Consider the following 139988-nt stretch of genomic DNA (forward strand, 5'->3'; position numbering starts at 1 on the left):
TTCAAAAGGACTTACATTGTCTTGTTAGCGTACTGCATCTCCTGTGGAGGCTCTGTGACTATTCTGACTGTGTGTGCAGCTATGCTGTGTTGTGTGTGTTGGTCTGTTTCTGTCAGCATGTCTGTGTGTGTGTGTGTGTGTGTGTGTGTGTGTGTGTGTGTGTGTGTGTGTGTGTGTGTGTGTGTGTCAGTGCCCAGGGCCAGACCACTGGGATAGTTGTCTCCATGCTGACTTAGCTGTCATACATTAAAGAGGCCTTCTTAACGGTCTAGGGAGCATATCAGCTTGTCTGTTCCGTCACTTCAGGCATCACATCCGAGCGAGCGAGCGCACGCGCGCGCACACACACACACACACAGTCAACTGCTCCCTGCTTCTCCCCTCCCCCTGCTGTGTTAGCTGGGCCAAGGGTACTCTCCAGGGGTCCACGCACACCCAGAAAGACACCAACACTCAGTCGTGATGCATCCACGGGGCCTGACACACAGTGACAAAAGCAGCCTAGCAGGACTCTGCACCAGAGTACTGGACTGCTGCGGCCGTCACATACAAAAGAATAGCTCAGCAGATGTCATTTTATGCTCCTCTTTTCGGTCATTTCATTTATGTACTCAGCTATGAATCACCATTTTAAGACTTGAATATAGTGCTGCAAAAGCCGTCACTTGTGCAAGATCATTTCTGCCAAATTAGTCCAACTATAGTTGGACTAATTTGGCAGAAATGAGTTCGCTCTGTATACAGATGAGGTCAAATTAAAGAAACAAACAACATAAAGAGTCTTAGTGTTGGGGCACCGCACGCTGATTGTACCATTTCTCAGTATTGATTGTTCAAGTGTCTAGAAGCATTATTCCTAAATATCCAATACATATTTTCACCACTTCATTTATGAATATATATTTATAAGGGCAACACACAATAATCAACATTTCTGTAAATGTGCCTGTGAGAATCAGCCAGCTAATTTTCACCTGCAGTCCGTCGGCATAATGTTCTAAAACCAAAGCAGTGGCAGGTAAAGGAATATAAGACAATAAGACACCGGCATGATAACAAAAGCAACAATATCAGCATGCACAGGACAGTGCAGAAATCATGCAGCAAAATATTGATGCAATGATACGACACATCGACAACATCCATCATTGTGGACATGCTGCCATGCAGAGCAGCGTAAAGCAACAGAGCACAGATGAGCAACACTGTTAGAAACCACATTTTGCTACACGAGCCACGCAAAGTAATAAAACATAGACGTGGTTTGGAAAATGCCGGGTAGATCTGATCAAAACTTGATATTGCAATGTTCCTTGAGGGTGAGATGAATTGATGACTGCACCTGTCTGTCACCCCAGGAATTATGATTGTAATCAATCACAAAACAATTGTAAAGACTTTAAAAACACTAAAGAGGAGAAATTTCAATGAAAGCATAAATCAAAGCTCTTAAAGGGGCCTTTGATTTAACCTCATCACCAAGATTTAGTTTATCTAATGTGACACTTTATAACACAGGGTGCTTGCAGACAACTTATAGAACATGAAGTGATCCATCAGACATTAAAGCACTCTTTATGGGACACCTTTTCTCAACTTCAGTGAAATGTAAAGTTGCTCTCACCTGGAGTCGAACACGGGGTCGGTGTACATGGGAGGGGAGCACAGAGGTTGCTCTCTTGGACTGTTAGGGGGCACTGGGCGTCCCCCGTTCCTGCCCTGTCCTGGGGCACCATCTGCAGAAACAGATTAATATATTAGGCTCTGCTAATTTACACAAATTCCCCTCTGACTGGGTGAATACGTAAGAGGATTCACAGGTCTGTAATTATGGGATGTTATTTATAAATAACACTGAGCTGTAAATGCGGGTAATTTTCGTGGGAGTATTCAGTTTTTTGTAAAAGCAATTGAAGCATATTGATTTGGAGTAGTGCAGCACAGACAGGGCCCTGCAGACAACAGCCACGTTGAGGCCATATGTTGTCAGAGGCTAGTTGGGATCGCTGGCGGCTCAGTAATCCCCTCAGCCATCAGATTTAAGAAGCTATTTTTGCTGGCTGTTCGTCTGTGGCGGTGGCTTACTGCAAAGTAGTATTCGTCTCTTCATATTGTTTGTTTTAATTTTCTTGCAAAAAATGAAATGCAACACAAGATAATACTTGAAAAGTAAGTGTAGAGCAGCTACAGAGCTGCAATGCTGTTTTGTTCTCATGCACACTGGAAGGATTTTCAAAAAGCACATCAGTGCAGGAACAAACGCAGCCCTCTGTGACCTTTAGCTTTGGTGTTGGTCATTATTGTAATCAGTGGCTAATCAATGGTTGTACCTTTTTCATCCAGCAGAAAGGAAGTTAGCAGGTGAGGACACACTTCCTCCAAAACAGAGCAGAAGGAACAGAATGCAGAAGGCCCCTTAGAGGACAGATGGTCCAAGAATATCTCCGTCCGTTTCTTGCTGGACTCCTGTCCCAGTATGTCCTTGTACTCCCCCAGTGAGAAAACCTTATCATATACCAGGTAGGGAAGCACCGCGCTGACATCCAGCTCGCTCAGGATCTTTTGCCGGTGCCGTTTGAGCATCTTAGACGCCCATCTCTTCTTCTTCCTGGTGCATGGCCTCCTGCCAGACCTCTGCTGCTGCCTCTTCTGCTTCTTCACAAACCACTTCTTAGGTCCGCTGCCAAACATCTTTAAGTTGAGGAGACCCACCAGAACTTCTTCCACGGCTCTGTCAACACAGTTCCCAAAGGAGAGGTGCATATTTCATGCCAGTGAAGTGACCATGCCACATATTTCCTCGAGCCTCGCTTTGTTGTTGTCTGAGTCGTTTATCTGCGGCAGGAAGAGACAATCTGGACAGTAGCTGATTTCCGGCTGGGTACTTACCGACACTAAGAAGATTACCAGACTCTTAAGCACACCAATGCAAACTGCTCACCACTGTGCAGACACTTCACATTATTTTGGCCCGTCTTGTTGGAAGATTTGAGCGACTTAAGTTGTCATTTAATCACATTATGTTCCTTTTAATTAATAATGCGTCAAACTAGTTTCTCTTCTCTGTTAGTTGCTTAGAGATAATTTAGAACAACCATGTCACAGGCAGCACAGTTATTTTGGGTAATGCTGAGACCAAAGTCATCAGGGAATTTCTAAAGGAGGCTTGTGAGGTTTGAATCCGCTCCCCATCTTGAATGAAACAAGCTGCCTCTGAGCAAGGCACTGAACTGCTCCACTGACCAGCTCTCCAACAACTCACCTTCCTGGTGATTGCTGTGAATGTGACACCTGATTGAAGCTAGATTAAACCATTTCGTCCTGGGCATTCACCCGTTACATCGAGATGTCAGGCTTGCTTTAAGGAGAAGCATTAACATATAATAGAATGGAACGAGGGCATCTAAAGGGGGAGCTTAATGTATTTTATAGAAAATCTAAAAGAAAAATAAAAGTAATGCGGCACAAACCAGCATGTCCTTGAATCACATTTTAACCAGCTGCTGTATAAAAGGATAGAGGATGGCCTGGTCTTTACCAGAAGAGGGTGCCATTTGATCAGTGACGATCACATGTACAGTAAATCATGTGGTGATAGTTTCATATGGAGATCAACTGACCAGTACAACCAGTCGGCCTCAGAGACATTATAGTATTGTGAACAATGGAGGAAAGAAAACAAACCCAAAATTCAAAAAATGTGAATGAAAGTAATATCTGAGTGAGTGACCGAGAGCTGGAGGTCAAAAGAGATCACTGTCATGGCAACGTCAGATCTGAAATCTGAAATCTGTAATCAAAACTGAAGCACACATACAATTTTGGAAAAGATGGTCTTAAAGGAAAGATGGACAGATGGCAAGTAACCTGTCATATGCTTAATGACACATTTATGTAATGTATAAAATATGAAATAAACATATACGGAGCCTCTGACCTCACTCTATTCTGTAAGAGACTCAATATACTTCTGATGAGCACATGAAGACGGGGTCTACGAGACTGGTTTCATGTAATGTTCACTGCAGATAATCATTTGTTTCATAAATTGGTGAATCATAATCACTATTTCTTTTAATTTTCCTTCTCCACTATTACAAATGCGATTGCATGTCATGGCAATAAAACAAATGGAAATTTAAATAGTTGATTGACTGAAAATGGTGCTTGCATTCAGAAGAATAAAACAAAAAAAGTGCATGAGTCACGTCCATACAATAATATTTTAGTCAGTACAGTTATTGATAATTCAGTATAGCTTCCTGAGCTTCCTTCTACACCTGGGTGTGCATGTGAACTAAACCATAGAAAACATTTTAAAACAGTCTTTTTAGAATTTAATCTAAATGATCTATTTATGTTTCCCCAGATACTATTCCCTCACTGAGCTGCAGTGGAAGGAGTAACACAAGGAGGATATTTTTAACTAAAAACACTGTCTTTTTTGGGAAATGCCTGCTTGATTTGACCAACTGCTGAAGCGTTATATTATAACGCATGCAGAGCGAACGGTCCTGCTCTGCCATTCGGAGTAAAGTGCCATTCCTCCAGCAGTGCCTCCACGTCATGTGAGCCCTGAGAGGTGTGCCCGTGGAGTACATGTGCTGCGGCCTCATGGGCATCCCGAGCACATTCACCAGATACTACAGTGAACGTTGTTCCTCAGCTTTAGCTGTATGAGGTATGCACTTTGGAATCCTCTCGACTCGGTTGATATAAGCCACCCAGTGTTAAGCACTGCCGCTGGCACTCAGTAGGGATGAAATAGAATGAAAGTTAGGTATGTAACTACGGTTCTATCAACCCTGGATGGCCGCCAGAGTTCTTGGTCACTCGGTATCTCGTGACCTCAGAGAAGATTCCGAAGGACTGATTTCAGGGATGACGCCAAAAGTTATACCCGGCTGGGGTCATCCGAGGCCACACGTGACTTTGTTGATATAAAGACTCAACCTGCATCAGTAACATTCGTTTGATGTAAATTGGAAAAGATATCAGGCTTCGGAGTGCACGCCCGTCTGGCTGAGTGTGTCAAAGATCAGCAGAGATGATGTAACATAAGCCTGAACGTTGTTCCACAGATTGGATTAGTTATTTGCTATGAGCTTGTTTAATTCTAGATTAAATGCCTATTTTATTTTTGGCAGTGATTATGAAAAAACACATAAAATGTGATAATCACTATTGATCCAAGACCAATGAGTTCCAAATCCTTTTGTCTCTAAGAAAGTAGGTATCATTAGGTTGAGAATGATAGTTGAAAATGCAACATGGAGTACAGTTAGGACTAGTTTGAAAGACAGGGGTTCATAAGGTGACTTGAACAGGTGGGGAGAGTTGTGCTGATGAAGGAGTGCGTGATTACTGATCAGGGACAGGTGAAGGGAGTTGGACTGGTGCTGAGGGAGTGGCTGACAGGTCATGACTTGATTGTTGGAATGAGGCTCTCCTGTTTGTTCTCCCATTATGTAGTTGACTGAGAAATTCTTGACCTCTTTCCATTCTTATCAGTTTTCTCACTGCTGGCAGACAGATTCTTTTTATCTTTTGATGTAATTTATGGACCAAATATTCAACAACTTCTTTTCCAGATAACTAAAAGTGACATCAGGTTAGATTAATTTGGATTGAATGAGATTCTAATGACGGCAGTCGGGAAATTGAGTAATTTCCACCGCAAACAGATAACAGAAACAATAGAAAAATTTCCTGAAGATAATATAAGATATCATTTCCACATGTACAGTAAGATAAAGGTGTATTTCTGAGTTTCCGTATCTATGAATGTAATAAAGAAAGAGTTGTTAAAGTCAAGAAATTATTATCACAACGTAATAAAAACATTTTTCAATGTGAGTTTGACAATGTTATAGGAGTGCAATGCTGAATTGGTGCAGTAAAAATGAGTCGAATAATTTGTAGTGTTACGGAATCTTCTAATTAATCCAGCTGGTGACGAGAAGGTCACCAGCTGGATTTACATTTTTAACTCAATAGAACAGTATTTTTTCCCTGATATACCACCTCAAAAAAAATGAATAAAGGCACACGATGAAAATAATAACAATACTAATATTTTGGCTATTAGCAAGTACCTATCTAAACATATATGTAAATACATGCACATATACACAGAAATACATATACATATACTATGCATCTGCCTTTATCCACCGACATACACACGCGCACAGCATACCAACACATATACATTCCTACATGTATACATTTCACACATGTACTCAAAAAGGAATATTAAAAAAAGGGAAAGAAAAATACTGAAGCAGAATTAAATCATAATAATTAAATAAATAAAAACAATGAATGAAAGAAACTGTTTTTACAAAAAGGTTGGCATTCGTCACAAAGCAGGATTATTACAAGTGAGCGTAACAATTGTAGTCCTGATAGTGGAGCACAGTTTTGTTACCTCAGCCCTTCTCGATTGTTTAAGCATTTAGGTATAATGTAACACGTACAAAGGTGTCTATTGTCAGTTTAGATTTGCAGTCATTTTTTTTTCCATTGCATGAACCTGTTTCAGTCTCTGTAACCACTGAACCACAAAACATAACTTTTAATTGGGGTCATGAAATGGCATGCTGAGCCGCTATCGATGGAGGTGTTGGCCATCAGCCACCAGACGATGGTTGAACTGGGCTGCCAGGTGTGAATGTGACAGGAGTAGGGCGTTCCTAGCGCCCATTGCTGAAACAACCCTGAGTAAATAGAAGTAAAAGAAAAACGAGATTGCTCATCAGCTTGCAGGCTGTTTCTCGTAATCACTGGATGATTTTCCCTGATAACACACACACTTGTCACGCTTAGGCTGAAGTGCTGTCTCCTTCCTTGTGCCTCTCAGATGAAATTCAAACAGAACACACAACTACCCTCGTGACTGAGTAAGCTTGTTACTTTTATCCTGCTCGGGAAGTTTCACTCGGCCTCCATGATAACGACTCAGTTCTTTAATTCTTTAAATTGATCTTGTATTTGACAAGCAAACAAACGTGTACAGCCCATTGTTTTGGGACTGTGTCGTAGTAGCACCCAATTTATTGTGCAAATATCAAACACATAAATGTAAAAAAATGCAGTTAGTCAGAGAATGATGGCCTGGAGCTTTAACTCATGAATAATAACTCATAAATTCATCTGGCACCAAGAAAAGATTCATCCCCCTGTGGAAAATCCACATCTTTACTTTATTATTATCACTCTGGGTGGAGGAGCTGTCTGGCAACCAACAAATCAAATTAAGGAGTTTGCGTTAATTCAAGTATAATTTTAGTCCAAAAGCTAGAAGCACCAGAAGGAGCCAACAGCAGAATCAAGAGAACTTCAACTGCACAGGTTCCCACAGGTTCTTACATAATCTTATGTACCACAAAGACAAGACATTTACAGCTGCTGTTGTGAATGTGGTAGTGAATGTAGTCCTTCTGACATGACAGTGCTACAAATCTATTGTAAAATGTGATTTTATTTGTTCCACATATTTCACACAAAACACAAGAAATCAATGACATAAAATCAATCGAACAAAGTAATGACATGACAGGTAACGCCAGTTACATATTTGAGTCAAACAGCAAATAAGGACTCGCGTGATGATTACAAATGATTTGACATATCTTGTGAATATAATCATGTATGGTTTTGTGATATAAGAAATAAAAAAATCTCATCCTTGACTGATTGGAATGAATGTACAACAATAATATTCATGGGTAGAGAATATAGATGTAACGAAGAAGACACATTTAATCGGTAGACATTACATCAAATGAAAACGTCCGACGTTGTTTCTGTGATGGTGTGATTTTGTCATCAACTGCTTTAGTAACTTGTATTGTCCATTGTAAAGTGTCTCATCTTTCGTTCTGCAACCATGTAGTCCAATGCTAAGAGGCAGGTCAGAAGTTCTCATAGTGATGTATAAAATGGGCCTGATCCCTCTTGTTCATCTGCTGGCAAGCTTTCTCCACGTTCTTGGTCAGTCCAGGTGGTCCGCAGCTGAATACACCGATTTTACCCACCTGCAGATAATAATGCAAGTTGAAAAGTAAGCTGATGTATTGGGCAATGTTTCAGACAAATAGCTGAAGATGGATGACGGACTGACCTCGGGGTGAACTTCCTGCAGTGAGCTGAGAAAGGACACCAGGGGCGGCCGGCCGAAGTGAGTGACGGAGCGCAGGCCGGTGAAGAGACTGCGGCTCCACACCTTCTGAAAGTGGCGCTCACACACGTACTGTCGAAAGATAAGAGTGAGGGATCGTTGGTGGATTTCATCACTACTATAAGAACAGTTTGAGGAAATATGTTTTTATCTTTCTTCACGAGGGTTTGATAAGAAGATTAGTGATACTCTGCTATGCTGAATATGAAGTTACAGCCAGCTGCCGGTTAGCTTAGCTTAGCATTAAGACTAGACAACGTGGAAGACGTTATATCTTGTTTATCTTAATCTGCAAAAACAAGAAGTTGAGGTTTTATGTGGCGTTATCATATGTATGTGACTATTTCTTAGTGCTGGTAGGCAGATTTTGCTATCTTTGGATGGAACCAGGCTAGCAGTTTCCCTCTGTTTCCAGTCTTTATGCTAAGCTAAGCTAACCGACTGCTGGCTGAAGCTTCATAATTATCGTACATTTGAGAGTGGTATCAATCTTCTCGTCTAACTCCCAGCTATAAAGAGAGGGAGTTCCCCAAATATTGAACTGTTACTGAAATAAAGCACCATTTGGGAAGTAAACATTAAAATTAATTGATATGTGTAATTGTTAAATATTTCAGTATTTCCGTTGACTTTTTCTTTCTACACTTGGATCTCACCAGCATTGTGGTGCGGAGGTCGAACTTTTCGGCCACCTGCGTGATGTAGATGTGGACTGAGACTAGCTCCTTGGTGTCCATCTCCTCCACCTCCCTGATGATGTCTGACACCCACTCAAACTGACGCTGTGTTCGTGTCACCCAGATGAAGTACACCTTCAAACAACCAGTGAATGTTTGAGAGAGAAAAGAGAGAAAGAGAAACTTCTTGCACAAATCAATAATGCCTCAGGGGCGGATTCAAGACAAAATGTATTGTAGGTTTGTAAGCAGTACCTTTTTACACTGAATCTTGGACTTGATGGAGGACTTGAACACCAGGTCTTTCAGGATGGAGGTGAATGGGGTGACTCCAATTCCTCCTCCCACCAGAACAGACACCTCAAAGTCAATCCACTCCTGATGGCCCTCACCGAACGGGCCATCCAAGTACAGCTTAGGATGAAATAAAATATGACTATCAAGACAAAGAATGGAGAACACGATGAAACTATTTCCACACACAAAATAATGCTTTAACCTGCCTTTGGATAGGCTCCGAGCTCGAGCAGGTTTTCTTCGGTGTAGAGGTCTCTGAGCTGGCTGGTCCAGGGCCCCACAGCTCGGATGTGCAGGCTCAGCGTCTCTTCGTGCGGGGCTGACGTCAGTGTGAATGGGTGGTACTCATCTGTGTCCAACATCAGGCATGCAATACGAACCCACTGGCCTGAACGATACACGAAGCCCTGTGGTCGCTTGAACTCCAGATGTGTCACACCTACAGAGGAAAGCCGAGGGAAGTGTGAACTTCAATGCACGCAATCATTACGTGATTTCAGTGAAGACAATGGAAAAGTGAAACTTCTTTAGCGAAGACTAAAATCAAGGAGAGACAGAGAATAACAAGACATTTTGACGAATTCCCAGAAGAGTCACCTGAAGGCAGCAGCTCAGCTCTGAGCACCGGGATCTCCATGTTCTTCCTGCTCAAGCTGATCAGTTTGTCCAGCAGGAAGAGCAGTGCAGGCGGAATTAAGTAAATGTAGAAACGGGGCTCTTGGATCAGGGCGAAACTGCCATGAAGAACTGTCTGTTGACAAAGCCAGCATCACATTATTCGTAAAAACTGCATCATGCAAGCCACCTGACTGCAGAGGTCATTACTGCGAGTACTTACTAGAATGTACACAACAATGTAGAGGTAATGTGTGATCCAAAATCCACGGAAGCTGATGCGACGGAAATAGTGTGAGGCAAAAACATACATGAATGCCAAAGTAAAAATTAGCAATACACCAGTCATTCCTAGGAAAAGGACAAAAAAGAGCAAAAAACAGGATTAAAGCATAATATAACAAGCATGTACCACTGCAGGTCGTAAAAAACTGTTTCCTATAATACCTGGAACGGTTTGAAAGAACCACCACGACCACTTCAGAGGAAGTTCAGACCTAACATGAAAACACACCGTGAATCAGCAACGGAACTCTCCATGAAGTGTAGAAATAGCTGATGAAATCAGGCAGATATTTCAAACGTTACCCGTTGTTGAAAAAGACTTTGGGGAACAGACAAGACAGGATGCTGAGGTTGCTGATGGAGAAGATGTAGATGTTGAACACATGGCCCAAACTATGAACAACTACAGTTGGAACAGGACATAGGAGTGAGCTCACACGAGTAAACAGGTGAAGACATCAGAACTTAACTTTCCACCATCGCTCTCTGCTTTGATCTCCTCCATACTACCAACCTGAAAGAAGGATGGCGGTCATGGCCATGAAGCGATGAAAATCAATGGCTGCGTCGAAGGGAATGTAGCGGTTGAGGAATGTCTCTCGGCACAGCGTGATGAGGTTGCGACACACAGTGAGGAGCATGTAGGGAAACAGGAAGGAGATGGAGGCGGCCGAGCCACGGGAGACAACGATGCCCACCAGGGTAGTCTCGGGGATACCCGTCGAATCGGACTGCAAACCGTAGTCTGAAAACAACGTTTTTAATGAGGTCAGAAAAGAAATGCATGAGGGTCAAAAGAGGACGATAACATATTGACAAAGTGAGGAAGCTGAACAAGGAGAGTGTAATAATAAATGATGGAAATAATATGCGCTATACTTGTATGCTTACATTGCGGAGTTGTGAGGTCACATGTAAGTAGGTCAAATACTCCGAGCAGGGCATTCCGGCGCCTGCTCGCACGATAGAAACAGATACTGTGACTCTGGAAGGACACACCTGCTTAAACCACCAGATTAGGGCGGAAACCGCCATCTTAGAGTAGGAGAAGACCTCTCTTATCTATTCACACAGAGAGTTCGAAATAGCTTAGAATTGCACCCTTTCGGCACCTCGAGTGTTAACAACATGCATTCACACTGATGAGGCAGCGAAGGAGGATCCATCGTGAGCCAGTGTGGGTGAAGATGCCCAGTGCTCCAACGAGGCTGTCTGAAAGCTAGAAACAGAGCCGCCTCCTACTTTGTATTACACCAATAGGCTTCCATAAGGAGAACCTATAACCTATGATGCGCACTCTGTTCTAAGCGCCTTTTTCCTTTTTTCCTACTCCTACAGAGTAGAGATTAGGCCACGTGCACGTTTGACTGCTGGGCATAATACTTCTGTTACAAATAAATGTTATTGCTTGAATTGAGCTAAACGCCTCGATCTCAGTCTGTTCACTCCGAGTTTCTCCACGACAAGAGGAATGATTTCTACTCACAGTAGCATCTTTCGAGCGCCACGCCAGCTGTGATGCCGTACACGACGGTGAAGCAGACGATATGACGGCGATAATTCTCGATGAAACGTTTGAAGTGCTGGATCTTTTGTTGGATCGGGTTCCTTATGTACTGCTCACGCTTGGGCTTCACATAGACATTTGGAGTGTTGACACCTAACCTGAAAATATTCAAAACTATCATTTTACTCAGCGGATACTCTTGTGTTTAGCTGTGGAGCTTTTGATCATATTGAGGTCACCCAGCCACAGAGGAAGTAGCGTGTGGTGCTTTAACTTTCTACGGTAGTTAGAGGGAGTTTACAGTAAATACTTTGAGACGACAATCAGAACTTCCAATATGTTTAACTTCTCTATGGTGAGTTTTGTTTGTTGTCATATTATATTTCCATCCAGTCATTTGCAAGAGCAGAAAAATCAAATGTTGAACAAACTTTTTCCGTCTCCGTAACTCCGGTCCATCTGTCTTGTAGCTGCTGCGAACAAAAAACAGATTGTAAGCTGGGACACAATAGTCACTTGGGATATATCAATGAAATGACAAAGCTACAGCGGATCGTTGTTTTTATCCACACTGACAAGCACCGGTTGTTACATTTGTGATCTGGATGAGTGATCACAGCCTGTGTCCCGTTCTCTGACCTGTTTCCTGGACAGATGAAGGACACTCTCTGGTCTCGACTCATCCGCTTCTTTCCCTGTTTCTCCATCCCTGCACACACAGCAGACGCATTCATTCCATCAGATAAGGTCAGAGAGATGAGGACTTAAAGAAAAGATCTTCTGAGACAACACTTTTTTTCCAACCTTTGACATTGAGTTTGGCAAACTGCAGCTCCTTCTCGTGGTCCCGCAGGAGGAAATGGAAGTCCTCCCATGTGATTTTCTCCTTGTCATCAAAGCCTGCTGCCTGCATCATGGCCTCGATGCCGTCCTCTGCCTGGCTCCTTGACAGAGCACCATTTGAGATGTCAATGAAAGACCTGGAGCACATCAAAAAGGGCAAAGATGAACCGTCAGACAGAAAGAATACTTGGTGCAGTCATGAAGAAAAAGGAAACATTGATCGAACCTGAGCATCCTGACAAATTCCTCTTTTGATAAGAAACCAGTTCCATCAATGTCGTTCATGGAGAACATCAGTTTAGATTTTTCCTCAGAAGACCCTGATTAAATACAAACACCATCAATGACATAATGTAGCACTAGAATGATTCACGACATCAACCTTTTTATCAAATATCAGACATTGCCCGCTCCTGTCTAGATCCACGTTACATCAGTCTGTAAAACCTGTACTTTACTCAACTTGATTTATTGCTTTAACTGATTTCATTCGTTCTGTAACTTTATTTTTATTGGCAGCTGGACAGTCGGAGTAGATCATCCACTGGAAAGTTTCAAAGATGTTCTAAATGCTGTTTCATAAATTCTGCTCAGTTGAATTGTTATGATTTTATGATCTAAAAATGTCATGCTCAAATTCTCATGATTTACATGTTATGCACTGTTTAGATAGCAGCACACCTAGATACGCAACAAGGCTACAGCACCTCGGAGCCCTGCATTTTACCTTTCATAAAGATAACCATCACATCGAGAAACTCTCGGAAGGAGAGGTATCCGTTTCCATCTTTATCGGCGAGTGTGAACATGGACTCTACAAATAAGGAGTCGGGCTTGAGGCCGAGAGCATCGGCAAACTCAGACGCTGTCAGCTCGCACTGGAGAACCTCTCTGGCTTTCTTGTGGGAAACGCCACTCATGTCCCCAGCGTCACACTTCTCTATTTCCAAGACCTGTGCACCAGAGGGTATGTCATTAGTAATATCACCGACGTTAACTGAGGTTACCGTTTGCCCATCACAGATGAGGTCACCATCAAGACCAACAATTAGTTATTTCGGCTGCAGGTCAGACCTAATTTGACCTCAAGGATTGACGACATTTTGTGGCCGAGCTTAAATCTGCTGCCGCTGTAACGGAGCGGAGGATGAGGTAAACAACCAGAGGCTGGCGGTACCTTTGAGAAAGCGTGTCGAATGAAAGTTTCCACAATCTGAGCCCTCTGCTCTTTGGTTGAAGCCTCCTTCAGCAGTTCCCTCTCTCTCATCTCCATCACTCTAATCTCCTGCACGAGGTCTGTCAACCCCGGCCGCAGATGCTTGATAAACGCTGCACGTTTGCTCTCGTCATCGAAAAACAACACCTGCATGTGCAGACAGGAGAAGAAAGACAGGACTGGAGTGAGATAAAATAGGGTATAAATAAGGATAAACGTGATTTAGATCAGGTACATCTGCAGAATCATGCTCATTGATTGAATGAGGTGCAAAATAACTCAAGTAAAGGGAGAAAGCATTTGATGAATTTGATGTTTATACTGAGACAAAATGAAACAGCAGCAACATTAAAAAAGAAAACCTTTTTTTTCCTGCAACTTGAATCACACTGCAGCTTTTTTTTCCAGCACCTGAAGGTATAACTCCCCCCCCACCACACCCATCTCCAGATGCTCACCAGGTCGTACTCTTTTGCTACTTTGAGCAGCAGAGCTTTCTGGTGCCGGTCGTTGGAGAGAAGGATGTCTACGTAGTCCTGGTTGCCCAGATTGAGGCAGCGGTGAGCGGACCCAGATCTGTCAAAGACCTGCAGCCTTCTCTTCTCATCGAGCGCCACGCTGACGGGTTGCAGAGGTTTTTTATGGCCCTGCCACTCGTAGGCTGGAGAGTAATTGACACTGAATCAATTGTAAAAGCCTGACTTAAATATATTCCGATTTTACGAACATTGGACACCGTTAGAAGTATTTTAAGGATTTTTAAAATCCCCACGGATTGCGTACCCGTGACTTCCACAGCTGGCTCCTCTGTTCTGGCACCAGATTTTCTTCTTCTCTGGAACTTCCTGTACCTGTACTTGCGGAGATACGCCACCATGCAGGCCACCAGAAAACTAACTGTGAAAGTAGAATAATCAAATTGGATTATCAGTTCACAACCAAACGGCTGAAATTAGTATTATTGCTGTGCAAAAGGAGATGGATTTGTGGATGTGGTACTGACCAACAGGAAAGAGGAACAGAATAATGATAAATATCCCGAAGCCAGCTTGGCTCCCATCAAAGTAATTGAGTTTGGTAGCATTAGTGCAGGGATGGAGCATTGATGCGTTCAGTTGCACTGGCTGAGGACAAGGGTCACCTATGGCAAAAGAGAGTTTGTTTATCCATCCTTTAAATATTATATCACTGACTCAAACAAAATCATAGTTTTGTTTATGATTCAAATACACGTTTACCATCCTTCCAGAAGAACACATTATTTTGTATATCAGTGGCTTCTGCACTTGTGACTGCGATAAGAACGTCATGAAAGGTCACATTGCGGATCATCTCCATCTCCTCATCTGTGAACAAACTGGAAATCACCCCAAAGATCACAGCTGTAGTAAGATGATCGGCATATGAGGTAAATCACACAACACTGATCAGACACTGTCACAACTATTTTCTATTTTAAGTCTTTCAGAGAGGAGCTTACCCATTCTGTTTGTTCTCGAACCAGAAGCGGTCTCCGTTCCTGATGCGTTCAAACTGGTCCAAGATGATCGCGGAGAAAACTGGACCCGGACCATCAAGAGACTCCAGTAGTCCTCCAGGGAAGAGCTCCAGTTTTGAGATGTCTCTGCTGTGCAGTTCTGCAATATCGTTGAGCAACTGTTGGACACAAGAACACAATTGAATTCACTATTTTTATGCAGGTGGATCAATCTTTGTTTAACGATTTGTACCTGTGGGTTGGTGCTGTTGAGCTCAGGATTTATGTCTTCAAATGTGTTGACAGGAGGCAGATCCAGAGCTTTTCTGACCTCAGTGTAACTACGCAGGCCAAAGTCTCTTCCTCTTTGGATAGTTATGGCCACCAGATCTGTCCGGGTGAACCTCAAGGGTCCGTACATGAAGTCTGTCAGGGTGCAAATCAGATCAGAGCTGTGAATATTAGTTTATAACCTGAAAACATCTTAATGAATGATATGCAGAGTGATTTTATTACAGATTCCCCATTTTATATTCATGATTGCTTGACTTATGTGGTACTTATGCATGCAGTGAATGAGGATGATTAATCACCTCTTATGTCCTCCACAATAACATTGTCCTCTCTCTCTGCAATCTGCGAAGCCATTCCCATGAGGAGGTCGTCGATGTCCTGGCTTGTTGTCTTAACATCGTCTGACTGGAAGCAGATTGACAAAAGCATTAAAACATATGATATGTGTGTGTGTGTGTGTGTGTGTGTGTGTGTGTGTGGCATCAGGGGCCCTTTACAATACACAAACATATGAGTCTTATTTTCTCACTGTATCTCCAATTCAACATTTTAAATGAAAAACATAACTGAGAATTTATCGACGAGAATCTAAAGAAACACATGTAAAGTGATTATTAATTAACTCTGGCGAAACATGTCTACAGACGGCCTCATTCGAGCTCAGAGACCCACATTGTTGTTTCCTGCCTCTGATTAAAATCCTTCCAGAGCTTCTCTGCTGCTCTCCCTCAGTACTTTTCCACTGTCTCCATACATAAATAATTTTACTAAATGTAACTTCACTGCCTGCTCTCATTTTCAAAAAAATCAAAGTAAGCGGCGTCAGACAGTGGTGGAGAGACAGTTTGAGGTGATGAAAGCATATCGTGTTTAAATGAGCACACAAGTCAATTTACTGTGAACATATTCCTTACACTAATATGAAAATACAGAAGTGTGATCATAATATACCTGACGTTTCCAAAAGCTGTTACAAAGACGCATTGCTGGTGATGAGCTGCCATCTGTATTGACAAGCTTCCTAAAATGGCAGGTTCTGTTTCTGCAAGAAAAAGGAGAGCCGATGCGGTGGGTTTAGTTTCTAAAAATTTGGACATCCTATTTTTTTTTTTATGTCTGACACTGTTCACATCAGCCCATAGACAATTCACACTCAACCAAAGTCCACTAAACACAGTAAGCTTTGATTTTTCATGTGTTTACCGAATAGTACCTCATGTAAACACCAGGTGGGGCCATAGTGATGCCAAATCGAATGGCAGCAGCCTGAAACTCAGGCGAGACCCCCGGATCAACAAACTTCTGGTAACCTGCATACAGAGAAATCAAAAAGAAATCACAAACCAATATAAGAAGAACAAAATAACTTGCAAGTTGAAACAATCCTCATGCATGCAAACACCTATATCATCATCCAAATGTTCAACCTGAGGCAACAAAAGCAGTGTGAATATGAAAATGAAGAGTGAATGGTCAGTGATGGGCTCATCTCACCATTGTCCCTTTAACTTTCTGCAGCTGCGGTGCTTATTCAGCAGAAGAAGGAGACTCAGGCTGATGCTTTGCTGACGGAGCACATATTTGTCAAACACCAACAACGATAGCTCACCTGACCACGGCTTGTGGTCACCAGTGCATTACCTGTTCCCCTCCACTTGTACGTACACGCACTCTGGCTGCGTCTTACCTGGGTAAGGAGGGAGCTTTTTGTCTCCAAGATATCCAGGCAGCCAGTCGTAGAGAGCAATATTCTGTGTGTAAAAACAGCAGGGACCGACGTTATTGCAGCTTTTCTGAATCCACTAAAACTGTATTTTCCTCCTTTTTAAGGTGCAGTTTCTCTTGCTATTTTGGGTTTGATATGACAAAAAACACAGTTGTTTTCAATAGAAGAAGAAAGGGTAATTAGCATGTGTGCAATGCTGTTCAGGACAGTTTTTGCAGTGGACAGACTCGACTAATCAAATGAGAGGCGACCCTTCGCCCTCAAACTGAAACCAACAATGTCATCCATAAAATCACAACCAGCCGGCGTTGCTCTCTCCAGAGTGCAAATAAAACCAGCAGCCTGAGTAGCGGGAGGATTACATGGAGACTTTTCTTCCTACCTGGAATGTGGCAACAACGATCTTCCTGGCGTTTTGAAACAGCTTTTCGTCTGACCACTCTGGGTGTTCCTCATGCAGTTTGGAAGCTACATAATTGTGGTAGCGAAACCAGATAATCCCCTCTGCTGCTGTGAACACGTTCTCATTGGCCCAGGCATTTCCCAACTCTGGATACAGAAGATGGCACAGATTATAGGGAATTCTGCTCTTCCATCATGTGAATCAACATCGCTATAGCTACAACACAATAAACAGAGAAGAGGCTGTTTATTTAACGCTTTTTTCATATAAGATGCTATAAAACACGTTTCAGTATAGTGACACGCTCCCATTACATTTATTGATGAGGATCTCTGACCACAAATGGAATGATAATTTGGCTGTTTGCTTTTAAGGACGTGACAACAGAGCGGTGACATCAGAAGATCCTCCGCCTCCACCCCACATAATAACTACACACCTTTTACAAACACAAGCAACAAAACACTGGTGTCATGACACCTGTGCGGCATCCTCTGTGCTATAGAGAGAGGGATTTACTGTGGTGAGTGTGACAAGCCATGAACGCACGTCAGGCAGGGCCTCTTTTGACTAAGCCTCACAGGCTGCAAGCCTGATGAGTGAAATAATATGTGCAAGAAATTCTTGCCGCTTGAGTTCAGCTGCTTGCAGTATTGTTACTATTACCACATACAGCGTAAAAAACTGTTCCGGGCACCTGATTGTTAAAAGGTTTAGTTCAGCCAAACACACACTAAAAGATATCTCATCTTATCTGGAGTGAAATCTGTGCCACCAGATAGTTTTGGATCAGATTAGCTGAGATCAGCCAACATATCTTCAATAAATCAACCGTAACTATATGTTTGGATGTACTGCACTCCAGGTACAGAGGAAATAATGTTTGATTGCTTTTGAGTAAGTCAATGGCATTCAGTCCAGAGTTTAGTGGAAATAACAGCTGTATAAAATGCTCCTGATGATATAAACATCAGTGTCTGTTACTTAGTGGATAATCAAATGACCTACCGGTATATTGCAAACAGTGTTTCAGGTCACATCTGAAGTATTAGTTATAAAATGTCTCACCATATAGCCCGTGAGGTCTGTGGTCTCCTGTAGAGGGGTCAGCGGCGCCCCACATGAAACTGTGTCCTCTTGCCTGATTTGGCATGTTCCACTCAGGGCCTGAAGTCAGGAGCCCTCCAGAGAAGCTTCTCAGGGAGTCAGACCAGGACGTGGAGGGACCATAGATGGAGCTGCCATCTATCCATGCGGTCACCAAGTTCACCTGCATGTGATGTATTTGTTTTTTCTAAAATGACCGTACTTGAAGAAAATTGAAATGTCGGGTAACATAATGCAAAGTGCCTTTCGGAGCTGCTACAGATCTTAATTTACTGTTCACATGCACTGTTTTTATTTCATCAAGAGTGATACCTGTGTGCGAGGATTACTGGGGCTCTGGCCCGACTCTTTGTCCCACGGTCCTCTCTGGAAGGGCAGCAGGACTTTTCCAGTGGCAGTGGGGTCAAAGACGGGGTCACCTTTTGGAACTGGGATGTTCATGAACTCAGGTGGACACCCAGGACTTCTTGAGTCAAACATTTCAAAAGAAACATGATAACCTGAGAAGTAAAAAGAATTTTAAAAAACATCACTACAAAAAACATTGATTGGTTAAATATCAGTCAATATACGTTTTAATTTGCAATATGTAAAACCTTATCGAGGAGTTGTTAATATAACTTTTGCAAGAGTAATCGTGAAAGTATTAAAATCTTGGAATTAAATCTTGCACCTGCATGTTGGTAAGAAATGGGTAGAAAATATCAGTGCGCCACACTCACAACAAACGTTCAGGTTGGGTCAATTCTGCCTTCTGATTTAATATTTTTTCATCGTGCACTTCAATGCAACACACTGCCTGATATATTTACCAAAGAACAGAGAGAGCACGGTCTGGTTGCGTGTTGAGGGCAAACCGGAGGGCCCCCCGGCCAGCAGGCGGCTCAGTCTGCGGGGGTTTGGCGGCTCCTGGACAGGTTGGTAGACTCCGTCCCAGTAATGCGCGGGCACAAGGCGCACAAGGCGAGAACCTGCGCGAGCACAAGTACAGTGTGTTAGCAGGCTGTGAGCGTCTGGTGCTGCTGCAAACTTCAAACTTACCGACGGCTCCGCGTCTGGGATATCCCAAACTGTTGTACCAGCCGTCGAAGCGAGGAACCTCCCAGTTTTTTTCACAGCGTGACTCTGTTCAAGACATGTCGGGTTTAAACAGCACTTTTATAGGGTAACCGAGTAGCTGACTATGAAGTACACTTGTTGGGTACTTACGTTCACTGACTATGAGCACCCAGCCAACCGCTGCGCAGATACTCCAAACCCGTTTACGCAAATCCATTGATGCGAGAGATGCTCCTCAGCTCAGTCTGCCGCCAAGAGGAGTGAAGGACTTCTGGAAAGTAAAGGCAAGGTGAAGGTAACAGACATAGCACAGACAACCTCATAGTTCTATTATATTTCGATGTAATACACTTTGTTGGTTTAGCAAGAAAGACAAGACAGGACGTTTAATTCTACAGCTGGCACCTTTTGGGATGACCACCAAAACGTTACCTATAGACTGCAGACATTGAAAGAAAACGTCCTGTTTCCTGAATCCGTTTGCGTTTGATGGGAGAAGATGAAATCGTTGAGTCTTACCCACTGGAGAGGCTGAAGTGCAGTAGTGCAGGAGGAGTTGTAGTGCAGGAGCATAAGTGCAGGTGAGGGATGGTGCAACAACTAAAGTCAACTTGCATTGCACAGCTAATCACGAACTGCATGAGACCTGTGTTGCAAAAAATGGGAATGGTCATTACTTCTGGATCACACCTCTTTTCCACAGCATGCCAGTCAATGCATCCTCCTCCTCCGTCAAACAAAGGGAGGGGGTATAAAAGAAGTGTATGTTCCCTCAACATTCACATTTGACTCTCTTCTTCTTCTGCCATACTCGTCTTTCAACTTTCAGGTAAGAAAGATCTTTTGGATTTCCTCTGTTTCATTGTTGGGTTTTAGTTAAAACTTTTATTTACATTTACGTTCTAATGAGTGAATTCAGTTGGATGAGCTTGACTTGCATGCTTTAGTTGCATTCATTGATTTGCAGCAAAGATAGACTGTGTCACTAGAGGATATTACGTGAGTCAGACATGGTTGTGCTTCATCGTGTGCCATGTTACACGGCAGAAATATACGTCCCATCCCGTAGAAGGAACAAGTGCTGCTATGTCTGCCTCTGGAGGAAACTGAGAGCCCCGCCACTAACACTGTCTTCTCTGTTACAGCGGACTGTTACTGTCTAGTCTCAGCTAAGGAGCTAAGATGACTTTCTACGATGACATTTACCCATTCTACCCTCTACAAAGGACCTCCTTCATCTTCAGTGGCCGCCTGCTCACCATCATTCTAGTCTTTCTTGTGCTGGCAGTCAGTCTTCTTCTCATTGTGCCAGGGATAAGAGGGAAGTCGGTGAGTGCAAAGCATCACATTAACTAGTACTCACTGCAAAAACCTCAGAATTATTGTCTCCTTTTTGATTGAATGCACCCTAAATAATTTAGCCCTTTCTGTTCCTATCAGAGGCTGTTCTGGATGTGTCGAATAACTATCAGCTTGTTCATAGGAGTGGTGATAGTGGGTGAGTTTTGTCTTCTTGTCGTTGTCCTTGAATAAATCACTGATTTTCCTTTTCCTGCTAATGTCACTCATCACTTTGTGTCTCTTCTCTGTAGTGCTCAACTTCACCAATGACTGGGCCGAGGCCAGAATGACCACTAATGCCACCTACAAGTCTTTCAGCAACGCGGTGGTTAACGCTGACATCGGCTTGCATGTTGGACTGTACGGCATCAATGTGACACTAAAGGGTGAGTCACTGTTGCTGCTGTGTACGGCATCAATGTGACACTAAAGGGTGAGTCACTGTTGCTGCTGTTGTTGCAGATATGTTGATAATACACTCATACACTGGCAGCTCTAATGCTTTGCACAACTTAGATCTGTAAGATGTTTGCTCAGTCGTCCGATCCTGCAAGTTCTGTCATGAACACTATTTTGTGGGATATGTGTGTTTTAGGTGCATCTGTCATAAATGTGTGGCTCTTTTCTCTCACAGGGAATCCTGTTGTACAGTTCAACGAGACCATTGACTACAATGAGATGTTCACCTGGCATGACACTATGGAAGAAGAGTACGAGGAAGCTCTGGAGAAGGGTTTACCTAACCCCATCCTGTACATCGCTGAGAAATTCACCCTGAGCAGCCCATGTGGACTCAACTTTCAATACCGATACTCTGGACGATATGCCTCTGCAACCCTCTGGTAATGACAACTGCCAACAGTTTGAACTTGTTTTAATTAACCCTCGGCTACATCAGATGAATGTTAACAGTTTACGGACGTTAAAATGGCTGCACACTTTCACAGGACGGCATTTTGCTGCTGGATGCTCGCCAATATCCTCTTCTCCATGCCGGTCGTTCTGTACGCCGGGTACATGATGATGGCCACCGCTGCCTTCATCTTCTTCTCCATGGCCTCCTTCTCCACCATCATGAACGTGCCGCAGTGTGTTTTCTCCATAGGAACTGAGTCCTTTGAAATCGAGTACAGCCATTCGTTCTGGCTGGCTCTGGCTACAGGTAAAGATGAGACGCTGCACACTCATGTCATATGTTTTGTACTGTACACTGGCACACAGAGCGATATCTCTACGAACTGAAATGATTTCCAGGTGTGCTGTGCGCCGTCATCGGGATTCTGATGGTGACGTTGAACTTTCTGATACCAGAAAAAATGAAAGAGGCTTTCAGTGTTGGCGTCGACAGTTATGAAGACGAGGATGTTTCTTATGGGGAGGGCTACCCGAATGCAGTTTTTCTTGATGGAGTGACAATTTCACCACTGACATCAAAAGTCATGGCGGTAAGTGGCGACACTGAGAGGGTAATTCTCTCTTTTGACCCATCTAGCAATGGATTCGTCATTTATTTACAAGCAGCAACAGTGCTTTATTCATTGTACTTAAAATATTCTGTTGAAAAATTTGACTTTGATATGCATTTATTGTTGCAAAATACATATTCAGTTCTGTGACCACTGTGGTATTAATAAGGGATGCAAGATGGAAATAAGATGAATCACTGCTATTTCGGCCACCACACCATATACGTCATGAATCCTGCACAATAATGTCCATTTAGTGCAGGCATGTCCAAAGTCCGGCCCGCGGGCCAATCACGGGCCGCGGGCAGATTTCATACGGCCCGCAGCTTCGGTCTTATAATGTGTTAGTTATGGCTCGCTAGCTCTGTCAGAAGAAATAAATCATACAAATGTAAAGATGTAATTCCTCCTTTCACCACACGGTGGCAGCACCGTTCTAATGCTATCTGGCTCTGCATCCGTGCCGCGAACCCTTCTCAAATCATTTCTGCCATGGCGACCGCAAAAAAAAAGAGAAAAGTTGACAGTGAGGGCCGCCGCTTTCAGGAGCGGTGGGAATTACAATACTTCTTCACTGAAAATCGAGGCAATTGTGTTTGTCTGATTTGTAAAGAGGCGGTTGCCTTGTTTAAGGATTTCAACATAAAGAGACACTACGAGACTAAACATGCTACAATGTACGACAAGCTAACAGGGAGTGGCCGCGCTGAAAACTCCAAGCTGCTCTGGCGTCACAACAGCGATTATTCACGCGGGCCTCTGAGTCAAAGGAAAACATAACAAAAGCCAGCTACGAAGTGGCCATGTTAATAGCTAAACATGGCAAACCTTTTGCTGAAGGTGCGTTCATCAAAGACTGTGTCATGAAAATGGTGGAGAACATTTGCCCCGAGAAGAAGCAAGAATTTATGAATGTTTGCCTGGCACGCAACACTGTGGCACGGAGAGTTGAGGACATATCGTTAGATATTCAGAGACAACTGGGGGACAGGGGAGGGGCTTTTGATTATTTCTCATTGGCCTGCGATGAAAGCACCGATGCATCTGACACTGCACAACTACTTATTTTTTTAAGAGGAGTTGATGACAACATGAACGTGACAGAGGAGCTGCTTGACCTCAAAAGCCTTAAAGGGCAAACCAGAGGAATAGATTTATTCGTTTCTGTTTGTGAAGCTGTTGATGATATGAAACTACCGTGGAGTAAAGTTTCTGGCTAAGTCGGGGGTCCGCACTGCAGCGATTTTTCTCTCTCAAAGAGGAAATTGGACATTTTTTGGGTGAGAAGGGACAACCAATGGAAGAACTGTCCGATCCTGTATGGCTGGCAAATCTGGCTTTTTTGGTTGACATAACAAAGCATCTGAATGCGCTGAATGTTAATCTTCAAGGAAAAGATGCAGTGGTGAGCCAGCTATACGCTCACATCAAGGCTTTTGGAACCAAACTGCAACTTTTCCAAAGACACTTGTCCCAAACCGAGCCCTGCACCGTGCACTTCCCAGCTTTGAAAGAGGTCATTGGCAGTTTCCCACAGGACAACATCGGTGCGCAAATGAAGAGTTACGCAACAGCTATCGCATCTCTTTCTGTGGAATTTAACAAACGCTTCCGGGACTTTGCAGTTGTTGAAAAGGACATGTTGCTGTTCTCTTCTCCCTTCTCCGTGGACCATAATGATGCTCCTCCACAGCTGCAGCTGGAGCTCATTGAGCTGCAGTGTGACGATGAGTGCCGCGGAAAACACCAGCAGTGTTCTTTTGTTGACTTTTACCGGCAGCTGGACAAAAGCAGGTTTCCAGAAATGCGGTCATTCGCTAAGAAAATGCTGAGCTTATTCGGCTCCACATATTTGTGTGAGCAAACATTCTCAGTCATGAACTTTAACAAGAACCGATTGAGGTCAAGGATGAGTGACTCCCACTTGCGTGACATTTTACGCATCTCAACCACTGCTCTCAAGCCAGACCTGGCCTCTTTACTTCAATCTAGATCTCAGTATCACCCTTCCCATTAGTGCCAGCAAGTTATCTGTTCCTTGATCAATCTGAAATTGAGTGTTTTGAACGGTAACATTTGTCACCATTAACAGTGAAAAGCCTAAAGCACACTAATGCACTTGGACTTATGGCACTTATGTTATTAAACTCTTGAATAAGATATGTGTTATAACTGTTGATGTTAGATGTGACACAAACTATTGCTTTCTGAAAGATCTTGTAAAAGACAAAGGCAAAGTTCACTTGTTTTAAAGTTGAATGATAACAGACCACTTTGCATTACTTATAACTCCATGTTTAAAATGTTCATGAGGCAAAGATATTTAACTCATGGAAATTGAAGGTATTCTATACAGTTTGTTCAATGTTATCTGACTGAATGAAAGGCAGAATTGTGTTTTTAGAGTTGTTCACGTCTGCCTGAGTGGTTTATATTTGGTTACATTGTCATTTGAAAAATAAAGGTAATTGTGACAATGAAAATTGTTTTATAACAGTGTGTATTTTCATGTAACTTTTGTGATTAAAAAAATGTCAGAAGGAACTATTGGCCCCCGGGCATCTTCACTTAATCAAATTTGGCCCTCTTTGCAAAAAGTTTGGACACCCCTGATTTAGTGTTTAAGGAAGTTATATCCACTTTTTCTGCTTGTTGACTGACATGATTTTGTTTCTGTGTTTTAGGAGCGCGTCTGAAGCCGTCCTGGTTTCCCTCTGAGAATCCAGCTAATACTTGAAGATATTTTTGCTGAATGTGTGACAGGAGTGTCTAACGTCACACCTGTTTGAATTATCTATGAGAGCCTGTTATGTGTTATGCATGATTTAACTGTGAATAGTTGTGTATGTAAAGTTCATTGTCATGGTGCAGTAGTTGTAAGTACAATATGTACATTTGTATGGGATCCATACACCGATCAGTACGGTTTATAGGTCTATCGTTGCTCAACACTTTTTTCATGAGAAATGAAAGATGAAACAAAATAATGTATAGTTTAATATTGATTACATTTGAATGGCCTCTTCAGGACTTCTTGTGAGGCATGCATGTTGCCACGGCAACAACACACGGTCTAATTTGTACATATTTTCTGAGCAGCGTCATTGGTTGAAGCATCCTTCCATAACAGCTTCTGAGATCCAAATAAATGTGAAAGAACGAGAGGAAGAATGAAAACCAAACTGCTTGGATTGGAGCAATTGATCCATTTCAAATAGAGGAGAATGTACTTTACGTCTTGTCTGCGAGTACTTTTCTCTGCCAGTACCACCACAATAAAATAAAAACAACAAGCATTACTCTGTGAGATTGTATTCTTAGTGTGTTATAACATTACATTCATTCAGTAATGTATGTTGTGATACATTCTTGTACTGTACGCTCTGGTAAAGGTAATGATCACCCATACTGCATGTGAAAAGTAGGTGTGTCTTTGGCCTTCAGCATCCCCATAATACACATCGTTTAGTACCTTTGTACAGCATATTATTATCATCATTTAATACTTACTGTTGTAGATTATATTATCGGATTGAGAATGAATCCCTGGTCAGTAATTCTTCATAATAACATGCATATACTGTAGGAGCAATATGGCCTTCCCAACCAAGTCCTTGAGTAATCCAAAGTATTTACAGTAGAAGTACATTGTTAAACTCCATACACATTATAAAAATGACTAAATAAAAAATAAATGTACTAATTTATCTCTTCATAAGAAAATAATCATGACCTTAAAGCTACTTCTCTTCAACACCAGAAACTCACGCACGGTACCACAGACAGAGTATTCACATTGTAAGGCCATTATGACAATGTGATTCAAGATAAAACCTGAAAATGAGAACTGGATGTTCTTTACAGCATTGCAACAAGAGGCCGAGAAAATAAAATGATACAAAAATAAATTCCCCTCGTCCCACTGAGCCACCTGTCCATCATCTGTCCATCGGCTCCACACAGCCAGACATGCAGAACTACAGTGGGCTGATCCATGCAGGGTTCTCTATATGTAGATAGGCGTCTCCTGCCCTGTCAGCAGTCTGAACATCACAGCAGGCATCGTCTTCATGTTGATCTGGCAGAGATGAGGGGAGGGGAACAATTACACTGTCAACTTCAGAGGCGCAGTCCTAATCACATCACTTGGCCTAATTTACTCCCTTCAGTCAGAGGAGACGTTGAATCCATGAGTGAATGAAGAATATGCTTCTTTGGCTTTAAAGGAGACATACGCTGGGAGAAATGATACTGTGTGTCAACAGCTGGTGAAAGCTGAGTAGAAGATGCACCTTGCTCACCTTGTTGTATCTTGCATATTTAATCCCTACAAAAGCCGAGGTGTAAAAATGACACGTTGAGAGAGTTTGTGCGCCGGACTTTAAATGAGATTTAGAGGGGCTAGATTTTGTACCAAGCTAGCTGTTTGCCCCTGTTTTAAGTATTTATGCTAAGCTAAGCAGCTGCTGGTGGTAGTTTCATATTTACCGTACAGGCATGAGACAACACACGGCAAGAAAGAAACAAAAAAAATCAGGTATGTGAAACTGTTCTTTTGAAACACAGTATCCATTTGGTGGTAGATAAGGATATGCACTCATTTGTAGATTTGAGGTAATTAGGTTAGGTTGACATTGAATGGAATTGCATATTTCTTCATTTCTGACCAGCCAAGTTTTCTCAAACAATCATTCCTCATATTATTCTATTAGCGTTTACGTCATAAAAATGCATGCAGGATTACCATGAAGTAGGTAACCAAAAGTCTGTGTCTTTAACTAACCTAAAATCTAATCTGTAGGTATGACTTGAAAATGCCTGCATGGTACAGTGATTTGTGTGGTGCAGTAATCAGTGAACATTGCTATCTTGTGGCATGATGTCTTCTTACCTCACCCACTGAGACAGACAGGGTTTGAACAATCTTCTCATGTGCCATGGCCACAACACTCTGACCATTTATTTCAATGATTCTGTGTCCAACACGAACACCGCCTCGTTCAGCTATGCCACCTCGCATCAGACTGCAGATCTGAAGAAGAAAAAAGACACTTTGCGTTTAACTGCATAGTATAGCACAGCCCTCACTCCTTAAAAACAGCTGCGTCCTCAACACAACGTTTAGTGTAATGATTCATACGAACAAGGGCTTACTCACAATGCCATTCTGCACACTGAAACCAAGCTGGAACTTGAGATCGGGTCTCTTGATCAGGACAGTGGTGACAGGAGGGCAGCTCACAATACTCAGCTTCACCGTCACCTGATTCTTCAGACCCTGGACCAAAAACACATAAAAAACATTTTTAAAGGACAAGTCTGATGATTACCTGAAGTCAAAGTCTTATTTAACTTATTCCTCTATTAGTGTCCGAAATAATATTAAAAACATGGAAGCAGCAGCTATTTTCGATTTGTTCCTACATACAGTACATCTTGCTAAATATTACCACTGAACTAAATCCACATCAAAACATAGTCTGCAACAAATAGTCTGTTTGAGCAGCATTGTCTAACCACCAGGAAATCGTTTATGTTGTGTTATTTCCTTCGGCGATTGAAATGAACACTGCATATGTGACAACCGGAGGTGCATGACGCTGCGTACTTTGATGATGCCCTGGCAGGTGGCAAGTGGCAGCCCCACCAGGCTGGTGTCATTGATGGACATGATCTGGTCCCCAACACTGAGTCTTCCAGAGCGAGCTGCAGGGCCGCTGTTCAGCACACTGGCCAGGATGACGGTGGGCAGAATGGAGCCCCAACCAGACTCAACGATCACCACACCGAGGATCTCCCCTTTCTGCTTCTCCACATTCAGCTGGAACAAAGACGAAGCCTTTCTTAATCGTTTTCAAGCACATTTGGAATGTCAAGGTTTAGTAGATTTGTGAGGTTCAGGTACAGTGATTTATGTTTCGGGAAATCCGTCTGTCATCATCCACAATTCCCCTGCAGCCAAATACAAAAATGTCACACCTCTTTACAGTTGTCTGAGTTTGAGAAATGGACGAGGTCATCGTGGTACATTTCCTGGGAGTTGATGATGTCACTGTATTGTTTCTGGCTCAAGTCGGTCGGGTTGATGCCGTTGGCTCGCAGGAACTCTCTGTAGGCCACGCTAAAAGCCTGACCGATGGACTGTGCAATGAGCTGTGCCTGTGGGAAGGGGAGAGTTTGGGGGAAACTACTCAGCAGAGAGGCTATCCGAGTTGACAACAGCAAGGAGGTGAGACACGTCACAATGTTTAGTGACCATAGAACAAATATCTAAAACAAAACTAAAGTAAAAAAAAAAAAAAAACTAAAAATGCATGAGCAGTTTAGCAGCAAACACTCACATCCTCCGACTCAAAAACATAGCAGATCATCCTGTACTGATTCTTCCCTTCGCTGGCAGTGTCGAGAGATTCTGAGAAGTCCTCTGATGAGGCCTGAGACATGCGCCTCCGTGCCATCAGAACAACAATACTGCCAATGTCGGCGATATAGGAGATGGTCCTCAAGGCACTGTCCATCATCGTCTCCTGCGGAGCAAAAACAATGTCACGCTTTGCTCATTATTTCTGAAAATAGATTCAACACAGAAGGGCAGCTCAATCAACACACAAAGAGGTCCTCACCTGTGTGTCAGCATTCAGCACTTTGACAGCTTTAGTGGAGATGAACAGATCTACCTCTGTCATCATTTGAGAATCTTCATCTTGGCTCTTTGAAATAAATGACATATTGATTTAATCGGACGTTCAATATCTGTGTACTTTTATCTCACAGTGCAAATTTTCACCTCATTATCAAAACACTAACATGTGCAGGTGAGCAAAAAAAGGCATGCAGCAGCTCCACCGTGTGGTAGAGAAATGACCCTGCTGCATGGCCTTCACAAATAAATCTGATGGCAATACAGGTATACCGATATATATACACTTAGAATTCCATTACAAGCCTAAAAGCTACTTTAGAAGCCCAGGCATCTGCCAGTGCTGATTAACCTTGTTGTTGTATCCAGAAACATTAATTGTGATTCTTAAACCTGCAAACACACAATTAGGATCGGGAACAAAGTCTCTCTGAAGGTTACTTGTCTTATGGCATGAAATCCCAGATCACCATCAACTTTGAATCAATTCTTCTAGACACAAAGTCATGCGTTTGCTAAAAGTGTTGCTACATTCTCGAGACATAGACACAGGAAGACGGTAGGCAGCAGCATCTTTGGCAGACTTGAATATATATGAACTGAATCAATGGATGTTAACGACTGTCTCCCCGAGGAGGCAGATTACCTTGATACGACTGACAGCTTCATGGGCCTGGGACATACGGACAGACTTGGATGGGTTTTTATCAGACAACACCTGAGTGCAGCCAAGGTAGTTAGCAGCAAAGATGATCCCATCAATAAGATCCTCTGGCTCACAGGGACCTGGGACTATGCAGCAAAACAAAAAGCTCCCATTGGAAAACACTGTAATGTGCTGCAATAAATGAATACATTTGTCAGAATAATTATGAGATAATTACCGTCCTCAAAGCTGGGGAAAGAAGCGGCCTCCTGTGTGTTCTTTAAAACAAGTTATCATGTCAATAAGTTAGACTTCAATGGACAACTTTGTTATGGCAATAATACCTGAAATAGACCATATCAATTATCAAAGCAAATATTTCTTTGAGAGTTGTGGCCAAATCATTCTCCAAACGTTAGTGGGAATAATACAAAACTAAATTATGAAGATGGAAAAATGGTAATAAATCAAAAGTGGTTGGATCACATCTTTGACAAGATATCTTCGGTTGTGTAATAAGTCTTTACCTTGGGTGTGTTGCTGTCCTCTGCAGGGACAAGCTCTGGACACGGAGGCCTCCTCACCTGCTCTGGCATGACCTCAGGTATCACAGCTGTGCTTGGCTTCTCCCCCTGTTGTATAAAAACATCTGTTTTAACTTCAGCAAGATTGTTTTAAATGTTTTGTATTGTCCTGTGTAGATGATAACCCAATGGGGAAAAGGATAAAAAGACTATTTGTGACAAAGCATGTAATTATAATCATACTTAATTCACTCTGGGACACAGAGACTGTAGATTGTACAGAAACAAACACATGACACACAGAATGAGATCTGACAAAGGTTTGCCCTATTTGCATTGACTACCTTATTTGCATTGACTACCTGCTGGGGTTTCTCTGGCCATCTCTGCCTCTCCTCAAGAGGCTCCCTCTGTTGTTCCGGTGTGTGATGAGGAGCCAGGGATGGCTTGATAACCCTGGGTTCACTCTCCCGGCTCTCAGCAGAGGGACTGGGTCTGGGAACAGGGGGAGTCTCTTTAAGAGGCGGGGCCTTCTGGGTGTCGGCAGGCGGCTGAGCATGGGCGTGACGAGGTGGTGGAGGAGGGTGTGGCTTACTGGAACCAGACCTAGCTTTGGTCCGCACAGTGGCTTTTTTGCAGTCCTTTGGCAAGGTCTTTGGACGCTGTTCATTGCTGTTGGTCGTGCATCCTTTGATCCCAGAAACAATATGCTCCATGTCATCTCCTGTTGCCTTCCTCCCTCGTCCTTTACCCTGCCTCTCCTTCTCTTTTGCACCCATGTGAGAGGACTCACACTTCTTACTGGCTCCTGGGATATTATGGTTTCTTGTGACTCGAGTGCCGTCTTCTCTTTCCCTTTCATCACGTCCCTTTCTAATTCTTTCGTTCTCGTTGTCCTGATAAAGGCTAGTCTTCCTTGGAACACTGTTCTCCATCTCCTCTAAATCCTCTATAAATTTGGCCCCATCCAGCACCTCTTCTATCTCATCTCCATCACTGAAGAAGAACCTGTTCTCATGGCCTTTTCCCACCTCCCTCTTAGCTTCGTCCCCTGCAATCGGAGCACAATGGGACCTAAAGCGATGGCCTGTTTTGTGAGGCTTAGTGTCCGATTGTGATCCCTCACATATTGCTGTGCCGTGACGAGGCCTCGGAGCGATCTGGTCAACAGCAGTGCTGTTCTCATTAATATTATCACCTACTGCATGCTTTATATAGCCACCGTCCTCAGGAGAGTACTGTTTGTAGTACCTCGTGCCCACAACGCCCTCCTTGTTTAAATGCAGCACCTCATCATAGTCCTGCTCCACATCAGAGCCCACGTTGTCGTAGTCAGAGCAGGTGTCCTCCATGTCCTCAGGACTAGGGTCACAACTCATGTAATAGTGGCTTGCAGGGACAGGAGGAATCAGCTGGTCGTTGTTATCATCCTTCAAGGTACACAGTAGTTTCTTAGACTCCTCCCTCACCAAACCTTGCTGCTCTTCTTGGCTCTGTGTCGTGAGTCCTGGACCGGGGCACGGAGGGCTGGGCGCCAATATTTTGGTAATGGTTTCTGGCGTTTGTCCATGAGCCATAACTGGCCCTGTAAGCCCGCTACCCTCAACCCTGTGAACATTTATAGAAAATCAAAAATTAGATTTCTTTAGATGCATTATGCTCTCTGTATATTTTGACTTGATACCTTCAACAAAACATTGCCTTACTTCGTAGAACGTTTTAAAAGAGAATTTACACAAAAACATGTCATAATTCTTCACCGTAACCAACATAAATGAACTGCCACAGGTTATGCCTGTCTTTATCATCAATGCATACATTATTTAGCCGTTAAGATTTTGTATCAGCTACAAAACCAATTATTTCCTGGTTTACTTTTCAAGCTATTACAGTAAAACCCAACAATACATTCTCCCAAGCACTCCACTCTATACAAGATTTAAATAACATATGATCAAAGATTTGTTTCCAGACTTACACAAACATTTGGAATGAGATGATGTGAGAGTAAATGTCTCTGTTTCACACGCTAAACAAACCCAATACCCACGAACAGTAACCACTTATTAAAGTCATAATAATGTACATCTATGTATTACTTCCACACCATCTGCTGTTGTTGTTTGTTATCTGTTATCTTGCTTTGTTGCATCTGCTCTAATTTGGTCTTGATGTCCTGCAGAACAGAAAACACGCAGCAAAACCATTTTGAGAGAGTCAGGCCAGCAACATGGAATGTTTTTCTTATGTGATATAATTGCTACTCTACAAAAATATACCCTCACTTACAAACTCATCCCTGTATCATGTAGTGTGGTTAGTGTGAGTGCCAGATGTATGATCCATGACTTATGTCTTCTTTGGGAAACCATTTGTGGAATAGTATATCATTATGTTGACATCTGAGCAGCATCTCTGAATGGATGTCTGCCCTGGACTAAGGCACAACATCATAGCTATTGGCAAATGAACAGACAATGCCACAATTCAATAAGAATGAATTGTTTTAGTGACAAAAAAGAAAATAATCGAATCACAACACAGTTAATCAAAGTCATACTGATACTGATCAATTAATGAATTAGTCGATTGACTGTCTGTTAATCTGCAACCATTTTTATAACCCCCCCCCCCCCCCCCAAAATAATTTGGAAAATAATTGACAGATTGACTGGTAAATGAAAATAATAGTTTATAATCATCAATTTAAAATACCAAACAAAAACGAAAACAATTTTACATTTAGACTGACTATTCCTCAATAAGACCCCTAAGACCTCCCTGGGTCTATCTATCTTCATTTCTATCGTGATTTTAAACAAAAGAAAAGAAAATGTGATAATGCTGTTCACAGTCTGGTGATGAAGGCCTTATGACTTGATTTGAACTGAATCTATTAGAGTTATCACGCTGAACGTGGTCTGATACCCGCCCAGTCTAAACATGTCAACACCCTCATCTAAACATGAATCATGGAAGCTTGACTGGAAGAAAAAAACTGTGTGATTGCGCGGTTTTGGGCACAATCATTTGGATATGATTCTGGTTTATCAAACAAACAAAAAAAAATCCCAACCGTCCATTGTGTTGATCAGGTGATAATGCAAATGGGTTTATGGTATTATGAGTGGGTACACAAACCTAATCCAGATCACCATCAATACAGGACAACACGCGGACCTAATCATGACCTCTCCATGGTGCTGAAGTGGTCATTAAAAACAAGGCTCAGTCTTTATGGTTTTACGCATTTCGCCCTGCCCTTGACGTATTTGTGGTGGTATTTTATAAACCCATTACGCTGAACTTTTGCCGCACCTGCAGAAGTGGTTGTTGTGGTTGCTCCGGTTTCTACACAAGTGGACGCCGCATTCCCATCTAAAACATCGATAACATAATCAGATGTATGGTTTTCCTGCGTAGGCTATATAGCACGCATTGGTGGAGCTGACATCCCTGCACACACACGCACGCACACACACACTCAGAGACAGACACTCTCGGCTGGTTTCACCATCTGGAAGCAAATATTATCCTGCTGCTGCAATTCACATCGACCTTGATTTGAAGCATCGAGACTGCACCATGCTGATATCCAGCTTGTGGGCTGATGTTGTACGAGAAGAGCACATCCAGCATTGTCTACAGCTCTGTTATCGCAAGCCGAATAGGCCCACATGCATTGCTATTACATTTTTCCGACATCCATACACAGACGATCCTACGTGCCACTTACCAACATCAGTGCTGTCGGCGGCCCTCCTTGTAAAATGCCCGTGTGCTGATCACATCAGATTGCTCTCCGGAATGGTGATTTTTGAATAAAAGCCGCACAGCAGCCCAGGAACCTGTGTAGAAAATACGCCCCCCCCATCATGTGCTCACTGCTCTCTCTCTCAACAAATACAACAAGAGGCATAATGAATACATATAGTCAAACAATCACTAATTGACCCATATAATTTGCGTTTAAAACACGTATATAGGCTCATAGTGATGTCTTATTTAACGGTGCACTGGAGGTGCCATTTATGTAAAAGAGGGGATTGTAAATAGTTTGCATTCTATTCCCATTGACTTTCATTTAAAATATATATATGTCAAAAACAAATATTCTACATCAAGAACAATATATTTTTTATGTATTTTAACTTGTTTTTTTGCGAAATATCGATGAAGTTGGGATCGATTAGTACATCCTAAAAGGCATTCTGCGCTCCGCTGGTTGAGCCTGAGAAGCGGGATTGTTATCATCAAACACTGCAGCTCTTCTCCCGGTATGTCGTCTTGTGTTTTAAATTGACAGTCTTTAAATGAATGTTTTGGGCGTTTTTCCAATGCACGTGTGAAGCACCAACAACTACAGATGTGTGACAGTTTAAAAGTGTCTCTTTCTGAGCTAAGTTAGCCGAATAGAGCCTTAGCATTGTCTGTCCATCGACACTGTCCACACCGATTATTCTCCTCAAAGTATGCGACAAAGAAAAGCTTCTAAAACACAGAAAGGTTTGCATTTACCACTTCCGCCTGCATCATGACCGAGAGAGCCAACAAAGACAAACTCAGACGTAGTTTGTCGTTGTCCAAGAGTAAGAAGAAAGGCGGCGTCAAAGCTGGGACATCTCCAATCACCTCGTTCTTCAGCAGCCAGCCTCCACCTAAGCTGGCCTGCCCCCTGTGTGGCCAGTTCGTACCAAGATTCAAGATCAATGAGCACATTGATTTGCAATGTCAGAACTTTGAGAGAGGAGACAGCAGCGCCGCCTCAGCAAGTAATAGTGTTGTGCCAAGCAACCAGCTGTCACCCACAAGGAGTCCCCCAAAGTCCCCAGAGCCGGATCCAGAGAACGAAGAAGATGTCAAAGAGACAAAGACCAGCCCTTATTTCAAAAAGAATAACTCCCAGCATGCACCACGGGGGGTAAAAAGTAAAAGTGTGGTCAGGACGATTGACCTGGGAAGTCTCTCCTCCAAGTTATCTAGGAAAGGTCATAAGGTACCTGAGAGGACACAGGCGGGGGATAATTCACCAATGTGTACTGCAAAGAAGATACATTCTTCTGAGACACTCGGGAGCTCACAGAAAGAAAATCTTCAGAGTCTAGAAGACAACAAAGATTGCGTGACAGTCATTGACCTTACAGACGCTAGTGCCGATACTCCAACTGCACCGGAAGATCCATCGTGTTCAGATAGAGGACGTAAGCTCGAAGAGAAAGCATCAAAATCAGACACTGTCCCAAAACGGGTTGCTCCAAAGCGGCACTCTTCTTCCTCCAAACTCTCAAAGAGAAAGAAGGAAACAACTTCCACTGGCAAGGTGTCTGATTTCAGAAAGAAAGCAAAATATGAGGGGAACAGCGGGGAGCCAGATGAGGTGTTATCTAGTGACAGTGTAGGAGACACAACTGAGGTACCTTCGACCAGTACTTGTGACGGCCCTTTGAGTTCAGAGGAAACATGTGAGGAAAGTGCTGCAGCGATTACTCGTGATTCACTGGCCGAGTCTGGTCCTGAGAACGCCGCTACTAGTGACCGGGAGAGCTCTCAGCCCCCACGGCTTCCCTACTACCTCCGTAACTTCAGGACCGTTCTTCAAGCTGTCCTGGAGAATGAGGACGACGGGTCGTTGTTCAACCAGGATGACATGTCGCTCATGCATGCATTTGAGAAGCTCTCAGGTACGCTTATACATCGCTCAGTCGTGGTTATTGAATACCAGTAAGGTCTTATCACTCACGTGTATGTTTCCTCTCAAAGTCATGGGGCAGAAGCTGTATGTGAGACTCTTTCAGAGGAAACTGAAGTGGCTCCAAGTAGATAAACTGGATTATGAAGAGATAAGCACTGATCTGGGACCTGTGGCTCAGGAGTTGGTTCGAGGTGGTTTCCTACAGACAGGTAAATAAGCCCTCATATATTTTGACATTCGAGAGCATCTTTGGGGGAATTAGCACAAACCTCTGCAATTATTTGCATATATATCATGTGTTGGTAACATCTTTTAGCTGTGAAAAACAATAACATCTTGTTTGAATGATGGCAATCTGTCTCCACTTCCTAACATGTGCTCATATTTTTTGGGGGAAATAAGCATAAAGAAAGACTAAACTGACTAAGACCAAAACAAGCAGGTAGTTGACTGACTGCCCAAGAGGGGGCAGCCCTGAGCTCTATTCTGCACAAAAACCTCCACTGCCAAGACAATAATTGGAATTTTTTTTATACTGTGCCATTTCTACCATCTCCATGTGCCATGTCACTTTTGACTAATACTTTGTATTGTACCAGTCATTTTTGTAAAATTGTAGAATAAAGAATGTAAATGATCTGGCTGAAAGACCACATCACCCAAAATATGCATATTTTCTGTCTCCTGTTCATCCCCTCCTGTGCTATTTCTGTTTGTCAAAGAGAGTGATCTTCAGGATGTGGGGGAGGCTCTGGATCTCCTGCCTGCTCCTGAGCTCAAAGCTCTGGCTAAGACTTTCCATCTGGGCAGTTCTGGGACTCAGAAACAGCAGCTAGTGGACGGACTTCTCCGTCTGAGCAGACAAAAGTGCCTCTTCTCTCTGACTCCTGCTCAGGCCAACATCGGGGCTGTCATCCTCAAAAGGTGAGAAGATCAAATACATCGTGCTCATTCGCAGCACTCGTATCGCAGTAATGAGCTCACCCCTGCGCTCTCGAACCTTAAAGGGCGAAGCAGCTTGCGAGTTCCTGTGTGCGCCTGTGTCGTGGTCCTCGAGCTGTCTTTTCCAGGATCCTTCTCCTCTTCTCTCTGACGGACACCATGGAGGAAGAGGAGACGGCGGCTGGTGGGCAGAGCCAGCTCTTCACCATCCTGCTGGTTAACTCGGGACGCCTGGCCTTCCCCGACTACGCGGTGCAGCGTAGAGCCAAAGTGTTCCAGGACAGAGACGATCTCATCAGGTCTGCCAAAAGAGTTAAATGGAGTTATACATCTACGCAGGATAGCCAGGAATAAACACTAATGACTCCGTCCACAGGTATGAAGCATCCATGCGAGCTCTGCAAGAGGTAGTCTCAGCTATGCAGGGAGGCCAGTGGGAAGAAGCCATGGAGCTTTACACTGCTGCCAAAAGTGTCTGGCATGAGCTGAGGAAAAACCATGACCTCAGGTGACGTAAATATTTATTTTCATTCCGTCTAGAACAGAGACAGTCCCGAGATGTTGTTTAATGTTGACATTTTGTTGGACAGTCACCAGGAGGAGCTGCCTGTGTTCCTGCGCAGCTTCACCACGGGGTGGGCTTACACTCGGATCTTATCCAGAGGGGTGGAGATCTTGCAGAGGCTGCGTCATTACGAGGTTTTCTGACATTATCCACTCGCACTCTGACAGAGATTCAAGTCCTTATGAAGGTAAAGTTGTGTAAACAGTACTTTAAAGATGTTGCGGGTCTACTTTTGTGTTACAGGAAGCAGTAGAGGAGCTGCGGTCTTTACTGGTGCAGTTTGTTTACTGCCCGGACAGCCGAGGGCGATGGTGGGACAGACTGGCGCTGAACCTTCACCAGCACCTAAAGAAACCCGAGCAAGTGAGCACCGGTGTCTGTGGTTACAGTCACCTCTTTAAGACCATTTGTTTCCCTTTGTGTGGCAGTGAGCTTTAGCAACAGCTGTCGTGTTTTCATTTATTTAATGTGTTCCCTTTGCTCCCAGGCCATCTGCGCTATCAGAGACGGGCTATCGGACCCTCTGGTGCGAACTGGACATAAACTTTCTCTTCACCAGAGAGCCGTTAGGATGAAAGAGTCGGCCAGCTCGAAGAAGTATCGCCTTCAACTCAAAGACCTGCCCACTATCCAAGTCCAAGATGTCACGCATGTGAGTGCAGCACAATGTGTCAGTATTTGGGTTCCTAGGAAAAAGTGGTAATTGTTTGGTGTATGTAAAATGGTAGTTAATGTTAGTATTTTTGTCGACAGGTGACCATCCGGGGACAGCTGTTCCCTCATGAGGGGGGCATGGGGAAATCCAAGTTTCTTTTACCAGCACATGGTGAAGGGGAAGAGAGCTCTGAGGCCACTGTGATATGCTCTGTGGAAGAGCTGTCTTTAGCACATTACCACCAACAAGGCTTTGACCAAGGTAAGCAGCTTTGATTCACCTATTAAAGATCTTTCGATATCCGTTTAACACCTCGTTGTTGATGTGATAGGGATCCATGGAGAGGGCTCAACATTCTCAACATTGTTTGCTCTTCTGCTTTGGGACATCATTTTTATGGAGGGTATTCCAGATGTTTTCAGGAATCCGTATCAGGTGACGTAAGCTCTGCCTTTATAATACTTGCGGGATATCTGTGCGTCTACTTAATACTAGTCGAGCTCATCCTCCTTTTCTTCTCACAGACATGTCCGCTGGATCTTTACACTGATTGTTTCTATGAGAACAGAAAAGAGGCGATCGACTCTCGTGTGCAGTTACTCAGTGAGTCATCAGTGGAGACTCTGCATGACTTGTTGGGAGATGTTTGGACCTCCGAGGAGGGTAAAGTGTGTTCACTGGTCAGCTGGGAGCGTTTCTCATCCCTTCAACAGGCACAGGTGTTTACTGTCACTCTAAATATACACTCAGTAGCCACTTTATTAGGTACACCTGTACAATCTAAAGCAATTCAATGCAACAGCAAGTTGGGAACGAATATTAGAAACACATTTCAATATGTTACAACACCACCACTAACTACAACCTCAGTAATAAACGTGACATCACATTATAGTTTAGAGAACTGTTCCAGGTCTTTTTGTCTACATGTGTTACAGTGGGTACTAACATGGTGCTGATATACTCTATTTGCAGTCCCTCGTGTCATGCCTGGGTGGAGCCTTCTTAGGAGGGATAATAAAACGAATGTCCAAAGACTACAGACATTGCCGTGGAGGTTTGCCCGATCTGGTGGTGTGGAACACCTCAAACAACAGCTACAAGGTGAGAGCACATCCTATTTGAACTAGACATCTTCCTGTGTGTGTGTGTGGATTCATAAACTCTGTGGTACTTGATTGAGGTCTGGTTACAAGGGGGTGTACTGCATTTGCGCAATGTGACAACGGGTGTCTTGTGTCGTAGCTGGTCGAGGTGAAGGGGCCCACCGACCGGCTTTCCCAGAAACAACAAATATGGCTGGAGGCGCTGCAGAAGCTGGGGGCTGATGTGGAGGTGTGTCACGTGACGACGACCGGAGCCAGAGGAGCTCGTCTTGAATAAACCGACGCGGAAGAACTGACTGATAAGACGTTGCTGCTAAGTCATCAGTGTGTGGTCCAAAATGAAAGCACCAGCAGACAGAAACAAAACAAAAGATGTGGGAGCTTTTCTGATTTTGGTCATTTAGAACATGTTTACATCAAAAACTCTTATCTTCCATAAATCACAAATGTAACCCTATTTGAGTATAGGAGGGAGAGGTGTATCCTGAGATGAAGTTCAGAAATACAGAGCAGAGCAGATGCATGACACCAAAGTGTTTCTTTTTCTTCGGCAGCACTATATTCTCAGGATCTCAGGTTTCCAAGCAACGAAGATTCACATTTCAGTTGGCTGCTTATGAATTGTTTGACAGCTCGACAAGTTTGTTATGCAATTAATTACTGTGATACTATGGCTATAAATATGCTGCTCTGCCACTACTCTACCAGAGAATGGAAATAATAGGGCTGCAATCAATGATTGAATTGCTGTTTGTTCTCTCCTTTAGCATTTGGGCTGTACATTTCAGAAAATGGTGAGAATTACAATTCCCTAGAGCCAAAGTTGTCATCATCACATTGCTTGGTTGGTGCGAAACAACAGTCCAAAAAACCCCAAATTATTCAGCGTACTACAACAGCTGTGACGACCCTCACATTGGACAAAGACAGGCAGCAGCACATCCTCACAGTTAAGAAGCTGGAACTTTGGAATGTTTTTGCTTTTTTTATTTTTAAAAAGATAAATAAATTAAAACGCAATGGTATTAACTGTCACTGAACTGTCTTGATATGTAAAATGTAAAAAGCTGATGTTCACACTGAAATATTAAAATAAAACTTTGATATAATGTTTCTGTTGTCTGATGATCGTGTCATGTTGGGGTGAAAGCTGTATACATTACATTACACTGTGATGAACGCAGACCTGGATCATGAATGCATTTGGGGGGAAGGGATGCCAAAAGCTGCCGTGCGTCTGACGTCATGACGCAGGAGCGAGAGAGGAGGCGATGAGAGGAAGGTGCAATAAACACACAGGGCGTCTGCGCCTATCGAAGTAGGACAATAAAGTGAAAACGGTATCAATGTTTTAACAATGGATTTGTCAGACATGCTTCTTCTTAAAGTTTTCCTTGTGTATTTACTGAACCACACCCAAGGTGAGTGAGGCGTTTCATGGAGAAAACGTTACAAGTTGTGTTGAATCCATGAAGCTAAGAGAAAGGCTGCTAGCCCGTTAGCTAGCAGGAGGATCAGCAGGGCCTGCTTGTTATGAAGAGGACTGCACCCTTTTTGCCGTATTACTTCGAGCTAAAAAAAATGACACAGAGTAAAAAGCTGACTTGGATTCGTGTAGTTGACTGAAATAAACCGATATTGATGTGTTATTTATGCGTGTTGTCACAGTTTTTATTGTCAGGTTTGGCTCGGTTTTGTTATCGTAGCGAATAGCGCCGACAGCCATTGTTATGAGAAGATGGAGATGCCGACTGGGTCAACGAGCCATTAGCTTTGTGCTAGCTGACGCTTTAGCTGCTAACGTTACGTCAAAAATAATAAACGTAGCCGTTATGTTACCTGTGCCAGGGTTTACAATGTATATCACAGACAAGTGGTCAGGTTTGTTTCTGTGTTGGGACTGGTCCGTGCTGTATCGCTATGCTAATGCCGCCTTCTCTAATTTAATGTAACGGTATTGTCTGGATTCAGTATCTTATTTTGAAAATGATTTGTCTGTGATTTTAATTTTGAAAACGAAATTGCCACTGTGAATTGCTGCATTGACTTGTGATGAACCCAACGTTTCGTTTAGGCATCACATGCATCATATACTGGTAAATAGTTTAACAGTGAAATAAAATTAGCTGCATATGACTCAGATTTACTTCTATGAACATGTCAAACAGTTGTAGGGTTCATATATATGTTATATATATATATATATATATATATATATATATATATATATATATATATATATTACATCTCATACTGGTTCCCTTGTCAAAGTAGCAAACACAACTTTCTCACTTAACAGGGCCACCTCCTGTGGTGAATTGACATGTGATGTTATCACTCTTAAGTTGTTTTGTATTGTTTTTTTTTTAAATAATGTGGATGGTTTGTTTGATCAAAGACATGCCTACTTAATGCTTATTGTCTTATCCTTTTGTAGGCCTTGAGAAATTAAAATATTTCAGAATATTCATGGCCTTCACTTCTCATCGTCACCCCAATGAAAAATTCAATGTTAGCACCTAAATATTTCATACTTCACATGAACAGAGAAGTAGCTGAACTCTGGTCGGTCTACTTACGATGTTTCTTACATAGTTACCCTGAATCCTATAATTTATGGCTCTCTAGTCGGGCATAATTACCTGTCAGACACTACTAATTACATATATTTACTGAAAATACTTTCTCTTGGTTTGAATATGAAGTAAAAAATCTGATCTCAAAGACTTGCAAGTATGCTCAGTTTACTATCTTAACCTTAGAAACAAAGAAACTTTGTGAGTCAATTAAATGGCCTCAACGAAATGACTGCTTGTCTGCCTTTGCGTGTGAAGCAGTTGGTGGAATGGGTGGAATCTCTTCCCTTCGAGCCCACCACCCACTCTTCTGGTGGCGAAATAATAATACTGTGATGCTGGAGGCTGTCGTTAAGCACAGCTCCAAAACTGGCATCCAGTTGACTTATAACATATTTAGCTGCATTTTAAAACACAGACATTTTATTTCACACCTGTCACAATTTTATGGACACTTCAAAATGTCCTAATGAAGGACCATGCCTCAGTTACTTACTCCACAACGTAGCTGTTATACTCTGATGTCACCTTAAAGAGTCAAATACCATCTATGCTTAAAATATATTGACTAACAAACAAAACTAGCATTTCAGTTTCTCTGCCATCAGCTAGAAGTAGTCGATGTGATAGATGCAGTGTGGTGTCAAGGCTGTTACAAACCATACTTTGATCTTCCATTTTTACCTTTTTCTCTTAAGATTTCATTAAACTTACGAATAAATGACAAAGAGATTATATCTATACACCTATGATGGCTGTGTTATTTACTTTGATTCTATAAGGATATGCTTTTCAAGTTAACATGTATGTTCCTTGTTTTTGCTGAGTTTTTGTTCCTCTGTTCCTGTCACACAGGGCACTATAGGAATCCCCTGAACAACTACATCCGTCACTATGAAGGCCTGTCCTACGACACAGAGCTTGTGCACAGCAACCATCAGCGGGCCAAGAGGGCGATCGCGCATGAAGACAAGTTCCTTCATTTCGATTTTCACGCCCATGGAAGGTTTGTCAAGTTTGTCAAATATTTACTTGATGGGAAATTCAGTTTGGCTCTCTTTCTGTCTGACTCTCTGTCTATTTTTTAATGTTGTGATGATATCGTGCTCTTCTTTGTCTTATGACAGTAAACTGATTATTATTTGTTCTTGGGCCTTTTGGTTGGACAAAACATTTGAAGACATAACTTTGCCCAAACAATGTTAGTCGCTGCCCTGGTTTGGGTTTGTTCTGATACTCTGTCACAATGTAAATACATGCAGGTGAGGTAGAAACTGTTTCTGCGTTGGTGTGTGTGTGTGTGTGTGTTAGTTAGCCCTGTGAGGGATCAGGTGTTTCCAGGGTGTCTCTGTACACCTGATACCTGGGTGGGAACCCCTTCTAGCTGAAGAAGATGGATGGATGGACACACACAGTCTTTGTCATGCTGCTTCATCCAGCGTTTTGAAGAGGTGCTGCTGTTTGATAGAAAGTTTCCACACACTCCACGACAAAGTCAGGACCATCTGGCTGGGAGCTTGGCAAAGGCTGTTCATCGTCCTGCCGGCTGTTCACAAACTCTGACGCTGCTCAATAGAGAAGAGAACGTTGAGAGCCGAGCAAACGAACACGGAGAAGGAAGATGTATGTTCCTTTTTAAAAAGCAGGAATATGTCGGCTTCTTTTCCTTTTTGAATTCACAACAACGCTGGAGATGCAACTCAAATTCTTACATTTAATTTGCAGCACCCCATTAACGAAGTCATAACAGAAAACAATCGTGGTACAAAAGGTTCTCTACATTGTACCAGATTCCTGTGCAATCAAGTCAAGTTTGACCCTCACTTCCTGATCCTAATACTACAAAGACCTCTGTTCTCTCATGGCCAATTTAACTGCTGTGTCTGGCCCACAGAACAGTAGCTCACACACAATAAGAGCAGTGTGTAGGTGTTCCATTAAACCCAAGATTTACTCTGGCATCTTTGTTTCCCTTCCATATGTTTGTTAAACCAAAACAAAAGCACCATTGTTTCAAGATGTCCTAATTTTCTGTTCCCTCTCTTACAAGATAAGTCTTCAGTTTCTCCTCTGCAACCGAAACCGCTTAGACGTCTTCTCTCTGCCAAACTATTACCTCCCTGTCACCTTTTCCCCCTTTCATTTACATTTTCCTTTTTCTCAAACACCGGGGGAATACTCCTTATCTACAAAAGCAGTGCCAGATCCACACACAAACCCTTTAGGCTCACATGGTTTTGGAAACAAACTTCTCGCAATGTAGAAAACACCGTTGCCCCACCGTTGTAACCTTCGTCATCAAATTCAAAGGTCTTGTGTTTTCTCTATTGCCTATGAATTTCTTTCTTTGATTTCAGGCATTTTAATTTACGAATGAAGAGAGATACAACCTTGTTTTCCCAAGATTTGAAGGTAGACGTTTCAGGAAACGAGGTTCCATTCGATACCTCTCACATCTACACCGGAGAAATCTACGGTAAGACGGCCCTACTCGTACCTGTTTTAACGCATCGCTGCTCGATCTAGTGTGAATCCTCTGACATCTATACCTCTGTACTTTGGGTTCCCAGGTGAGAAAGGTACCCTGACTCATGGCTCCATTGTGGACGGTAAGTTTGAGGGCTTCATTCAGAGCTACCATGGCTCCTACTACGTGGAGCCTGCTGAGAGATACCTGCAGGGCAAAGACGTGCCCTACCACTCAGTCATCTATCACGAAGACGACATACGTGAGTCCCCAGCAACTTTCAGCAACACAAACACTTTGACACGCTGTGATCGTCGAGTAATCGGATGCACGCATTCATAAGTGTGTGCTCAGGGAAGTGTACGGTTAGACTGGTGTGATCGGCCCCCAGGGAGCAGAGATACCCGGGCTGCTTGTTGGCTGAGTAACGGGATCTTTCTCCCGGGCTACTGGCTCATGTTAGCAGTCTTCCCAATGTTGGTACTGATAGTGAGCACCAAGCATACTTCACTACACTGGCAACCTCTAATTTCAATTGATCTGTGTACACACTGACCGTGGCTGAGGGGCAAATTAAACCGAAATGTGAGAGGAATTGCTAATGAGAGCGACAAGAAAGTATCAGCTCACATAGCAAGGCTAGGCTTGAGTGGCGTGTAAGTACATCCATTAGCTGATCATGAAAAGTGCCAGAAATAGAGAGACTCAGGGGGTTAAGTAGCTAACATTGTCTCCCGTAATCCTAACTGTGTTGTGTCTGCCTCTCTCGCTCAGACTACCCGCACAAGTACGGCCCAGAGGGAGGCTGCGCTGATAGCTCTGTGTTTGAGAGGATGAAGAAGTACCAAGCCTCAGCAGAGCCGCCCAAGGTGAACTTCACCACAGTGAACCCTCACAGTGTCTATTTAAGGGACGGTTTGGGTTTTGGGGGAAATGTGCACTTCTCTATCTTAGTGGCGGTTAGAGATCCGCTCGGATGCCTTTTTAAGTGTCTGTGTGCTCTTTGAGGTTCTATTTACTGGTGAGAATAGCCGATCTCAGCTCAATTAATGGATTGTCTACGTGACTAATTAGTAGCTCATCACAATAGCATGGAGAAAAAAACCACGATATATTCTATAATTTATGTTTTTCTCGACTGCGCTTTCATTTTCAAATAAAAATTCGATACAAGTATAGCTGCATCACAAGTGCATTCGTCCATGCTGCTGTCTGAGAAATGAATTCAATGTTAAAATGACCAACGCTGCAGTTCTTCCAGTGGCCTCTGGAGGCCGTCTCCAAGGCGAATCAGTCTCTATAGACGGGGAGGTTTAGGAATGCCGACAGCCGAAACCCCCTTTAAGCTTCAGAGCAGCTCTTTAGAAACCTGTGGGTGACGTGTCTGTGGTGTTCCACAGAGAGGAAGGGAATCTGAGGGGTGATCAACTATACATAATAGCATGTTATTTATTTCAACCAGTCAGAAGTTTCACGTTGTATTTCTTTTCATTTGAGAGGAGTTGTTACTGAATCCCCAAAGATTCCTGTCAACAACTATATGAACACGTATTCAGTCTGCTGCACAATAACAAAAGGTTTTTCTAATCCGAACAGAGTTGGATCTCAGAAATGACATTCAGTGCGTCGTTGTTCAATTCGTACCACGTGGACCAGAGATACAAATATTATGATTTGTTCTATGAATATATATTAAAGTTTCTTTCCAAAACATGTTCCCCAAACCAAAGCATTCCTCTTATGGGACACTTGGTGTGCTCTTATATTGACTGTCTTCCTTTCTCCACCATATTCTAGAATGCAACATAGATAGCACTTCTTCCACAGCAACAGTTCATGAACATACTGCAGCCTAAAAATACCGGACATTATTTATTTAGCCTCTGTTTTTGGTTGAAAATGCTGTATATACATATATATTTCATTCAACTCTCATCTCCTCACACCAGGAGCTCCACACTGAGGCGGGCTTTAATGACCCCGTGCTGCTGAGGAAGAAGAGGATGGCCCAGGTTGAGAAAAACACCTGCCAGCTGTTCATTCAGACTGACCACCTCTTCTTCAAGTACTACAAGACCAGAGAGGCTGTCATTGCTCAGGTACTACTCAGCCCCAGTGGGAAACCACAGCGTGATGCCAGCAGGCTGCGGTGGACAGAACACAGTGGAGTACAGTGAAGTACACGGGTAGTTGAAGCTTTTTTTTTCTTGTCATGACCCTTTCAGATCTCCAGTCATGTCAAGGCCATCGATGCCATCTACCAGGGGACAGACTTCATGGGCATTCGCAACATCAGCTTCATGGTGAAACGGATCAGGGTACGTCTGGTGCTGATGTTTAGGCCTGTGTGGGTTTTAGACTTCTTCCCTCTGAACTCGTCGTCGTCCTCCTCTCGTACAGATAAACACCACCAGCGACGAGAGGGACCGGTCCAACCCGTTCCGCTTTGCCAACATCGGCGTGGAGAAGTTCCTGGAGCTGAACTCGGAGCAGAACCACGACGACTACTGCCTGGCTTATGTTTTCACCGACAGAGACTTTGATGACGGGGTGTTGGGCTTGGCCTGGGTGGGAGCCCCTTCAGGTACCGAAAGACAGAAACTAAATATTCTGTGCTTTTCTAAAAGCATTATGCAGCGTATAACGTAATGTAGAATGTTCTTTGCATTTGGGAGGAGTCACATTATCTTAAGGGAACACACAGTCTCAGTGAATATGAGATTATTCCAGCAGAACAGCCGTGATTTACAGCTTAAGTTGATTGTGATTCATCAGGATTGCACAACTAGGAAAAGTGTTTGTGGTGTTTGGGATTGGTCGTGAGAAGCGAATGCAGCTTCAAATATCAACTCAGACAATATGCAGATGTGACGATTCCCAAAGGTTTTCATGATGGCCCTAGCCGTGTATTTATTGCACTCTGGTACTACACTTAATTTGAAGTTTTAAAGGAAGATATTGCTTTAATTTACTGTGGAAGGTTATGTGTCCCCCGCCTGCGATGACGCACAATTTCACCATCTTCTGTAAACATGTTGATGAATCCCGCTGAAGTAAGACATTATGTCATCTCGAAAGTAATTTAAAAAAGCTGTCGTAGCATGAATCAGATTCTCCCTCTTTAATAAGAAACATTCTGCATGTTTTGCAGCTGTGGTTTGAAATCAATTTCCAACTTTCATTTTGCAGGGAGCTCCGGAGGCATCTGTGAAAAAAGCAAGCTGTACTCAGACGGGAAGAAGAAGTCTCTCAACACCGGTATCATCACTGTACAGAACTATGCCTCCCACGTACCTCCAAAAGTCTCCCATATCACTTTCGCACATGAAGTAGGACACAACTTTGGCTCCCCGGTGAGTTCCTGAGACGTGCCACATTAATGCACGGTGAGAATGACACTTTGTACCCGTCTTCTTTTAACTCGTGAGTGTTCGCTTTTCCCTCTCGTTCTCAGCACGACTCTGGATCCGAGTGCACGCCGGGAGAATCCAAGAGCCAAGACAAGAAGGAGAAGGGCAACTACATCATGTATGCAAGAGCGACGTCGGGCGACAAGCTCAACAACAACAAGTTCTCCGTCTGCAGCGTGCGCAACATCAGCCAGGTGCTGGAGAAGAAGAGAAGCAACTGTTTTGTCGGTGTGTTTCACTGTTTTCATCTTAACGGTCCATTATTCTGATTCAGGCTGCCTGAGAGGCACCAGCATGTTGACTGGTATTGGCTTTGAAAAGCAGTCTGGGCATTCATATTTTGGTATTTTTCTTTGTGATGTTTTTTTCTTTTAAGTGTCACACTTAATTTAAAAGCTTAATCTATTTTGCACATGCTGTTTGAAGTCTCATGCGTACATATGACCTGGAAATTATTAGATTTAGGTGTAAGCTTCCAAAACTATCTTGGTTCTCTCGTACTGTTTTAGCTTTTTGGTCCTTTCTCATACAAACTGACGAAGAGTGTCTGTTTGAGTTCAGTGTTGCGTTGGTTCCTCTCAAGGGTGAAGACTGTGATTTTGTTTGTTGCAGGAGCAAATTCTCTTCAGAACAATATTTGTTTTCGTCGTAAACGTCTTGATTTCTCGTACACTTTTAGCTTTCAGTACAAAGAAGTCAAAATATGAAGCATCTTCCAGTTTTTGGGGACCAGACTCGATGTTTATTTGTCCTTCCCGAAACAGAGTCCGGTCAGCCCATCTGTGGTAACGGCCTGGTGGAGCCGGGAGAGGAGTGTGACTGTGGCTACAGTGATCAGTGCAGAGACCAGTGCTGCTACGACGCCAACCAGCCTGACAACAGGAAGTGCAAACTAAAGCCCAACAAAGTCTGCAGGTAGACGTGGATGTTATCTACGTGGTTTTGTTTGCCTCAGCATTTTGAGGTTTCACAAGGCAGCTCATTTGTGATAGTTCTTGACCAAACTCCTCTCTATCCCACCAGTCCCAGCCAGGGTCCTTGTTGCACTCCCGAGTGCTCTTACAAGGGTCGCAACGAGAAGTGCCGAGAGGAGTCGGAGTGCGCTCACCAGGGCATGTGCAACGGAGTCGGTTCCCAGTGCCCCACGTCTGAGCCCAAGGCCAACTTCACCGCCTGCCACGGAGAGACTCAAGTCTGCCTCAACGGGGTAAGACTTCACACCTGGAGGAGCTGGTTGTTATAGCGACTTAGTATTCGCACCAGTCAGCGTCTGATCTCGCCTGTCCTCGTGCTCCTCCCCCGCAGGGCTGCTCCGGCTCCATCTGCGAGAAGTACGGACTGGAGGCCTGCACCTGTGCCAGCCTAGATGGCACGGACGAGACCGAGCTTTGCCACGTGTGCTGCATGGAGAAGAGTGAGTCATTTACCGTCTTTTTCTTTTTCCCTGCCTTGAGATCTATTTTCTTTCTAAATATAACGTGCCTGAGATTTCGTCTCTTTCCTTTTGAGTTGTGTTGACTGTCTGCGATCCGTCTCCGCAGTGAATCCCAACACGTGCAGCAGCACAGGATCAGAGGGTCTGGCTCGTTTCTTCAATAAGAAGGTGACCACGCTGCCGGCCGGCTCGCCGTGCAACGACTTCAAAGGCTACTGTGACGTGTTCATGAAGTGCCGCCTGGTGGACGCGGATGGACCGCTGGCCAGGCTGAAGAAGGCCATCTTCAACCCAGAGCTCTATGAAAACATTGCGGAGTGGATTGTGGTATGTATCACCTTCTGGATATCTGATTGGATGATTAGTCGTTCATTATTATGAGGTCTTTATGTTGTGACCGTGTTTGATTTGTGCTTCATTCTCTCCTCTAGGCCCATTGGTGGGCAGTGCTATTGATGGGCATCGCCCTCATCATGCTCATGGCTGGCTTCATTAAGATCTGTAGTGTGCATACACCGAGCAGCAACCCCAAGCTTCCTCCTCCCAAACCACTTCCAGGTGAGTCCAGAGGTTCACAAAGAAAGTTGACGAAATGTAGCTTGGATTGACACGGTTTACCACCTGACTGACAAACCATGTGTTTGTTAACATGCCTCAATAAATAGAAACATGAAGCAACATTACAGTCAAGTTTACCAGGTTTCACACCAATTTGCCATTTTAATTCTTAGGTTTGGTACAAACACTTAAATGAACAGACGTTGAGTTTCGTGAGTTTCTGGTCAACGTGTGAAAACCACACGCTGTGTTTGGGCTTATCTCAGAGGAACGATGACGGGTGTGAGAGAAACTTATTGAAATCTTTGGTGGTCCTGGGTCACACTGTGAGACGAGACGAGAGCCAACCGGAGCATTTAGAGCTTCAGCAACCCAAAAAAAAAGCTATTTCTAAATTGTGATGGAGTCTGATATTTAGGACCAAAGTACCACTGCTGCTGTGCACAATTGCATTTCACGTTCCAAAGGCGGCGGCACCGTGGTGACACTTTAGAGCGGTGCAGAGGAATGACGCGAGTTGATGACGTGTGTCTTCAGTTGTAACTCTACGATTCACCATGCTCCAAAATGCCTCCGACTTGATCTCCTACAGTCTGACACAGACTGCAACCACAATCTTATTCGGCCCATCTCCCGCAGCGTGACATGCAATGAACTTGCGACATAGTTGTTATTGCAGTGTAGGCATCGGTAGCAGAGTGCCAGTAGGAGCGATTTTGTTTCGGAGGAAAACCCCCACAATCTGTCTTCTAACGAGCTCAAATACCTGCCTTTTTTTTTTTTTACCCTGACAGGCACTTTGAAGAGGCGGCGAGCGCAGCAGCAGGCGGCTAACTCCCAGGTGCAGAACCAGTCTCAGCACCCGCATGCCCACCAGCACGGACACGGCGGCCCGCGGCAGCCCCAGAGGCAGCCCCAGCGGCAGGCGCAGCCCCAGAGGCACCACCGTCAGCCCCGGGAGAACTATCAGATGGGCCAGATGAGACGCTGAGACCCCTGCATCCCCCCCCCCCTCCCCCCCCTCCCCCAATGCCTTGGCTCCTCCTTGTGCCTACAGTGGGAAACAAAAAGCGTCACTCCATCCAAAGAAAAGCCTGACACGGTTGTTAGTCGTCATCATATCCTCCATTTACAGACAAAGCGGATGCGTGAAAAAGAGACGACACTATCTAGCAACTCGATTTGGCTCTTCGTGGAGTGGACTCAGCCATCAGCCATTTCCAATGCAGTGCGATCTAGCATCTTTTTCCACCGTTTCTTTTTCTATTTTTAAGGAGTGCCAAGGAGTTAAGGATCATGTGTAGCTTTAGTACATTCTGTGATGTGCGTCTTCTTGAGCGACACGCCCGTGGCTGCTGGTGAATTGTTCCGTGATTTTCTTCTTTTTTTTTTTCTTTTCGCCATTCTAGCCGGGAACGAGAGACACTCGGTGGGGATTTGCGGCACTTTTGTGGTTCACACATGTCAAGCGGCAAAAGACACAGGCCTCCGGTCTCTCGTGCAGACCGTCTTCTGCATGTGACTGTACATATTTAGTGTATCATAAGTGAAAACAAACTATTTCTTCTACTGTAAATCTGTAATTCTTCACTTTTTTTCTTTTATTTTTTCGGTTAGTGCTCTCAGGACTCTTAACACATAGTTGAAGGACTGGTGGTTGTGATGAGTTCCTTGGACGTTGCCGTTGAGGATTTGGCGCCATCAAGTTCTCTTCGCAGTCGTCCTTTCAGGTGGATCTCTTTCGTTAGATTTGCTAGATTTCGAATTTGAACAACAAGGTCACCATAGCCCACTTTTCAGGCCTTCTTCGTTCAAGGTCCATTTTTCATCTTCTTTTTTTTGTTTTTATTGTCTTGCTAACATGTTTTTCTTATGTTGTGTAACAAGCTAGATGAGGTCATGGGAACAGAAAGGGAAGATCACCTAGTCTGGGACACCCTTTTATCGTCTTACCGAACTTGTTTTTGATCGTGAAGAATGAAAAACCACTAACTGAAGCTGAGGATGATTCTATCTGTTCAGATATGAAGACGAGGGAGCGATGAAGGCGGCTGTGGCTTAGTTTAGAAGTGAGAGTGTATCATGTTACAGAGTTAGTTTACATGAGTGTGGAAATAAACTTAAAAATGATTCCGGTGTGGATGTACAGAAAAAAAAAGTAAGATTAAATCATTCAATTGTTCTTCAGAGAGCGAATCTAAGAACTTTTCAATGTGGGCATGCGGACACATTTATTAAATGTGACGATTAATTGACAAAGGTCTGTAATATTTGTATGTCACACAACACTATTTACTTTTGACAGCTATTAATGTTGGTCTTAAAACAAGTGGAAGGAGCAGCGTAACGCAGCAGTCGCACGATTCACACATTTCCTCAGTGTGTTCACTAGTTTCACAAGCTGCTGTTTTTTATTTTCTCGTTTAAACTCACCAGTTATCTCCTGGTCAGATTTCATCACGGAAGAAATCCCCTGAAGAGCACATGAGTGTGAGGTAACGTCAGAGTGCCATAAACGTGTACAGCTGATCTTTCTCCGCACAGGTTTTTATAAACATCCAGTAGACACTCAATAAAGGAGACGTGATTGTTTGACCTCGGATGTTTTCTTCCTCCCCTCGCTGCAACACGGCACGAGGGGCGTTTTGGAAAATGATAACGTGATAACACGAACCAGAAGGGTTTGATAATCCGGTCATGATAAATTGTGCAAAATCCCATGATTTATTTTTCCCTGCAAGCATTTCACCCACCAACAGGTTTCGGGGGAAGTGCGGTGAAAGCGTTCAGCAGAGTACATTTTGTGCTCTGATTTTATTTTATTCTGGCATTTATTTTTATTAATTTTTTAAAGCATGCAATACTATTCACACTTAATATCTCACAGCACAGTCCTGGTGGTCGTAATAATCACGCCTGTGCTCTGGAGGGGATATGAGAAACAACGTGTCTCACAGTTAGTAGTTTATTTCACACGGCAGATGAGTTGGGCAGCTCGGCGGTCGCTATAACGTCTCATTTCTGTACAAAATGGAGCTCTTTTTAAATTCCGTCTTCTAGGCTGGATCACGCCCGCTTAAGCCTCGAGAATTTACATGTAAACTTGTACAGTACTTCGAAAAGTTGCATTTCATTTGAAAATGAAAAATTACATTTTGATACATCCGTTTCATTTTTTTGTATTCTAATTCCGGAGTAAGTTGTTCGACTATGTGACAAACCTTCCTCTCCTCTAAGTTATTTATGTTCTTATATATGCTAGTTGAACTGGACTTTGCTTCTGATGCTTTTCTCCACCGTCATCGAAGGTAAAAACAATTCAGGGTGATGGAGTCAATGTTACATTCATCATTTTTGTCTCTGTTCTCCTGCGGCATGGTTTGGGGTCGAAGAGCAGAAGAATAATGCCTGTACATTTACTTTCTTTTTAATTTCGTAGTCTTGGTAAAGTTTTTAGATAAACGTGCACTGAAAATGTCCAAATTGAGTTGAAAATGTTGTAGGTGATGTAGGCCGAAAGAACACAAGATTAAAAAGTAATACTACTGTCTGATTTTAATGTTCACTGTGTTTTATACAGTATCGGAATTTTTTGTTCACTTTGAACATTTTTACTAAAACAAAATTTCAAATTGTATTGTGCAAAGAGGTGTAATTTTTGGAGTACTTGAAATGCATTAATTAAAAGACTCGTTCAAAATAAAATAGAGCCCTGTTTACTGTCTGTGACGTGTGCTCTCTTTTTCTAATCCTCTTCTTTAATGGTGTACAACTTGTTTTAGTGTATGAATGTATACGGCTAAAAATGCCATCAGATGTTATTAATACTAAGGATGGGTATTTTATCCTTTTTAATTCTACATGATAAGGGTGGTGTTACAAAACAGAAGGGACTTCAGGATGGATTTGATTGTATTCAGATGAACTGATGTGACAAAAGAAATCGCAAAAAGTGTAACATCTGCTTGTTGATGTGCCTCTCCTGGGCCTCAGTATAGCTGTATCCTGAATTTGGTAACTTCCTACATATTGTCAACTAAAGCTGCTCACTCGGCGGTTAGCAGTAGAGGGAGCACCTGTTGGATCAGATGCTGAAGTGTTGGGAGCTTTTGCATCCCGTGAGTCCACCAGCATCAGCACCACAGAGCCACACGCAGCTTCTCATCGCCTCTGGTTCCATCGAAGAGCACTTCAGTTATCGCTCACTACTTCAACTGAGGAACTTCAAATATTGTGCCTGTTCAGCAATGCTTTATTTATGTGAGTAAAGTGGGCCGAAGGAATTTCATGCAGCTGCTCATGTTTTTCCTCAGTCTATGTGCTTGTTACATACTTTATTTACTCATTGCCTAAACATGGTGATGAGTTTCTCCTCACGAGTGTGTTTGATGATGCAACATCCAGAGGAAAGCATGCATTAGCACATGCAGTGGAATGAGGCCTGCTATTGATTTTCAATGTGGATTCTCAGCTGCAGCTGCTGGTTGTGACATGAACAGTCACCCACAACAAGTTCAGGCTCAATATGTTCTCAGTAATGCAGGCGGTGAGTTGAATTGCAGTAGATTTAAATTATTACTGATGCTGTAGTTCACTTTCTCACAGCTCTCTTTAAACAGTTCCCCCGCAGAGAGAACGACATTGCTGGTCAATGTTCTCCATTTAGAGTTTCAGCTCTGCGATAGGAGCTGACGCCACAGCCGGTGAGCGAGCAGTTTGCCTCTCCTTTCAGTGACAAAGCATGATTGTAATCGTGGCACCGGCCTGCTCAGTGTCACCCAGACTGAACTGAGTGGCAGCTGACCCCGAGCACTACGACATGCGAAATGGAAATACAATGCGACTCCCAGTTCATTGTGCAGTGTCAGATAATGCCCGGAGATTAGATTAGATCTTAAAGGCGTGGATTTAGTTTGTGTAATCTCGTGAAAACATTATATGCTGCAAGAAGTCATGTGACTGATCAAAGTGCTGCCTTCTTTCATGATCAAATTGTACCAGTGGTGGAGGAAGTGTTCACATTCTTTACTGAGTAAAACACGAATATCACACTGTAAAAATACAAGTCAAAGTCTAGCATTGAAAATATTATTAATTAAAGGATTCATCTGATTTTTTTTGAGTAAATAATTGATGGTTTGGTTTGTAAAAATTGAAAAAAATGCAATTATTGCTGTCCCAATAACCCAGAGCCCAATATGACGCATATATATATATTTGCTTTTTGTTACTATTGGCTCTCACTTTGCACAACGGTGAGTGTGACACTCAAATTCTCCACTTTAAGGAACAAATGCTTCTCTGCTTTAAAGTGTGCACACGACTGGTGTCTGCCGGGTCATGGTCCAATGTGCAACTTATACAAGTGTGATCTGGAAACTTGAAACTTGGAACACGTAGAATGTATATTTGGCATTGCTTTGCTTTGCTTTAAGGATTTCTAACTATAGATGACTGAACTTTGGAGTTGATCTTTGAGTAAAAGTTTGAATTCAGTACTTTTACTTGTAACGGAGGACATTTGCATTGTGGTATTTTATAATTTTACTCAAGCGAATAGTCAAATACTTCTTCCACCGCTGACCAAAAGGGTGAAGAGTCTCCACAGAATGACAGGATGGCTCGATTTTCACTTATTTCCCACCTGTAACCACCTTCCTGTTGTTTCCACGTGTTTAACTCTCCCATAGAGTCACCGCCTGAGGCTCTAGTCAGACGTCCCACTCTGATACGTACAAAGACATTAACTTGAGTAATCAGCTCACACAGGACATATTTCACAGCATAATGTACTGAGCTGGCACTGAGAGGTGTAATCATCCTCAGCAATCACAACAGCTGACAACAAATAATCCGTCTCTTGTGTCGGTCCAATTATAGTGGAAGGTGTTCAATCTTAGACCAATAAATGTACTCGTCTGCTGGCGAAGTTTACTGCAAAGATTCGTGCCTGCCATTACTGTCCTCGTTCACTTGATCACACAAGCCTATATACAACAATATAAGGCTCAGTTTAACTGCAGTTTTCAGTAATACATGTAACATATGATGGAGTCTCATCCCCTGAAGTTGAATATCTCTTATGAACTCGATATTTGTAGAAACTTTAATGTTGACAAAACATCACAGATATACAAATATTGATAAAGAACAGGAGGGGAGGATTCCTCGTGGTTTGCAACATCAGAAAACAATTATAAGTCACAACAAAAAACATGTTTTTTTAAGTGAATATACAGAGAATATCATCACAACCACTCAACTCGGGAGCAAACGTAAAGGAGACGGGCAGTAATGTAAAACTATTAGTCCAGTACCAAATGTTGACTACAGCCAAATAAAGGGTCTAATATCTATAATACAGTATTTACAACATATATATGAAAATTAATAATGTTAAGCACACAGGACTGAGATTTTCATGTGTTTATGAAACATACAACGTTAAATTGGAAATGAGACAGTCCAGTATCGGTGTGGACACTGACAATGGAAGCCTGTCTTTACAGATGGAAGGGTGTTGATGTCTTTTTTTTCCGTTGTGTTTAGCTCATCGTGATCATCTCATATTTGTCCTTCAGACTGCTGTCCTCGTCGTCCTCGTCTTCCTCCTCCTCCTCTTCCTCATGGGGCTTCTCAGGCGCATCGCGGTGGTGGTGCATCTCGATGAGCAGGTAGTAGATGACGGCTGCCACCACGCCCCCCACCATGGGCCCCGCCACAGGGATCCACCACCAGTTGTCTGCAGTGCTGCAAGCGACAAAGTTTAAAAAAACACGTCGGCAGAAAGAGTTCAATAAATCTCACACGGAGGCCCCTGTAGATCACCGGGGCCACCACCGGATCTTGTGCTTGTGACATTATGTAACACTATGGTTCATTTCATTCTTTATTTTTTACTTTTCTCTGTGTATATAATTTATTGACCCTAGGGTCACATTGTGTTTTTTATGCTTTTAAATGTCAGCTCTGTTAAGCACTTTGTGATGTTATTGTCTGTGAAAAGCGCTGTATAAATAAAATTCATTCATTCATTCATGTCAGCAGCTCAGCTCCTAATCAGTGAACAGGATGACAATCTATCAACTGTTTGTTTATTATTGGACGGAATTAATGTGTTAATAAATATGCATTTCTTTGAATAACCTTAATGACTTATCACAATTATATAAAATAAAATAACATCTACATTAAGATAGACAAATGAACAAATGTTTTATGATAATTAAGCAATAACATCAACAAACAACACGCCATTATGGAGACAATTTAAAATGTTTCTGTAATGTAGCTGGATTACATTTCAAGAGGCCACATCTAACATTATATGCATACAAACCAAAAGGATAACTGAGAAAGAATTGAGTTAAACTACAGCAATTATATACAGTAGGTTGATCAAATAAAAACTCTTTACAGATATGTGTACATCTGTATGTGATGTACTGGCTGTGACGACTAATATCCGTCTGGAACAACAAAAGAATCAAAATCTAGTTCTCATTTTCCCTGGTTCTCTTCATATGACGGTGCTCTAATAAACAAATAAAAAATAAAATAAATGCTGTATTTGGACATAGTATTGCCTGCATTTGGTTCAACCCAGGCAGATAAGAGAAATCACACATTAAACCTAACATACCACCCTGATCTGTCTTCCTCTGCTGCAGTTACCTGAAGACCTCCATCCCCCATCCTGCTGCAGCTGTGAACAGTCGGGGTCCCAGGTCTCTGGCGGGGTTCAGAGGGTAGCCACAGTTCAGTCCCATGGACACACCGATGGCCATGATGATCAGACCTATAGCCAGCGGCTGCACGCCTTTGGGAGCTCCGATGTTTTCATCATCAGTAATAGCCAAGATACACAGGACCAGCATACCCGTCCCCACCACCTGCGGGCGTGGAACATTTGTTTGGTAAACTGCAGAGTTCAGGCAACGCAGTATGAGTACGTCGAGTAATTCGGTTTATCTTGACTTAAGAGGTCTCTGCGCTTTTAGCTCCCTACATCTCGGGTTTTTTTAACATTACATGTTTGCATACAACTTTACGTTCATGTATAAGTCTGTATATATGTGAATGTCTTTGTGCACATATGTCTTTTAGAATAATGGTATTTTAAATAAAATGTGTCGAGTTATAGTGGTCAGCTGCATTGGGTACATTACATCCTTCTAACTGTTTTAATTTGTAAACAAGTTGAATCGAAAGGGTTCAAATCTATGTTTAAACTGCTATTAATTATTATTAATTATTTAGTATTTAGAGGCACGGCCCTGTACAGCATTACTGTTACACATTCAAAATGAAACATGAACATCAGCACGATCAGATTAGATTAGAGTTTAGTTAGACTTATCTCAGTGGTTCACCTGATGTGGTTTTCAACAGTTTTAAGATGGTAGACGTGTTTTTTTTTGGATCGCTGCACCGACTAAAAAGGTGGAAAACGGTGTTAAGTATAGATTTGACCTTCCAGTGAATGCCAGGAAATGCCAGCAAATGGGTCATTCGACCCAAAGCTGAAGCAATGGCGGGGATATTCTCAGACTAAATGGGGCAATCAATTTTGCATTAGCTACATTTGCCAGACACAATTTAAAGGCTGAATGAGAGCGCCGATGCACAACGTATTTGGGAGGTCATTAGGTCACCGTGACTAGAGCTCACCTGATCGATGAAGCCGCCGAGGACAGAGAGGTGCCTCGCAGGGTAGGAAGCAAAAATGTGACCTGTCGCGTTGATTCCCGTCACTGACAGAATCCCACTGGTGAAGTCCATGAAAGCATCTGTGAGGAGGACAAATAAATAGTTGTAACCGTCAGTATTTAATTACTGTGAACATGTAGCTGAAATACTTCTACTGTGACAGTCATGGCCAACTGGCATGGTTTAATATGCAAGTGTAAGGGGATAAAGTGCAGGTGCATTCACCATAGTATAATCCAAAGACTGCGGCAGCTCCAGCAAAAGCACCGAGAAACTGAGCAATGACATAGAAGGGAAACTTCCAAATCTTCAGTTTGCCCAGAATCACCATGGCCAGAGACACAGCGGGGTTCACATGGCCCCCTGGGACGGAAGACAAAGCAGAGAGTGAAAGAGGGGAGCAGTGGGTGGGGGAGTCTGGCATGATATCCTCTCCATCATTAGCGAGGCTGTCACTTTTACGAGGGGCAGCAGAAGGAGAGCGGCCCCCGGGGCGGTGCTGGGTTTTGTTATGTATGCTCACAGGCAAAGAGGCAGAATAATGGTCACATATTACAAATTCAACCAATGAGTAAGAAAAAACAAACAAAAGGGAGCGTTGTTCTGTTCTGCTGCGCTCACATCCGGTTCATTTTGATATCTTTTTAAAACATCTGTCATGCGTCGGCGATCTGTCTCCATGAATTCTGTTTGGTCCTTCTGTTTGTAGAACTGGAAGTAGCTGCTGCTCAGACGAGTCGGGCAGTTTCGTTTGGCGTGATGAACGTAGTCTGTGATCAATGGACTTTGCAGGACATTTAGTGCCCGGGGTTATGCATGACCCTGGAAAGGCTGTGCACCAACACTAACAAATCGATGGTCAGTACGCTTTCACTGGATCTGGACAGAGAGCTGGCACGACCCTGCTGACAAATGGCAAATGGCCGGACAGGACGTCATAAAGTTATATTATTACAAGCTGCAAACCTCATGTTTACATTAGAACACATACAAGAGAACTGTTTTAGGTTGTTTGCATCAACTATGAAGTATTTTAATGGAGTCTGTAGCGCAAAACAATATATTAAATCGAGAAAAGAAGCTAAATATGCAGAAAGAAATATATTATTAAAACTGATATTTGTTGTTGATTTGACAGGATGCCAATACCCAGCAGAAAGAGGAGAAACTTGATCATAACACCCAATAATTATGATTTATTTCACTGCATCGCACATGCATTAAATTGCCATATCAGACTTGTGGCTCATGTGAAATGAGTTCTACTTGAGTGGAAACCACATTTACCTGAGACTCCACCGGCCACGTACGCCGCCATCATCAGTCCCACGGAGAAGCCGATGTGGACGGTGAGAGGCTCGCCCAGGCTGTTTCGACTGAGGACGGTCTGAGCGACTGAGCCACAGCCAAACAACTGACAAACCAGAGAGGAGGAGAACAGCAGATTGTCACTAACATCACAGAGGGACATGTCGATTTCTTAGCATAAGCTGGAGCAGCAAATATATTGTGTAAAGTATTGCACTCAATTGCAATTAACGTGAGAAGAAAACACAATAATGCAAAATGCTACTTACAACCAAGACAAATGTCCCCAGGAATTCTGCCAGGAATTCCTTGAGTATTCCATGTTTGAGAGCACAGTGTTGCCTCATGCTTCTCTTTTGTTGTATTTCCATGTATAACTGTTCCAACTGCTGTTAAAACTACTATATTTCCAGCAGTGTGAACCTCTGGAGTTGTCAAACCTCCACCTCTACTCGACCGCAGCCACTCAGAACAGACCATTGATCCACTGGCAAAACCATCACAATCCTCTCTGCAGCCTCGGCGACACACAAAGTTTCATGAGCTGTGATTTATGTTTTATTTCCATTTCTCCGTATTTGTTTTTGCCGTCGCAGGACAAACACGCTGCTTCTTTGAAGAGTTTCTTGAGATGTACAAACTTCATTTTATTTATTCATTAGTTTAAGATTCACAGTTGTAAATAAACGCACACTGGAAATTAATAATAATTTATGAACAAATGAATGAATATGAGTACAGGTAAATAAGCCAGTTTATCTGCTGCATTGTAAAACATCAGTTTGTCAGGTATTGTAGTTCTACATGTTGCCACAAGAGGTCAGACTTGACAACTGGAAACATCATGAAATCACACCTGAGTTTGTTAAAGGGGTTATGTTGAATTATGATATCAATTTCTTCCCTGTAAGTCCAACATTTCTTAATAAAGTCCAGACATGACAGCATGTCATGTTAGTCAATCAGATCCAAAGTCATCCACGTCGTTCCCGTCGTCCTCCACGGTCCTACTGAGAGGAGAAGATTTCCTCTTACGCCTGTTAATGCACAGAAGTAAAATGACTAGAGTTAAAGACCAACTTGATTTCAAGTAACACCGTGTATATTAAATGCAGAAACCCGGGGCAGAAGGTGAGTGGTCACCTCATCTCGTTCCGCAGTGAACTCAGTTGGCCGTTAAGCTGCTCGTTGGCCTCGATCTGCTCATCCATTTCTCTCTGCAGCTTCTTTTTGCCGTGTTCCAGACGCTCGATCTCCTCCTCCGCCTCGTCCATCTGCCTCTTCGCCGTCTTCAGTCTCTGAGTCAGCTGCAGAGTTCACACGAGGGAGATACGATGAGTCACGAGTCAAGTCTGCAGCTCCCGACGACTTGATAACTTAGTTTTGTTTCTTTGCGGTTAAAGACGTGTCTACCTGGTCTCTCTGGCTCTGCAGGTTGACGTGTTCCTCGTCCGTCTGCATCTTCATCTCCTTCACCTTGCGTTCCAGCTTGCGGTTGGCTTGTTGCATGCTGTTGTTGTCTCTGAGAGGAAAAGGCACCAAGAGATCACGTCGCTGCTGCAGCTTCCTGTAACTCAACACCTAGTGTGTTTCAGACCGGAGGTACTCTCACTCTTACAACCACAGGGAAAGTGATATGAGTGGGTTCACTGCTCGACAGCTACCACCACGTATCTGATGGTAAATACAAGCTCTGTCCACATTTACTGTTTTGTGAAGAGACACAAAGGTCATTATTTAATGTGCAGGTGATCACCTCTCTTCTCCTTGCAACCTTTCCTCAAGTTCCTGGATGCGACTGTTAAGTTTGGAGACGAGTGAATCCTGGTTGGTCCTCTGCGATCCTTCCAGATGAGTCACTCTGCTCCTCAGGTCTTTATTCTGACAGAGGAGATGCAACAGAAGAATGACGTTCATTTGACTAAATTTAAAGGGGGAGTTTTCACGATGGAGCAAAGAACAGGAGGACACGAATGGTAATATAAAGTCCAGCCAATGGTTTCACATTATTCCACTCATCTACAAGAAATGCAGCATTGTGCCAGAAACTGTGATTTGTTTACAAGAACATTTAGACGTCGGCAGAGAGTAATGCTGCTGGATTATCTGTGCTGTTGAATGTCCTCCAGATCTGATGCCAGATGTCATCTCCCGCTCTACCCAAGATTATGTTTCTCTTATTTTCTGTTTAATTTTGGTGTACTCAACTTCTGTCTCTCATTTTAAACACTTCCTGCCCTTATGTGTTCCCCGCCTGTGCGATTTATAATAATATAATATAAGTAAGTAAGTACCCCTCTTCCAGCCACTGTGAATGGGGGGGTTACATCAAGAAGCACATCTGATGCGAAACCTATGCCAAATCAAATGTGCGTATCGTAAACAACATTTCCATACCGGGTCGGTCGAGGCCCAGGTTGCCCTAACGGGAGCAGCCCAAACAAGAACAATGACGGGTGATATGACGTCTCTGATCGAAGATGGTTTCCGTTGGCAGGAAGTGGACTGAGATTCTTTTGTCAAAAAAACAAAGACTGTATTTTGTTTTCCAGGCGTTGCATGGGGTCAGAGGTCAGTACCTGTCTCTCCAGGCTCATCTTGTCACACTCCAGGTCCTGCCTGACTGCTTTTTCCTGCATCAGCTCACTCCTCATCTGATCCATCTGGCTCAGAGAGGAGGAAAACAGTTTGACTTTCAGCAGTGGTGAAATGTAACATTTTTAAAAGTATTGTGCTTAACTACAATTTTTAACTGTCCCTTTAAAGATTAGAACTGTGTTCCAAAGCCTTTATGTCTTGTGACCTTGTCATAGTGCTGTTTGTAGCCTGTTTCCTGTTTCATTTTGATAGTGTCATGTCTTGTTCTACTTCCTTCCTTTGTTTTATTCCCGCCTGTTTATTATCTCACCTGTGTTTCATTGGTTAATTAGTCCCTTGTGTATTTAGTCTGTGTGGTTTCCCTCTTCTCAGATGTCAGGTCGTTTGCCTTATTAGCTGTATGTCTACGTTTCAGCCTTGCTTTTAGTGTTTAGTTTTCTTCAGTGTTTGGTATCTGTGGTTCGTGTTGGATTAACTTCTGTTACCGACCTGTTTTGAATGCAAGCTGTAAGTAGTTATTTATTTTTTGTCATGAACTAATTCAATGAAACTCTCCCTGCTGCCTCCTCATCTCTTCATTTGACTCTGAACCTCTTAATCCCAGAGCTGTGACAGAGCTCTTATAAAAAAGAGCCTCTTGTCATGTTTCAGGATACGAGTTGTTTATGATATGAGGACATTTACCCTCTAAACTTCTCACTTAGCTTCATTTCAATAAGTGTTTGTCACTCAAAGAGGTTCAATTATCCCATCGTTCATAAATATCAACATAATTAGATTCCTTAAATATGGGCTTGAACTCTATGCGTACCGTTTTCCATATTGACTGAAAACACAACCTTATTTAAAGAACCAGCACCCGTTGACGACGGGCACTTTCAGGTTGAATTAAAAGTGTTCAGCTTAACTCCTAAAACCAGAGGAAATGCTGTCTGGTCTGAGCCGCCATATCTGATCGAAAGGCTTCTTTCCTCTCTCATAACATCCAGAGGCCCAGTAAAGGGAGTGTGAAAAGCTGCTCACAATAGTTTGCTGTTTTTTTTGTCGTTGCACTGTGTTTTGTGTCAATTAGTCTGCACCACATTGCTCCCATGAATGGTGGCCTACTTCACAGGCAAACTGAGGACGTGAGGCTCTTGTGACGCCGTCAGAGAGGAAGAAACACAAATCGAGTAAGTGCGGTTCAGTCTTGTTTCAGGGCTGTTACAAAGTGAGCGTTCTGAAATCTGAGCACTCTGCCCAAAATCAGTTTATAGTGAGAACAGATGTAGGGCTGGGTCTTCAAACTGAACAGTTGGGGGAATTATGATTGTTAGCAAATGCAACACAAGAGGGAGGGAGTGAACCTGCCTGCTCTTTGGTTTTGTCCAATCGTTCCATCAGGCGGTCAGCACTGCTGCGCTCATCATTAAGATCCTCCTCTAGTTGGCTGATGCGTCCCTGAGAGAAGAGGAACACATGAAACAACCATTGTCAAACCATGATCAAGTTAATATACTGCATTACGCTGTAAAGCACAGAGGGCATGATGAATCCATGGCATGATGAATCCATGTCTTGAGGCTGTGGATGGAAAACCGACGGGTGAAAAAACAAAAAATAGGGTATTGGGTACATGAAGAAAGCTGTGGAAATAATTGCAGTAAGACAAAGATAATGGCCTGTGCTGTGTTCAGGTTTTAGTGTTTGATGCTGGGAAAGGGGGGGGGGGGGGGGGGGAGAGTGAAAGGCGATTCCTGAGAACACCCAGACAGGTCTGATAACTTTGAACAGTAAACACGAGCTTCCTCGGCCGATACGCAGTGTCAACAGTGATCACGCTGGTGTCGCCGTGTCATGTTTTGTCATCAGCAAGACAAACAGTGCTGAGCTGTGAGATTTTAGTCGCTGTGGCTCTTTCCAGCGCCCTTATAGTTCACAGGGAAAAGTGAGTGCAAATACTGGCAGCTGAACCGATTCAACGCATCATGATGAACTGAAGCATGTTGGACTGAGTGCTCTGAGAGTACAGTTCCTAATGGACAGCGCCAGATGATCATCGGTTTAGAATTGTAGCTTTTTAGCAAACATATATATACAGACTGTTATTATGCCAGGAAACGTTGCTGTTATTCAGATCTAAAGGACGAGATCTACTGTGAACTCAGAGATACTTTATTTCATTTGCACAAGTTTTGAGTACTTTACCAGGTGTTTATATGTCTGGACAGGTTTTGTCACAGCGATAGTGATTTGGCGTTGTGACTTGGTGTGATCCCACCTCAAGATGGTCTCTAGTTATTCTATTTATTCCTCTTTTCATTCATGAACAACAATTGATAAGTGTTCATGTCGACGGAGATGTATCTTCATTTCTGTTTGTGTTCTGACAGCATCTTAATTAAAGAGGCACGCCGCTGATTATACCTTGTATTCAGTTTACCAGGTTATTATTCAGGCTGTGAAAATAGCTGTGCAGTGTCCTCTGTGGCTCTGGAGGGAAGTCTGAGAGGTCAGCTTGGACTTGAATACCACAGATTTATAACAAAAACCTTGCATTGCAAAGTGGGGACGGCCAGTCAGAGAAGGTCTCATGAAAGATGAAATTTCGGTCCCAGTGTTTTGACCCACACTCTGAACTTAAAGTCGAGATATTTGTCTTCTTTTTTCAATCTGTCTCTTGCGAGTCCCCCGACATTATGGAAGTGCAATACTAAATCGCTGGAGTACACCGTACATTTCCTACGTTGCGTTACCTCCAAGAGTTTGAGCTGGCGCTCCCGCTCTCCCACCGTGGCTGCGTTCTTCTCCTCCAGCTCCTCCACCCTCTGCTCCAGCTGCCGGCCCCTCAGCTGGGCCTCCTGCTGCTCCCTGCGACACCGCCGCAGATCCTCCTCCAGAGGAAGCAGCTGAACACATAACAGACCACAGAACAAACACACACTGTAAGATAAGGTAACATGCAGCATCTGCCATTAGGTAATGGTCCATCAGTCTCACATTTGTGCAGAAATGCAGAGTTATTCAAGTCTTGTAACACATCTGTGACTACTTTTCTATCTCTGTTTAAACTCACACAAAAACTTGCATTGAAAATTCAAAAAAAAAAATGTAAGATCCATTAAGAAGAAGAGGAAAAACAAACTCATTTCCCTCCTAGTGTTGACATTTTATTTTATTCGTAACTCAGGCAGTTGAAGCCACATGCTGGCGATTCAGAGAGACAATGAGGACCGCACCTCTTCCTGAAGTTTTTTGGCAGCCTGACGGGATTTCTCCAGCTCCGCTCCCTTTTCCTGCAGCTGTCGCCGCAGCTCGTCCAACTCCCTCTGACTCTTCTCTCTGGCCTCGTCAACCTGGTCCTGAAGTACTTCTGTAGACGCATCGCACTCGTCCATAATGGTGTTCATCTGAGATTAACAAAGGGTTTCTACAGTGAGATAAGAGGACCTCTTTGGGTACATGGACGAGACTATCCGAGCACAAGAAATATCACCTGTTTCGGCTGATCTCATGTGGTTCATGGGGTTGAGATGACGGATTAAATAAAAGTCGAATAAAGAGTCCAGGTACACCTCTCACCTTCCTCTGCAGTTGCTCCACATTCCTGTCCTGCAGCCTCCTCTCATCCTCCAGCTCAGTTTTTGTCTTCCACAGCTCCTCGATTTGTTTCCTCTCCTCCTTGAGTTTCTCCTTCAGGTCCCTGTGCTCATGATTTAGCTTGGTCAGCTTACTCTGGGAAGGAAAACACAAAAGAAAACGGGGACAACCGTGAGCTTCTAAGCATGGCTAAAAAAAAAAGGCAGTTCATGGTGTAGAAACGTGCGAGGGGACTGGATGGCATGCAACAAAGTAAAAAGCAGTTCTATGTGATGCATCTTAGACCACGAGGACACCACCAAGCGGTTTCCTTAAAGCTAACAGCAAACTGGCGTTACCTGCACGTCCTCCAAGCGAGTGAGCAGCAAGTGGTTAGACTGACACATCTCCTCCTCATTCCTCCTCACATCCGTCAGCGCTTCCTCGACCTGCTGCTTTTCCCTCTGGAGACAACAATGGCATATCCAAAGGAAATGGCAGAATAGAAGAAGAGAACATCTACAAACAAAGTTCAGTCAATCAGTTGTCTCACCTCCAGCTGCCTTGCTCTCTGCTCCAGCAGTCTCTCTGTGGCGTTGGACTCCTGAGCTGCCAGACTCAGCTGATCCACCTTGTTGTGCAGCTCCTGCACCTTTCCTCTCAGCTGATCTCTGTCCTGGCTCAATTCCTTCAACTGCACCCGGGCTGTGCCTCTCTCCTCCTCTGCTTCGACATTGTCTCGACCCAGCAGAGCACTGCACTGTGATTCAGGACGGAGGAGTCAACGATGAAAACGTGTGTTGGCTTTTGGAAATCAAGAGAGACAGTAGAGATCCGTGTCTTCGCTGTTACCTCTTTAGCCATCTCTAAATCCCTGAGCAGCTTTTCAAGCTCATTTTCATATTCATCCTTCAGAGCGCCCATGTATGCATCGTGAGTCGCCACCTCCTCTTTGAGCGCCCCCTTCAGGGCACTGAGCTCCCTCTCCCTGTGGTGCAGCACCTCCTCCTGCTCCTCCTTCACCTGTAGCATCTCCTGAAAGTCCACACGCAGCTGCGCCATATCCTGACAGACATCCATTAAGACACTCCGTCACTACCTTGAGTCCCGTGAGGGAGCTTTACAGCTGCTGTTGATTTGTGTGTTCATGTGGTTTAATTTACCTCCAGAAGGACTTCTTTATCTGTATTAATCACCTCCACCTTCTTGGCTTGGTCCAGCTCGTCGTGCATCTCAGAGAGCTGCTGCTGAAGGTCTTTCATCTCCGTCTTAGATCTCTCTCTCTCTGCCTTCATCTGGGCCAGCCTTACAACGCGCACAAATGTGCACGAAAGGCAGAAATATGACAGATATGTTTTAGATCAAGAAAAGAAGGGCCGCTTCCCATGCCTCAAAGTTTTAGACAGGAAAGATAGGACTAGATAACAAAAAAAGTACATCTGCACACTTAATCCAAATGGTATTTGACCCAGCTTTCAGTCGAATGACCTCCATCAGTTCACTTGAATAAACTTCAAGTGTTAGCAGAAGCTGAGTAAAAGAAAGTGGAACACAGTATTGAGGTATTATATTTAGTTCTGCATTTAAAACGTTTTGCCACTCTCACATCTGCGCGCTAAATATGAAGCTGATTAGCTTAGCTTAGCATAAAGGCTGGATTCAGGGGGAAACCGCAAGCTAACGACAACAAAATCCACCGACCAGCACATCTAAAGCTCAATTGTTTCCACATGTGCTGGACGAGGCCGGGTGCAGTGACTTCCTGAAGCCAAACAATCGTTAGCCTGAACAGGCTAGTCTTTATTGGATGACATTTTGGGGGATTCAAATTAGACACCTTTCTTTTCGGAAGCCCTCATTAAGCTGATAAGACTTGCATATTTTTAGATGGCAGATGGCAGTCAAATCCTTACTCCTGCTTGGTGGACTGAAGTTGGGCCTCGATCTCAGCCAGTCTGCCGCTGAGTTTGAAAAGCTGCTCCTGACTGTTGGCCAACTCTTCCTGAAGTTTCTTCTTCTCTGTCCTGGCCTTTTCACAAGCCTTGGCTAGAGTCTTTTCATTCTGCACAACCAAAACAACATCATCAGTCACTGGAGCAGTGAGTGTTTCAGAGGTGAATCGGCAGCATGGGACTGCACTGACCTTAATCTCCGTTTCCAGTTTTTGCTTTAATTCAGACGCTTCTCTCTCCAGCGCTGCCTGTTTGTGCTGCAGAAGCTTCACCTCAGCTGCATAATCCTACATGTGTGAAAAAGGAGACGCCCAACATCATCGTTAGTTTTCAGACAAAGACGTTAAATCAGGCTGACTGGCAAACATCTCATCCCAACACACACTTTCTCCTCCTCCACATGTTCAGCAGCTTTCCACTTGACCTTTTCAAGCAGCAGGGAGACTTTCTTCTGAGTGGTGGAGTCATTGTCAGCCGTCCTGAGAAGCAAGAAAGATATTTCACAAACACTCTAACAGTACTGACATGGTGTAATGACAACATCTGATTGAGTCAGTTGCTATTCAAAGACATGGCGGTTCCGATGTCTCGGTGGCGTGACCCGCCATAGGTAGCGGTTGTTTTTTTAAATAATAGCTCTGCTTCAGCACATATTTATCAAAAAGCCACTGATGGATCATAAAAACTTTCCATGTGAAGAAGTTATTTTATCAGTGGAAACAAGTACATGCTCTGCATTCCTGACTGCTGGTGTGAGCACACACAGCTGGAGCAGAGCTCCCTCATCTGACTGCACCACATGATCACAACTACAAGCTAATCAACAATAAACACTTGTTTAGTGGAACTTGCCTTACGTTTATTGGAAACAGATACACTCTTGTATTTGTACAATAAATATAAAGCTGCAGCCAGTTAGCATTGATTAGCACAAAGACTGGACACGGGGGGGAACAGCTAGCCTGGCTCTGTCCAAAGGTAAAAAAATCTGCCTTCCAGCACATCTAAAGCTCACTAATTACCACGTTATATCTTTATTTGACTCCTGATAGTTACTGCGGCCGGCCACGAAATAGTTCAGAACATAACTCCTGTTTTTTTTGTTTGTTTAAACAGAGAAAATTGCACATGTTAATGAGTGAGCTTTGGAGGTGCTGGTACGTTGATCTTGAAACAGTCTTTTTAAAAATAATTATATTTAACTGACGTTATTTAGCTTTTTGTTAAATCTTGCACTAATGGCTTGCTTTGCCTTGTGTAAACCACTTTGAATTGTCTCCGTTTAAAAGGTGCAAAACAAATAAAGTTGCTTTGCTCTTATACTAATCTAGCTGCAGCCTCTTGGCAAGAAAGCAACCAACCATTTTTCCACCTTCCTTTAATGAACTCAGGACTGAGGGGCACTTACCCATCCTTGAGGTAAGTGAACAGCATCTGTTTTTCTGTGTCTTCAGGTGGGTCGACTGAGAGTTCTTGCTGTCCTTTCAGAAGATCAGGAGTCACCTGGTTAGAAGATATACAGCAAATAAATACACACTTTTAAATGGCAACTGTGCCGTGGCACAAATCTCTTACCTGTGTATCTCTTTCATCGGATTCATCAGTCTGGTGACTAAATGACCTGGAGATGGAGGGTTTCTCTGCTCTGTGAAGTAATTTTGCAGCATGTGGAGACATCGCGTCACTTCCATGATGCCCTTTAAGCAGTGGGCTGGGCTTGTTCTCCTCCCTTGGCAAAGGGGCTTCGCCGGCGAGGAGCCGAGCCCTGGCTGACCCCGGAGGATATATCCCACCTGGGGTCTCGCCCCTGACGCCCTTCAGAGACGAGGCTCTGCTGGAGGAAGAGGACGAAGACGAGGAGTCATAGTTTCGACTGCTGTCCACGCTGCGTGACCGTCGACACTGCTCTGGTTGCAACCTGTTCCTTGGGCCTCCCCTTCCCCTCCGCTGGCTGCTGTTGAACTGGCTTATTAGATTCCCAACAGATATGAAGGACTCTGTGTCCACTGAGTTTGGGGACCTTGCAGGGACTTGTCCACCTGAATAAGGGGTCTTATTCAAGGCCACCTCACTTTGGTCTCCCACTGGGCCCTCAGCAGGCAGAGGGATCCTGGGTTTGTTGGCATTAGCAGTCTCGGGATGAACGCCGGCGTTTAGCTGTCCAGGTCGAGCGACTGAAGCTGTTGAAGGAAGGACTAAGTTCATGTTATTACTTTCAGGGTCATAAGGTCTCAGAATCTCTGGGTGTTTCTGATAATGCAACATGGAGGAGGTAGCAGTCCTCTGTGACTCAGAGGGAGAGGGTCTTTCCTCCACAGACCTCCTCACCATGCCAGGATTGTACCCCGCCTGGTGAGTGATAACTGAGACATCCCGGTGGATCTCTTGGCCAGAACTGTTCAGAACCACGTAGGGTTGGCCTTTGATCCCTTGTATCTGCACCCTGACACCAAACATGTTGTCCTGGCTGCCTCTGGGACTGTGTTGCTGCGTGTAGCTCCTCTGCATCCTGACGTCCGGAGAGCCGCTCAGCCTGTGAGACTCCATCGTGACTCTGCTGGATGAACAGATGAACTGGTGGGAACAAACAAAGCGGCACGTTAAAAATGACACTGAAGGAAATTGGAGAATGATGCATCAGGTTGGTCAAGTGGAGGCTGGTGTTTACACAACATTGGAGCAGGGTCAGAGCCATGGGACACAATGACAGACATCGAGGGAGCTCCTCACACAGCTGCACTCAGCCGATATGAAGAGAATAAATGGACACTGACGAGAGCCAGATATTGCTGTCCAATGAAAACAGCTCCCTCTGTGTGCTCATGACAGTGCACTATTGTACGACTGCATGACGACTACAACTGGCCGGGGTCTCCGAGGTGTCGTCACCCACTTCGTGGTATGACCCTCGAGGGAAATGTTTGTCAACAAATATGTTACTGTGTGGCTGAAACACAAGAACACAGGAGGCGTTGTGCAGCGGACAAAACGGTTTCTTCTTAAGAGCACCATCCCCGAGTGTGGTCGCTTCAATTAACAACTCGTTTATAATAATTCTGAAAAAATATTTAAGTACTACTTTTTAATAAGACACCCTTTACAAAGGGTTCTGTCACTGCTTTAATTATGTTAATACTTGATTGACGAATACTTTGTAGGTTAGTTGTAAGACATTAACAAGAAAAGGTTAGGGTTAGTGCTAAATCTTCCTCCAGCATGACACTCGCTTTGTCCTTGAAGCAAACCATTGAATTCTTCTGAACCAAAAGGCCTGTTTGACCTCAGTTTAAAGGTGCTATGTACAAGTTTGGGATCATTTAGATTGCCTCTCAACGGCTCTCAACATGGCGGCGGCTTAGCCGGCGGCTCACAGGTAATGGTGCTAACAGTGCAAACTACGCCAAAAGTGTTGCCAGAGCTGAGAGGGTGGGCACTCGATTCCACCACGATGCTCACTGGTGGGCCACGCTCAAATGCACGAACATGCACGAAAACTTTCTTGACGGCGGGCCGGCTGTGTCGAGAAAAGAACGAAGAAGCTCAGATTACAACAGAGAGAAAGAAACCCAGGGAGACATTATCACCTATAGCTTTACATAAAGTTGTTTGCTGCTATATTAACGCTCTGAATATAGTATAACACCTTTAAAAGCTGAAAGGACAAAGTCTGTGGATTTTTTACAACCTGGCAACCCAAATGTTTTCAAATACGGTAGCTTGTAACTGTTCCATGAAACATTTGAAAACGATGAGTCATCTATTAATAGCTTAACTACCTTTTATAAAGTGTCCTTCAGTAAAAAAGAAGACAGAGGGACACATTTGTCTAAATTAAGTTCTTATGCATTTTGTCCATTATTTTAAAGGGATTTTCTTTTGCATCGCACGTTTTTAGCTTATTCGCCCATCAGAACTTCTAAGTTTCACTGTTCATGAGTGAGTCAGTTAAAGTTAGACTGTGAGCCAGTAACTGTTTCTGCAGATCTGCGTTCATCCGGTTTTACGTGGTGAATTTCAACAGCAGCAACGTTAAAGTATTAGTCCAACGTGACAGTTTGTGAAAACATTAAGTTGCGTTACATCGAGGAAACGTCAATCAAAAAGTCTGTCACAACTTGAGCTTTACACTGACAGATGGAAAAATAGCAGCAACCAACATTATGATGACCCTGAACTCACCACTGAGCCCCGCAGAGACGCTGCAAGTCGCCGTAGAAGCAATATCGCGTTGTTTTAAGAAAACGTGCGTTATAAAGGCATCGATCTGAGCTGAAACTCACCCGCTGAGTCTTGAGTGCCGGACAGAGTCCTCCTCCTCCTCCTGTTCCTCTCACACTGTCCTGCCTCCGCCCGTGTCCCGCTCTGAGAGGCGTTCACTGCCGGCTCTGTGTCAGATATTCAATCCATGGGATTGCTGATTCAAAGTGCTTAATACGACGAAATGTATTAATTTACAAGAAACTAACATTGATTAGAACCAAAGGACAATTTATCACACTGACCTATTGTGATCATTGTCCACTGGATGGTTTGAAGTGGGGAAAATGACTAACGAAGACTGTTAAAGATTTTAAGTTCCCATTACATTTAAGGACACCTGGAGAGACGTATGCAGATGTTTGTTGTTTGGTAGTGTAGCCAGTGGTGGAAGAAGCATTCAGATCTTTCACTGAAGTAAAAGTAATACCACAATGTATGAATAATCTGATACAACTAAAAGCATTCAAAATGAATTAAAAGTACAGAAGTTCTAGCACCCAAATAAACTTACAGTAGATAAATTAAAAGTACTCATTATGTGGATTGGCCCATGTCAGCATAATGCTTATTATATGATTGGCTGTAATTATGGCTCCATACATAGCTTTAATGCTGCAGCTGGTAGGCTATTTTTTAACTGTACTGTAGCTAGTGAATTTCAAGTCTTCCTAGTTATCCACAATGATACATCATCATTTATTTGATTGTGTTTTGTATTATTAATTAGAATATCTAAAGTCAGGTGATTGTAACCAAAGAGTCAAATAAATGTAGTGAAGCAAAAAGTTAATTTCCCCACTAAAATGTGGATTCTAATGTTCTCAAGCTTTACTTATTTTACTAACTCTTCTTGTCATTTTCGTTTTTCATGATCGATAACTACCAACAATTTGTGTCTCTTTTAGAACTTTGTTTCTTCAAATTCATTACTTTGATACATTTAAAAACTTGTTTTTTTTTTATACTTCACAATTCCCCAGATGTATATTGTGACCCTTTGGTGGGGCCTGGCCTTTAGGTTGGGAACCACTGGATTAAACTAACAAACTCTATATAACGTAGCTAAAACTAGCTGCACCTGGATCAGCTACAACAGTTCAATAACAATAACAATTTAATAATGAGCACAACCAAATAATATAATATCTTGTTATTAAGTACTTTCACATTTTATACTTTAAGTGTATTTGGCAGATACTATTCATGTTCTTTTCTTTCCACTTTTGAATGCACTTGTAATGTTTGTTGCATTGGTACTTTCACCTAAATTAAGGTTTTGAGTACTTATTCCTACACTGTACTGTAGTGCATATACAATAGGTGTGTGATTTACCTTTCTATAAAATATAGAACATACAGACTCAAACTATTTGAAAAAAGACATTTATTGCTACATTATCATTTCGACACATGCCTGTAGGCTACTTCCAACTGTACACATACTGTATATGTTATGATAGGAGTATTACAGATTCGTTTTTGATAATTATTTATTATTTGTTCAGCAGAGTTATAAGCAAAGAAGACATCAATTATTCTGTAATACTGTATTGCTGAGAGCATGACATGTGGCTACATCTAGTAAAACTGCACAAAAAAGGTTTTTGCTGTGTAAAAGTAAATAGAGAAATTATGAAAATCACAATATTTGTATAAAAGATAAGTTACATAACTTAGATAAAAATGTAATGTTCTGTGAAAAACTTAAACATGCAAAGAGCTTCGAATACGTCTGAAGAAGAATAATTACACTGGGAAGAGGATGGATTCTGTCCACCAGTGTATCATGAAGTGTAATCCTGTTAACAGTGCTATAACACCAATTTGTAACAAACATACAGATAACAGATGATGCCCACGTGTTAAAAGAACATTCTCGGAGATCTGTTCATTCACAGAATGGTCAAACTCCTGCAATACTCACACAAACACAAAAGCTCACACACTTACTCACACACACACACAGCACAGGACAAATGAAATCCGTTGTCTGAACACACAGATGTGGGAATGTCGGTCCTCTGAGCTCGGTGGAAATCACGAGTGCACGTGGTGAATAAGTGATATGCTGTAAAAATCTGTCCGAAAGTTATCCGGCTCTGCCAAAAAAAATCAAAACTGCAGATGACCCCTCGTAACTACTGGGTTTCATCCTTTCAGATATATTGAAAACAGACAGATAATCAATAAATGTACAAAATATGTACAAAACATCTGCAGCTTACAATGCATTTGTCTGTTACAAGTAAAGTTTAGGCACAAAGTTAGACTGATGATTGTTTAACGGAGAGAGGTCGACCTCCGAATTCAGAAGAAATGCTGGACCTCCAAAACAGCTGGATGTTTCCTGGGATGCTCTCCACTCAACATCTGAGACACAGAGATAATGACAAAATTACACCTTTTATACAAACATTATTAATGAGTTCTTTCCAAATATGGTTTGGTAGCGTTACCATTTGGTCAACGACAGTATTAAAAACATAACATGCATGAAAGTTTATCACAGATGTATGTATACGTGTAACTGTGTAAGTTGATGTTATCTACTTTATGCTGGATTTGATGCAGTTGTTCAGATCAATAATCAGAGGTGGCCCATGGGGTTCGCTGCGACTGTCGCACTGGGATTGAAAGCGAGATGCATGGACTGTGGATCGGTCATGAGTGCAGACGCCTTCTCTTCCTCTCTCCTCCGCAGACACGCTGCCTTCGGGTTCAGGTTCCTCTCTGTGGGATTCAACAGACAAGGCGTTAGCGTTTGACTCCATTTTAAAAACAGAAGCTGAAGATGCGTGGATATTATTCATTTCCATCCTCTCTGTAGTGCAAATTCAGGACTTTTAGCTCCGGGGAAACTCTTTGAAAAATACTTTGATGAATTCTGCATTGGCTGTTGACCTTTCAGTCATTAAAGCTCTCAGTGTATCACCAATTATTGTGACAAACGGCTGTCATGGTGGCTTTAAACTTGTTGTAATCAATATTTGTATATATCAAGTTGATTACGTGTGTATCTCTCGGTGAGAAACCCCCGCACAATGTTCACCAGACTGCTGTTCTTCTACCGTCATGTGGAGCGTTTTAGCATCTTTCAGCTCATTGTTTCTGATCTTGTAATGTTTTTGGTTCATTCTCTCAGCGCTCATCAGCGTAGCTTTTAGAGCTAAACAGAGAGTGAAAATTAATTCTACGAACTACGACTCCAGCATAGTATTACAAAAGGTTTCAAGATTAGCGATGCTGTTTACACTAAATTCCTTGATCTATGTTTGTTCTGTAACTTAAGAATAGTAACGATTGAGGTGGCAGAAGTGAAAACGAGCCATCAATCAATTAGCAATTAGTTGTGTTGTGGTTTCAGAATGATGAGAACAATTAGATACAAAATGGAAAACTATCGCAAACTATCATGTTTTTCCCAAATTAAGGACAGATTTTTAGGCATTCTTAGGCTTGAAAAATAGTGCATACAAAAATATCCCTGGAGCAGAGGGTTGATAAGATTAATCAGAAATATGACCCCAAATAAATGACAATGATGCCCAATGTCTGCTAATTGTAGAAAAAGTCAACTGAATTGACCTAAATGTCTGGATAAACTGCAGCTAAAACATGTTTAGAGTCTATAACCAGCTGGTTAATCTGCTACACTGACTCCCAGCCCCTTGTTGTATGTCTCTATCTTATTGTCTCGCTCTCCTTTACTCATTTGACTTCACAGGCTCCATCTGAAGAAACCACCGACCTCTGACTTGTTGTTCCAGGTTGAGGATCACTGACACGGCCTGGTGCAGCACCAGCAGCTTGGTCTGGGGCTTCTCACTCTTCAGGTGCACCTCACACATGTGCCCCAGCTCCTTGAAGGCCTCGTTGATGTCCCGCACACGCAGACGTTCGCGGGAGTTGTTGGCCATCCTCCTGCCGCGCTCGCGCTCGACCTTCTGCTCCGGACTCAGATCTTCATCCCCATCCTCGTGGATACTACAACACCAACGGGACAGACATGAGAAGACACTGGTAAGGATGCTCACTGGTCTATTGTGTGATTCTTTTTAAACATTCATGTTTTTAAAGTTGATATTCAAGCTTAAGTGGATCTAAGAGCTTCAGTGGGTCACGCATAAGAACAGTTATACTGTGGATCTCTCTGCCCTCTGCTGGTCACTGAGCTAACCTCATGTTGTTGAGTGTCCTCAGGTTATCTGATATATCTTCGTTTGTTCTGTGAAAAGGGCTTATATGTATTGACAATCTCATGTGATCCGGCGAATAATTAATTTACAAAAGTATTTCTTTTTGAAAATCATGTTTTTGAGATGATCCTTTCTCAGTCCAGCACCACTGATGGTCAAGAGATGCACTCCCGTTTTAAAGACATCGTTTTATTTTGAATCATTGTCTCGTTGCTGGAGGATTGTCCTCATATGTCGACATCGATTTCCCTCAACAATAGATCTGATGTCCTGTAGTGACCTCTGAAACTCGAGACACCAGAACGAACACTCAGAATTCAACTGTGAGGCTCTCAAGATGTTCAATCTGGTTTCAAATCACTGGCTCATTTAAAATCGAATAAAATTACATTCTCCGTCATCAATGATCACGAAATGAGCTGATGACAAAAATAGAGATGAAACAATTGTTGATTAATAGTTGAGCAACAGAATATTAATGGGCAACTAATTGTGATACAGAATTAATTGTTCAGTTAATTAATTAATAATAATAATAATAAAAAACTTTGTATGGTTGCAAGGATTTGCTGATTTTCTCAGTTTTATATATTTGTAATTGAATGAATATATTTTTGCGGGATTGAGACTGTTGGTCTGACAAAACAAGCAATGTGTTTACTCTTGAAGTTGAGCTTGTAAGCGTTTATTTTCTCTATTTAATGGTAATAAATTAGAAAAAAAATCAGAGTTGCAGCCCTTGTTACAATTATTAGTTAGTTCCACTTAGTAGGTACTCAGTCTGTTTTCTATTTTAGTCTTAATGGCTACCATGGACAGTGGTAGGATACAGTGGTAGGATACTAAAAATATAACCCCACTACCAAGAATACACCTTCCTAACATTGATGTCTCTCCTGTTTCCTGGCAGCACCTCTTTTCCCCTCATTTAATTCACTGTAACATGAAGAAGAAAGATGAGGCAGAACTAAATAGGCTCGTCTGGACACAGCTGCCCTTCACATCAGGGGGTCCGGCAGCGTTCTAAATTGGTGAAATAAGACGTCTCTAATTCTTGCCTTTTTACTACTTTACTGTCACAAAATACTTTCTTTCTAATTCATTTGTTTGCCATTGTAGATTATTACTCATGCACACAACACTTTTTTCAGCACAATGAGTCCACAACAGATTCAGCAGCTTCTCATTTTTATATATATATATATATATATATATATATATATATATATATATATACATATCGTTAGCAGGTAAGTGGGACTGTGTACCTGTTACTTCCACTGTTTTCTCCTTGTGTTTTGAGTTCGCTCTCATCATCTGATCTCTGGCTGTCAGAGCTGTGACTGGTGTGCATCATCTCTTCCCTTTCCCTGCTTTCCATCTTCAGCTCCAGATTATTCTGAACTCCAAGACCTCCTGTAGGAGATCCCACAAAGTTATAAAAAAAAAAAAATATATATATATACTGTATATATTAAAGATGTAAGAGCTCTTCAGTATTTATGGCTCAAAGGTTCAAAAGTTCAGCTGTAGGAGGTGAGATTGGCAGCAGCCTCTACCTCCACTTTGCATGGGCTGAAGCGGGGTCCTCTGTCTGGCTGAGTACGGATGGCCATTTTGTATGTGACTCTGGAAGGCTGAGTGGTTGTTGTTCATATTGACAGCTTCAACCTTTACGACAAACAAAGAAAGGGATGAGATAAGGGAAATATTCATGTGTTCATGAGACAGCAAGCCTGGCTCAGTCACATACTTTAGGCTTTATACAACTTTTAGATCCAACCAATGGCAAAGAAGTCACAAAACCAACAGCTGCCTCCTTGTTTCCGGGTAGATCTCCCGCTCTATAGAATTCATTTAATCTCAGACAATCTTAATCCTTCCCTTAAAACTACTGAATACTCTCTACACATACCATTAATTCTCTTCAGGAATGACGATTCACTTCTAACAGACACATCATTTGGAAAAATAAAAGTGAGTGAATTTAATACCCCCAAAAGGATTAGACTTAAAAAAAAAACATTCCCCTGCATATGCTTCCACTCCAGCTGCGTCAAAATCCCCTGGTCTGCTGAAAACATACTGGAATGTGAATTTTTACGACGCAAGTGACCCTCATCACCCCACTGTGGAATTAGAGTCCGCACATAGCTCTCCACACAAGGGCAACGCGTCACAGCCCTCTCCCATTGTGCTCAGTTTCCTATTCCAAGGACAACAACCTTTATATGAGGAAAACATGCAGACATAGCGGGTGGAAAATTCCTGTAACTGAACACCAGCACACACAACCATGGGGTTTCCATACACTCTGCCCTCTCCTTCCTTAGAAACTTCAAAGAAATGGTTGTTTAATGTTTACCATGGCTGAAGGGTGGCAGGGGAGCAGCAGAGTGCTGGCAGATCCCAGGTGGCCGTGGAGGTTCTGGTTTAGCAGGCCGTGGATGTCAGAGGGCAGGCCGGCTGTGGGGCCCACAGCGTGGTTCCTCAGGACGTGGATCACATCGTCCAGTCTGTCCAGTCGGTCCTCCACCTGAGACTGCAAACGCCAAGACGCAAAAGGTTGTTGGTGGTGTTTGCCAATCGGGATACAGTTTATATATTCTGAGTTCAATAAAGATGGGACCTTTTTGTTTTGCCACATTTGAGCTCTAAATTCATTCTTTAAAACAAAGAAAAGGCTGTTTTTTGTGCTCAGTTGTGACAAAAACAGTGAAGTAAGTCACAAAGTAACAAAGAAAGGTATGTTTTAGTTTGAATGATAGAAACCTCAGGGAAATAGTTCATTCTTTTTGGGAACTAGCGTTATTCACATTCTTGCCTAGAGCTATCTGACAAAATTGATATCATATGTACGTTAAATATGAAGCTACAGCCAGCAGCATGTTAGCTTAACGTAGCATTAAGACTGGAACCAGCTAGACTGGCTCTATTTCTTGCCCAGGTGCAGTGACTTCCTGGTCTTTTATCAACAGACTGTATCTGATTACTTTTCTCAGTTTGCCCTCATTTGTTGCCATTTGAAGTCTCTTCTGGATGTAATTATTTTTGAACATGGTATTCTCACTGGTTTATTAAGCAAACATTTTTACTATAATTATTGTTGATATTATTGTTGTATTGGTATTTTCATAATATCATACATTTTTCCAGGTATGTGAACCTACCAGTGCATTTATTAATTATACTGTTAATTATTGGTTTTAATATACTTAAATATATATATATTCTAGGTATTATATATGGAATATATTATCCTTCTCAGTCTTCATTATATTTGCCGCAATGCTTATAAATATATATATATATGCTCTCTATAGGACACAATAATAATTAAATCTTAGACTTCAGGCACGTATCAAATTAGATCTTTACCAATGATATCAGTGAAGACTCATAGTGCGGTGACACTGGTGCCTGAACTGAACTCCGGTGCCACATGTTGGTACCTGAGAGGAAGAAAACAACCATATTAGACCATAAAAGGGTTGAAAAACACAGAATGTACAGACATACTATTTCACTCTGGGCAGCAGCGATACAGCAGCACGTGTTACTCCAGTTTACCTGCATGTTCAGCTGCGTTCTGCAGCGGGGACGGAGACCTCGCTGGTGTAGATGAGCTGGAGGGGAAGCTGCTGCTGGTGTGATCGGGGGAATAAATCTGGCAGCAGACAGCGAGAGAGAGAAGGAGGAGGGGGGGAGGGGGAGTCGGGCATGGATCATTTTGAAAGCACAACTTGTCATTTCTGCGTGAGGTTTTACAGCTGCTGCCACGGCCTTTGGAGCAGGCTCGTAACATGAACTAAACTCATCAATTCTGGTCATTTTACTAGTCAGCAGGCAATAAAAAGTCCAGCAGCAGGAGCTTAGCCCTTCGTTATTATGCACTGGTCTGTTACAGGCAGGGACAAAGCACTATTTTCCTTTTGCATTATAACACTGGGGCTCTCAGGGCTTGGTCTGACGCTCTGGTCTGACTGTTTGAACAAAACACGGCATAGATGAGCCGTTCTAATTGGATTGAGGTGGTGCATACTTACAGAGGCCAGGGCTTTGCCCAAGGTATCGCCTGTCTGTGACTCTCCTGACACATGTCCCTCGGTCCCTGAGACTGAAGGGAAAACACCCATAGTAAAGGATCACAATAGACAGCAGACAAACTTGAGTTTAAACAAGCACTGACGATTATTTTCTCCATTTCCTCACCTGTTGAATTCTCTGAGGTGTTGACTGGCGGAGTGCGTGACGCTGTATTGTTGCGGTGAAAAGTGGACATTGGTGGCAGACCCCTGTTCATGTCAGCAGCCATCACTGACTGTGGGGAGTAGTCCTGAACAGCAAGCAGACACACACTATTATTATCAGCCGGGGTGAAAAGGGCGCTGTGCTGTCAACATCCAAGGTCCTGGAGGTAAATCTCACCAGGTGACTGTGTTGTTGTGGCTGCAGGCTGCTGTAGCTCCCCGGGTGTGTTTGGTGGTTTGTGGCTGCTCCCAACGCACCTTCATAGCCCTGCTGGTTCAGCCCATTTACTGCGTTCCAGATGTCAGGCGAGTTGCTCATCCCCTCTAAAATAGGTAGCAATATGTTACAGCCTGCACTGGAACAGCATCTCAAGCAGCCAGTCAAGTCATGAAGCTCGATGGAAACAATGAAGCCCTGTCGGTCAGTCAGTACAAACATCCATGTCCCCCTAAGGATGAATTTTATTTGTCTTCACCCACTGAGTCATTATACTCATATAACCGATGATTATTTACCCAAAATCTCATTGTGTAAATATTTAGGATTTTTTTGAGCTCACCAAAGAAGGTGCTTGCAAACACATTGCTGAGGGCCTTGTTGGACAGATGTGAAGATGAGTTCTGGTTGAGGTCGTCATTAGCGGGAGACTGCCCATACACCTAAAGAGAAGACAGTATTTAAGGCTTTGTTGACTGAACCATAACATAATGTACACAAACAATTATTTTCTACGTGTCTGGAAGATATCTTACTGGCACAACCGCGTGAATACTGTGAGTGTGAGCTGAAGCAACAGTATTATAAAAACAAAGCAGAGAGCTGATGCACACTTAAAGCTATTGCGATAATCCATAAGCTGCAGATCCCTGCACCTCCTCATCCGGATTTAGGAACCATTCACCATGAGAAATCCCTGCCCTAATCATGATCAGGTTCGGCTGGCTTCAGAAGACTGGGATACAATTCCCTCCCAAATATAAATTAAATTACAGGCCTTCTCACACTTTGTCCTCAGAACGAAACCAAACAGTGAGCTGAGTGTCTCCCTAATGATGCCCTTCTGGAGGAAACAAAATATTGTAAATAGCAAATAGATCTAAGGATGTACCTAAAGATACCATTGGTTTTAACTGTAAAGCACAAGGCCAGAAAACCGCACACAAAACACACCAACACATGCTCACTCACTCAAACACACCAAGAGGTCTGGGCTGCACCTGCACCTCCCTCGATTGCTTTGATGTGCCCCAGGAAATGAAAATAAACCTCCCTGCACAGCATCAATGGGGTGTCAGTTACCCGGACGACAAGTTCTGTAAAGCAGGCTATTAAAGACTCTCTTGAGTATGCTTGTGCAAGCACACTCACACGCACACACAAAGACACACTCACACACAAAGACACACACTCTTAAGCCCACACACACACACACACACACACACACACACACACACACACAGCCGTGACCCTGGCTGGCAGGAGTCCCATGGTGATTGTGGGCTAGGCCAAACAGAGGAGCCCCTGCCGACACTGGGCCCGTCTAAGCCGCCATGGGCAGCATATGGTGGAGGATAAAGCCAATTGTCCTCCTTACCATCAGCATAGCAGGCGACCCGTGAATAATGGTCACACCCCCGCCCCAGCACGCCCTCTCTGGCCCCCGCTGGAGAGGGGCCGTTACCATGTCATCTTCTTTTAACATAGCATTGATTTAGGAGCCATAAATCACTGCATCACAAATGATGAGGGACTCTTTTTACCAAATAGAAAGCACAATTAATAGAGGCTTGAAATACGATAAAACCTTCATATTTGTTTGGACCACTCATTTTTAACATGAGGCCTTTTTGACAACCTATTAAATGCATTTTAAAAGTTATTTTAATCTGGAAATATGTAATGTATGTGACAAACAGCTACACTGTTTCCCCATTGTAAATGCACAGAGCATTACCATGCTAGATGAGTGAAATAACAACTTGCTATTCAGGGCCTATGCTGTGCTCCACCATGGCCAACTCCAGCCACATGCAACCAATTTTCTGCCTCTGTGATCCACGATGTCTGGATATGGTTAGTCTCTCAGAGATCAAAGCTGCCTTTGATAATGGCAGCAGTGGTGGAGGGACCGCACCGCTCCAACATAGCGGGGTTTAAATCAAATGGAAATAGCAGCAATCTGCTTCATGTCAAGATGTGTTCTGCTGCTAGGCTTGACTACACGGTGCTTAGAGAACAGGAAGCACGAGTCTCCCCGGTGCATTTTAACACAAGTTTGTTCAAAACCACAAGTGAGAGAGGTGTTACTGAATGATAAGATTATTCTAGGTGCCTTTCATGCTTCAAGTATTGGGATTTGTGAGTAATCCCAATTTTAATTGTCATGAAATGGCATTCTTATGTGGATTAAAAGCTATTAAATATAACCTAACACACAAGTGACCAATGGGCATCCTAGAGATGTTTACCTTACAGTGTTACACAAACTCTTGTCCTGAATTAACTCTGGCAAGTTGCAACCGCTGAACTTTAAACAAGAATAAGCTTCATACCATGTGCTCAACTCCTGAAGGAAGTGACAATGGCACATTCAGCACAAATCATTGACATGACCACATCAAAACCTCTCTCCCACTGTTTCCCACTCTCTCTCTATCAGACACACACACACACACACACACACACACAAACGGAGAAAGATACACACACATGCAAACCAGATAGATGAAACAACCTTATAGCCCAACAAATGTTCTGTGCAGACGACGAAACATCCCCACTCATTCTGAAATGCCTCATTAAAAGGTGTATATGCTGAATGAGTTATAACATGTTGGGTGCCAGTTAAAGAGCATTCTCTTCAGCCACTATAAACAAATACAGATGAAAACCTGTGTTTCACTGTTCAAGTCCACAAACAAGCAGAACATCGGAGAAGACCATTAAAGAGTGCAACAGCCTCGTCCACACTGTGCCATTTATCCTCTGAAAGAATAAGACAGAAACATGCGTAAGAATTGTACTCACTGGTTTCATGTTGTAGCAATACATCAGAGAGTTGTTGGCTGTGCCGGAGGCAGGATGAGCACAATACATAACTCCGTCTGGTTCAGTGCAAGGCTCTCAATGCAGTCCACAAGCAGCTCGTCTGTCCGTATCTTTACTCATGTGTATGTAGTCCACATGCACTCCTTCCCCTAACCTACCCCTGCTGGTCATGTAGCTACCCGCAGACAACTTATGCAAATAAGGGCCGGACCATTGCAGGAATCAGAGAGGGGTGGCCAAATGGTTGATGCGATTACTGTACTTACAAGCTTGTGCCACAATATTCTAAGCAGTGTTTTTTATTTTATCAAAAATCAAAAGAATAAACAAAGCCGGGTTGTAGTTTTTAGTGTTTAATATGTGTTGGCTATTAAGGAATCTGTTTGTGGGAAATGGCATAAAGAAAATATGTTGTTATAATCAGGGAATTCCCCCCACCCACTCATGATCAAACACCTTGACCACACCAGATAAAAGAAGAGGAGGAAAAAAAAAAGCCATCAGCAGTGTGTGTGTGTGTGTGTGTGTGTGTGTTGTTCAGCTGTCATCCTCCTTCTACGACTCCCTATGTTGGTGTAAAATCCTATGCGTGTAAGCTTAGAAAAACCCTGTAAGCAGTGATGATGCCATGAAGATTATCTCCTGTTAGACAGGTAGAGGTTTCCAGTAAACAGAGGCTAACACGCCCCAGTCTGACCTACATGCACAAATAGATCCAAATCTTTAGTTTGTAGGCACGTGTGGCGTGCTGACCTCCTCCAGCAGCCGGGTTAAAAGTTATTTTTACTGTAGCCTGTCTGGCTGATGTTGATCCTGTTCATGTAAAACACTGTCAGACTTCCTGTGTGAGATTAAATCCACTGTCAGTGACCTACTGCATGTGCAAACAAACCCCTCGGACTTCAGAAAACTCTCATTAGGAAGTGAACCGCCTGAACTGCTCATGTTTAAATACTAGACGCTGTGTAAACAGTACAAGAGGCTGGCCTGCTGTATTTCGTGCAGTATTCAACGTGTTACATAAATACGGTTCGCCAGAGAGGAAAAAACAACACACTGCAGTTGGCGTGATGCTCAGACCTGCAGTGTACCACACTTTCCTGGCAAGGCTTTTAGTCCTAGAGAGACCTCACAAGAATCCAATCAAATCATTCCCACTGAGACAGCAGCACAGTCTTTATCGTGACCCTCCAGTGTTTACACTGAAGCCACATGACTGTGTCAATGTGGAATACTTCCTTAATACCTATTTCAGTTTAAGTCTTTCACCAAATGTATGCTGTGGTTTCCCAGGGTTTTACACTATATGCATACTGGGTGTAGCTTAAAAATAGCCAGCCTATATTTCTAGAAAATTAAAGCACTGATATTGTTAATGAAAATATCCATCCCTAAATGATAAGACTATTTAAGCAGCAGGGCCGTGATAAGGAGACCAGTGTTTACTGGGGGGAAGAAACGGAGAGCAAACTAATCTAAGAGCAGAAAGAACGACCTATTGTCTGCTGCTTTAAATATATCTGAAGGTGAGCTGCAGTCCACTCAGCTTCCTTAAAGTCAAAGTATAATCCCGACTATCCATGCTGGCGTTAACTGGGTTAGCAGGTCACGCTCTTCATCTTCATCAGAACAACCATTCGTGGGCATTTCCTTCTTCTTCTGGTAATAGTGTCCGTCCTAAGATTCATTTTTTTCCCTTAAGTTAGGATGGATGATATTAAAAGGAAATGATCTTAATGCAGGTGTCTTGAATGAATAACAACATTGAGGACTTATAGAAGTAATAGTGTTTCAGGAACACCAGTGGCTACTGAATGACCTTTTCCTCTGACAGAGATCAGTTCTCCTATCTGACACACTAAGTATGCAGAACACACACACACACACATCTTAGGTAAATGATCCAAGAGCAAATATATGCAGTCCCCTAACCCTGAACTTTGCATCAATCTTAGTTAATTGCAGTCTTGTCAGGAGTGTGATTATTCAAACAGGTAATGCAAATGTTAATGAGTTCAAATTTGCATATCTTTATTTTCCCATGGTTGAAATGTCATTGGTTATGACGCTCTACAATGAAGAATGTCACCGCTGATGGCCCCCTGATATGTTGTCGGCCATTAAGAGGCCAAAAAAGAGCAACTGAAGGGGATGGAGGAGACATAAATGAGGAGCCGGGCTCAAAATACAAGGAAGGAAATGGAGACTTTTTCATGTCAACAACTAAAAACACATGCAGGCAGTCACGTCATCATAGCAGCCCACGGTTATCAAAATTCATTTTATTTGCAGAATATATTAGTGAGTGGCATAAAATCTGATTCTGTTGTATTTTGATGTGGCTAACCAATGAGAACAAAAAGAAAACAGCTACCCCCTTGTGTCTGAAGTCATGGTTGTCCTTTTACTGTAAGATATGCTCTTGTGCATCCTACGCCTGCAACACACATTTTCAGTGTTGCAGGCATATTGCTTATCGTCATGCGCCTGATTTGACATGGCTTAAATAACTATCTTCCTGCCAGTGATTGGCATTCACACAAGAAGGGGTGAGTGGGACTGGGGAGCAGATGGTGACATTCCACATGACCAAACTGATCAATCAGCATGCTGGGACGCAGGTGCAGCACAGGCGGGCAACACCACACCATCTATTTCACCATCTACGGGGCACAAACACATGGGCACCAATCGTGGCACCCTCAGGGTCTGCATGCATGCTCCTGTGTCCTGCTGTGCCAAGGTTGATGACATCAGAATTTCCCATCCGCTCTTCCACAGGATGCCAAGAAAATGGGGGAGAAGAAAAAAACAACGGCGCCGTATAAAGTCTGCAACAACAGCCCGGCCTGGGATAGGTTGTGTGAGTGACGTCAAAGCCAGGGACTCCCATATTTCACCCTGGTACTGAATAGATGAACCAAAAGGAAGCGTGGACAAAAGTGCCTCTACATTTTGGAATTAGCTGTGCTATTTTTGGGATGTGACAACAGTATTTGAGTATTTTATTTTTATTATTCATTAATCTGCAGGTTGTTTTTTCAGTTAATCAATACAAAAATTGTCTGTTGAAAAATAAAATTAAAAAATACTGTTATCATTTACCAGCAGCCAAGTTGATGTATTCAAATTGGTTTGTTGGCCGAATAAGCACATCCTTATATTTTAACAGCTGGAACAATAAAATGTTTGCCAATTTTCCTGAAGACATGATTCAAACAATTTATCTGTAGTAACCAATTCATGTTCTTTTAAGGGACGATTTATCGACTCATCCTTTCAGCTCTAGTTTCTTTCCGATCAAGTTAAACAGCAAATTCTTTGGGTGAGCACTTGAGTACTTGAAGTAGAAGGTTACCATCAGAAGTGCTGATTGTACCAGACAAATAGAAATAGGTTGGTTTACACTAACCATATGGTTTTCTTGCAGTATTTAGTTTCTTCTGAAGCAGTTCAAACAGAAAATATCTTTAAATATTCTCCTTTAGAGGACATGCAGAATGTTGAAAGATATTTTCTGCTTGAACTGCGTGTTGGCTGTGGTGTTTGATACCTGCTGGCGTGACTCGCTACACTCAGGATCTCCTGCATCTTCGGGATAAGACCCGAGCACGGCAAGCTGATCTTATAGTCTGGCCTGAGTCCTGGGAGAAGTGGGGGTTGTAAGAGGATTGGAGCAGCCATGGCTGCCTGGTGCACGTGAGAGCCAGACTCACCAACCTCTGCACCACGGTGACCTCGCTGTCCCACATTCACCACAGTAAAACAAACAAATACGTCGTGTTTGAGAACACGTGTTTAAGTGTGATAACATGTACTGTGTATTTTGAACTGCAATATACAGCAAAAGGTACATAATATTAGCTGTAAAATAAAATCTAACGTTGATTATTGCAGACTGGATGGTTCTTGTCAGCTTTGTCTTTATATATTTATTCGTATACAATATGTGTTGTTCTATTTTAGTTATATTTGAGTCGTTTTCCCTGCACGTGTTTGTTAAATATGGCGCAGCATAATGTGAAATAATTCCTCTAAAAGGTAATATTTTGTGTAAAAAAACGTAAGTCGACACATGACTATGAACTAAGAAAGCTACATTGAGGAGATGTTGTAAATTGGTCAGAAAAATGGCAGCAACTTTGTAAGAGTGTTGTGTAAATCTCAACATTCGGAAGAATGAGCAAGGGCAAAGACTGCTGAGATGAGACCTTCCAGCCCAAATCAGTAGTGACAGGAGATTGACAGTGAAATAAATCAGTCCAGAATAGCCAGCAACCGAAGGTCAAAAATAGAGTGAGAAAACAATGACGAACAAGGAAACAACATTTTCTTGAGATTTAGATGAAGTGTCACTGTTCCACACCTCCGGTGTTGCTAACAAGCCAGCAAATGATGAGGCTTGAGGGATGCGAGTGTGTGCGCGCGTGTGTGTGTGTGTGTGTGTGTGTGTGTGTGTGTGTGTGTGTGTGTGTGTGTGTGTGTGTGTGTGTGTGTGTGTGTGTGTGTGTGTGTGTGAGAGAGATTATGGAGAGAAGAAGAAATTGTCAAGAATATCTAAATGTTGAAGCAAAGACTGATTTGATTCAGTTACATCAGCAGTAATAAAATAGACATTTTGGTGATCCGATCCTAGTTAAAGTCTGTTATTATATGAGAAAATGTTTTAGAATTTCAGAGACGGTTCCAAAAACACCCAATGACTTTTATTGTAGTTTGCATGTGTAAAAAATATAAATTCCTGTTGGCCTTTAGTACGATCAATGAATTTTTTTCTGCTCTCCAGGAAACAGTTGTAAATCTGTTCTGCATAACATCTCTGTCTATCTCTATCTATCTCCTATTTGTTTACGATCCCCCAAAACCACAGCTGAGTTTAAGATCTAACACAAGATGTACCGTATACAGTTGAGTATGTGTCAGTATTTTTTGTCATCAACTTTCTCCTAAAATGTATGACTTTTGGGAGAAAGTATGATCACAACGCCGGTATAAAACAACACTTAACATAATCCTCTGGTCTTTTTATGTCTCAGCTAAAGAACAACACAATCAGCATAGTGAAGAATAAAGACCAGCTGTAAGATTGGGGGGCTCAGATTCTGTAAGCAACTATCAGTAATTCATTTTCATGCATTTTATTTAAAAGATTCATTCATATGAAGCACATCAACCTGCATAACTATACAGGGTTTTGGAAACAAACCCATTATCCGATCATTAACCTATACACGTTAATGAATTCTGAAAATAATGTCCTCGTTCACACATTAAAAAGCTTTCTGAAACTCTAAAAAGCTGCACAGTGGATGTCCCCGCTTGTGTTCTAGCATTAGTTGTAGATAGATTGGCCAGATGTTTCAGAATAATGCAAAAGTTTATTGGAGAATATTTTAAACACACCAGTTAAAAGACTCACTCCCCAATATAAAGGGTTCTTGTGTCAATTTTTGTGAATTATGAATCAGCTTTGAAAACGGATTTGTGCCAAACAGTGGAACGATATGATGAAGATTATGCATGATGACAAAATAAACCTGGTGTAATAAGAGGCTTCGCTAGTCAGGTTTTTTCTTAATTCTAGCTCCATCATCTTCAACCTAATACTGGCATTTAAATACTGATTCCAGAAATGTATAATATATCCATATTATTTAGAAATACGGTGTCCTTGTAAGACAAAAACACACCCAAATATCACCACAAAATAAATCATGTTAAAATTTTCCAGAACACTGTTTTAATACTTCCAGTCTCCCACTTTTTTTTACAAAGCATTGTTTTAAATCTTGTGTCCTTAAAATCTTATCTTAGCGTCACTGTATACGTGTGTGTGTGTGTGTGTGTGTGTGTGTGTGTGTGTGTGTGTGTGTGTGTGTGTGGTGGGTGGGTGGGTGGGTGGGTGGGTGGGTGGGTGTGTGTGTGTGCGTGCGTGTGTGAGTCTATTGCTGTCTTGCATTATGTTTCATGACAATGGCGTCAGTGGAGTAACATTACCTGTTTCCATCAACAGATGGCGGCATAAAATAAGTCATGATGAAAGAAATCATTTAGGTCTTGTTTTTCTTGACCTGGTGGCTTCATTCTTCTGACTTTATGTTTTCATGAAGGAGATATAAAAACATCACTCATATGTTTAGTAGCTAGGTCAATACATTGAATGTATACGATTGAAACATATTGGTGGATCATTGGACCGATACACGCGCTGGTAAATGACCGGTGTACATGGTGAGGTGATATCATCCTGGCTGTTTACCCGTCATTGTCACTATCTGATCAAACAGTTTCCTGCAGGAGCGCCCCTGTCGGCTGATGGCGGAACTGCAGTACACAAACCAGCATCAAGTTAGAGGAAACACAATAAAAAACGTAAATCCCCGTCTGGATTTTAAAATTAAGACTCTCTTAAAAATAATTGAAAATGAATAATCTTTTCTATAAAATGTGCAGAATATATTTCCAGAGCCCAAGATGACATATTCAATCGACTGTTCTATTGTCCAACCAGTCCAAGTCCCAAACCCAAACATATTCAGGTAATATTCATATTTCTCACATATGAAAAGTGTTTGGCATTTTTAGTAAAGTAACTCAATTGATTAATATACTTTTAAATGAAATGAATTCAATTTTTTTATTAAATTTACAAACAGTCCTTGGTTGTCATGCACATTTAGATACTGAATTTAGTTCCAGGGGGTCCTTTTAGTTCCTGGGTTCCTGGTTGAAAAGGGCCAGTCGTCAAAGTGAGGACGTTGTGTATTATGTATATTGTGTACAGTATAAGGGGGCCTACAGTACCCCAGGTTCATTATTTGGCAGTTTGTTTCAGGTAATTCGATTATTGCAGAATAATAATATAAATTGGAAAACTCCCATAGTGGGAGGAACCAAGGCTCAGTAGGGGCCCACAGCTCATTTCCTTTTTTTGCCTGAGGGCCCCGAGGAGTTTTTTCTGGACCTGGTGCACACACTAACACCACATCACTCCGTGCAGGTTCATGATTTTTGAAGTATGTCTGAAAACAATCGTCAGGTTCCAATGTGCACATTGAAAGAGTGTTTGCTTGCTCACTGGTCATTCAAATGTCCCGTGTGATGTGCTTCCAATGTAAGTGATGGGGTGAAAACAAATCTACAGTCCTTGTGCTTCCTTGTTATAGTGTTTTTAATACGAACCCTCCCCATGTCACTATCTCTAAATAAATCCTGGAAATACAGAGAGCCTCTTAATGTCTTCAGGCAAACTTTGGATTTTGCAATTATGTTAAGAAGGGATCTTTTGCTGGCCAGTGAGTATGCACAGCAGACATGAATACAGCTTGCAAAAAGCTATTTGAATGACGTACATCTGGACATCAGATTACTATCAAAAGACACTCGTGTGAAACCTGTAAACAGTTCAAATGCTTTTATTTCGAAGGCAGAATCCCCGCGTACTTCCGGGCTTCTTGTGCGTAACTTGACGCTCGTCTGTAGCTGCTGCTGGCTGCTGCAGGCGTGCTATTTGCGGCAGCGGAGAGAGACCTCTGCGAAATGCCTTTTGTATTCCCGGGTGTTATTTTTGGTTTAATTTTGTGTTTTTGTGCGGGTCAGATCACAGTGTTCGTAGCCATGCTCTGCGGTGGATTCAGCGGGCTGTCCTAGCTGACTGAGCCGCTCCTGCAGCGGTGGGTCCGGTGCAGCGCACAGCCGGGGATGAGGCCTACTTGTTAAAGCTCCCCCACCAACCCCTCCATCGCGATGGCTGATGATCAACAACAACCTGGTCAGAAGCCTGCCTCGGGATTAGGCTCTCTTCCAGCGCTGGTGCCAGGACTCCAGGGGCCCGAGGCTAACGCGTTACAGTTCAAAATAAAGAATTCAATTTGGTAAGGAATGGAAACGATCCTCTCGAGCAGCCACACGGTCCTTTTTACCGCTAGCTGTAGCCTCATAATTAGCGTATCTAGCTGTGTGGAGTGGCAGGGGGGCTGTGTGTGTGTGCTGCACAAATGCGGCTGAAAAAACAAGTGCTCTCCGTGCAAACCGGAGACATTTAACGGAAATGCAATAGCAGCGAGGAAAGCTGTGTTGCCTGCTACCTGTTCGTGCACCGATACGACGGTAACGTCTGGTTATTTGCACGGTAGTAGCTGTAATCATTAGCATCGAGCCACAGGAGGCCATGTGATAGATGATACTAAACCCACCCAGTGGTGCTGATGACAGGTGTCAAACCAGACCGCTGCACAGAGAGACGCTCTCACTGATTTAATGCTGCTAATAACAACACGAGGTGTAGTTTATACGGTGGCCTTTGGAAACATTAAAGCAAAAATCGTTGTTTTCATCGTTGTGAGTAAAATCAACTAAATACCTTTGACATGTTATTATCTATATCCGCTCAGCTGTTTGGAAGGAATCCAAACCCCACTCACACTTTGCACACTTTATGTATTTAAAATGGATTATATGTACTTGCACAATAACACACAATGACAAGTGAAAACAGGTTTTTAGAGGATTTTTCTGCAGATTCATTTGACCTTTTTTAGAAAGTGAAATTCACCTAAGTACTCAGAGTCTCTGCTGTGCATGCATCCATCGGTGCACCCGCTTTGATGTTTTCCTTGTGAAACCTCTTGGGATGTGTCTGAAATCTCTATCACCTATATGGTGCAGTATATTTCTGTCCGCACCATATTATTTACGTCCAAATTCTGAATTTGAAATGTATAAAATATAAAGTGGCCTAAAAAAACATGACTGGCCCTTTTTTTTTTTTTTTTTTTTTTTTGGCAGAAGACATTTCCCCACGTCCCAGTAGTAAAAACACAGGTGTAGATGATAACAGCAATGGTGGCTGAATTCCATTTAGCTGCTTCGGTTTCAGGGTCCTGGTATTGTGTGGCACACTCTCATGGCTTACTAGGACACCTAAATAGAATAAAGCCATTTTCAATATTTTTATTAACTCCTGGGCTTTTACTACCATGACAAGTCATAACGTGTGATGTGGAACAAACGAGCAGCGTCCATGGCATGGATCCCACAAAGCAATTCACTGCATTTCACAGATGCTGTGGTGCGACACTACACCTGCCAATGATGACGCAAAATTATGCTAATTCATAAATGTCACAAATCTCCATTTACTTACTCTACAATAAACTAGTGAGGGTCCATTGGGAGTAGTGACACGGCATAGAACTTGATTGGCTAATTAAAATGGGGATGATTTAAAAAGGCACACGTGTGTGTGTGTGTGTGTGGTTTCACAACTGATCAACAGGGTTGTGGTCAGGGAGGAGTAGGGTTGGGTATCGTTTGGGTTTTTTCCGATACCGGTGCTAAAACGATACTTTTAAAAGGATACCGGTGCCTGAACCGATCCTTTTTTCTTCATATTGAACAATATATTAACTGTTAAAGTACACTATAAATAAATAAACACTTGGCTTCAAACTACAGCTTCAAACTTTTAAACTTCAAACTATGAACAATATATGAACTGTTAACAGTTTACCGTATACTTGAATAAATATAAATAAATACAAAACACACACACACTCTGTACACACACTACAGCTTCAAACTTCAGCAATTATTTTGCAGAAATATGAGCATATTTCGCAAAATACACCTCCTGACTTATTTTATTTTACCAGTTGGTGGCGCCAATTCATCGTTTGCCAACCGCCACTACACCTCAAAGAAGAATAAAGTTTTGCGTGCCTGTGCTTATGAGCGGCAGCGCTAAGTACCCGGATGTCGATGGAGGAAGTCAGTAGCCTGGCAGCAGTTTGACAGATCTCGTTCTCGGTTTGTTTAATACATCATGGCCGAAGCTTCGCTAGAATGACGGAGGGGTTTGCTTCTAAGCGCGCACAGCTCGGCCGGTTGTAATAATACCATGAGTGAGGAGCAGAGGACCGATGCTATCGTTACCTGCTGCCAGGACGGCGTCATCAGAGTAGTGTAAAAAAAGTCTTTCAATCTGCTCAGGCACCGAAAGGAAGCACCGAAAGGAAGCACCGAAATCTGCGTTGCGTTTCGGTCCGGTAGATACCGGTCGTATAGGAACCGGTACCATGTACCCAACCCTAGGGAGGAGACAAAGCAGCCATTGGAGAACAGGTAGAGGGTACCGCTGGTACAACAACCTGGAGCAGACAGCCAGGCCAACGCTGGAGTGGCTTTGGGACAAATCTCTTAATTAATGTCCTCGAATGACCTGAAGCCCAAAAAACATCTGTTGAGAGACCTGGAGACGGCAGTTCACACACTCCGGTTCCAACCTGAGCCTCAAAGCGGCAACTTCTGCCAAAGTTGATTCTGAATTCCAATGCAAATTCACCGATTATACACCGATTTAATATTTGTGTTTATTTAAACACAATAAAGTGTGCAAAAAAGAAAATGAAGGTCTGAATACTTTCCAAAGCCGTCACCGATGCAGCACGTTGTATTAACACATCTGATTGTCTCTTAATTTAGTATGTTTAGAAAATATTTATGATGAAAACTACAGAAATAAATGAAATTCTAAATATCAATACATTGCCTGACTCAACTGCTCATGTCTAGTTCCTTCTACTTTATACCACACAAAGAAAACAGGTCAGCAGGGAATGAAAACAAAGTGGAAGTCCTGCACGTCTCAATGTTCCATTCATCCAAGTCCTATTTATTCACAATGCTGACTTTTGCTCTCTTTCATATTGCAGCAAATCTGTACAATCAAAAGTGGACAGCATATTGGTGAGTATTCATAACAGAGCTGTACAAACCGAGTCTGTGTTGTTGCCTTATTATCAGAGTCACATGTAACAGTTACTTCATGAGAACAGATGTGCAGCTTATCTTTAGTTGAGAAATAATTGATATGCTTAGGTGTCCTCTTTTATATAACTTACTCTTATGTTTGACTGTTGTTTATATTGGCCTGTAAATACACATAGATCTTTTTGCAATATACAAAAGAATAACTTTTTTTGGTACTCCGCCACATGTGTACATGTAAAAGATTTCTATTTCTGCACATTTTGTCGTGGACTAATCTGAGCCGAAGTGGCCCACATCTCGTATTCAGCAACAAAGCCATGTCAGTGACATCAAAGCTACACGATAAAGCTTTGTCATTTGTCGTTGCCAATAGAAAATACAGGCCGTTAACCGTTTCTATTTTAAGTTCAACAAGTCTGTCTGGTGTTTGACAGATTTCAGAAAGCATGTTCAGTCCCTTTCAATGCGTACGCGCTGTTGGACACAGCATGTCAGAACGGGGCGAATGAAAGACCTCCTCTGCAACTGACGAGAACATGCGTCTCACACATGGATGGTGTCTAAATATCAGAGGCAGCATATTCTACAATAATATGTGCATAGAATGTTTAGGTAAGGGGACAACATATGTATAATCTTATTTTCCTCCTATGGACCCTGCTTTATAAACCGGATCGCTCAAATCAAGCAGTCTGATTGGCGTCCTAACGAAAGTCTTAACGTACTTAAAGAGGAGGTTTGACAATGTTGCCCAGAATATGAAAGCAAGCGGGAATGCACACACCGCTCCCTCTGCAGCACCACAATGAAGAAACTATCCAAAATGTGATCGGACATACAACATGTAAAAAATTTAAAATAAATTAAAAATAAAACCGCGTTCCATAGAAACCACCTCTGAGCGTGCAGGCAGCCGAGGAGCGCCTTTATTGTTTATTAAACAATCATTTATTATTGTTCATCAAACGTCTGAGTTTTAGTTTCGTTTATTTAGTTTTCAACTTATACAACTCAAATGCACCCATAAAAAAACAATAAAATCAATGATTAGTCATTCTTTTTGGAAAAGTGACAAACGAAAGCAAATTTCTATTTTTCGAAAAGGCGTCGACTTAACCCACAGCTTATCACACCGACCTTTGTTTGTGTGTATACTCCATACACACAGGAGCAGTGTTCATACCTCGCTTTCTATTTGTGATTATTTTAAAATATGTTTTACACACTTTCATTTCAATTTCACAAATGAACTTCTTTGACTGTAAAACATCTTTGCTTTGCTTTTGTTCTCATCTTTGTTTTTTTAAACATGCAAATGTTCATAATAATAATGTCATTTGGATACAGACTGGAAGCATCTTATTTTGTACTTTATACATTAAATAACCCTTTTAAAAGTCCACTAAATCTGTAACTTTGAGAGCATGTGAGTTTATAAAGGTGTAAAAATCATCCTAGAAAATCCAACATTTTGGCAACATTTTACAGAATGTTGCCAAAAGACCCCACCGTGGCATCTATATGCAGAGGAGGACCGATTCGTTCACTCTGCTTGGAGCAATGGAGTGTAGTAAACAGCGTTTTCATTCACTGCTCATTGGCTGACGGCTCTCATCTCATTCATTCAAGTATTGGTTCCCCTAGCAACAAAGAGGCAAATAGAAAAGATGAGTCCACTCTGAGGAACCAATTGAAAAGCAGTCGGGATGGAATCGACATTAAGGAGGTTCTGAGCAACTGTCTCACCTGTGTAGCGTTTACAAATCGGCGCTAAATTCAGATTTGTTTCGCAAACGTATCTCTATTTGTTCAGGTGTGAAAACCATGAGGCCGGAAATATGATTCACAATCGTTTGATCAATGTCTTCATTCTCTGTTCCACGTTCCTCTCATGAGGATTACATTTAGAGCTTCTGGTTTTAGTTTTACAGAAATAATATTTTTTTATATTCATCATTTTATTTTTTTACAGCAAGATGTTGAGAAGTTTACAGACATTGAAAAACTCTACCTCTACCTGAAGTTGCCTTCTGGTCCCAGCAGTGGCAATGATAAAAGGTATGTGACACACACACACACACACACACACGGCTGCTTTGTCGTGGCTCTCATTACATTATTTCATTGCTTGTCAAAAGTTCCAGTCGCTAGCCACAGAAGGTTTGGGCTGCTTGCTCATAAAAATTTGCATTTCAAGTTTTTCACATTTTTGGTCACTGGTGAGTTTTAAAAAATATATAAAATGTATCATTAATTTTTCAGCTGTATGATTGATTATCAGTATGAAGCAAACCACTGATCTGTGTAGATTCTTGCTATACCTAGCTGTCTGTGTGTCATTTGTTTCCCCATATCTATTCATCACCCCAACACCCCAATTCTACCCATTTGGACTGAGAATGAGAGGGGGTCCTCCACTCCTGGATTATGGTATTAAAGTTTCTGTATTAACAAGAAATGATGCGTAAAAATCGAGGACACTGCCTCACCACATTTATTCTGCTTCTGCACTAACTTCAGTGATCAGAGTTCCATGTCGTCAAGCCGCACTCAACAGATGTATGCGTTCAACTGGATACGGAATCACCTCGAAGAGCACCCAGAGACTTCCCTCCCAAAGCAAGAGGTGTACGATGAATACAAGTGAGTGTGACAGAAACAGAGAGGGGCGTGACAACAGCATTTACTTTTAATGTCCATACTTTCTTATGGATGACGCTCTTCTCTTGCAGGAGCTATTGTGACAATCTCGGCTACAATCCACTGAGTGCCGCAGACTTCGGAAAGATCATGAAGAATGTCTTTCCTAACATGAAGGCACGTCGACTGGGCATGAGGGGCAAATCCAAATATCCTTTAATTCTGATGAACCCGTCGACAAAGTCTTTCTCTGCTTTCACGCGTCTGCGCTTCTCTTTATTCTGCTTATGTAGTCTTCAAATTGTGAGCAAGTGAGTTGATGCTGTTTGTTGATTGCAGACGTGTGGTGCTGCCACTCGAAGAGGCAGGTCATGTCTTCTAGCAATGAGTGCAACAAGTGTTACGTTCGACATTGCTGTAATAAGCTACACATCGACTAACTTGATGGCATGTGTCGTCCACAGGAATCCTAAAAGTCCAGCTGTGAATGGATTCTAAAAACTCAAGAAAAGAAAATCACATTATTGGCAAATCACCTTGCATGCAAATTATGTTTCAGACTCCTTAACTCCTTCTCACATACTGTTATAGCGGGTTAAGGAAGAAAGCTTTTGTTCACATGCCGTCCTTACCCAACCTTGATCTGCAGAAATCTGGTGATGGGGTAAGTAACTCTTAAAATATTAGTAAATATCTCGCTAGACATGTGAAACTGTCTTGACGCTCGTCCACCTGCTGCTCTCTACTGTAGTGCGAGCTGATGGAGTCGACTGGCCAGTCCCCGAGCGCTGAAGATGAAATGAGATCTGCAGCCTGTGGACTGGTGTGTGAGTGGGCCCAAAAGGTCCTGAGTCGTCAGTTTGACCACGTGGAGGACCTGGCCCGCTTCCTGCTCAATAGCCACTACATTGGTACCAAGTCCATGGCTGCACTCACTGTTATGACCGGAACACCCACAGGTAAAGAAGGCGGTCCTCTCATCTGCTGGTGCTGTGATTTTACTGTTGTGTTGTTGGTTAACGCGCAACAAAAGTAATCCTGGTCGCTCATGATCAACATAACAGAGCATAAATATGACGTAATAAAACGATGTAATCCATCAAATCACACGGATATTCTCTTGAAAATGATAAAATTCAGAGTTTATCGGTTTATTAGTCTACTGGTTTATTAAAACCATTAAAAAATGGTATGGTTGGTTTGATGTTCAGTTCCAGATTTATATCGGCTCTTTATTTAGGTAGTATTACTATGACGTAGATGTTTATTTCAACAGTTAGCGCTCACTTACACTGTGTCCTTACGAATCATAATTCTTCACTTTCCATTTTCTCCTGACAGGAATGAAGACGCCAACTCCAGCGTCTGCGTTTGTGCCAACAGCTGAGGCAAACTCTTTCCAGCCCCAAGTGAAGACCCTGCCCTCTCCCTCTGTCGATGCGAAGCAGCAACTGCAGCGCAAGATCCAGAAGAAGCAGCAGGAGCAGAAGCTCCACTCACCCCTGCCCAGTGAGGCCCAGGTCAAGAGAACGGAGGCCAGTACTCCCGGCCCCACCATCCCCTGTGGCAGCCCTGCTCTGCTCTCCCCTCAGCCCACCATAGGCATCGTGGTAGCAGCTGTCCCCAGCCCAGTCACGGTATGAAGCTGAATTTGCCCCCTCCAATTATGCTCAGATACGTCATAAACAAATGTGCCTAAATGTAGTTTTATATTCTCACATCTCTTCTCCCAGGTACAGCGGGGCAGGCAGTTGATGACCTCACCCGGCCCTGTGGGGACTTCAGAAGGGAAAGTGTTGCCTGTGAACTTCCAGGTGGTCACTCAGTCTCTGAAACAGTCGCCCAAACATCCTCAGAATATCTCAGCCAGTCCTGTGAGTGACCGGCTGGCACGACATGGTACACGGTACGCACAAATTCTGCCCAAGCCCTCTGCCAACAGTGCCATCACGCTGCGCTCGCCCCCGACCCTGCTCATCACCAACAGCCCCATTAAAACTGTGATGCCAACTCCCCACGTCAGCTCAGTTAACGTGGTGAAGATGACGGCCATTGCTCTGGCTCCCAGCAGCAGCAGCAGCAGCACAACCGTGCGTCCTGCCTCGACTGGTGTGAATACCATAGCGGCTCTGGACGATTCACAGCATCTACACGGTTTCAGCTCATTTGCCCCTCAGTCTTCTGCAATCAGACCCAGCGCCCTAATCTCCACCTCAATCTTCTCCACTGATTTCAAAGTGGTGTCTGAAGCTGGGAATGACAATAACCCCGCCCATGGCACAGAGAGAACTGCTGTTGGGGCAAAAGAGGAGAGAATGGCTAAGTTCAGGGCTGCCAGTGAGCCAAGCTTCCTGATTAAGTGTTCACCTGGACCTGACAAATGGTCACGGGTAAAAACTGACCCCACATCCCCTCCCACCTCGGTAGCTGTAGCTGGGATTCAGGACAGCAATAGCATTAACTGCCATGGCAGTACTTTGTACTTGACTGTTGATAATCAGAACTCCAATGGCAACACTCTTACCCCAACATCGAGAGATCCCTGCCTAGATGTCAAGAGCCCGAGGAAGCGCACAGGCCCAGGTGGCGAGTCCCATGTCATTCCTGTGAAGAGGGTGTTTATTTCCCACCAGCCACTGGCTTTAATTGACAATTCCAGACCTGGAGTCAGTGCTGCATTGAAGAGGATCCCCAGACCGGGAACCCCAGCCAGGCCAGAGAGTGCTCCCTGCAAAGTGACTGTGAGACACACCTCCATAGGGCCCACACAGATCTTTGCACTCTCTGACTCGCCCATCACACACAATGAGGGCTCCCAGACTGTTGTCAAACCCCTGGCCTTGCTGATGAAACGCGAAAACCACTCTCTCAGCACTGATACAACAGCAGCTGGAAACAACATGCCGGATCAGGCGTTGCTAAGGCAGATCACCAGGGACCCTCTCACCATACCAGCCAACTCAGGAGCACACGAAGCCTCTGCGATGAGAGACTTAAAGAGCACAATATGGGAGGAAGGACAGCTTGATGAGCTTCGGAAGCAGGCGTTTGCGCAGCAGATACCAGCAGAACACAAACAAGCCCCTTCTGACCAACTTTCCATTATAGCTCAACCCCCCGAGGCCTCGGGCCAGCTCAGCCTCGCGCAGGAGATGGTTGACTTTGCAGGTTCTCAGCCCAACATGGACTACTTCCCGTTCAACGACGATGACATGACCCAGGACAGCATCGTGGAGGAGCTAGTGCAAATGGAGGAGCAGATGAAGCTGAAGGGTCTGTTTGGTAGCTGCGTGGATGTGTCTATACAAGGCCAGTCAGCCAGCAGTCAAGGCTCCATCCTAAATGCTCACCAGGCCGGCAGTACTTTCTTCCACTCCGCCCACAGTAGCACCACTCCTGTCCAAACTCCCACGCCGACTCCAACTCCGACACCCACCCCCACCTCTGAAATGACGCTTGGGCACAGCATGACGAGAGAGAGCCCCTGCTCCCGCATGGCTCCCATCACCCCTGTGGATGGAGCCATGGGTCGCCACACCCCCATCAGCACACCACTGTCCAACTGCAGCAGCAGCGTCCCCCCAAGCCCGGTGGAGTGCAGGAACCCTTTTGCGTTCACTCCTATCAACTCGAGCATCACAGGGTATCACGATGCCAGTATTGTCTCCATCAGCCCTGTTAAGCCCATGCAAAGGCCAATGGCAACACACCCTGACAAGGCCAAGCTGGAGTGGATCAACAGCCGCTACAACAGCAGCTCTGCAGGTCCTTTGCCCAACCACAGCATTGGCATTCTGCCTAGCTACCAAGACCTGGTAGATGACCAGTTTCGTAAGCCACATGCCTTTGCAATTCCGGGCCAGTCATTTCAAGCTCAGTCGAGACAGGATGCTGCTCACTTTGGCCGTTTGACCCCCATATCCCCGGTGCAGCAACAGCAGCAGCAGCAACAGCTGGTAACAGGTGTAACTACTCCCACTAAACAGGAGAGTTTTGCTGTGCCTGCACCGTTGGACAACAAGGCATCAACCTCATCTGCGTCCAGCACTTTCCGTTGCCGCAGCGTCAGTCCAGCAGTGCGCCAGAGAAACTTCAGTGGCAACACCAACCCTCAAACCACCACTATTACCACCAATACCACCACCACCACCACCCGAGCTGTGGTTTCACCCTTTAACTCCCCCATCACCGCTGAGGTGCTCAGCATCCTGTCCAACAGCCAGACGGTCGGCTCTGTGCACAGCATGGTTCAGCGTAGCCAATCTGTGCCCCTGACCATCATGATGCAGAGTGAGATGCTGCCTCTGCAGGGTCAGAGTCACGCCTCCAAAATCACCAATGTTCTTCTCAGCAAGATGGAAGCCGACGGCGACGATTCTGTCCGTGGCCTGGGCATAAACAACCTCCCCTCTAACTACACGGCTCGTATGAACCTCACGCAGATCCTGGAGACCACTCCTGACTTCGCTGGAGGAACCGCTCACCAGACTCAGCTGCCTCACAGCTCCAGCCCTGCTGCCTTTGAGCTCCAGCAGCATGGCTACCTCACCACTGGCAGTGGAGAACAGGTGAGTTTCTCCACCGGGGACAGCCAAGCACAAGCGGGTCCTGGTGACCAAGACCAGCAGCAGCTCCGTAAGAATCCTGTGCAGTCACAACCACAGCTCCTCCTCCAGAGCACACAGCAGCCGGAGGCAGAGGACGAGCAACAACAGCTGGATTTCAACAACACCGTCAAGGACCTGTTGGGGGATGATGGCCTCAACCCCAGTTCCCAGTTGGTGGGTCAGGTAGCTTCCGAGCTCAACGCTGTGGCGTCCGACTTTTCCAACGACATGAGGCTGACCTCAGATCTGTCCAGTAGCATCACTGACCTTAACACGTTGGACACCAACCTGCTGTTTGACCCTAATCAACAGCAGGAACAATATGAAGACTCAACACTGGAAGAACTGAAGAACGACCCGCTTTTTCAGCAAATATGCAGTGATACTGTGAACTCCTTTGACTGGCTAGAAAGCAAAGACCAGCCTACTACAGTAGAGATGCTGGGCTAATGTCATCTTTTACTCTGTATGATTTCTGTTCTCTGTTGTTTGTTTGGTGCGTATGTAGTTTATCCGTTTTTAAGCTATGGTTTGTTGGGATTTGTCTGGACTTTGCCATTCGTTCTGTTAAAAGTGCCAAGCTTACCAGAAAATCACTCCTACTGACGTTTCGTTACTTCTCTCCTTTTTCATTTGTCACCCAGAGATTCAGTACTTAACCACTTTTCCTCCCTCATCTGAAATTAGAAATGTGAGCATTTCAAGTAAAAGGTGTGAGTACTTGGTGGCAGCATGCACTTACAAAGTGCATGTTTGTATGGTATGACCATTAAGAGAAACATAATCTTCCTTGTTATAACCAATCAAAAATGCAATATTTGTATTCGACGGACACTTAATGAAAGAAAGAGACGGACAGGAAATTTGGCACAAAAGACCAAAAAAATAAAAAAAGTTCAGTGTGTGCGGCTCAAGTTCAACCAAATGGAGACAATATTGGGATTGTAGTATATGCACATAATAGTTGTAGTACATTTGCCTGCCATATCTGAATATTAAAAAAGGGTAGCATCTTATGCTGCCAGGTGCTGAATTTAAGACATCATCTTTATACTTTATCACATACCAAATCAGTGGAAAACTGATTCACATCTGAGCATTGTCCAAGAGGGAAATTTTCTCAAAGCCTATACTTCTTGTACTGTTTAATATCTTATGAAGGGAGTCGATTAATCAGGAGGGAGAAGATGGGGAATTCGGGCCACTTTGTGGGCTTTACATCGAAAGGAATCAACAGCTGGTTGCCTTATTCCCAAAGTCCAAGGCCTTACGCCATCTGTAGAGAGACTGTATATAGTATAATGCTAAGACTCTTCAGAACCATCCAGAGCTTCATCATATCAAGGCAGCTGTTACTCTGATGTTTTCAGGACTATTTCTTATTGTTTTTGTTTTGCAGTGTTCCAATATAGATGCGTATTGTATAGGCTAAAAACTACACTGTGTGTGCCCTTATCAGTAATGGATTTAGAGGAATTTGATATGCTGTCCATAAAACATGGCAGGCACACTTTTAAGTCATGAGATTTTTGTTTGGCATGCGATACTCCCAGCTTGGATAAGAATATCAATGGTATGGAGAAGGCTTAGTTACGTAGAGAGCTAGAGGCTGACATTTATGTTTTGATGTCATCTTGGGATCAAGAGGAAATTAAATTATGTTTGTGGAAAATCCAGCCTTATTTCCATACCAAAGATGATCTGTTTAAATAACAAGAGATTATTACACATAGACAGTCCTAGTAGACATTAACGGCAACAAAAAAAAAAAGGGCGACCTCGGAGATATAAAAGAGATTTATTGCATTTCAAGAGAAGGGTTGAGTTGCGTAAATCTCATGTACAGTATGTAAATTTGTGAAAACGGTCACTGTCCTATGTTTTATAGGTAACCATGGACCTGAGAGCATGTTGAAACCATCACTGCTAGCCAGGTAGGCTCTGTGATACAGTAGGATGCTTGCTTGAGTTTTTGGCTATTGTCAATGTTGTATAAGTCATGTTTAAGCTCCATCTGTACATAGGATAGATACATAGAGATTTGATGTATCAAGACACTATATTATGGCCATTATTCTAGCTAAGTATGTGCCATTCAAAAGAGAAAAAAAAGCTTAACAGATCTATAGTCGGCAAGATACTGTATGTTGTGTGTTACATTTCTGGCTCAGTGTGTCGTAAAAGTAATGCCGTCTGGTCTCGCTTGCTGATTTTCTTTTACTTTTTTTCGATTCAAAGGTAATAGGTCTCTGCAGTTGCAGAAGTGATGTGTGCTTTGAGCAGGATCAATAGCATGGTATATTGAGAAAAAAAAAACAAGTTGTGATACTGTCAGCTGGTTGCAAACATCTCTGTGACAGACATTGTGCTCAAAGCCTTTCAGCAGACACTGGAGAAAAAAAAAGACTCATGTTTCAACAAACTTTGGAGGTTCACATTATTGCACTAAATTTTTATGACACATTGCTTTGCCATACCTTTATGGACAAATGTAATGATGGATGCCCACAAAAAAAACAAAAACATTTTTTTATGACAAGATGAGTAGGGAAATTAACTGTCAGAAAATGACTAATTGTCTTGTAGCAAAATGTGCATTAATCTCAGTGAGATACACATTTCTTACTCATTCTCATACACGAGAATATAAAGCATTGACGGGGAAAAAAAGTTCAACCTTTTAAATCCTACATGCTCAATATGTTGATAAATGATTGTACGCACGCATGTGTGATGACTTCTGTCGTACTTTGTATTCTTGGTAACCACTGTCTTCTGTGATTTGGGCAGGTTCTGTTAACCGGACTGGCAGTGCTAGTTCCATAAGTTTGATTACTTTTGTTGTGTGGCGTTTACTAAGTTAATGTTGTTCTATATGTTATGTTCACGATGACTTGTTTTCTGTTGATTTTACATGTTCTTATTTTGCAAAACGCATTTGTGAAGAAATTTAACATTTTCTCGTAATCTTTTCTGAAACAATAAGGCACTGATATTTGAATTTGAATGAAGGAAATGCACCTCTTCATGAGTACCGGAGCTCCATCAAGTGACTCTGATTCCTTACCTTTGACTGACCCAGAACCAACTCTGTTTGACTATCTTGTCCATTTCTACCAGTAGAAAAAGAAAAAAAAAAACTCCTCCGTGGTGTTGTCTGGTGTACTGCTTAATGTACAGTAGCTTGTTAATATTGCAATTGCGTTGTTTCTTTTTTCAATGGAAAGTACTCACTGGTGAGATTTTTAAAGTGGTTTTAAAAGCCAATAAACTTTTTTAAAGAATCTTCTTGTGTGTTTGTGTGCTAATGATTTTGTGTTTCACTGTATTGAATAAAAAGATGCTTCAAAGCGTTAGAGAAAGTAACCTTACAGGACTTCATGTAGATTACAAACAATCAGAATTAATAGTTGAAGTGGTTGTTGGCTAAACAATTATTATATTATGTGTACTGTTAAAATGTCACCGGGTAATGACAAGATTATAGGAAATAAATCGACCATCCGTCTCCAGTACAAACTTTGCAAGACAAAAACTCAGTTTTGATTGGAGAGATGCCGGCTCATGACATGACACTGTTGATTTTTCCAAACATGCTGATACTGGGTGTGTATTTGCTTTTGGTCAAACACCACACACTTTTACTATTTTAGTAATCTATGCAAACCTTTCCGTCACCCTCTTGGCTTGAGGTTAGAGGTCTTCAGCTCTTCAAATGACCTCTTGGGTCAGCGGGGGGGGGGGGGGCCTCTCTGAGCGACTCGCTCCAGCCAATCGGAGCCCAATTCGTTGGTCCTCTGCTCTGCTTTCCCAGGGCCTCATGATATTCATGACATGTTAATGACCCTATTGATCATGGCCAAACAGCCGAACCTTTAGCCATGCGGAGCCCAGTGGCAACCTCCACAGCACAACATTTGGCAACGTGAGTCGACAGATTTCAGATTTCCTGTTTGTATACAACATGCCAATGACAGGAGAATGTAAAGCTTACAGATAGAGTGAGGCGGCAACACGGACAACTCGTGTTTACTTTATTATATTTGCCATCATCAGTGAGGGTTAAAACATCTTCTGTGTGCAGAGAAACAAAATATTAGCTCTTTTTTTAATCTATGCCTGCTAATGCATTTCAACAATATGTCTGAACACAAAAAGCACACTTTATATCAGTGAATTAGTTGATAATCATCAACGACTAATTAACAATGTGTGTTTCCCAAAAAAGAGACGGTACTTTAAATCCATATTGAATCATGAAGTGAAAATATAACCTATAGAGTAAACACATTACAGGATGCTATTAACCTTTGATTTGCTGTGTCGAATTATAATCAAGGCTTGGGATGATTAAATCAATAGGTGTAATAAATACATAATTACACTCCGCTCTCCTCATTTGATTGGATGTTGAAGTGTGGGGGTGCACGTTTATGCCAGTAATTCCTTAAAATTATTACACAACAATTCATAGATATTGTTGAGAACACGAATGACATAACGTCTTTTTGAATTATGTAATATCTGTTGGAGGGCACAGCACAGTTCCCATCCTGAATGTGATGACTGCATTCACCTGTATCAATGGAGGGGTGTTTTGCTGATGCAGCATGGCTGATCTCACAGCTGGAGCCCATTGTATTGCTCGTGAATGAGGGCTGGCAGACGGGAGGGTCATTGTCAAAAGGCACGGTCGCTGGATCAATATCTGAATTCATTAGGCGGCTGACTTGCAGCCATCAATATCTCCTCATAATTACCAGGTTTCGTGGTAGAAGCAGATGCTGTTCAGTGTGACCTTTTTACCAGTGGCCTTTTGTAACTGATAAGTCACTATGTTCACCTTGTTTTGTTGTCTAAAATATATGATGCACAGAAAAGAAGATCTCACAAGGCTAAGTTGCTAAATGGGAAATCAGTATAGTTGATTCCTGATCAGTTTGTAGTTTGAAATGTACTGTGTAGTGATGTAGTCTATGGACCTAACGAGAGCTTGACATGTAAATGCAACAACTCAAGATAAGTCTAAAGCCTACACCGTCCCTCCTTAGTCTTCAGACCCTCCTTTTGGATCAGGAAAACTCCACTGAAAACCTGTATAACGGGTGAAATGGACAGACCATGAGCAGAGGAAGGATCCCGCTTTCAGAACAGACAGCCATGCAATAAATGTCTTATATACAAAGCAGAAGTGATGTAACAACATGGAGAAAGATAATGACAATATTATCAATAAAGTATGAGCATGTGAAAAAGATGGACAGATTACACATAGAAGAGGCAAAACTCAGGAATACGAACGGGGCAAACTATATTCAAGCGTATCTGCCAAAGTGCAGAGTAATGTCTGTCAAATAACCAGATATTATTATCAGCCAACATAGGACCTTCTTGGACATCTTTGCTGCCGGTGTCACCTCCAGGTGAGGCTCTAGAAAGGAAGAACCGGTGATCTCTGATCATCACATCATCCTGTAAGTGCAATGAATTACATTTTCCAGTTGCTGTCTTGTGACAGTTCCACCTGGAGGCCCCTTGGGTCCCCAGACCTCAGTTGTTGGAGACACACTTGCTTCTGGTCTCCGTACTGTCTGCGCATGCGTAAAAGGGGCGAGGGTGGGGGCCCCTCGGCACCCCTGTAGAGCCGTGGGTCCTCTGTTGCTGGCAGAAGTGCTTTTGGGGATTCACGGACAGCACGCAGGGCAGCGGCGGATCGCGGTGGGAGAGAATGACACAGATACCCGGATGAATGGCGAAGTTTAAGATGAAGGTCCACCAGCACTGGCAGTTTATTGTTTTGTTTCTTCCTTTATCAAGTAAGTGTGTTGTTTTGTTTTTGTTACTGATGTTATCGTTGTTACTATAACCTAGAGGTGCTGACCTGATAAGAGGTCCGCGCACGGACTGTTGATGGCTTAATGCGTATTGTTAACGTTAAATGCGTATATGTGTTCAGTTTAACGTTATTGTTCCGAGCAGACATATGCAACTATTTAGTTAATTGTTTTCTGAACATTGACTCAAATGAGATTACTGAACAGGTTGTTCAACTTTAACTGTATTCTTTCTCATAGTATTTCTCTGTCATTAGAGATAACTTAACCAAAGAAAATATGAAAACATCATACCAAACTATTACATCACTGTTTCTGAGAGATAAATGGTGTTTTTTAAAATTAGGATAGCACATTATACATCAATGCTAACAACCCTAATTCAGCTGCTTTACTGTCATACTAAGAAATTAACATCGACAATTCTGTGTGCTTTTTTTAAAACGTTTTTTATAACATCAATGTCATTTTCTTGGAACATTACATGATATGTGTAATCTGTATTTTTCACTCTTTACTTATGGTCCCATCCTTTTCCTCCAGGTGTTTTGTGTTTCAGCGAGTTGTCCTTCATCACAGAGCCCAGTGATGTTACCTTACTACCACAGGACCCTGCTGTCTTGGACTGTCAGGCTCATGGGCTGCCTCCAGTCACCATCAAGTGGCTGAAGAATGGAGTTAAGTTGGCAGAAAGTGAGCACATACAGTTCCTGCCCAACGGCTCCTTGTACATACCAAAGATAAAGCACACCGAGGAGGATTCAGATGAAGGATTCTACCAGTGCCTCTCCCAGAACAAATATGGAGCGATCCTAAGCCAAAGATCACGTCTGACTATCGCAAGTAAGTATGGAGCTCAGAGTGAAAGGGATTACCTGAGGCTAACAGGGACCTTAATCCTGTTTCAACTGTTGGAAGGATGGGTTCAACTTGTTGGTGATATCCACTTTGTGGTGTCACAGGCAACAGAATGGCAAGTTCATGGGTTATTAACCTGGAGATGGGGAGCAGATGTACCCAACCCCACTCGTTTTTTCTTTACTGAGGAAACACCTCTAAAGTCTGAGTTTCAATGTTATTGGAGCTTGTTCAGACTTAGTCATGCTTGAGTTTAAAGCTGTCAGTCCAGTTATAGGATAATTTTAAGAGACAGTTAAAGGTAGATGGGGAGTCAATCTGAAAGCTCATAAATACTCCATAAACATGCCCTGAGTCTGAGCACGCTGGCTGTTCCCTGTTTTGAGGAAACACAACACTTGCACACTTATGGAAGTACCCAGGAAACATTGGCAAAACGTTAGGAAATTAGCCTTCTCTCTTCTTATGTTCGTGGGATTGCATTGTCACTGCAGACTGTGGCTCTGTGTAATTGCTGAATGGTCTGCTACACAGAGGAATCTCTGAACGGCCACTTGCCTTTTAGCTTTTGTTTGGAGTAACCCCGACCGCACCAGAAGAAAAGGCTGGCTTTTCAGGGCATTTGTTTGTCCACATATCAGTGGGCAGGACAGCTGTGTCTATTCAATGGGCCTGGTCTACCGTGGACACTTTTCACAGGTCGGGACATCCCTTGACTGGTGTCATGGAAACTAGCATTACCTTCTGAAATATAGTGATTTTGACATTGACACTGAGGTTAGAAAGTCTGGGGCAATATGTCCCAATACTCAACAGTACAGAACTATGAATAGATACAATTATCACACAGGAAGAGATTTATAATAATAGAAAACAGGAACATTTATTTCATAGGCTTATAGACACACCAAGTATGCTCTGACAATTTTGTTGTGATTGTTGTCAATCTTTTAAAGGGCAAAAAAAAAAAAAAGGATGACCACATAAAAAACCCTCAAAAGTCAAGTTTGGCCTGGCGTCCAGCCTTTGTCACTGAAAGGGTTAAAGGTTTTTTTTTGGTCAGCTGTAGGCAGGGAGTGGAGGATGGGCCTCCTCTGTGCTCCCCTTCTGTCCAGAGGTCCTGGGGGTCAGGGGTCAGCAGGGAAAGCCTTTGTGATGTCACAGGCCTGCTCTGGCTGGGCTGCCCTGCTGTTCCTTCTCACAGCCCACAATCCCTTTCACTGGATTAGTCCCTGTGTTGCCCTGTCAAGCAGAGCCCTTTTGTTAAAGAAAGCCCAGTTTGTCATGTGGTTGAACAGGCCTGATATTCCAGTAAAAAGAGATGACCCTCTCAAAACATGTTTACATTCAGGAGGTATTTTCCTTCTTGTTCTAGGCCTACATCACTAGTTTCAGCACCTCTTGGATTTAAAGAGGTGTCAGCTATCTGTCATATATTTCTTACAATATCCTCAAAATAATTACACATGTGCTTTGCCACTATCATTTTATACTATTGTAGCATTTGATATGTCATATACACAAATATACACAAAACATACAGATTACAAGATCCTCTTTTGTAGACGATTGGTACACTGACTTCGATCTGGCTCCCAGTTTGGGTTAAAATTGAATGGACAGGGGGTTGAAGCAAACTTTGACCTCTTTAGAGTAACCTTTGTGCTGTTTGACCTAGATATTGATTTGTTCTTCACAACAGGGGTGACCATATTAACGGATCAGTCTGTGCGGGCCACACCCACCACCTACATCACTGATCCCAGCACGAGTGAAGACGGTTATCTCCCAGTGGAGAGTAAACAACTTACTATTTTTAACTTCCTACCTGGTGTTCAGGGCTTTTCATGATCACCAGTCGGCTATGTTGTCTTAAACAGAATAAAGGGATCATTCCAAACTTCATCAAAATGCTGACCATTTGAACTTAATTTGGGATTTGGTTGTGATGTGTTCACGCTAAAGCAAACCTGCCATTCCAGAGGAATAATTCTCAAACAAACCCTAAAGGATATTTTGCCCTGGTTTAGGATTACTCCCTAATGCACTTCACATATGCAGGGTCTTCAGTTTATTTATCTAATATTGATGAGATTAAGTCTTGAATGAAAGGATTACTCTTTAATTTGGATGTCCCAAAGCTGAGTATTTAAATGTGGAGCTTCAGTGGGAGAACAGGGTATTGATTTTCTTTAACATGATATTGACGTCCTTCCTGTGAGTGAGGGGGGAGGGAGAGAGTTACCACCTTAATGAATACAGGTCATTGGTCATATCTTACACAGCATTCTGGAGACAAATGCAGATTGGTGGTTGTTACTTGTGGTGATTATTGAAAAGCTTTTTAAATACACATGAACAGAATGTGACTCAGCAACTTCATCACAGTTGTTTTAGTCATTTTAAAGTATACAGTGTCTACATAGCAGGTTGTAAGTATAACATTCACATATGCACAGACAGCTGTAAAATATGTACAACATGAATCTGACAAAATGGATTTTTTTTCTGTGTGTGATTATAACATCCCTGACTTCTGCAAGAAAGAATTTTTTTTTTTAAATTTCAACATTGTTTTTGATAGTTTTATGTTCCTATTGGTTGCTGGCAATCCTTCTTATGCAAAGGCAATTGATTAGTTTTTATCTATAACAATGCATCATTCAGTGTCATTCTTCCATTGATCCATTGATTGGACCAGCTGGTCAGTCTGACCTGATAGCTCATCTGCCCACAACCAAGATCATGGTGTCTTCCAAAGATCAATTATTTTCATACAGTCAGTTAACATCCATCAAAGTCAGGGCTTTGCATGCATAATGTACAATGCTTTACCAAATATTGAAAGAAAATGCCGCAAAATAAATTGCCGTGAATAATCATATTCGAATATTTAATTCAGCAGCCAACTACTAAAACAACTGCTAGTTGATTTCATAATAAGCTAATGAATTAAGTTTTCGTTGAAATATTCTACTGCTGATATTTCGACCTCGATTGATCCATTTTTTTTCACAGGTATCTCAGAGTTTGTGTTGCATCCTGTGCCTATGGTGGTGACTGAGGGCTCGTTGGCCCGATTCTCCTGTGCTGTCACCTCTAGCCCTGCTGCCACCATCAACTGGGAGCTCAACCAAAGCACGTTACCACTACGAACAGACAGGTACCTGTCGACACGCCTTGAGTCATTTTAGACACCATCGTATAATCCACTGGACAACATGTGTTTCTAATCTAGAAGCAGCTCCCAGATACTGTTGCTGTCTACATATACCCCCCAGTTTGAGCCTAACGTTACCGTTGTTTGTTCCCAGAATAACAGTTTTGTCCAACGGAGTCCTTCAGATCCACAATGTACAATTGGAAGATGCTGGACAGTATCGATGTGTGGCAACTAACATCGGTAGCCGTTTGAAGAGTAGAGAGGCCACACTGCGTGTCAACCAAGGTACAGATACTGCATTAACTGGATTTTAGAAATAAGCATTAAACAATCGTATTATATAGGCAATTGATTTTTTAACATTTTCCTTTTCTTGTGAAGGTGCAGGTCCTAAACCACGTCAGAGGCCCAGAATCATTGCAGGACCTCAGAATGTCACAGTTTCTCTTCACCAAACTGTGGTGCTGGAGTGTGCGGCCACAGGCAATCCCTGGCCCATCATCTCCTGGAGCCGTGCTGACAGTAAACCCATTGATGTGTACAACGCCAAAGTGCTGGGCAATGGAAACCTTGTTATTACTGATGTCAGTTCCAAGCACAGTGGAGTCTACCTGTGCAGGGCCACCACCCCTGGAACCCGCAACTACACTATTGCTGCAGCCAACCTCACAGTTCTAGGTACACTAAACTCTGAAGGAGTTGTGCAGCACTGGTTCTTATTGGTTCTCACATTCCAGAATGCCTTAACACAACTAAAGCTTTTGCAGATGGAACTCATTTTATACCTGAAGAATAAGTCCATGCCTGCTTGGAGAGAAAGTGTTATTTGCAAGATGCCACAAAATGTGTGTTTTGTGAGCTAATAAATAGAAAGCGATAGCCTTTGTTTTCATCACTTTTCTCTCACTCCTCTTCTTTAGTGCCACCATCCATTGTCGAGAGGCCCGAGAGCCAGACCCGTCCCAGAGCAGGCACTGCCCGGTTTATGTGCCAAGCACAGGGAGTGCCCCCGCCACGCATCAGGTGGCTAAAGAATGGAGAAGACGTTCACTTAAATGGAAGGATTAAGATGTACAACAGGTATTGCAATCAAGCCGGAGTACCGTGAAAATCATCAATTACGATTGAATTTCTTGAGGTTAGTGCAGGTTGTTGATATTTTGTTTATTGCTTCACAGTAAATTGGTGATTACGCAGATCATCCCTGAAGATGATGCCATCTATCAGTGCATGGCAGAGAGCGAGCAGGGTTCTGTGCTGTCCTTGGCTCGCCTTATTGTTGTCATGTCCGAGGACAGGCCCAGTGCACCGAGAAATACTCATGCTGAGACCATCTCGAGCTCTGCTATCTTACTGGCCTGGGAGAGACCGCTCTACAATGCAGACAAAGTCATCGCCTACTCCATCCATTACATGAAGGCTGAAGGTGAGACCAAAAGGAGGAAACACTTAATTATGTTAAAAGTTTAATTTAGGCAGTTGTGAACTGGGAGCTGTGAAGGTGTGAAAAGATGCACGATCACAGCTAACCGCAATAAGGTATCTCACGCTCACGTGTGATGATCTGTCCTTGGTGAAGGCCATCTGTTGTTGCTGCACAGAGCAGAGGTCAAGGAGGACTCAGAATGGCAACTTCACTGAAATAACCACAGGTTTAGCCAGCCCATTGTCCACTCCCCAGCTCATTCTGCTTCCAGTTAAAGGGACAGGGTATCTTTTTAAAAGCCTCATAGTCTTGCAACCAGTAGCATTTAACATAAAGCGTTAACGTAACTCTAGTAGGATAAATCTGCCTTTGTAGTAAACACATTTTTAGATGTTTAATTAGGTTTGCTTGAAGACCCCCTGGAGGAAGTTATGTGGCCGTGGCTCGTGTTACAAATGTTTGTAGAAAAGACGAGTGGCATTCAGGAACTGCCGACATCAAGCCTTTCAAAACACTGACTGTTTACATGGTACATGTCGGACAACCTGTCATAGAAGTCTCTTCTTCTTTGGATAATCTCAACCCATTTCCTAACCCATTTCATGATCTGTTCCATGTCAGGTCTAAACAACGAAGAATACCAAGTTGTTATTGGCAACGACACGACCAGTCATATCATCGATGACCTCGAGTCAGCTCGAAACTACAGCTTTTACATCGTGGCTTATATGCCGATGGGAGCCAGTCGTATGTCAGACCAAGTCAGTCAGCATACCCTGGAGGATGGTAAGCATAGAGCATTGAGTCTCCCAACATTCCTTGCAATAAATCACTCTGGTAGTTAAGCGAACATGCATGCTAGGGATGTGTGTACAGAGCACATTTTGAGTCGAAATAAGGGGGATGGGTATTCTGGTGTTTTCTACTCACTAACAGCAACAATTTGTCAATATCTGGATATATGACAGTTTGTTTGTTGCCATTCATGTTTGTATTCTTAAGAAATCCATCACCACATCAGAGCTAAGTATATTTTTATATCCATGTCCATCCACAGTGCCTTTGCGTACCCCAGAGCTGAGTCTGATCAGCCAGAGCTCCACGGACATTCAGGTGATTTGGCAGCCGCTGCCCGCCAAGGTGAGCCGCGGTCGGTTGTCTGCATACAGACTATCCTATCGTACAGCTGCGGACAGCGCTGTCACCTCTGTGGAGTTACCTCAGAACAGCACCGGATATCTGCTGGAGGGCCTGCAGCCTGACACCATCTACCTGCTTCGCATGGCTGCAGCCACCCGCGTGGGCTGGTGTGAGCCTTCTACGTGGACCTCGCACCGCACACCTAAGACCTCCAGCAGCAAAGGTAAACCTGCAGGAAGATGAAACAGAAATGTTGTCTGGCTGTATCGAGCAGTTTTGTTCACTTATTTCTTTGCATTTGTCACTAGGTTTTCATGCATAATTGAATTTATTCAGCGAGGTGAGAGGCAAACAACAGGTTGCTGTAGAGTAATAGAATCACGTGGTGCCAAAATTGTAACTGGCTATGCTTTGCTTTTGTTGAGTCGCTGTTTTGCTGCTCAGGAGGATCACTAGAGCTCATGCAGAGTGGCTGGCTCATGACTAGAGTTTGCTCTTGTAGCATTGTCCCACACTCTTTGTGTTGGTTACCCAGGAACCTTTGCCCTTCGCTGTCAGTGATGTTAGAGTGGCCTCAGTCACGGGTCATAAAGAGAGGGCCTCAGGCATCTATGTGGGGGAAAGAATAGCCTCTTTTCATGGCCTGGTGTGTTGGGGGAGGCTGTTTGTCCACCAAAGCTGGACATCTTGTTTTCAAAAGTTTGGTTATATATCTAGGTGTTGAAGAGCAGCACAGCCGACAGAATTGTACTTTTTATTTGAGAGCAAGATCTAAAACATGATTGCTGGTGAATGAAAACCCAAAATGTAATGTGCAGCTTAATAACTAGTTCACACCCAAACCATTGTGTTAATGAGATGATCTTCCATCCATCCTTTTTCAATACCCAATGTCCTGTTGTTGTTTTTTTCGTTTAGTCTTCCTTTGTGTTCAGCAGTTTTCTTTGAAAATGAGAGCGTATTGATAACATTTTCGCTGTCTCTGCCCCATAGTGCCTTCAGCCCCTACTCTTCAACTTGCGCCGCTTAACTGCACCTCCATTGTGGCCCGCTGGCAGACCTCCCCACAATCTGTGGTTGTTCAGGGTTACCGGCTGTGTTACCACGAGGAAGGCCAACCGGAGCAGCCCATCATCCAGCTGCAGGCTCAAACCTATACCTACACCATCAGTGGCCTCGGTGAGTGATGCACTTGTCATAGCCGTCTATTTGTGAGATGATGGGATCGTGGAGGGGGATGAGAAACATATAACGTGTATATTTCACTGTGTTTCTACCATCTAGACCTGTACATTTGGTGTAGAGACAACAGAGAGTGACCGAAGGGTTCTCACTCAATTCGGTCCCAATTTAATTCAATGGACAGTTGGAAGCTATATTTGCATTTTGCCCTCTGTCCTGATCAATATGGGCTGACCCCTCTTGCCTAACCAGTAGCCCCTCCAGTCTGGCTGCAGTATTGTGTGGGAGCAGGCTCCCAGGGTTATAGGTCAGGATCCAGATGTCCCTCCCACCACCGTTTCCCATCCTGAGCCTTGCATAATTATCCCTGGCCATTGTGTTCCATCCAGGGCCAGACCTGCCCTGTAAGACCCTGGCCACTACCCCTTTTAGCTGGACACTGAAGCACACAAACAAAGACCCCTGGGACTGGCCAAAGCTGGACCGAGCCACTGACCTCTAGCCCTGAGACAGCAGTCCTGGCTTAGGACCCTGCCCCCACCGGTCATCTGTGCTGTCCATGTCAATAGCCCTCAGCAATCTATGTGCAGCATGAACCAGGGCCATCAAAACTGTTAACAATATAATTTTGTCTGATGTGAGTCTTTAAGCACTTCCGAAGCAGTTCCGATCCAAAAAGTTGAATTAACAATGGGTAGATTATTAGGAACTGTTTTTGATCGAAATGTTTTTGGAGTAATACCTTGCTCGATCTGGAAGAACACTTCAGTTTGATTCTATATTGATAATCACACAAGATTGGTTCCATATCACTAATCTCAATACACGTTCTGTTTTGGAGCCATGTTTCTTTCTGCGTTGCTCCAAGTTGAAGGCTATAACACAAGGCCAGTAGGAAGGACGTGAAAGGGGGAACAAAAGGGGCCCAGCTCCTGTCCCACAGTCCTGCGCCCAGATTCCTTCTGTTCTATCTTGGCCTGACCTGGTGACCCCAGTCAAAGCCCCCCAGTCCCATGGGCCTAGGATCCCAGCAGCTGAACGCTGCCCCTGGCCCAGCCCCCCACAGCAGGCCTGGACACACCGCCTTCACTGGTCAATACCCAAAGGCTGACCTTTCACACCAGAGGCATAAAACAAATCTTAACACTTAAGTTTCAAACAAAAGTTTCCCAACCCCAGGCCCCAACGATCTTCCTGATGTCTTTCAGCCAGTACTTCATACAGCCTTGTATTTCCCATAATTACTTTTTTCAAGTTTTACCTAATCTCACCTCTGTTGTTGTCCTCAATGTTTGTGATTTGTTTGTATTGTTTTTGAAAACACAACCTAGTGCTGATAGAGTTGTATAGTTGTAAAATCTTTATAGGCTTTCAAAAGGGAAAGAAAATGTCTCTTTTGTGATACTTTTTATTGAGCTTATTGATCATGTCACCATATTTACTGGGCCTTGGGGCTGGTTGATTTTTCTCATGCTCCTTACACATGACAACACATGATAAATGAGAGGTTGGGGTGACTCAGGAGACCACGCATTGTCCGTGCATAAGGAGTGGCCATTTATGACCTACAAACGTCCCCTCCTGCAGCTAATTGTCAAAGTGTCTGCCCTTTTTTTTTTTTTTTTAAAGATGCTGCTCTATTTGTTAACCATCAACTCTGGTATTTTAATGGATATATTTTAGAGTTTGGAATTCTTGTTTGGCCCCTATTGGACTTGGATTTGAAAAAAGCTGCTCTGTGCGATTATTGTAACGTCAGTTTGACCAACCTTCAGTTGCAGTTTAAGCAACGTGGGCAGAAATGGTTGAAAATTGATTATTTTTGTTTCAGACCCAAGGAGAAAGTATCATGTCAAGATTCTGGCTGTCAGTCAAGCTGGAGATGGCTATCAGACAGACCAAACAATTAGTACCCCGGGATGTGTGTGTAAGTACATTTATCTGTTGCTTGTTTCAGAAGTCTTACAACTTAAAATGGAATTCAAACCTTTTCTCAAATTGAGGAATGTGACAAAAATATGCATTTTGCTTGCATTGTTCAGCGGCTAGAGACCAACTGGCAGCAGCCCCGCCGCCTCCAGGTCATGTGACTGTCTTGGCCAACAATTCATCTGCAGTGTCTTTAAGCTGGAGCCGTCCTACTTTCCCTCCTGGAAAGGCTGTCAGCTATACAGTCCGTTGTACACCTGTGGGCACCCACAACGCCTCTGCTGTACGCTACCTTCAAACGTAAGCTGAGAACCCCCCAAAAAATCTGTAATTTACATCTGTCATAATGAATAAAACCTACAAAAGATCTTTTGGTTAGTTTGCACAAGTGTTAACATTATGTTATAGCGCATGTTTATGAATTATGTTTGTGCCCTTGTAATTTAAATCATTTGCTGTTTGAAATGATGATAGAAGTATTTAAGCTGACCCTACATTCTCACATTTTATAGCAGTCAGTATCTCTGGATTATTGTCTGCCAAATGCCCATAATGTATGAATGTTGTCTGCCCACAGTACCAGACAGAGTGTGATGGTTCAGAATTTGGATTCAAACACTCGCTATGAGTTTGTTGTGCGTCTTCATGTGGACCAGATGTCGAGTCCCTGGAGTTCTGTTGTTTACCATCAGACTCTGCCAGCAGGTAATACTGTAAATTACTGTAACATCATTTTGTCATGACTATGTTGCTGTTTGTGTATCCCACCCCTCCGCCGTCCGGACTCAAATCAGATAATCGCGTATTTCTCACAAAATGTCTTAGCAAGTGTTGTTTACTGTGAATGCGATTTCTCTGTGTGCAGCACCAAGCCACCCACCAGCAGGAGTGCGAGTAAGTCTGATCGAGGATGACACCGCTCTGGTGTCCTGGAGGGAGCCCATAGAGCCCAATGTGGTGGTTACGCGCTATACCATCCTGTACGCTTCCCAGAAAGCCTGGATGGCGGGACGCTGGCAAATATTGCAGAGGGAGGGTGAGTAGTGGACTGGATCGTGTTTTATGTAAATTCAGTGATGCAGAAAGCACCTACAGAAATCACATTGCAATTTTATAAAGATATACAGAAGCAGAACATGACATAGATCGACAGTGAAAACAATGAGGTAATGTCCTAAAAGAAATGAAGAAATTCCCTGAAGCACAATTAACTAACAGCTGAATATATCTGAGGCACTTTTATCCCACATAGTATGAGTGTTGGAGTGCTGTAGGGCAATTTTATACATATAGGACCATTTTATTTTGAGGAAACATTTCAACATATCTTACCCTGCATAGGAACCTTCTGTCACCCCAAGTTACAGTGGGTTTTATATCATCTGACCTCCCCAGCTTCAGATATATGCTGTAAACAGATATTCATGCAACATGAATTGCACCAGCATCAGTTTTCTGTGTTTCTAATCCTTGCTGCTTTTGTTTACAGGGAGCCACACAATGGCCCTGCTGGAGAAGCTGGAGGCCGGGAACGTTTACCTGGTGAAAATCTCGGCCTCCAACCGGGTCGGTGACGGGCCTTTCTCTAACATTGTGGAGCTGGCACTGAAGCGGGGAAACACCCACCGCAGCAAGAACCCCAGGCACTCTGACAGCTTCCCCGATACAACAGGTAAGCATCATTAACCACTGGAGCATACATGATAAGAGGTGTCTCATCTCGATGAGTTCATTCATTTGTTATATCAAGCTGCTAGTTATGTGGCAGGACGTTTATAATTATATGAATGCAAAGCTATACTCTGATGTTAGTGTTCTTAGCTTGAAATGTAATGATTTTAATTTCTCTCAGGGTATAATGTAATATTAGGGTTTTGATACCAATTAGTGCCTCAAATTAGGCTTCATTTTATTAAGTTGCTTTGTAAAATCTATGCCAGCTTCATTAAATCTATGTATCTTGTGCTGACAAAGTGCATTTTTACTGTGAGGTGATGTGCTTTGACTTCAGTATGGATTCATAGTCATAGTAAACCTGGTCCATGGGGAGTGAATGAAAGTTCCTCTCTAGTAGGAAACAAACCACTAGGAGGCATAGGTCAGCAACGCTTGACAACCTTATTAATTTATAACCAAAAACAACTCTCCTGTTTATTCATTTTCTCGAAATAGTTTTAGGTCATGTGTAATCATTTCAAATCTGAAACACTGCTTTTGTTTATCTTCCAGTCGTATCTGATGGTCTCTACCACATAGACCAGAGGTCTATGACAGGGATCATTGTTGGTGTGAGCATCGCCTTGGCCTGTATTGTTATGTGTGCCTTAATCCTCATCAGTAAGGGCAGACCAAGGTACTGATCATCATCATTTTTGCAATCATGAAAAAACTGTTGACGATTACTTTAGAAAAGATGAACAATCTTTTCTTTGTTTACATTGTTATCTTTGAATGACTCATAGGAAATCCTCCAGTCACAAAGTCATTGCTGTGGGAGCTGCTGAAGGTCCACATGCTGGTTTGTCTCTGCCCAATGAACACCACAGAGAGAACGTTGAGGCCCTTATACCCATGATAAGTCACCACTTTCTAGATACCAAGGTGAGCCAAACAAAGAGAGAGCGAGAGTGAATGATCTTGTGATGATGATTCTTAATTGAATTAATTTCACAGTTACATGTTCAAAGTTCAAAAGAGCACATGCCCATGAAAAGAATCTGCGTTTCTCATGTGTTTTCTCATTTGTCACAGAGTGAAGCTAATATGGTCTTAAATAGTGCCGGTCCTATCAGCAGCAAGAATCAAAGCAAGAGGTGGCTGCTCCTCAAGGGGGAGATCAGGAATCCAGCTGAAAGTGATGTAAGTGATGCAACATTATTCTCAGTCAGTCAGATTTCTTTTTTTTTTTAAATCTTAAATAAATTTGGTTGTCTCCATCCCATTAGGCTGAGAGGAGAGCCAGCTTGTATGAGGCTGGCAAAACAGTTTTGAGGTATGAGGAGCAGTTAGGTTCGGCGCCCTTGCCACCTTCGTCCAGGGAGATCATCTATGGACCGTATCACTCGGAGAGCTCTCACACCAGTGAGGGCAGCCAAGAGACGGGAGACTCTGGACACTACTCCAACGAAGAAAGCAACGAAGAGATGAGCAACCCTTCGACCAACCAAAGCTCCCGACCTGAGTCTTTTGGGTCGGACGATGGCCCCACTGCTGCTGAGCTGAAACAGTCTTTCGAAGTGGAAAATGAGGAGATGTTGAGCCATCCCCTCCATCACTCCGCCCCTGATGCTACCCGCTTCTGCTGCATCTCAGAGTGCTCTCATCCTGCCCTGCACACGTCACAAGGAGTCGGCTCCTGACATCACCCAGCCTAGATCTGCTCTCCAGCAGCCGAAGCTACGCCACTTCTACCTCGTTTGCTTCCTGAGATGAGCCCCTCGGTTATTTCCAGAGGCACCAGGGATCAGGAAGCCAGCTGCTGCGATGGACGAAATGTGCTTTTGCTTCGGATCTACCTCAGGATTGTTTGAATGTTTGTTATAACATTTAATTTCCGTTTTACTTTACTTTCTACCTGTTTGTCCTTTTGGCGTTGTCTGTCCAAAACCAAAGCTCACCCATGACGAATGTTAAAAAGAATGTCAGAAATGTACTGTGATACATTTTCATGATATTGAATTACTTTCCACTGGAGCAGAGAGTGAAGTTGGGCCCTTTGACCGATTATCTACCTCCCGTGTTGTGTTCTTGTGTACACATTACTACCTCCTTTTCATCACATGTTGTGCAGTATTTCTCAGACTCAGGGGACAAGGTGAAAACATTTTATTTGCCATGTCTGAAAACCTCCGTTGGGACGTTATTATATAGAGGGCCTCACTTTTTAAATTTTCAGAACTTTCATTTTGACGGTTTTAAGAGCTTTTGTTTCACATTGTTTGTCTTTGAATGGTGTATGTTGTGAAAATAACAAGTGCATTAGATGTTGTCAAGCTAATTGAGCTTTATCATACAATATCGTTTGGCATTTCCAGTGCACTGAACTCTAAGCTTTAACATGGCCTTACTATCGAAAGGGCTTTGCATACTATAGAAGATGAGATCCAAAGATGGGAAGAATTGTACCCAAAGAGTTTTTGATATTACAATAGATATTCTCAGGCAACCAAAAATATAGAGAATATACATTAAGGGTGCGATTGCCAAAATATTGTTCTTGCCAATGATGTAAATTTCCCTTATAATGGTGGTTTGAATGCTTTACTCAATGTACATTTTCTTGATGCTTTATTCTGGTGAAAGCTTTAGCACAAGTCTCCCCGGCTTGTGCTCCATTTGCCTTCCAGACCATTGCTAAATGCAGCGGCGATGCCGATGCTGTTATCCAAAGAGTTGTCTCCTTCCTCAGATGGGTATGGCTTTTCATTCAGTTGATCCTTGGTGTTATGAGGTGGAAATATTTGACACAAGACCAAAGCTCCAGTTTGTCTTGCCAGTGATAGATGATGATATTTGTTCTTTGTTTGGAGAATCATCTGTTACCGATCAACAATATAGCCGTATGGGGAAGAATTCTCTTTCTCCCTGTCCAGGTGTGACAATGAAGGATTCAGACTATCAAAATGGAAACCCTCTGTGTGAAGAGCAACATAATCAATTTTTTATATCTTTATAATACAAATAATCCTAACCAAAGAAATTTGAAGTCTCTGTTATTTGGTGATTTTCTTTGGTTTTCATTTACATTATTTGCATTTAAATGTGATATAATTTCCAATGGTTTTGATTGCTAGAGAGGCATTTTTACATCGTTTTTTTTAACTGTTCTGCTGTATTTTATCACCATGGGATTTTACCTGAATGATATTATTGGACATTTTCATTTAGATTGCCTTTTTAGCATGATGTCATAAACAAAAACATTTCCCAATTTAAATGTGACATTTTTTTCTAAATGAATACGGCTGGTTTCAAGTTCAAAGTTTGTCTGTGTTATGCATTATTATAAGAGGTTCATTTGAAAGCCACAGATCATTTTGCTGACTTAACTCAGGTGCCAAATGTAGATTTAGAATGTAGACTTAAATGTTAATATTTAAGTTATGTTTGTAATTTTATTTCTGCTTTTAAATACTAAAATTCATCTTTTAATCCAAAGTGAGCAACAAAACAAATTATTTTAAGTGTTGAAATGTTGCAACCGACTTTTTTGATGCTCTCAAGATGATCGCAGATACTAATAAAATTGTTCTTGGAAAAATACCAATTTGTGTTGCACTTTGTCTCTTTGGGTTTGTGTTTGTTTTTTCATGAGCCTTTTAATATTTATTGAATAGTTAAGATGATAAGGAATATTTTGAACAACAGTGTATACAGCCTTGAGAATAGGTGGCAAACAATGAAACGGTGCCAGATGCTCAACACTGAGTCAAGATTTCATCTGAGTTTCTCCTCAGACTTTTTAAGCCTTTCTCATTACTTTTGACCCATAATCAGTATAAAGTCACTTGATGTGTGAACACCACACTCACCAGCTGTATGAGAAAAACAGCTGGGGAAGAAACACAGCTGTAAGACACACTGTAGGGATTCATGATAATTAGGTGGGAAAAATAAAGTGTTCAATGTTAATTTTGTAAATATAAGAAATTATTAAATACTTCCAAACATTTGTCAATGTTAAGAAATCAACTCATTTTTCACTACCCATCGATTGGCATAAATTATCTTCCTACTTACTGAGATAAGATAAAATAATCCTTTATTAGCATACAGTGTAGTGCAAACAAGAGACACAGTACAAATACCAAGATCAAAACAAGTATTATCGATAAGTAAATAAGTAATACAACGGTAAAGAATATTAATAATTAATGCCAAGTAAAAAATCCACAATAACATAATAATATTGTATGTACAGACAGAACCAATCGTCAATGCAATGTGTACTTTTTTCAGCAAGTTGAATCCTTTCACAAATTGAAAGTATAAACTTAGTTTGACAGATGGTCCAGCAGGGGGCAGCACATTCCTACCACGCGCTTCAGCAGCCAGGATCGTAGAAGACGAAGAAGAAGCCACGGGGCGTTCTTGTTTTCATCGTTTGTCGCACGCAGCAGCTCTGCGGCGACAATGCGCATCGAAAAATGTTACTTCTGCTCGGGGCCAGTGTACCCCGGGCATGGGGTAATGTTTGTAAGGAACGACTGCAAGGTATGATCCCGTATTTCACCCTGAATAATCCTGTAGCTGTAACAGAAGCTCGTGTTTGACTGTCAGCCTTCACCATGTAACTATCTGGCTAACGTTAGCATGCTAACGTAACGTGCTGTTCTCGCTCACGTGGGACCAACATGGGGTTTTTAGTTTACACGGTAAACAACTCAACGTGGTGATCGTCTACCTCCGTGTTCAGTTATTTACATCGTGGAGTTGAGGCATACTTCCTGAAACGTTAGATCAATTCTGCTTTTGATAAAATAAATCAAGTTGAATAGCTGGACGTTTAACTAGCAGGGCCTCTGGTTCGGCCTGTGGAGTAACTCCGCTCTCTGGAGGCGACGTTGCACTGTGGGCAGAATTATAAACATCCCCACTGTCATCTGTGAAGCTTAAACTGGTTGTTGAGATTGTGTCAGCGATGTTTTTAAACTTTGCATTAATGTTTAAGCTCCAAATGTGTGGTACGCCCTCATTATTACATATGACCACTTGTGGTTTTAACAGTCACAACAAAGATGGAACATAAGCTTCACAAGGGTACTAGTCAAGGGTTCATCTTTTCATAGTACATTTTCTAAAACCCATTAGCTTACAAACTAGATTCTGTTCATTACTGAATTAGTTTATTACAGGTTTAATAGTGAATAATTGTAAACATCTGTTACATTATTATGTAAAATGCATATGGTGTTTGGAACGCATCTTTTTTTCAGGCCCTTTTACACACTAAATCGTCTTACATAAGCTTATTTATAAGCATTTTTGTGACAGAAATATACTAAGTGAGAGATTTTATAGATTAAAAATAAACTTGCTCTCTCCGGTGGACAGACCATGTAATGACGACACTGTTTTCTAAACTACCTCAAACATGCCGTGAATATGTAGCCCATAAAGATAGTTTATGAGCGTGTGTGAAGTTTGTTGAATATAATGTTAACTCTTCTTATTGAGTTCAACTTAATATAACTTTCCCTCTTTTTAAATGTCTGTAGTCATTCAGATTCTGCAAATCAAAATGCCACAAGAACTTCAAGAAGAAGCGTAACCCAAGAAAAACCAGATGGACCAAAGCGTTCAGAAAGTCGGCAGGAAAGGAGTTGACTGTGGTGAGTTTATCTATTGAGAAATATCTCTGCGTCATAAATTAGTTTTGTTGTTATTTATCTAACAAACACCCTCTCTTTCAGGATAACTCCCTGGAGTTCGAGAAACGAAGAAATATACCTGTTAAATACAACAGGGGTCTGTGGGACAAAACAGGTGATGCAGAAATGTTTTTCTCACGTGTACTTGCGGTAAATTTGTTTTGTCATTTGATTTTTGAACTAAAGAGTTGTGTCTATTTTAATTTCTACAGTGGAAGCCATGAAGAGGGTGGAGGAAATCAAACGGAAACGACAGGCAAGATTTATCATGAACAGGTGAGCAAGTCATTCATATTTTGAGTAAATCTTTTTGCATCTTAGAGTGACCGTCTTATGTTAAACAGTTTTTATTGACGGGATTTGGAAAACCATGTTTGTCTCTACTTAATAGATTAAAGAAGGGCAAACAGCTGGAGAGGGAAGAGGACATCAGCGAAGTGAAGAAAAATATTCACCTTATCAAAGCACCACATGCAGGTAAGAACTTTTAGAGTCACCAAATAGCCAAGTTATACAAAAGAAAGTATGCTATGCTGAGCACTTATGAATGTACATAAGATTAGTCTGTGATTTCAGCATTGTTAAAATTGTGTATTTTGTTTTTACAGGAAAGGCCAAACAAATGGAAGCCAAAATGGTGCAGAAGCTACAAGAGGACGTGGACATGGGGGCTGAAGATGACTAATCTTGTACCCAAGGGATTTTGTTTATGTGACGACTCTCGTGAACAAGTTGACTTTGTATTATATTCTACTTCTGTTTTGGAATTTAAAATTTCCACGATTCCATGCTGATGATCGACACAGTGATGGATTCACTTTTAAATAGCTGTACGATGATTGAAAGCATCGATTTAACGAAGATCTGCCCCCAAAGCGGTATTTAACCACATACCTTCCAGTCATTTTTTTTTTCCTGTGTGGTAGTTGGGATTGAAAATAATTTACTCTTATCCTGTTGCAAAGTAAAATGTATTTCAGTCATGCAGAAAATGTTAAGCGGTAAACAACAAAAAAATGTAATAAACTTCTTTTGGGTAATGGTCGTTTGTTTCTTTTTTTCTGTGACATCGAACACACAATAACAATCTCTAAATTAAACATAGGTTGGTGCCACAGCAAGTGTATATAATATATTTGACAGAAGTATGAGAAACCAGGACAATTGAGTTTGTTACATGTGGATTTTTGCTGATAAACCTATAATTTCTGGTTATTGTTTTTGTATGAAGACTGTTCTGTAGGAAGAGAAAGTTGGCTGCACTTAACTACACAGCACACACGATGTATATAATGTAAGCACCTCATTGAATGAGATTCACCTAACTAGTGTAGCCTATGTAAAAAATACAACTTGGCTATGTTGATCATTTGGACATCTGTCACTCATTCAACTACAAGTTAACTGAACATGTATCAAACAATTATACATCCTGTTTATAAGGGTGTGGGACAACGGGTATAAAATCTATATTATATTTTCCAACACAATTGTTTTCCTCCAGAAATATAGTTTAAGATGGGTTGAGAAAGATTAGTCTTTTACCACCTATGACAGCTGGTAGATACTGATTGAAGAGAGATTTGATACAACAGATTATTGAAATGAAATACTATGAAAAATTAAATCTTTTAGGCCCAAATACATTTTTCTTAAATATTCCAACGAATTAATTGACAAAAATATATTGTGTTTTATTGAGGCGAAGATGAGTCTATGGAAAGTCTTCAATAAAAATGTATCCATATAGGCCTATGTAATATTCGTTGTGAAAATCGATAAAAAATATTTTAATATTTAAAAACATATTAAAGATGTTGTACAGATAAAAGCTTAGTGTTCCTGCTGCACTTTCAAAGCATGAATTATTAAATGCAACTTCTACATATTTAATGAAAATATAGTGTAAACGCACGTATGACATCACTTGAGCCCCGAAGCTATTTTCACCTTTTAAAAAAAAAATCGCTTTCTACTGCACAGATTGTAAACCGCTTGTATAGCACGACACTTGATAAGGTACAATTTAAAAACAGATTCATGTGACGATCTAATTGTACCGGTCTGTTTTTCCCATCTGCATCTCTGGCATCGATTCACCGGCCTGTTGCTGGACAGGCTGTGCATGACAGGCTGCTGTCCTCGCCCGCCGATTCGTCTCCATCTGCCTGCAGCCTGTACCACCTTCCATCTTCCAGAATAGCTGGTTTAACGGCCAACGTTTCACCCGCGGTTTTGCAAGCAAAGCAGGGATTCAACACAGCAATGTCTGAGGAGGTCGAAGGAACGAGGACTTTGGAGGAACAGCAGGTTAGTTGTAATGACTAACGTGGCTGCCAATTTAACTAACGTTCGCGCGTGATGTGCGCACGTCGAGTCTGCTAAATTAGCAGGCGGTTAGCAGCAGGCTAGTTAGCCAGTAGCTACGCCTGGCTAATGTCACCAATGATGCTACCGCCAAGTCACTAGCTAATGAGCTCGTGGCGTTTTATTGTTGTTTTTGGGGGCTGACGTGTAGCGTAGATGGCCACAATTAACGTTACGTGTAAATATGTGGATATCTTAGCTTAAATTGGTAAATGTTGTAGCTTTAATATGTTAACGTAACATATTATTGGGAGGATTAATGCTAACGTCAGTGCAAACACTAGTTTGAGTTTTCCCCTCATGGCGGCGTCTGCATATTTTGAATTATATAAAATAAATTGTAAGCACAGAAGCTGTAACTGCTGTCGGAATGAGTATTGCAGTTTCGTTCATCACTAATGTCATGTGTACTTTCAACGAAATTTCAGAATGTTTCTCCCCTCAAGTCAGCTTAGCGGAGCATTTACCGTCCATACATTGTGTTCTTTCTGCAGGAAATGGAGGACAAAGTAATTAGTCCTGAAAAAGCAGAGGAGGCCAAACTGAAGGCTAGGTATCCTAACCTGGGAGCCAAGCCTGGAGGCTCAGACCTGCTCAGGAAAAGACTTCAGAAGGGGGTGCGTTTCATACCTAAACTTGGCAAGCTCCTTATTTCCTAAATGCATGTCTTACAATATTCTCACTTTACATCTTGTGTGTCCAGCCAAAGTATTTTGACTCTGGTGACTACAACATGGCCAAGGCAAAGATGAAGAATAAACAGTTGCCATCGGCCCCAACAGAGAAGACGGAGATCACCGGGGGGCACATCCCAACACCTCAGGACCTGCCTCAAAGAAAGACTTCAATTGTGGCCAGCAAACTGGCTGGTTGATGGTTTCATGTTTTACTCTCTTGTTACCATTCCGACACCCACTTCACATCTACCTGCTGTTTACGTTTTTGTTTGTTTTTCACCTTTTTATGTATTCTCCAAGAACAAGTAATGTACCAAGCCACATTCTTGAGACAAAGGCACTGAATTTTGAGTGGGTTAAATCAAACAAAAAGAAGTAGCTGAACATGTTTCAAGATCTTAAAAAAAGACTGAATTGTGATTGATTATAAACAATATTATAAAAATAATGAATGGACGTTAATGGTATCTCACATAACATTTTCACCTTTTAAGGATATATATGCCTCCGTACAAATTGCTTGTCTAACAGAAGTTGAAGAGCCTGCGCAGAGAAATCTTGTTCTGCCATATTACTGAGGCGAAAATACTTGAGTTATGACCGCAGACAGTTTGCATTGATGTATGAAGTAGAAGTGTGACATATGCTGCTCATATGGAGGCATATCTGTTTTAAATAGTGAAGTGATGTGATCTTGCTTTTTTTTCCTTTTTTCCTAATCCTTTGTTTTTGTCCCCTCTCTATGAAGCTGTTTGAGTCTGTGCTTTCAAAGTACTGACAATTAGACCACACACACTTTATAGCCAGCTGTATTTTAATTCATTTTAGTGACATTCGTTTGCAAGGACTTGCTGCTGGTGTCCATTTCATCCTAACCTCTAAAATGGCCTTAAAAGTAATGAACCGTTGTTCCTCTTGAGCAATATTTGCTCCCTCAGTGAGAATCTTGGTTATGAATTTTGCCTGAAATGTCTGTCACTGTCTGACTGGAATCACTTAGGATTTTATGGAAAGAAACTCCCATGACATGTCTGGAGTGTGCATGTGCATTTACTGTGCAGTCATACTGTGCCATTTGTTTTGTAAATAAAATAGTTTTGCATAATATGTCATGTTATTTAAACTACCCACACTAAGAAGAGCCCAGTTTATGTAGTACGCAAGTAAGATGGAAGCCTAAGAGGATACAAATATGCCCTCATCCATTGGTGGGTATTTGCTAAAATATTAATATTTTCCGATTAAGGATTTCGATATTTGATTATGTAACACCAGATGTGCAAAACATACAAATGGAAAAGTAAGTGAATAACTTGTGAAAATGTAGAGGTAAGCAGTGACATACAAATTTATGATTGTCTTGACCAATAACTATTTAATTTTGGAGGTAAACTGCTCTATATACTGGCGTGGACTCGAGTCTTAAACACTTGTCTACGTGTGTAAGTATCTATTTTCATCTGGAATGTATCAAGTGGTGTAAAATTAAGTTTAACAAATAGAAGTTGTCAAATCAAGGAAATTGCACATTGAAATATTGTGACATTTCTATTTGTAAATAAGTGAAATTCAAACCGTTGTTGAAAAGAATTCAAGAACGGAATTTCTAGCTAACATTCACCTGATTTCTGCAATAAATGTAGCTTTTATCCTCATTGTAGTGTAGTTCATCACTTTCATGATAAAGCTGTCTGTGCACTGCTCAGTTACAGCTCTGGTTATTAACGAGTCTCAAATTACATAATATTTTCAGACAGCAATATTCTGATACCACTGATGTGCGTACTAGGTTACACTCCCTTTTAATGTTAATTCTGGGTAAAATCATTAAAATGATCCTTCGTACATTATGATCATCGTTTGTCACGAGCGTGTTGGCCGCTGGGTGGCGGGCAAGGCGCACGAGAGCGAAACGTGTCGGTGCAGGCGCAGCTGAGTGACACATGTAGCAGCAACAGTTCAACTCTTCTGTGCCGGCGGAGAGCACCGAGCCCAGGGTGAGGAGCCCAGACAAGTTCATGTCTTCTGATCTAGAAGTCAACAAAAGGTTCCATGTTTCCTCTGCGAGCGGAGAAAGTTTCTAAAGGTTCGCTGAGCTTCTTCTGAGACATGGCAGCCTCTGAACTTTACGCTAAGGTAGGCATATGGACTCATTTATCGTTGTGCAGCACATTTAACGTGTTTATTTAGCTAAAGTTCTGCTAGTGTATCTGTCAGGAATGGTGGTTTACTCGTCTCAGTCACATAGAGGTGTTCACAGAACAGCTAAGGGTTTTTCAAATCTTAATATATTGCTTTTTTTTTATCTGCCTGCCACTTAAAATACCTCGTATCAATCCACGTTACACGCATGCCTGCTGTCTGCTGACTTCAAGTTAACGTTAGCTACTCTGCTCACTTTCCTGAGCTACATGCCACTGCTGTTTTGTTGTGGTTTTGCAAAAGACTGGGTGACTGAAGTGGTTGAATGGCTCTGACCCGGTTTCCCCCCCTTTGTGTCCATCAGTATGCCCGTGTATGGCTGCCAGATGCAGGAGAAGTGTGGAAGTCAGCAGAGCTCACCAAAGATTACAGTCCTGGCGACCTGAAGCTGACTCTGCAGCTGGAGGATGGCACGGTGAGATGAGGCAAATGCCACAAACGCACATAATAATAGTCACGTGCACTGAGGCGGAAATGGGTTTGTGACGTTATGTCAGAGAGCCATGAACATATTTCTCTGCAAGAACACTGGCAATGGAGCCTCGTGAATCCGGGTGTGCTGTAAATGCACATACAGTAGACTCCCAAGACACCTTGAGCCTCGGTTTGCAACTATGCAACGTGTTCAATGCAAGAAGCCTTTTTTCACCCTGCGCTGTTCCTACCTGCAGTTGTGATGTCGAGTTTGGGCATGCACTTCAGGTATGGAAATAAGGCCCAAGTGTTATCTTGAGTGAACACGAATAAGCCAAGCACAGTGGTTGCTAGTTCGCTTTAACATGAAGGACAGATGGTCATGTTTTATTGCTTAACCATCTATTTTTACTTAATTTGAACGTGTTATCCTAACAGTTTTTGCAGGTTTTATTGTAAGAAACTTACTTTTTTTTAGCCTAACACTGTGGGTACTCATAGCTAACGTCTTGTGTCTTTTATAGGAGGTGGAACACCAAATAGACCCCCGAACCAACAACCTGCCACCACTAAGAAACCCGAACATCCTGGTAGGGGAGAATGACCTCACAGCTCTCAGCTACCTCCACGAGCCTGCAGTGCTACACAACCTCAAAGTGCGCTTTATCGACTCCAAGTCGATTTACACATACTGTGGTAATAAGCTTCATCTTCTTTGACTCACACTATCACGGTAGACTTTGGAGCCCTGCTCACTGAACGCTCTTGAGATAATCTACAGTCGGTTCATCATGCTGATTATTGTGGTGCAGGCCGCTCTTAAAGGAACACGCATTAAATGTTCATTAGTTTCACAGCATAAGTTTACGCTGAGTCTAACAGATTGTGGTGCTTAGGGATTGTCCTGGTCGCCATCAACCCTTACGAGACCCTTCCCATCTATGAAGCGGACATCATCAACGCCTACAGTGGACAGAACATGGGCGACATGGACCCCCATATCTTTGCAGTAGCAGAAGAAGCGTACAAACAGATGGCCAGGTTTTGGAACCTCCAAATATATTCCATTGTACATTTGAAAGCAAATTAAAGTCTACTTATGATGATACTCTAAATTGCTTTTAGCTGATATTTGGTCTGTATGTCGTCCCATCATTTGAGACAGAGATGAAAGGAACCAGTCCCTCATTGTGAGCGGGGAGTCGGGAGCTGGCAAAACCGTCTCTGCTAAGTATGCTATGCGTTACTTTGCCACAGTCAGCTGCTCCTCTAGTGAGGCCAGTGTTGAGGAGAGAGTCCTGGCCTCCAACCCCATCATGGAGGTAACACTTACTCTGCAGGAGAATGAGACAACATTATAAACTGACAAAAGTTACTGAGAAGCTTTTTGTGCGTTTCCTCTAGGCTCTTGGGAATGCCAAGACGACAAGGAATGACAACAGCAGTCGCTTTGGGAAGTACATTGAGATTGGGTTTAACAAGAAGCATTGTATAATTGGGGCCAACATGAGAACCTACTTACTGGAAAAGTCTAGAGTTGTGTTTCAGGTAAATGTCATTGGTTTGGTTTCATGTGACTGCTGTAAATGTGGCTGTCCCCATCTCTGTTTCTTATGTGCATCTCCTTGCAGTTAATTGATTTAAGACACTATCATGAACATGTAACATGTGTATATCTCAGAAACATCACAACAAACAACATTAGCATCACTCAGTTCAGCCCGCCTGGCTCTTTGCTCAGAAAGACGGCAACAAATTTGGTTTTGTAAAGAAACTGTGAACTATTTTCAAGAGAGGATTAGATGGCATCAGTTGAAGCCTGGGTTCAGCAATGTGCTTACAGTTGATGCATGCGTCTTTAGGTGAAAGAGCTGTCGATTTCACCGAACGAGCTTCACGACACTCCTGTTATTTACTTGGCTCCCATTTCACATCTCTTTGCACTACTTTTAGGCCGACGACGAAAGGAACTACCACATATTCTACCAGCTGTGTGCCTCTTCACATTTACCAGAGTTCAAAGCCTTCAAGTTAGGTATGACCAAAATATCAGATGTCATTTTAACAAGCTTTACAAAAAAAACAACGATCTATCCGGTCTATTTAGTACAATATTTGATATGATTAATGTTTGAAGGTTGCGCAGATGACTTCCACTTTACTAACCAGGGTCAGAGCCCCGTCATAGAAGGAGTGGATGACGCCAAAGAGATGTGCAACACCAGGAGGGCTTTCTCAATGTTAGGTCAGTGCTGGTTGCATTTCAACAAGGTTTGCTTTTACATCATGTTGAATGGACAGTACTCTACATATGTTTTTGTTTTATTTGGATTTCCTTACATGATCGAGTACTTATTGTTTTCATTGTAGGAATCAGTGAAAGTGATCAAATGGCCATTTACCAAATTCTGGCAGCTATTCTTCATCTTAGCAACGTGGAGGTGAAAGATCAGTCGGGGGACAGGAGCAGCATCTTGGTAAACCCGCATTACCTGCTGAACACGGCATAAGAACATTTTGTCGAGCATACCTGGTTGATTTTATGCGGTACCCGTATACGATCATTATTGTTGCTGTATTTCCAGCCAGACAGTGTCCACCTGATGGTGTTTTGTGAGTTGATGGGTGTGCCCTGTGACGACATGGCCCACTGGTTATGTCACAGGAAACTCCAGACGACCACAGAAACCTACGTCAAGTCCGTCTCCAAAATGAATGCGGTCAATGGCCGAGATGCCCTCGCCAAACACGTCTACGCCAGACTCTTCAGCTGGATCGTGTGCGGTATTAACAATGCCTTGAAGTCTGCAGCAAAGCAACACTCCTTCATCGGTGTGCTCGACATTTACGGGTATGTGTTCATCTCCAGGTTTGTGATTTGTTTTCCATTTATCTTCCCTAGATGACCAGACATGTTTTAATTTAAACGTGTGTTATTCCTTTAGGTTTGAAACATTTGATGTCAACAGCTTTGAACAGTTTTGCATCAATTATGCCAACGAGAAGCTTCAACAACAGTTCAACCTGGTATGGGTCTTTTCTTGTTCAACTTGTTGATATTTGTTTTTTAATCAAAATGTTCGAGTTCATCATTTCCAGCTGTCGCTCCCTCTAGCATGTCTTCAAACTGGAGCAAGAGGAGTACATGAAGGAGGAGATCCCGTGGACATTGATCGACTTTGACGACAACCAGCCGTGCATTGATCTGATCGAGGCCAAGCTGGGAGTTCTGGACCTTCTGGATGAAGAGTGCAAAGTAAAATGCCAGTTTCATGTTGGTTTTTTTTCTCTCTCTTCAGCAAGTTTCCACTGGAGGAGTCTCCACCGTGCTATGTTTAGAGCTTATGAGTAAGGCCATGACTAAATGATGTGTCAGCTCTTCCTGTTTCCATAGATGCCCAAAGGCTCTGATGACACATGGGCCCAGAAACTGTACAACACCCTCCTGAAGCAGAATGCTCACTTTGATAAACCCAGGATGTCAAATAGAGCTTTCATCGTCCACCACTTTGCAGACAAGGTAAAGCACGGTTGTACGTCCCGTGCTGAGCTGGCATTACGTCTCAGTGGTTGGATGCATGACTCATGTTTATCTAATCTGAGAGTACCAAGGGAGTCGAGTGTGGAATTCTAATTACTTTGTATGCAAAGTCTGAATTATGTCTTCACCGCTAATGTTTGATTCTATTCATTAGAGCAGTACTAATCGGTCCACTTCCAACTTTGAATGGTGATTATGCCCGTTAGTTTTTTGGTGAAAGAACACTGTGTGAGCTGGCGCTTTGTGCCTAGGTGGAGTACCAGTGTGACGGTTTCCTGGAGAAAAACAAGGACACAGTCAACGAGGAGCAGATAAATGTGCTGAAAAAGAGCAAGGTGAAATGGTTTACGAGTAGTTAGTTGTATTGCCACTGCCTAGTTCTTCTCTATTAGTTGGTGTTTGGAGCTCACAGGGATTCTATATCAACACTAAATATATTTTGTGTTGCAAGTCCCTTGGCGCACAGCCTAGAATTGTTCAACCACAACTATTGGAAACACACCAACATTTGAATCTCAGATTGAAAACACTGCCATCTGCTGTTCAATGATTGTGTTTTGTCTCTCTGATCTCTGAAAATGATCTTTTCAGGTTGATTGGCTGCTGAAGCTGTTTGAGGACGATGAGAAGGCAACAAGTTCTAGGAACAAGCGTAAGCCTACTGCCACTGGGAGGGCTGGTCAGACTCAGCGGGATAACAAGAAGACTGTCGGACTTCAGGTGAGAGCACAAAGAGCAGGCGACGGGGCATTTGGGGGGGGGGGGGGGGATGCATTATTGAAATGCATCTTGTGGAAAAGTTATAGAAAATTATATTTCATTTATTGGTTTCCTCAGCTGGTCAGAATTAATTGCCTTAAAGGAAATGAATATCCTCCAAAGCATTTATGGTTGGATCCTTTCTAAGTGAATCTATCAATATCGGATATTTAAACTGAATGTTCAAGCACTTTTTTATTTTTTTGCAATGTATGTATTTTCATACTTATCAAGGATTTATCGTTGTCTTTACTCAGTTTCGTCAGTCTCTACATTTGCTGATGGAAACACTAAATGCTACAAGTCCTCACTACGTGCGTTGCATCAAGCCAAATGACGACAAGTCTCCATTCATGTGAGGATAATTTCACTCTTCCGCTTTTTATGATTATCTGCAACAAGCACGGATGAAAGAAGTACACACGTTTTTGTTGCCGGTGTTTTTAATGTTCTTTACCTTTTTTATAAAGCATGGATCCTGTGAGGGCAGTGCAGCAGCTTCGAGCATGTGGCATCCTCGAAACGATCCGGATCTCAGCAGCAGGCTTCCCATCTAGGTAGCATATCAACAACAGTATCTGGTACTGCACAGAGCCATGAGCAGTTTGTGTGTTTACAACACACAGACCTATACAAATAATCCATCCCACTTGTCTTATTAACACGAATATTGCAGATGGACCTATCAGGAATTCTTTAGCCGCTATCGGGTCCTCATGAAGCAAAAGGATGTGCTTCATGACAGAAAACAAACCTGCAAAAATCTCCTAGAAAAACTTGTAAAGGTGTGTCTGAATCGTACAAAAGCTTTCCCAAAATATCAGTAACAACTTAATACATTCGCTAATATATATTCTGTTTGTTTCCTAGGACCAGGATAAGTATCAGTTTGGCAAAAACAAGATCTTCTTCAGGGCCGGTCAGGTGGCTTACCTGGAGAAGCTGCGTTCTGACAAGCTGCGACTGGCTTGTGTCCGCATCCAGAAGACGATCCGCTGCTGGCTGGCCCGCAAGAAGTACCTGAGGATGAGGGACTCTGCTGTCACCATACAGAGACATGCACGGGGTCACCAGGCACGCTGGTGAGTGGAGACGTTAAAAAACAACAGCAGCAGAAGAAGAAGAGGATCTATTACATTTCTTACCGGTGGTTTTTTTCTTTCTTTCAGCTATGTTAAGTTTCTGCGAAGAACCAGAGCCGCTGTTCTCATTCAGCGGAATGTGCGTATGTGGGTGACCAGGACGCGCTACCAGCGGCAGCGCTCTGCAGCTGTCACCGTTCAGTGCTTCTTGAGGGCCTACATGGCTAGAAAGCAGTACTATAAGGTAACGCCATGCTTGATGCTTGAATAATTAGATGTGTTATAATTCAACACTTGTAAGGTGTCCTTTACTGGAAGGTTTGATAATCAAAATTAGATTTTACAAACAGACTTCCAGGAGGCAACATCAGCCTTGATTTGAGTTTTTTGAGTTTGTTTCTGGAGCTTGAACGGGTTTTAAAGCCCAGAGAGAAACGTGATAGTTGAATATTACATTAACCAAACTGAATTTAGTAGGTGGCACCGAGAAAACAGGAATCAGTGCCTCATGAATAGAATGTGGAAAAGTTCCCCGCTCAAAGGAAGCCCAGATGTGACGGGTTCCGTTAGTAACATTGTTCAGGCAGTGAAGCCTGGGAGCAGCAGATTGTTCTGCACTTCCTAAACCTTGATTGCTGTGTAGGATTCTAAGCGATTAAGTCATGAATAGAGACGGACAATATTCATGCTGACCTTGTTGACCTCATTTACACTTTAATAATACATGTTTTATTGAATTCATACAGAGAGTTTCAACAGCTTCGGTCCATTTACTTCCTTTCAGCTGAAGCAACTAAGGAATAAATATTTGTATAAGTTTCTTGCACTGCAACAAGAAATATGTTTTATTTATTTATTATTTTATGTAGAAATATATATGTATGTATGTATGTATGTATGTATATATGTATGTATATATATATATACCATCAAAGATTCTGGTCATTATCATTTCACTTATAAACTTGACATGAAATATTTGTTGCTTTGTTTTCGCAGTTGTTATATGAGCAAAAAGCTGTTGTCATCCAGAAATGGGTCAGAGGCTGGCGGGCCAGACGGCGTTACAAACGCACCATGGCAGCCATCGTCCTGCTGCAGAGCTGTGTGCGCCGCATGAAGGCAAAGAAGGAACTAAAGAAGCTGAAAGTGGAGGCTCGCTCTGTGGAGCGTATCAAGAAGCTCAACATTGGCATGGAGAACAAGATTATGCAGTTGCAGCACAAGATAAATGATCAGGTTAGTCTAGGAATGTGGTTTGTTTGTGTTAGTTGGTGGTTCACTCTGAAATCAACCAAAACAAAGCTGATTGAAGACATTGGGTCATTGGGAGTTGTCGTATCACATGCACAGCGTGTGTGTGTTTCTCCCCCTGCAGCATAAAGACAACAGAGAGCTCAGTGAGAGGCTGCATGTTATGGAGAAGACCCAGACTACAGAGAGAGAGAAACGGAACAGAGAGATCGAGAACCTACGTAGATCCGAGCAGGAGGCCCGAGCCAAGGCAGTGGGGCTTCCCTCACTGCTGGAGCAGCTCTCCTTCCTCCAGCACGAGCTGGAAAACACCCGCAGAGAGAAGGGAGACCTGGAGGAGCAGGGAAAGGTCTACAAGGAGCAGACACAGCAGGTCGGCCTACTTCATCCGCATTTATCCAACTTGACTGCTGAGCAACTTCTCTACGATTTCAGCGCTCTTGTTTGTAACAATCTGGATGACAATGGGTAGGAGTAGTGACATAGCATTTGGAACGTGTGTGCTTTTGTGTTGCTGAGCGCCTCGCTGAGCGCCCTAAACGCCTCGAGTTTAACTAAATTGACCTCGGAGCAGAACGCCCAACGTCATTAGCTTTTTTCTCATTGTGGTCACTTTTGTTGGATACCCGGAGCGATGTGACGTCACCAACTAGTTACAAAGATCAGAACACAAAACATCTGGCTTGGAGGCAAATGAGTTCAATACTTGAAATTTCAGGGAAGTTGGTTTCCCTGTACTATTAACTGTTCGGTAGCGTACAGTTCGTGGTTTGTTAAGCTAACACTAGCGCTCGTTCAGTGGTTGCCTAGCAAAATGAAATAAACCACTCTCTCTGATCAGATTGCATGATCTTGCCTCCTCTGACGATCAGGTGGTAGAAGACCTGAATATGAAGAACAGCTTGCTGAACAGCGAGAAAGATGAACTGAGCAAACGAATCCTGGAACAAGCAGATCAGCTGACAGGTACTGAGCGCTTCACTTCAAACCCACACAGTCCTTAAGTAATGGCTGCGTTTAGAATAAAGGAACACATGCAACCGTTTTGTTTCAGATATCAAAAGCAACGTTGGGAATGCAAAACAGCTGGAGAGGGACTTAACTGACGAGCGCTCGCGCTACCAAAGTCTGCTGGGTGAACACCTGCATCTGGAGGAGCGGCACAGAGACGTGAAGGAAGAGATGAATCTCAGCATTGTAAGGAATACTTCAAGTTCAGTAGTTCATGTCAACCTTTTTACACACCGCTGTTATCTTACAGCTTATTCCATCAACAACATTTTTTTTTCACACAGAGTACAATCAAATCTGGTCACGAGAGGACAGACCCCAACTACAGCAGCAACTCATCTGAGTTCAGTCAGAGCTTAGGCTCTACTGAGGGGGACGACGGCTCCACACAAACAAAGGTAACGTCAGACATGACGGTGACTATATTAGTGCTAAATGATCACTGTGAATAATTTAGATCACAAGTGGCTACAAACACTGGACGCTCACTTCTTGGAGCAGCTGTGGTATAATCGTGAAGAGATTCTATCGCTCAATGCTTTCTCTGTTTTGTTAGAATCTGACGCCGGCGACGGTGGACCTGCAGGTCCTACTGAAGCTCCAAAGAAGAGTAAAGGAACTGGAGCAGGACAGACAGTCACTAAGTCAGGAGCTGGATAACAGAGAGGAAGCCCAACAAGAAAAGGCAAAAGTATGGATGGACAGTTATGGCGAAATTAGTTATGTTTTGGTTAATATTTGCTGTTGAATGGTTGGTATTTACACTATGTAACTGTCTTTCAAAAAAGGAGGTGGAGGAGCAGCGGACTGTTGGCAGAGCAGAACTGGACTTAGAAACACTGAAGGTATGACTTTATCAGCTCCATGTTTGACTTTGTGAGATCTCTAACAGCTTCTACAAAAAGGAGTCACCATATTAATATTCCTTATAAGAACTGTACGGCGAACAGAAACAAAAACTATTTGTAGATTGTTTGAGTTCCTCTGAATGTCTTAGCGGCAAGAACTGGAGTCCGACAACAAGAAGTTGAAGCAGGATCTGAATGAGCTGAGAGAGTCTCTGACCAATGAGGACAGCGAGTTGGCGCCTCCTGTCCCGGGCTCTCTACCCTACAACATCCTGCTGGAACAACTCGGTTCTTCCAATGAGGAACTGGAGATGCGAAAAGAGGAAGTGATGCTCCTCCGGTCACACATGGTGCGCCAAGAGGCTCTTAAATATAAGGTGAGAAAGTAAATTACGTTCTTGCGTTTGTTTGTTGATATTTTTGCATTCCTATAATTAATCACATATTAACTGACTTCTAGGACTCTCTGCTCGGGGAAGGTGTGAGTTTAGATCTGAGTGACTTTCCTACATTTCAAGATCTTGACCGGTAAGAGCATGTGTCTCAGTTTTAAATCCCTCAGCTGGTCCATGAAGTGTTGCTTACATTCTCTGATGCTGTTTCTCAGGTGCACTGACATCCATACACTCAATGAAGATGGAGAGCTGTGGCTGGCTTACGAAGGCTTGAAAGAGACCAATAGGTAACGAAATAACATTCTGTAATTGGTTCCATTCGTGCGCGACCATATCGACTTGAATACTATACGTCCGTCTCCCAGAATTCTGGAGTGCCAGATGCAGGAGCAGAAACGTGCTCACCATGGGGACAACAGGAAGCTGCTCGAGGAGGTGAACAGGTTTAAGGGTGAAAAGGAGGAGCAGCAGAAGCTGCTGGCCCAGAGCCTCCTCCTGCCTGAAGATGCTCGTATCGAGGCGAGCCTGAAGCACGAGTTCACACGGCTCACCAGTGAGAACCTGGTGAGTCTGCTCGCTGCCTTTCACCAGTTATTATGTCATTCCATCCACGATGAGCTGTTTTTATGATTTAAGACTTTTTAAGAGTTTCTATGGGACAAAAATAATTCTCTCCATGTTGCTATTAACAGATGTTTTACAGTTTTTTTTAAATGAACACTTTTACACTATATGAAAGTTTGGTTTGCCTTCGCACTAATCTTGTACGTTTACATGATTTTAGGATCTCACGGAGCAGCAAGAGCAACAAAACGAAACTATGCGCAAGTTGAAAAAGCAACTTAAACTTTACATTAAAAAAGTAGGAGATTTGGAAGGTAACCACGTGGCATTGAGTGTGTTCACGCGGTACATTTTCTAGATGACA

At 42.7% G+C, this 139988-nt stretch overlaps 13 protein-coding genes across 18 annotated transcripts in view; 8 read left to right on the forward strand and 5 right to left on the reverse strand.

Annotated features, from left to right (window-relative positions):
• Positions 1-7916: 7916 nt before the first annotated feature.
• On the reverse strand, positions 7917-19905 carry duox (dual oxidase; the record flags this gene model as incomplete). Its single annotated transcript, XM_079275703.1, has 33 exons — positions 7917-8039; positions 8126-8254; positions 8839-8994; positions 9115-9273; positions 9363-9595; positions 9754-9907; positions 9995-10122; positions 10219-10268; positions 10360-10459; positions 10571-10801; positions 11543-11721; positions 11995-12036; positions 12203-12272; positions 12368-12543; positions 12633-12726; positions 13134-13359; positions 13584-13769; positions 14081-14283; positions 14406-14515; positions 14622-14763; positions 14861-14979; positions 15103-15278; positions 15353-15525; positions 15693-15798; positions 16345-16435; positions 16607-16703; positions 17081-17144; positions 17502-17668; positions 18591-18792; positions 18942-19129; positions 19442-19600; positions 19671-19754; positions 19839-19905. The coding sequence occupies 33 exons, from the start codon at positions 19903-19905 to the stop codon at positions 7917-7919; spliced, it is 4584 nt and encodes a 1527-aa protein (XP_079131829.1).
• A 443-nt stretch (positions 19906-20348) lies between these two features.
• On the forward strand, positions 20349-25213 carry duox2 (dual oxidase 2; the record flags this gene model as incomplete). The annotated part of the gene is given in 12 exon segments (XM_079277561.1): positions 20349-20380; positions 20382-20478; positions 20481-20517; positions 20852-20857; positions 20860-21017; positions 21129-21186; positions 21281-21415; positions 21664-21871; positions 21977-22191; positions 22284-22474; positions 24189-24289; positions 25180-25213. Coding segments are annotated over 12 exon segments (1272 nt in total).
• A 1288-nt stretch (positions 25214-26501) lies between these two features.
• On the reverse strand, positions 26502-31882 carry apba2a (amyloid beta (A4) precursor protein-binding, family A, member 2a; the record flags this gene model as incomplete). 2 transcript variants are annotated; one of them, XM_079280521.1, is made up of 11 exons in its annotated part: positions 26502-26573; positions 27387-27527; positions 27654-27773; positions 28104-28316; positions 28475-28654; positions 28837-29022; positions 29119-29205; positions 29782-29927; positions 30020-30059; positions 30309-30413; positions 30668-31882. In XM_079280521.1, the coding sequence occupies 11 exons, from the start codon at positions 31880-31882 to the stop codon at positions 26502-26504; spliced, it is 2505 nt and encodes an 834-aa protein (XP_079136647.1). The 2 variants fall into 2 exon arrangements, with proteins under 2 accessions (XP_079136647.1, XP_079136648.1); XM_079280522.1 differs by having other exon boundaries at positions 30665-31882.
• A 2807-nt stretch (positions 31883-34689) lies between these two features.
• On the forward strand, positions 34690-40248 carry fan1 (FANCD2 and FANCI associated nuclease 1). The gene is made up of 13 exons (XM_079275780.1): positions 34690-35986; positions 36066-36206; positions 36720-36921; positions 37005-37238; positions 37316-37447; positions 37530-37638; positions 37748-37867; positions 37992-38156; positions 38258-38420; positions 38491-38594; positions 38684-38878; positions 39135-39263; positions 39405-40248. The coding sequence occupies exons 1-13, from the start codon at positions 34840-34842 to the stop codon at positions 39540-39542; spliced, it is 2979 nt and encodes a 992-aa protein (XP_079131906.1). The 5' UTR covers positions 34690-34839; the 3' UTR covers positions 39543-40248.
• A 324-nt stretch (positions 40249-40572) lies between these two features.
• Positions 40573-53435, forward strand: LOC306790779 (disintegrin and metalloproteinase domain-containing protein 10-like). Its single transcript, XM_079287272.1, has 16 exons — positions 40573-40686; positions 42697-42847; positions 44199-44317; positions 44412-44570; positions 45083-45177; positions 46258-46407; positions 46534-46626; positions 46709-46892; positions 47498-47661; positions 47763-47946; positions 48483-48633; positions 48742-48925; positions 49024-49132; positions 49260-49480; positions 49585-49711; positions 50506-53435. The coding sequence occupies exons 1-16, from the start codon at positions 40623-40625 to the stop codon at positions 50700-50702; spliced, it is 2352 nt and encodes a 783-aa protein (XP_079143398.1). The 5' UTR covers positions 40573-40622; the 3' UTR covers positions 50703-53435.
• Positions 53436-55965: 2530 nt separating this feature from the next.
• aqp9a (aquaporin 9a) lies at positions 55966-60099 on the reverse strand (the record flags this gene model as incomplete). The annotated part of the gene is made up of 6 exons (XM_079266348.1): positions 55966-56461; positions 57386-57603; positions 58382-58500; positions 58646-58783; positions 59708-59834; positions 59998-60099. The coding sequence occupies 6 exons, from the start codon at positions 60097-60099 to the stop codon at positions 56257-56259; spliced, it is 909 nt and encodes a 302-aa protein (XP_079122474.1). The 3' UTR covers positions 55966-56256.
• A 183-nt stretch (positions 60100-60282) lies between these two features.
• Positions 60283-72171, reverse strand: LOC306793283 (cingulin-like protein 1). Of its 5 annotated transcripts, none has more exons than XM_079290833.1 (19): positions 72117-72171; positions 69412-70410; positions 69245-69312; positions 68222-68315; positions 68028-68123; positions 67798-67946; positions 67048-67189; positions 66737-66949; positions 66438-66644; positions 66244-66348; positions 65888-66040; positions 65545-65715; positions 65062-65214; positions 63677-63766; positions 62308-62391; positions 61485-61609; positions 61142-61250; positions 60872-61035; positions 60283-60765 (listed from the first exon to the last, which is right to left on the reverse strand). In XM_079290833.1, exons 2-19 carry the CDS (start codon positions 70381-70383, stop codon positions 60687-60689), a joined length of 3174 nt encoding a protein of 1057 aa, XP_079146959.1. In that variant the 5' UTR covers positions 70384-70410; positions 72117-72171; the 3' UTR covers positions 60283-60686. The 5 variants fall into 5 exon arrangements, with proteins under 5 accessions (XP_079146959.1, XP_079146960.1, XP_079146956.1 ...); XM_079290834.1 differs by having other exon boundaries at positions 68261-68315; positions 69245-69339; XM_079290830.1 differs by having other exon boundaries at positions 69245-69339.
• Positions 72172-73488: 1317 nt separating this feature from the next.
• LOC306786171 (transcription factor 12-like) lies at positions 73489-83737 on the reverse strand. The gene is made up of 13 exons (XM_079280858.1): positions 83571-83737; positions 81103-81202; positions 80721-80866; positions 80505-80628; positions 80339-80409; positions 79863-79959; positions 79671-79744; positions 78658-78834; positions 77852-77963; positions 77561-77708; positions 75845-76080; positions 74647-74826; positions 73489-74466 (listed from the first exon to the last, which is right to left on the reverse strand). The coding sequence occupies exons 1-12, from the start codon at positions 83637-83639 to the stop codon at positions 74684-74686; spliced, it is 1497 nt and encodes a 498-aa protein (XP_079136984.1). The 5' UTR covers positions 83640-83737; the 3' UTR covers positions 73489-74466; positions 74647-74683.
• A 13012-nt stretch (positions 83738-96749) lies between these two features.
• Positions 96750-104880, forward strand: rfx7b (regulatory factor X7b). Its single transcript, XM_079272736.1, has 7 exons — positions 96750-96791; positions 96882-97004; positions 97094-97234; positions 97593-97665; positions 97753-97960; positions 98343-98638; positions 98735-104880. The coding sequence occupies exons 2-7, from the start codon at positions 96895-96897 to the stop codon at positions 102056-102058; spliced, it is 4152 nt and encodes a 1383-aa protein (XP_079128862.1). The 5' UTR covers positions 96750-96791; positions 96882-96894; the 3' UTR covers positions 102059-104880.
• A 2477-nt stretch (positions 104881-107357) lies between these two features.
• On the forward strand, positions 107358-120499 carry LOC306775773 (protogenin B-like; the record flags this gene model as incomplete). The annotated part of the gene is made up of 19 exons (XM_079266278.1): positions 107358-107424; positions 107986-108285; positions 111319-111463; positions 111615-111748; positions 111845-112141; positions 112384-112543; positions 112642-112889; positions 113511-113675; positions 113947-114252; positions 115023-115208; positions 117043-117138; positions 117254-117440; positions 117718-117845; positions 118006-118176; positions 118630-118812; positions 119370-119493; positions 119603-119741; positions 119892-119999; positions 120086-120499. 19 exons carry the CDS (start codon positions 107358-107360, stop codon positions 120497-120499), a joined length of 3558 nt encoding a protein of 1185 aa, XP_079122404.1.
• Positions 120500-123222: 2723 nt separating this feature from the next.
• rsl24d1 (ribosomal L24 domain containing 1) lies at positions 123223-125550 on the forward strand. Its single transcript, XM_079273101.1, has 6 exons — positions 123223-123353; positions 124358-124471; positions 124553-124625; positions 124723-124786; positions 124902-124987; positions 125119-125550. The coding sequence occupies exons 1-6, from the start codon at positions 123273-123275 to the stop codon at positions 125193-125195; spliced, it is 495 nt and encodes a 164-aa protein (XP_079129227.1). The 5' UTR covers positions 123223-123272; the 3' UTR covers positions 125196-125550.
• A 1139-nt stretch (positions 125551-126689) lies between these two features.
• Positions 126690-128650, forward strand: LOC306785411 (cAMP-regulated phosphoprotein 19-like). The gene is made up of 3 exons (XM_079279777.1): positions 126690-126820; positions 127372-127494; positions 127581-128650. Exons 1-3 carry the CDS (start codon positions 126776-126778, stop codon positions 127749-127751), a joined length of 339 nt encoding a protein of 112 aa, XP_079135903.1. The 5' UTR covers positions 126690-126775; the 3' UTR covers positions 127752-128650.
• Positions 128651-129549: 899 nt separating this feature from the next.
• Positions 129550-139988, forward strand: part of LOC306777434 (unconventional myosin-Va-like) — a 13289-nt gene continuing 2850 nt past the window's right edge. Inside the window, exons 1-32 of the mRNA XM_079268537.1 lie at positions 129550-129690; positions 130061-130171; positions 130695-130866; positions 131067-131211; positions 131336-131492; positions 131575-131718; positions 132124-132205; positions 132308-132415; positions 132541-132647; positions 132756-133021; positions 133116-133197; positions 133286-133426; positions 133565-133690; positions 133963-134046; positions 134303-134431; positions 134728-134825; positions 134941-135027; positions 135147-135255; positions 135341-135552; positions 135640-135796; positions 136552-136791; positions 136931-137179; positions 137679-137772; positions 137861-138003; positions 138102-138215; positions 138374-138508; positions 138606-138662; positions 138815-139042; positions 139126-139193; positions 139273-139347; positions 139426-139624; positions 139845-139938. Of these exons, the coding sequence (XP_079124663.1) occupies positions 129664-129690; positions 130061-130171; positions 130695-130866; positions 131067-131211; positions 131336-131492; positions 131575-131718; positions 132124-132205; positions 132308-132415; positions 132541-132647; positions 132756-133021; positions 133116-133197; positions 133286-133426; positions 133565-133690; positions 133963-134046; positions 134303-134431; positions 134728-134825; positions 134941-135027; positions 135147-135255; positions 135341-135552; positions 135640-135796; positions 136552-136791; positions 136931-137179; positions 137679-137772; positions 137861-138003; positions 138102-138215; positions 138374-138508; positions 138606-138662; positions 138815-139042; positions 139126-139193; positions 139273-139347; positions 139426-139624; positions 139845-139938 (4240 nt within the window). The 5' untranslated portion in view covers positions 129550-129663. The remainder of the gene's footprint in view (positions 129691-130060; positions 130172-130694; positions 130867-131066; positions 131212-131335; positions 131493-131574; positions 131719-132123; positions 132206-132307; positions 132416-132540; positions 132648-132755; positions 133022-133115; positions 133198-133285; positions 133427-133564; positions 133691-133962; positions 134047-134302; positions 134432-134727; positions 134826-134940; positions 135028-135146; positions 135256-135340; positions 135553-135639; positions 135797-136551; positions 136792-136930; positions 137180-137678; positions 137773-137860; positions 138004-138101; positions 138216-138373; positions 138509-138605; positions 138663-138814; positions 139043-139125; positions 139194-139272; positions 139348-139425; positions 139625-139844; positions 139939-139988) is intronic.

Source organism: Melanostigma gelatinosum, assembly GCF_949748355.1.
Source record: "Melanostigma gelatinosum genome assembly, chromosome: 1".
NCBI classification, from domain to species: Eukaryota; Metazoa; Chordata; class Actinopteri; order Perciformes; family Zoarcidae; genus Melanostigma; species Melanostigma gelatinosum.

Coding starts and splice junctions, on each gene's coding strand:
- fan1 (XM_079275780.1), top strand. CDS start 34,840: ATGACCGAGAGAGCCAACAAAGACAAACTCAGACGTAGTTTGTCGTTG. Junction 37,239..37,315: donor GACAGAGACGATCTCATCAG/GTCTGCCAAAAG, acceptor CTCCGTCCACAG/GTATGAAGCATCCATGCGAG. Junction 37,448..37,529: donor AGGAAAAACCATGACCTCAG/GTGACGTAAATA, acceptor TTTGTTGGACAG/TCACCAGGAGGAGCTGCCTG.
- LOC306790779 (XM_079287272.1), top strand. CDS start 40,623: ATGGATTTGTCAGACATGCTTCTTCTTAAAGTTTTCCTTGTGTATTTA. Junction 46,627..46,708: donor TCATGGTGAAACGGATCAGG/GTACGTCTGGTG, acceptor CCTCTCGTACAG/ATAAACACCACCAGCGACGA. Junction 48,926..49,023: donor CTCAAGTCTGCCTCAACGGG/GTAAGACTTCAC, acceptor CCTCCCCCGCAG/GGCTGCTCCGGCTCCATCTG.
- LOC306793283 (XM_079290830.1), bottom strand. CDS start 70,383: ATGGAGTCTCACAGGCTGAGCGGCTCTCCGGACGTCAGGATGCAGAGG. Junction 66,950..67,047: donor ATAAAGAAGTCCTTCTGGAG/GTAAATTAAACC, acceptor GATGTCTGTCAG/GATATGGCGCAGCTGCGTGT. Junction 65,215..65,544: donor CCAAAAAACTTCAGGAAGAG/GTGCGGTCCTCA, acceptor TTATGTGTTCAG/CTGCTTCCTCTGGAGGAGGA.
- LOC306786171 (XM_079280858.1), bottom strand. CDS start 83,639: ATGTATTGTGCTCATCCTGCCTCCGGCACAGCCAACAACTCTCTGATG. Junction 80,629..80,720: donor CACAACAACACAGTCACCTG/GTGAGATTTACC, acceptor CTTGCTGTTCAG/GACTACTCCCCACAGTCAGT. Junction 74,827..75,844: donor CCTGGAACAACAAGTCAGAG/GTCGGTGGTTTC, acceptor TGAATCCCACAG/AGAGGAACCTGAACCCGAAG.
- rfx7b (XM_079272736.1), top strand. CDS start 96,895: ATGTCGTCAAGCCGCACTCAACAGATGTATGCGTTCAACTGGATACGG. Junction 97,666..97,752: donor TGCAGAAATCTGGTGATGGG/GTAAGTAACTCT, acceptor TCTCTACTGTAG/TGCGAGCTGATGGAGTCGAC. Junction 97,961..98,342: donor TATGACCGGAACACCCACAG/GTAAAGAAGGCG, acceptor TTCTCCTGACAG/GAATGAAGACGCCAACTCCA.
- rsl24d1 (XM_079273101.1), top strand. CDS start 123,273: ATGCGCATCGAAAAATGTTACTTCTGCTCGGGGCCAGTGTACCCCGGG. Junction 124,626..124,722: donor GGGTCTGTGGGACAAAACAG/GTGATGCAGAAA, acceptor TAATTTCTACAG/TGGAAGCCATGAAGAGGGTG. Junction 124,988..125,118: donor TATCAAAGCACCACATGCAG/GTAAGAACTTTT, acceptor TTGTTTTTACAG/GAAAGGCCAAACAAATGGAA.
- LOC306785411 (XM_079279777.1), top strand. CDS start 126,776: ATGTCTGAGGAGGTCGAAGGAACGAGGACTTTGGAGGAACAGCAG. Junction 126,821..127,371: donor GGACTTTGGAGGAACAGCAG/GTTAGTTGTAAT, acceptor TTCTTTCTGCAG/GAAATGGAGGACAAAGTAAT. Junction 127,495..127,580: donor GGAAAAGACTTCAGAAGGGG/GTGCGTTTCATA, acceptor TTGTGTGTCCAG/CCAAAGTATTTTGACTCTGG.